The sequence below is a fragment of the Rattus norvegicus genome, chromosome 8 (genome assembly GCF_036323735.1).
Source record: "Rattus norvegicus strain BN/NHsdMcwi chromosome 8, GRCr8, whole genome shotgun sequence".
Taxonomy (NCBI): Eukaryota; Metazoa; Chordata; class Mammalia; order Rodentia; family Muridae; genus Rattus; species Rattus norvegicus.
Genome location: NC_086026.1, coordinates 68903230 through 69014278, shown reverse-complemented (window position 1 = coordinate 69014278; position 111049 = coordinate 68903230). Strand labels below are relative to the sequence as shown.

The window sequence follows — 111049 nt, the reverse complement described above, 5'->3', positions numbered from 1 at the left end:
CACAAGCATGATGGCCTGAGTTTATCCTACCACATAAAAAAGCCAGGTATGGTGGAGCATGCTTACAACTGTAGCACTAGGAAGATGAAAACAGGATCCACTGGGGCTGACTAGGCTAGTCTAGCCTACTCTCATCTCAGCACAGCCCATTGAGAGATCCAAGCCGGCCCAACTGACCACTATTCCATGAAGTGCTGGAGGATGAAGGGGTCAGTCCTGCTGGGTCTGAACAACAACAGGACATCTGAAAGGAGCCCGGTGAGGATCCAGTACTAATGGTGTAACAGAAGCCAGAGGCCTCCAACCAGACCAATGCCTCGTTGCAAGTAAAGTTGTATGAACCAAAGTCCATACTGCAGTTTCCATGGAGAAATTTTTTTAAATGCACTAATTTTTTTTTCTTTCGGGGGGAAGATTGCAATTATAGAAGGCAGATACAGAGGGATAGGGGAAATGAGTGGGGTTGGGGTGCATGGTGTGAAATTCAAAAGAATCAATAAAAAATTAAGAGAGAGAGCTCCTGTCTCAAAGTGAATGGCGCCTGAAGAACAATACCCAAAATTGTCCTCAAATACACACACACACACACACACACACACACACACCCATACACAACACACATACATACACACCACACACACACCCACACACACACACACCCACACACACACACACAAGTATGCACAAAGTGAAATCCACAGGACACTAGAAAAATTGAGGTTTTTATTTTTTAAAAAATATTTTTTCAGTACCTGGGAATTAACCTGTTTTTCAAAGGCTGATGCCACGGTGGAACAGCCCACTCTTGTTGAACCAAACCCTCGGAGAACCGGAGGGGCATTAGCCAGTGTAATCAGGAATGTATAAATGCCCACAGATCATGAATGATCACAACTGTCACACAGCTCCTCCAGAGGAGCAGGACGGGCAACCACGGGGAGAAGCAGAGAGAGGACCCTTCAGAGGCATGGACACACCCATATCACTCAAAGCTCTGGCCTCAAGTCTACCTCCAAAGTCAGCTAGCTGCCCTACAGCCCGCCTCCTGTCCTCTCAGCCATGGTTGGAGAATGGGCTTTCCAGAGCATGTTGGCACAGCCTTGTGACTTGGCACCTCTCATGAACCCTGGCTCAACCTAGCAAGGCTCAGAGAATGGATCCGTACTCTCACGTCTCAGCAAGGACCAGAGAGGGAAAGCACTGGGGCAAGGAGGATTGTTTCTGTTATATGATGGGAAAGACAAAAGGATGGATGGGCACTGGAGGATGGGCATCTGACAGTGTGGCCCTGGAAGGAGGACCAAATGGACACCGGGCTTCACCTGAGATGTAAAGATTTGGTACAAACAGCATACAAGGCTGGGCTCCATGTTCAATCCTAGGAACCAGAATAGGGAGATGATGGAGAGCCCTCCAGTCTAAGCTCAGGAAGTTGTCACCCACTGTCCCTTTCTCCAGTCCTGCTGGGATTTGTCCTGAATGAGACAACCACAGCCCTGCAATCATTTCCACCAGGGTTTCCTCCCCCAGTTAACTTGACAGCACAAGAGAAAGGGGGAACAGTGGCTATTCCCATTACCACTCCTCCCACCACCTGTACCTTTCCTTAATACCGCGGGCTTCCTCCCTAAGACCCTTCTAGAACCTTCAAAGCCACTGTCTTAGCAGATGAGAGTCCTGAGGAGATGAACAAGAGTTCTTTTTAGGAAAAAAGTAGATGGGGAAGATTCTCTATGGCAAAACCCTCAGTGTGCACCAATCTCACCATCTACCCATCCTCTCCCAGCAAGGGAGTCAGAGATCTCCTCACCTGGTCTCTGCACGGAGCCTGTCCTTACTTATGATCACTGGAGTCCTATGGAATGTCCTAGAGCACATGGACTGCAGGTCCATGGCATGAGTGAGCTCTGCCAAGAAGGCCACCGTTGCAGCTGGATCTCACTGCCCAGTCAAACCACCCCGACAAGTGCAGGTGGCCATGCAGGAGGTATACCAGCCACTAGACCTTAAATAAAATTCCCTGCCTTCCTATTGCTAATGTCTAGGACCTTGGGAATGTCTGTGACCAATAGGAATAGACCTACCACCAAATACCCAAGTACCGGTTCCCCTTGTCCTACCAAGGAGGAGACTGCTCCAGAATGGGAGTTCTGGGACCTCCAATCTCAGCCCCACACCCTTCCTCTCCTGCAGGTGGCATCTTCCCAAATTCAGCTAGACAGCTCTGGGCAGCCCAGAGTCACCCAGCTCAGCTCAGAACACTAAGATTGGTCTCTTGATAAGCCCTGCTCTCTTCTCCATATCCCAATCTTCCCAAAGGCCCCAGTGCTCCCTGAAGGAAAGTCCTGTGGGCTCCAGAACAAAGATTCTGAGAGATCTGAGTGAGATCACAGAACGCTGGTAGGGATGCAGCAGAGCCCACACAGCGGTTTGTGCCTCCGTTATTTCTCCAGCACACACACACACACACACACACACACACACACACACACACACACACACACACACTCCACTCCCTACACTCACTAGAATGTGTCATGTGACAGCAATCCAGGTATCAAAGCCCTTCATCCCCGGAGGTGGCCCCTAGGGCTCTGTAGTGTGCCAGAACCATTGCTTACAATAAAACAAGGTAAGTGTCGCTGAAGCTTAGTGTACAGAACTCATCAACTGATTAAAATACAAAAACAGTCTAACATTTTGTTTGAGTCCAAAAATTATAGGAGCCAGTGAATCTGTAAACAAGTACTTCAGATCGCTCACTGAGGGAAGTGTTGGGGGAGGGGTCTGGAGGAAGGATCTAGAATATGTTCTTCATACTCAGTCCCAGCACAGCTGCAGTATAGACCCAGGAATCCTTGGTAGAGACAGCACCCAGAGCATCCTTGGTTAAGGTGTGCAGATGAAGACCAAATGGCTGTTACCTGCACACAAGATGCTTAGGTCAGAGGAAAGGCCTGAGTGAGATCTGTGTACCCTGCACACATACCCAACCCTGCTTAGGACCAAATTCAATCAGTGGCACCCTGGTCCTTCCCTTCTATCCCAAAGGTATTGGGAAGAGAAAGGGCCTTACCTGTCCCTTGGGAGTGGACTGCCCCAGTTCAGGGAACATAACTGCTGCTCCAGCCGGGCGATTCGGAATGCCAGATAGGACGAGGACAGGACTAGAAAGCAGATCCTAGAGAAACAGACAACAAGGGCTTGACTCTTGTCTTGTTCTTGATTTTCTGGCTTTGTTTTGATGTAAATATTTATTTGTATTCATGTGTGTGCAGAGGCCAGAAGAGGGTATCAGATCACCTATACCTGGAGTTACAAGTGGTTGTGAACTGTCTGCTATGGCTGCTAGGAGACAGAACTCCTGTGTAGACTTAACTGTCTGCTCTGATTAAAGAACTCTATTTTGGAGGTGCCCATCCTCCACCCTCTTCTCCCATATCATCTCAATTCACTCCATCTAACATTTGGTACCAAAACCAGGAAGGGGATTTGGGGCCCCACATCCCAGCCCTCTCTCTCTGGGTACCCTTTCCTATCTCCCCTTACCCACCTCCGTCTTTGTGAGACCCAAACCACTGAGCACACAGCTGCTTGCCCAGCTTACTAGGACTTAACAGCCATCCATCTCAAGCTGAAACCTCTGAGGTTTTAGTCCACCAAGTAAATGAGTTTGGGTCTTCTATCTGCCTTCCTTTTTCTATCCTGACCCCTTTACTATCTCCCAAAATCAAGAGCAGAGGCTCACTGCCAACTGTCTACTGGCTTGCACCCACCCCAAATCACTGGAAGGGAAAAGACACCTAATGTTAACCTATGACTTTCATGTGTATGGGCATATACATGCACTCACATACATTTGAACATGCATACATCACATGCATGTTAAAAAATAAAATAAAGCAGGAGAGGGATGCAGACAAGCCAGGGGTCCTGAAAAGTGTCCTGACAATAAGCAGTGAGGAAACGTGTGTTTTCCTGGCCTCTATTTCTCTCAGTGATCTGATGGGCTCCTTAATTCCGTTAGCCCCTTCTCTCCCCAAGCCAGGGAAGCAACTGTTCCTTTTCTCAACAGTTTGCACTGGTCCTTATCACAGCACTGCCTGAATTCTAAACACAGGAACTCAGAAATAAAGCTGGAAGGATGAGCCACGAGGCCTTCAGAAACCGCCCAAGAGCTTGAAGTTGACTCGAACATTCCCTCGAGTCTATGTAATAACCACTCCACCCTCTAAACCCTGATTTCAAACACCTAACCCCCCCCCCCAGTATAAACACCTACATCACAAAGATGACCTTGAGGAGCCGGGAATCCCACAGCCTCAACTCCTGGTCCGTGGTGGGCTCTTCCTCCAATGCATCTTTCTCACAGACGGCCTCTGCAATGGGAGAGCAGCTAGGTATCTTCCGGGGCGTGAGGGGCCCCAGCCAGAGTGGGGCAGCTCCCCTCCCACCCAGCCCCCACATCATGTGCTGAAGCTGCCTGGGCTCTTGGATTTTCCATATGGAATTGGACAAAGAAAGAAAGACCTCTCAGAAGCCTGGCTAGCCATGCTGCACCCTTTGCATAGAAGAGAAAGGGTTAAGCCTCGAAAGCAATTGCCACAGATGAGATCCTGAACTCACCAGACCCTAGAGGCTTCATGGAGGAAAAGCAGCTATCAGCGGAGTCTGTGGGTATCCGAGAGACACAAGAGATGTTGTCCGGGAGTGACAGGGATGGGGAGGCTGAGCACGCTTTTCTCCACTTCATCTCAGGGATGAGGACTTCCTGCAGAAAAGACAGAACTGAATATCTCTTTTCCTACAACACGTCTCTCTTAGCTACTCTCTGGCTGTACCCTCCCTCTGCCAAGAAAACATCTTCTATGTATTAATAACTTTAATTATATTATTCAGTATTATTACTAAAATGACATTTGGTTGAATTTTACATCACTTAAAATAATTTCAAACATGGGAGAGCACCAACTGACTGCTCTTCTAAAGGTCCTGAGTTCAATTCCCAGCAACCATATGGTGGCTCACAACCATCTGTAATGGAATCCAATGCCTTCTTCTGGCGCATCTGAAGACAGCAACAGTGTACTCACATACATAAAATGAATAAATAAACCTTAAAAATAATAATTTCAAACATACATACAATACATCATTTCTCCTACAAGCATGGCCAGCTTGCCAGTAGTTAAACCACCAAAGAAAATAAGAACCCCTCCCCCAAAACAATATCTGTGAAGTCCACAGTGGAAGAGTATAGTGGCTATGTTAGGTCAAACAATCTGGCACATGCTCAGATCTGAGTCCAAGACGGCCTCGGATGGTACAAATTATGGCCTCTCCTAAACCAGGCTCTTAAGTGAACCAGCCACTGACCTTGGCAGAGGTGACTTGCAGTTCCTATCAATACAGCAGGGAACATCGCCTTCTACCCCTTGCATGGTGTTCCGTATACCCCATGCTTGGCTAAATGCTTAATAGTTACTGAGGAGGGGCCAAACACCTTGAGGCCACTGTCATTCCATCCCTGCCCTCAAACTCGGCTCTCCCTACCCCAGGGCCTCAGCTCCCAGAGGAGACCACTGGAGTCTCAGCAAGGCAAAGTCAGGGTTGTCAGTGACAGCCTTGAGGTTCCTTTTAAAATGGTGTGTGTGTGTGTGTGTGTGTGTGTGTGTGTGTGTGTGTGTGTATCCCCAATTGAACTCAGGTCCTCTGCAAAAGCAGCAACCACTCTTAACCACTGAATGCTATTAACACTGCACCACCTCTGTAGCCCCTGGCCTTGGAGTTCCTCTCTAAGGATATGTCTGTGGCTTTGAAGGTCCTCCCTCCTCCACCAGAAGAAAGAGTGGATGACTGGCTCTGCATCCGCTTGGCCCACCTGGCCAGTGTTGGAAGAATAGGCTTCTGTTCAGAGACAGCTAGTCTGCTAAGGACCTATGTGGTCTGCATGGCATGTAGTCTAGGACACTCTCTGGCACAATATGGCCACTGGCTCTAGAACCTGGTGCGCTAATTCTTCATGGTGGTCCCAAAGTTTTGAAGACCTGCTCGCTCTTAGGCCCTTGCTCCCAGCCTCAGCTCTCACCGGGGACTCGAGTTCCTCTTCTTCCGGAAATTTCCGTATACTCAGACTCTTCTTGCTGGAAGGCTAGGGAGAAAAGGGAACAGGCAAGATCAAACCTGTGAATAAGGTACCTGGTGTCAGGCAAAGCCCAGGTCACGGCAGTGTGTTAGGGCATATTTCATACGACTGTAGAGGGGCAAATCCCAGGCAAGTAACTCTTTTCCTTCTATGCCCCTGCTCCTCCCTACTTCTCCTTGTTCACCCTGGCCAGAGGACATACATCCTGTCTATTTGCATATCGAGGAGGCACAAGTGAGGCAAACGTACACATGAACACACCCAAGGACAAACCAAAAGATGCTCAGTGATGCTCGGTCCAAGTACAGCCTCTGGTGCTCTGAGCCCCGACATTCTCCCATTCTCCTCTCCTCTCCTCTCCTCTCCTCTCCTCTCCTCTCCTCTCCTCTCCTCTCCTCTCCTCTCCTCTCCTCTCCCCTCCCCTCCCCTCTCCTCTCCTCCCCTCCCGTCCCCTCCCCTCCCCTCCCCTCCCTTCCTCTCTCTCTCTCTCTCTCCCCCCCCCTCTCTCTGCCCCCATTCCTCATGCTAGAGAGCCAGGCTAATCTCCCCTAACAGCCTCCTCCCAAGACCTGAGTGCAGTCTCCCAGCTAAACCCTTGCCTCTGGGTTCCATACCTGTAGGTGAGTGCAGACCCTCCTCAGCATGTCATATACGCTGTCCCGGGAAAGCAGAGACACAAACACATACTGAGCCGTGAAAAGAGAACAGAAGCACTAGGGTAAGCTGGGACTTCTTAGTCCAGGGGCTGGGGAGGGGGGGTAAGCCCCGAGGTTTATGGGGCCGTGGCAACCAACAAGACCTCCCACCTGGGAAAGCTTCTCCAAGCTCATTAGCCTGAAACACCTGCTGGAATGCTACCTTGCAGGGACAAGTAAGGGTCTAGGAGTAGGCCAGTGTTGGGACCTGAATTTCTGGCGCTATGATGGGGAAAGGACAGGAGATGTTGGCCCAGAGACTCACAGACCTTCTGGCTGGTGTTTGTGGTGATGGCCAGTCCATTGGGAAGAAGCCGTGCCATCTTGTGCTTTTTGATCAATTGCACAGATGCCACAGGAATGACCACCTGAGAGAGAGAAAGAGAGAGAGAGAGGGGGGGGGGGAGATGCTTCTCTTAGGACTTACCCTACAAGAACACAGACCCTCAGCTCTCTCCACTGGCTCTGCATAGCTAGCACTCAGCTAATGTTGCTCACCCTGGGGAAGCCATGTTTGTGTGTGGTAGCAGGCAGGCATCTACAACTTCCACTTTCTCATTTGGGGTGCCCTTCCAACTATTCCCCCTCCTTGCCCAGCCTTGATAACTCACTGCTTTAGAGTCCGAGTCCCCTGAGTTGGCTCTTAGTGACTCCCCCTAAAAATGACACTGTCCTCGGACCCTGAAAGCATTTCTGAAATACATGAAGCTGGCATAACTTAGCTGTCGCTGTCCAGGCCCGATGTATGGTCAAGATCAGGCCTGTGTTTCAGAAGAACCACTTCCCTGCACATGGGATGAAATAACTTGATACTGCTCATCCAACCAGTGACAGGCCTCACCATGTGCTGAGCACACAGAGGGACAGGAATGGCTTGAGGCATGCCCACGGGACAGAAGACCGTCCCTGGGCAGGGGCCTTCCTGGGTAACAGCAACTCATCATTACTACCTTGATATCCTTGCCAAAGAGGCTGGCATGGAAGCAAAGCCAGTTGGGCGAAATATACAGCCGACCATGGAGAAGGAGGTCTCTCTGGAGGGCACAGGAACACACTGAGAAGTCACAGGAGAAAAGACAGCCATGAGTGAGGTTATCCCAGAGAACCCACCTTTTCACCTGTCCTCAAACTCTCCTGTCCCCATCCCAAACAATCTATCCACAAGCACTCGAAGGACCCTTCCAAGAATCCTGAGTGTCCCACCCCACCCCACCAGACTGCTGGATGTTTTCTCTTTCTCCATTACCCACGAGGTCTAAACACTTCCAGCCCAGATCTCCAGCACTGGATTTCTGTTGCCTCAGGATGAGACTTTACCCTGCCCTGAGAAGGGGGTATAGATTGTGCAAATGTCCCTCCATGCTCAGTGAGAGGCCTTGGAAGGGGACAACACTCACTGGTGAGAGGGAACAGAAAAATGGCAGTCTCACCTTTTGTCAAGCAAACCTGTCTAATTCAACTCTACATCCCAAACCACCCCGATTCCTCATGCTTTTGAAGAAAAAAGAACCAAGTGCCTTTAAATTGTTCCCATATGTAAATTAAGCATAAAGGTAGCCCAAGTAGATGACCTGGGTGCTCATCAGCCATGTGCTGGAAACTGCTCACCTTTGACAACCATCTCCTCCAAGGGGATATCTTTAAACAGCTTGTGGTATTGTTGGTTGTATTTGTTTAGTAGTGTCTGCAAACGTAAGACCAGCTCTGTGATGCTACAGGCTAGAGATCAGACCAGACAGGGCCTCGCTCCAGCCCCCAGGAATAAACATAGGGACCCCTGGGAAACAGGTATGAAGGGCTAAGCCTAGCTCATCCTGTTAGAGTTGAGTTCTGACAGGGAGCCACTGAGTAGAGGGGACACATTATCCCCACCAAGGCAAGGGCACTCGCTCAGGTCTCCTAGGTTCTTGCTATAACAGGCTTGTAGTATAGCCAAGGGGCCAATAGTGAGTTTGGGCATCCCAGGGCACTTCCCTCAGTGAGCAGTACAAAGGCAGCCCACACACACTTACCCCTTCCCGGCCATACTTCTTTATCTCTTCACCCTTTGAGCCTTCTGACCAGTGCAGACTGCAAAGGAGACATTCCATTCCAGGCACAAGAAACCCTTGAGTCCTGCCCATGTATCCTCAGTGCCAATTCTGCCCTGGCTTTGAGCCAGAAGATTGGAGCAGAGATTGGAGACTAAGGCCCTTCTCTAAGAAACACCGTAAAGAGTTAAGAACTTCAAGCACACTGCTCCTCTCTGGGGAAGGGCACTCACAGGGCCCCTTCTCAAGAAGAAGCGCCACACCCACGAAGGTATGCTTGGCCTGAGCAGCCCAAGATGCTGGGTGCAGACACTCCGATTTCTCTAGCCAAGGAGTGAGCAGAGGCACAAGCAATGCGGATACAGGGACCACAGTTTGGAGGTGGAAGCATTAGACTCACAGCTCCAGGGCCATGATCTGGACAGATCTGTCCTCCTTGAAGCCTCCTTGGGCAGCCTGCAGTTCCTCATTGAGATACTCAGCACACTCAACTGACTTATTGAGGCTGCTGATCGGGGGGGGGGGGGGGGGGGGGGGGGAGAACTCACTGAAATGCTAAGCTTTGCCCTGGCCAGGTGGGCGGGGTAAAGACGAGTAACCTGAGAAGCCTGGCCCTGCTAGGTCCCACTGCACAGGGGTGGGCTGGAGGGTGGGAGGAAGAGGCCTCAGCAGTCTGGGGTCCAACCTATAAGACATGCTAAGGGATCCCCCTCCCCTTCCACCCCTCCATCCCTCCCGCTCTCGCTCGGTCTCTGTCTGTCTGTCTCTGTCTCTGTTTCTCTCTCTGTCTCTCTCTGTCTCTCTCTGTCTCTCTCTGTCTTTCTCTCTCTCATTTGTATGTGTACAGGTATGCATGTTTGTATGCTTGTGTGTGTATATATACTTTTATATGAGAGAGAGAGAGAGAGAGAGAGAGAGAGAGAGAGAGAGAGAGAGCGTATGTACGCCAGAGGATAACCTTGAATGTCATTCTTAGGAAAGCTTTTCCTTTTTTCCTTTGAGGCAGTGTCTCTCACTAGTCCAATTAGGCCAGACTGGCTGTCCAGTAGGCCTTGCAGATCCTCCTGTTTCTACCTCCCCAGAATTACAAACACACACCAACATAACGGGCCCTTTTCCTTTCACATGGGGCTTGGGATTGAATTCAGGTCCTCACGTTTGGACAGACAAGTACTTTGCTAGCTGAGGCATCTTCCCAGCCCCTTAAAGTCCCCTTGATAGCCAGGTTATAGCCTGACAATCCCCACCCTTCCCAGTCTGGATTTATCTCTGATTGGAAAGGGGCCTCACCTGCTATCTGGGGGCTCCTGGACCTTTCCTGGTTTCTCCATGCAGGACACATGGTTCTTCAGAGGCACCATCTTCCCATGCATTTGTTGGTTGCTAGAGGGAAATGTGTCCATGTTAGAAAGGGAACTTTGGGGGCATCTTTTCCTATTGGCCCCACTGTGCCCAGGGCAGCTGCTCTGACCCTCTCCCCTTTGATGTACAGGGTAAAGTTTAAGATGTCATAGTTTGGAGCCACCTTCAAATGCTGTGCCCATTAACCCAGTGTCCAGCATTCTGAGAGGGGCTCATGTCTCCACACCCAAGCACTACCCTGCGTCTATTAGGCTTTTCTCACCCCAGCAACCTGAAAGGCAAAAATACATCCTCTTCATTTGCATGTTGTCACTCATAGGTGTCTTCCACAGCACATTGCCTAGAAACCTAAAATTCAGTTAATGCCTGGCCCAAAAAAAAATAAAAATCAGAGTCTGTCAACCTTCTTTTTTTTTTTTTTTTTTGGTTCTTTTTTTCAGAGCTGGGGATCAAACCCAGGGCCTTGCGCTTCTTAGGCAAGCGCTCTACCACTGAGCTAAATCCCCAACCCCTGTCAACCTTCTTTTAACTCCTAGGCCACTGCTAGTCCGGGCAGAGTAGAGCCCCCTGCCCCGCCCTTGAGGAAGAACACGGACTTGTTCATCCTGAAAGCAAAAGCTTGAAAGGTGCCCAGGCAGCTACTGTAAACTATCAGATTCTGGGAGAGGCCACTGCGCACAGGCCCCTTTATCAAATGTCAGAGATGTGGAGGGCGGATTGCAGTCTGCCTACCTGTGAGTGTAGCTGGGATGGGTGCGGCTGCCCCAGACTAGGAAGGGGTGGCCTCAGTCACCTTCAGACAGTTGGAGTACCTCAGCCATAATAGCCAAACTATTTAAAAAATGTCTCAACTTGGAAGGAAGGAAATGTCCTTCCCCTGGGCAGGTGGGCCCCCCAGGAGTCCCACAGACTAGGATTCTTCCCTTCTAGCTTTTCCATCAGTAAAGCCTGAGATTTCAGCATAGCCCCAGCTGAATGAGCTCAGGTATTCTTAAGGAAGAAGGGTGGCCAAGAAGCAAGGTCAAGGCAGGGCAGTTCAGAGTCTAGAATATGTAACAAGGTCCTGTGTGCTGGTCCTGCTGATGTAAACAGCTGGAATAAACAGCTGTTGGCTGAAGCCTGAGAATCCCAATGGCTCAGTTCCTCAGTTCTGTGACCAGACCAAGGCAAAGCTCTCTTTCTTCAGGCTGGGGAGAGAGCTCAGTCTGTGAAGTATTTCCATGCAAAATCAAATTTGAGAACCCACCTAACAGAAGACGTGGGGTACACACATTGAAACCCCAGGCCTGGGAAAGCAAAGGCAGGCAGTGGGCTCACTGGGCAGCTAGCCAGACCTACTAGGAAAGCTTCAGGCCAATGAAAGATTGTCAGCTCCTGAGGAACACCACCCAACACGGCTGATCTTTGGCTTCCACATGTGTCTGCACATATGCACATATACAACTGCAACATATATGTGTGCCCTCACATACAAACAAACAAGCAGCTTATCTTCTTTAAAATTACAGTCTTAGCCCAAGGTCTCCCAGGACACTTGGAGTTTTTTCACTCTGACATTCCCCCAACCATAGTACTGCCCATGTCAGGAAACTTAACCCCATTAAGGGACAGTCCCTGTCCAGGGTTACATTGTAAAGGTCCAGGCAAACCTCACTCATAAAACTGGCCTAGTCACATGTGACCTGGTGACCTCTGTACTCAACCTCACAGAAGGTTTGACACATACATCACCATACACAAGTATACACTGTATGCCATTTCAGTGGGTGATGGGCATCTCGTATCTAGCACCTGAAGATCACCCCACCCAGTGATAGCATAGGCATCCTCCACCATGTTTGCACGGCAGCAAAATCTACTCCAGACACAGTTTTCAGTATAGTTCTCTGTGGTGAAATGAGACATGATTGTATTTACTAAATGAAGTGACAGGTTATGTTAGTGATTCGACCCTCAGATCCGAAAGTTAGTTTCTGGCTGGATGTGTCTGGTTTTATCACTTTCCATGTCACAGAGGTTTTTTTCTTAACCTTTATGTATTTTCTGTAGAGAATATGCTAAGAATAAAGCATTTATAAGTGAAGCCGTCCATTCCATCACAAAATTCCCTAATTGCTGGGGAGCGGTGGTAGCACACATCTTTGATCCCAGCACATTGGAGGCAGAGGCAGGTGGATCTCTGTGAATTCAAGGCCAGCCTGGTCTACACAGTGAGTTCCCCTAGATCTACAGCTGCGAGTGACTGGGAGCTGCCTCATGTGAGTGCTGGATAAAACCCAGGTCCTCTGCAAGATCAGGACATGCTCTTAACCACTGAGCCATCTCTCCAGCCCAAAATTTGTATTTCTTCACTCAAAGCCACAATAATGAAAGGGATGGAATGGGGAAATGGCAACATCTTTCAACAATAAAGGGAGGACCAAGAACTGGAAAACTCAAGGTTCTCTCCTGAGCTGAGCCAGGTCTAACCCAGGCAAGCAAGCCTAGGGGAGGGTGCAGCAGGGGTCTGCAGCAGGGGTCTGGAGCCCTTGGCAGGTACAGAACTCCTGCCCAATCCCACCCTTCCCTCCCTCCCTCCCTCCCTCCCTCCCTCCCTCCCTGGAAACTTACTGAGGTTATCACTGCTCCTGGTCTGGGGTCTAGCCTGGGCAACAGAGTGGGTTGAGCAGCAGCAAAGGGAGAGGCCGAGAAGTGGTGGTGTGAGAGCAAAGAAAGGCAAGGGAGTCAGGAGCGAGGATGCAAGTCTAGCTGCCTCCCACAGACATCACAGAGAGGTTCCATGGGTCAATATCCTCCCTGACAGACACTCCCAAATCTAGATCTCTAACCTGGACAACTCATTCCCTGCTGAGTCCCAGTGACCACAAAAGGGTTGACCTCTCCCCAGTTACCTCCATCCAGAATCCTCAACTCATTCTCTTTCCACCACCATCACCACCACCACCATGATGCCCCCCCCACCCCACCCCATGGTTCCGAAAGTGTGACCACCACTTAATCACAATGTCTATTTCACCATTGAAGATACAGCAGGCAGGCCCACTCAACCTCTCCCTGGCCAAGCCTGCCCCAGCCTCACCCTCGCTCACTCTCTCTCTCCAGCACCCACAGTCATCTGCAACCCAGATCTGCCCCTGCCTTTCTCTGCTGAGTGCCCTGCAGCTCCTGCCTGTGGCCCACTCTCCTAGTCTTCCAGTTTCTCCTCACCCCTCTCTCTTTGCTGATTTTTTTGAGACAGGCTCTCACTATGGAGCCCCAGTTGTCCTGGACAGAACTTAACTCATTGTGTAGACCAAGTGGGATCTCAAAGACACCCACCTGTCTCTGACTTCCCGATGCTAGAATTAGAGTTTGCCACCATGTCCAGCCCTGAAGCTCTTTCTCCACTCACAGTTGCTGCTCTACCTCAGGCACTCACTCTCCTTGCCAGAGCCCCTCACAGTGGAACTCCCTTGCCCTGCTTATCTACCAGGAGAGTTCTGGGTCTTCTTTGAACTGTCTCAACCCTCACCTGTACAGAATGTGTGGACCACTCCCATTTCCCTCACTGGCTCCCTCCCCTCTGTGCTCCTCACCCTTCCCCTGCTCCGTTCCCTCCTTCCTCAGGTGACTCCAGGCTCTGCATCCCTCACCATCAACAGTCAGTGCTCAAGAGAGGAAGAGAGGACACACACACACACACACACACACACGCACATACACACACACGCATACACACACACATACACACACACGCACACGTGCAAGGACACAAGGACATGGACACACACACGGAGAGAATATGCATGCTATTGCCTAGTGGAAAAGGAAGAGAAGGGATGGGCAGATGGACAGATGGATGACAGAAGCTGGCAAGCTCACCCACACTGGATCCTTCCTTTCAGGAGCCCTGGTCTGTGAGGGAGGCAGGCAGTCCTGGCCTAGCACCAGGCACTACCTTGACTGACTGATCTAGAGGGACACAGACGGCACATAGAAGCATAAAGAGAACCAGCTGTGGTGCACACATCTGTAATCCCGCACTCGGGAAATGAAGGCATCAGGATCAGGATGGCCATCCTTGACTACACACTGAATTCCAGGCCAGCCAGGATATGAGAGACTGTCTCTAAAATAGAAGGAAAGAGAAGAGGAGAGAGAATAAGGGGGAGAAGACAGGGAGGAGAAAGGAGATAGGTAGGAAGAGGAGGAGGAGAAAAAGAGGAAGAGAAAGAAGAGAAGGAAAAGAAGTGTTTGGTTTCAGACCCTGGGACAAGGGGCTGAGGTGCATAGTTTACATATCAGGATCTCCCAGCATCCCTCAGTCCCTACCTGGCATACCCTACCCCTAAACTTGAACTATCCAGACAGGGGCTGCACTGCCCTTCCCCAAGAAGCTCTTCCCTATAGAATCTAGACATTTTGGTTTCTCACCCTCTCTCCCCTTTGCCTTCTCTCTCTTCTCTCTCTGTGCCCTTTCTCTCTTCCTCTCCCCCTCCCCACATTTCTCTCTCCCCATGTTAACTTCCCTGGTCTCTTGGGGCCTTGAGGCCAGTGAACTCACCTAGGAGCAGCTTCCCAATAAACCTGCATGTAATAAAATCTAATCTGGCTTGAACTGGCTCATTTCATCAATGGAGAAATAGCCTATCAAGAAGAAATAGAAGGAGAAGGAAGAGGAAAGAAGACAACAGGAGAAGAGGACGATCACAAGACGATGTGAGATATCTATTGTGTTGAACACATAGACAAACCCTGCAGCCTCCATTGGAGGAGGCTGCACCTCTCCAGGCCTGTCTGTGCCCCCCCAGCAATGCTCCCCCAAGTTTACTAGCCCCTTCCCAACCTCAAAGCAGTGCTCATCTGAGCCCCTGCAAGTAGCAGTGCCTATGGGCTGAAATCTCAGCAGGGCCCTGATCCCCTGAACCAGCAGGGCCCTACAGCTCCCAGGGGAGTGGTGACTTCTCTCCTAGGAAGGTACCCACACTCTCCCAGGTTGACTTCTTGTGGATTTCTGAGATACCGGAGCTCCTTGTGGGTCCTGCCAACTCTTCTCAAAGCCAGGCCCAGTGCCAACACCACCTTCACAGTCAGCCAAGACACTAAGCCTCTGTGGTCTCCAGGGAGAGAACTGCTAACAACACTGCTGTCCTCAGACAAAGGCCACATCACCATGCAGGCCCCTGACAAGACAAACCCGAAAGATGTGGAAGCAGCCGCAAGGAACAGGAAGCTGGGTAGACTTCTGGCCTGGGTAGAGCTTCTAAAGCCAAGGCTCAGCAAGCTGAGCTTGGGTTGAGATTCTGCCAAATCCTCCAAGCCTCTCCTCCACACTCTCATGTCTCAGCTCACCTCCCACCTAACAGAGGAAGGACACCTTGTGTGAGCATTGATGTGGAATCTTCTCACTGATTCACTTTCAGATGACAAGACAGACGAACAAACAAAAACAACGCTGTGGTTGGACAAGTCCTTAATTCCTGCCCTCAGAGGCTAAGGCAGAGGGAGGCAAGGTCAAAGTCATCCTACAATATATAGTATGTCTAAGGATAGTCTGAGCTATATCTAAGAAATAAAAGTGTCTGAGAAGATAACCCAGTGAGTAAAGCATTTGCCAGGCAAGCATGAGGATCTGAGTTCAAGGACCCAAGCAGAGCTCATTGTAACTCAGTGCTCTGAGAAGCTGAGACGGGAGAATCCTCTGAAGCTTAAGGACCAGCTAGCCTGGCTTATAACAGCAGTAGAGCTCCAAAATGAAAATAAAAATAAAAATAAATTTAAAAAAGAAAGAAAGAGGGCTGGGGATTTAGCTCAGTGGTAGAGTGCTTGCCTAGCAAGCCCAAGGCCCTGGGTTCGGTCCTCAGCTCCGAAAAAAAAAAAAAAAAAAAAAAAACCACAAAAAAAAAAAAAAAAAGAAAGAAAGAAAAAGAAAAGAGCCTGTTTCAAACGAGATGGAAGGACAGCACTGACACCTTAAGCTGTCTTCTGACCCCCACTTATCTGTGCACACCCACACAAACACATATAAAAGCAAAAAAAAAAAAAAGAAAGAAAGAAGAGGAGGAAGCCTGAGCCCTCCTGTTTAAGAGTAGTTACCTCAGTCTCTAAAGTTGTACTGTTCAATACTTCACTTTTCCTTCCTTCCTTCCTTCCTTCCCTCCTTCCTTCCTTCTCTCCTTCCTTCCTTCCTTCCTTCCCTCCTCACCCCAACACCCTCTGATAGGGTCTTTCTATATAGCTCTGGTTGTGTCGGAACTCACTAAGTAAATCAGGCTGGCCCTGAACTCCGAGATACCTCTGGAGTGCTAGGATTAAAGGTATGCGCCATCATTCGCAGATCAACACATTTAAAAATCACACCTGGACACCAGCCCCCTCTTGCGCCTTCTGGCTTTGCCCCTACCATCCCAGAAGCATCATCCTGACATCCGACAGTTGACTCCCTGTGCTTCCTGTCCAGCAGAGTGGGACTACATCATCTGTCTCCCAGTGCATTTGAGAGACTGAAAGGCACACCCACAGTGCTGTATGTATGTCTGTTTGGGTCTTGATTTTTTTGAGACAGTCTCCTGTAGCCCATGTTGGCTCAGAACTTACTATGTAGCTGCGGATAACTTCGAACTTCTGATCTTCCTGCCTCCGTCTCCCACACACTAGGGTTACAGACCTATGCCACCATGCCCACTTCATGCACTGTTAGGGATTGAACCATAGGGACTGAGTGCAAGACCTTGTGCTAACGTGTTAGGCTGGCACTCTTCCAAATGAGTTCTATCTCTAGCACATGCCGTATCGTACGTGTAAAGTGCATTTTCACTAGCCCCTCCACGGTATGGAGATACTGTAACTTAGTGCTTCCCCGTTACTAGCGACAGGCTTGGGCAGTCTCCAGGTTTGGCTTGTTATGAAAGCAACAAAACCTCTGGTGCGGGCCTTGTGAACACAAGTCTGCACTCCTGTGGGTGAGCACTGGACAGCAGCATTGCTGGGTCACAGGGCAGGTCACAAGCTTCTGGCTTTCAAATGCTCCAAGGTGAACTGAAATCAGCAGCCAGAGTTAAGATGCCACTGGAAGAACCCAGCCCACTGTGTCCTCTCTTTGGGGTGCACAGGGAAGAACATGCCTCCTTCCTCCCAAGGCCAGTTGGCTTGCCCGGAGCAAGAACCTAGGGTCCTGACCATACCAAGTTTCAGGCACAGACAGGGTGGGAGGCTCCGCCTTGTCTGCCAAGGCCACGAAGCCCATTTCCCATGCTCTGCCAGGAAGTGTTACAGGTTGGTTTTTACCATGTGGCACAAGGTAGTTTGGTATCCCTGGAAGAATTAACACAGAATTCTTTGAATGGCAAGAGCCCCCTGAGGACAAATAGGACAACATGTATGGAGTCACTGATATGCTAAAATGTGAGGATAAAAAGGGTTTCCTTCTTGTGCAAAAATAATTCTGTGGTTGCTATCTTTTTTTTTTAAAAAGATAGATTGATTGATTGATTGATTGATTTAATGTACGTGAGTACACTGTCACTCTCTTCAGACACACCAGAAGAGGGCATCAGATCTCATTACAGATGGTTGTGAGCCACCATGTGGTTGCTGGGAATTGAACTCAGGACCTCTGGAAGAGCAGTCGGTGCTCTTAACCGCTGAGCCATCTCTCCAGCCCCCTGTAGTTGCTATCTTGAGGCTACACCTAGACAACATGTTTATTGAGAAAATGGCTAAAGTCTTCTGACTAGAATGGGGAGGGGGACAGAGACAGGAGAATCCCACAGCTAAATTTCATACTGGTACAGTGGGGCAGGATTAGTAAATTGGAGGTCCCGATCCTATGGCCCCAACTCAGCAACTCTGGAAAATGGCTCTCAGAGGAACTACGCTTGTCATAGGCCCTGCACAAAGAAGGGTCTGAGCCATCTAGACTAGGAATGGACTGTTTCCTTTTATTGTTTAGGGAAGCTCTGAGAGGAAACAGGTATGTGGTGGGCAGAGGCTCTTTATCTGGAGACAATAGAAAGATCACACCACAGCAGCCAGAAGCACGTGTGTACTCCAGACCCAAGCAACGCCATCTGCACTTGGCCAGGAGCTTCCTGGTAATCAGGTTCCCTTTCCAGTGAGGCCAAGCTGGGAAACGGAAGATGGGGGCAGTGTGCAGTCAGTGGGATCAGCAGGGGGAGCTGTGCAGATGTTCTGTAGGAAGGTCTAGAGCCAAGCAAGAGACTTTAGAGTACAGGCCCAGGGGGTCACAGGCCAGACCTCCAGCCTAGGAGAGAGCAGAGGGATCTGCTGTCCTCGGCTGTCCATTAACTTCCACTTCTGCTTGCAGTGCCCAGTGCTTGCAGCCAGACCTTCAGGCCAGGTTTGCCCCAAACCATGTACCAGGCACAAAGGTTAGATGTCATTTAGGCCATAGATGGGGCAAGTGGTGCTGCCTGCATTCCCTGGCTGGAGAATGGGAAGCAGCTGGATTCTGTGACCTTACAGGGCTGTTCCACCATGGCAGGTCCAACAGCTAACCCTAGGTCATGGCCACACGGGCATGAGTCTCGAGGGCCAGGAAGAGGAAGGACTGAAGGGCACATTCAAACCACGTCAAGCTTCCTTAGCCCAAGGAACTATGTTCCTTTCTGGGGTGGTCTATGACAAACAGTGAACAGGTCCAGCTCAGGTTGCCAACCATCTGACCCTCAGTCCAGCTCTAGCCCTGTGAGAACAAAGAACTCCCAGCTAACGGCCCTCCCTCATTCCTGAGTACCTGGAGAACATCATAGGATTCACACTCCAGTCTAGACGGTTGTCCTTCTTTCCTGGTACCATGTATCCAGGTAGCCTCAACTCACATTGTAGGACTTCTTGGATCTGAACTTCTGTCCTCTACCTCTAGAGTGGCTAGGATTACAGTCATTTGTCACCAAACCCAGGATCAGTGGTACTGGGGACAGAACCTGGAGCTTCATGGATGCTAGGCATGCACTCTCCCAACTGAGCCACATCCCGTGCCCATGGTGCCCTTTTCAATATAGCACACTCCAGAGATACTGCCCCACCCCTTGTAACTTTCCCTGGATGCAGGGTAAGGCCACAACTCCTCGAAAAGACCCTAGGAGAGAGGATTGTAAAGAAACCAAAGAGGTACTCCGGAGCTGAGGGGACGGCCCAGAAGCCCTTCTGGGGAACGGAGCTCTTCTCTACTCAAAGAACAAACAAGCTAGGCGAGCTAGCAGCTCAGGCACAGGCATGGGCAGGCTCAGCTACCTGGGAGGTGGGTGCCGGCTAAACAAGAACGAGTTCTAACCCTATCAGGAGTTTCTCCTCCCTTCAGGGAGCTCAGAGACCCCTGTTTTCCTACCTGGTAGAGAGTGAGGGTTGAGAGCAAGGCTGCCTCCATCTTCTTACTTATTTGCCTGTGTGTCTTACTTCAGCCCAGATCTGCCCTGCCCCCCCAAGTTCTTCACTGTTTGGATCACCCCTCATGGTCCGAACCCTTTTCTCCTGTTTCCTGACCTCCAAACCCAAGTCTGGGCTCTGAGGCTGCCAAAGGGACATAGCTCCTTGTGAAATAGAGGTCACAGCAAGGTGCTCAGCTGGCCTCACCCAGGAGAAGAGGGGGCGGGGCGGGCTGATAAGCTGCTCTTCTCAGCTGTGGCTGGGCTATGCTCTGCCAGCCTGCTCCTGCCCAATCCCCTTGTCCTTGTCCTCTAGCACCTCTCCTCCCTGAAGCTGTACCTGCGTCCAGGGATAGAAGTGACCTCCATCCTGCCCCGAAACGTCCTGGGCTGAGTCTTAGCACTCAGTCTCTCACATTCCGGGGACTTGCCCAGTTCCATGCATACAGTAAGTGCTCAATAATAGTCCAAGGGCTAAACAAACACTCCCAGCTGAAGAGCTCCTCTATGTGTACAGTTTGTTCAGAAATGGAGGGCTCTTAAGGTACAGACACAAGCCTGAAGTGATAGCATTCTCTGGTTGGACCTTGAACCTCTGGAGATCCTGTCACTGCTTCAGAGCCTCTACAAAATAAAAGCACATAAAATCCTCTTGCTTATGTGCTGTATGATGATCTGAAAGGGGTCAAAGTGCAATCCGAAGTGGGGAGGGGTCCATACAGCCCTGCCCTTTGAGCTTCTAATCCCTTACCAGTACAATGAGAGCTATAGCCCCATGTCCCTCCACACTCCTTGAAGGATTCATAGAGGTCTAGCTAGTTCCTTCCCCACAGAACTAACAACATGGGAACACAACCGGGCCTCATGGGCACCCACAAAGCTCTATACATGCCTTGAATGCCTAAATCATTTCTTTGGCCTCTGACACAAGGAAGCAAGAGGCTGCAGGAAAAGGCATTTGGTCTCCTAGGCTGCACCAACAATGGGCTCCCTCCTGCCTACCAGGAGAGACACAGTTCCCTCAGACCCAGCCATCCTCACTGTCCCTCCCTCCTCCACAGGAAGTTTTCAGACAGCCATTGCTGTTTCTGTCCTGCACAGAGCACAAACGTCTGCGGAATGGAAACAGTCACTAGGAAGACAGTCAGGGACAAACAGCTGAAACCCAGGAGCTCCCCTTATGGGACACCCAGGCTTTCCTACAGAGCCTGGGCCACACTGGGGGATGCAGTGGGTTCTGCAAACCGACTGGCTGTCACCAAGCCCAGCAGCAGTGCCCACAGCTGGGGCAGCATCTGTTAAGCTGGCCCCCCCTGGACCTGATGACAGACCACTTTTTTTTGGCAGGCTCCTTGGGACCTAGCCATCTCCACACAAGAAGCTGGCCATTCAGGTCTAGAAACAGACTTGCATTCAGTCAGAAACAGAACACCCCTGTACTCCCAGTGGCTACTCTTCTGAAGGGAGGTGCAGACAACCTTGGCCACATAGATCCCCCGACTCAGGCTGCCAGGGGTGTGGCTAGTCTCCAATGACAAGTCAGCTCTGTCTACACGTGGATACTGTCCAGCAGAACCCACTCTAGCCTCTGAGGACATCCATCTCAGAATTCCCGTGGCCCCGCAGACGCACCAGACTCTGGTCAGAACCACAGGCAACTGCAAGGCCCTAGGGCCCTGGGAGAGACAGGGTGGGGTGGAGGCAGGGAGGCAGGCCAGGAACCACAACTTCTGCCGGGGCTTTGAAGAAGCCGCTGTCGCTTTCTGGGACAAGAAAGTCTCCACTTAGGAGGTAAAAAGCAGAGGCCAGGAAGATAGATGACCTACCCTGCCCTCTGTTAGAAGGACTTCTGACCCAGAAGGAGAGCATGCTCAGAGGACTGCCAGCTCCCCTCCTTTCTGCCTTCTTTCTACAGATACCAATTGTAAAAGGAATGCTTGCCATCTGACTTTGGGTAAGTGCTGTGTGTTCCAGGAAAGGAAAGTAAGGTCCTACCCACAACACGCCTGCCCAGGGAGGCAGACACGAAACAAATATTTACATAAACCAGTACGTAATTATAAGTCTATAATGTACACCCTGAGGAAAATCATGGGAGCCAGGAGAAACTCTGTCAGGGGTGGGGCTCACCTGCAGCCGGCAAGGGTGACTCTTCTAAAGCACAAAGGCCCTGCAGCTGATCTCCACTGGATGGGTCACCAGATGGTGGTGGCTGCAGAGGGGTCATTAGAGAGGTCAAAGGGCAGGAGGCCAGAGGTGTGGGACTGCATGAGGCACTAACAGAGGCCCTGTGAACAGTCCTGGTGAATAGTAAGGAGGTGAGTAGTGAGGCCAGAGGTGGCCAGAGCTGGATACTACAGACCCTGTGAGCCTCAGTGTGAGTCACTATCCACAAGTAGTGGGTTCCCAGAGAAGGGATTTAAAAGAAAGGAAGAATACTAGCAACTTTGGGGTATTTTTACCATAAATATTTTTATTAAATTATGTATGTGTATAGATGTGGATGCATGTGTGCCTGTGGAGGTCAGAACGGAACTTCAGACAGTTGGTTCTCTCCACCATGTGGTTTTCAGGGACTGACTTAGACTTGTTAAACCATCAAGCTGGCTCAACACTAAACTGTATCTTTAAAATGGTTAAGAGGCTAAGTTTTATGTTATGTGGATTTTGTAACTCACACTGCATTCACTCATTCATTCGTTTCGAGGCAGGGCCTCAGATGTCTCACAGAAGTCAGCTTGCCTCTGCCTCCCAAGTGCTGGGATTAAATGAATATGCTACCATACCCAGCTTGACAGTTTAAAAAAGAACCCGCAACCCAACAGAAAGACCGATAGCCCTATTAAAGAGTGGCACATATTTGAAGCACTTTCTCAAAAGAAGATACTAATGTGCAGGAAGCGTGTTAAAAGGCCATCGACAAATTGTGTTCACGTGCTGCCACCGCTCTCTAACACCAGTGCCGCCTCTCGCTTGCTGAGTTCCAGCCAAAGGAGAAGAGGGGTGAGTAAGGAGGTGCCCATAGCATGGCTCGTACAAAGCAGACTGCCTGCAAATCCACCAGTGGTGAAGCACCCAGGAAACAACTGGCTACAAAAGCCGCTCGCAAGAGTGCGCCCTCTACTGGAGGGGTGAAGGAGCCTCATCGTTACAGGCCTGGTACTGTAGCACTCAGTGAAATCAGATGCTGTCAGAAGTCCACTGAACTTCTGATTCGCAAGCTCCGCTTTCAGTGTCTGGTGCGAGAAATGGCTCAGGACTTCAAAACAGCCCTGCGCTTCCAGGAGGCAGCGATTGGTGTTTTGCAGCAGGCAAGTGAGGCCTATCTGGTTGGCCATTCTGAAGATACCAATCTGTGTGCTATCCATGCCAAACATGTAACAATTATGCCAAAAGACATCCAGCTAGCACGCCACATACGCGGAGAACATGCTTAAGAGTCCACTATGAGGGGAAACATTTCATTCTCAAAAGAAATTTTTTTCCTCTTCTTCCTGTTATCAGTAGGTCTGAAAGTTAGTTATTTTTTCCATGGGGTCAAAGGTACCTAAGTCTACGATTGGGAGTGGAAACACAGGACAGAATCAGGTATTGGCAGTATTCTCCACGCTCATTTGTGTGTGAATTTTCATATAAATGCACCATGTAAAGCATTAATGCAAGCAAAATGTTCAGTGGACACATTTCAATACTTCAACTTTATAACAATTATAAGTAAACCTGGTAAAATTTTCTGGACAATGCCAGCATTTGGATTTTTTTAAAATAAGTAAATTTCTTATTGATAGGGGAAAAAAAAGCCATCAACACCCTTCATCACCAGGGGAAGAGAATCAAAGCCACAAAGCATGCCACTCCACGTCCCAGAAGATGGCTGTTGATGAAGGTGGGGGTGGGGCTGTGGAGAGCAGGACCCTTTCTCCCACTGGTAGGAATGTGAAATAGGGCAGGTACTTTGGGAAACAACCTGGTGGTCCTTCGAACCGCTGAAGTTACCATACAACCTGGCAAACAGCCGAAGGCACATACAAACAAGAGTGAAAATGTGTGTTCAGAGGCTGGAGAGGGGGCTTGTCTGCTCTTCCAGAGGACCAGAGTTCAGTTCCATTACCCACATCACCCGCCACTCCAGCTCCTGGGCGCCTCTAGGCCTCTGTGGGCACTTCACATGCACATACCCATGCACAGACATCTCTCCAGCCCCCAATTAAATAATTCAAAGCAATGAAACAGATAAACAAAAGTGCGTGTCCACACAGAATACTCTGCATGAGTCCACAGCAGCATTATTCAGAAAAGCCAAGGGATGAAAATGGCCCAAACCGCCAAACACTCATCAACAGATAAACAAAATATTTCTATTTAGCTCTCAAATAGAGGCCCAACAAACAAAAATCACTGACACGATAAGCTCAAATGGGTCTTAAAAAAACAAAACAAAACAAAAAACCTCATGCAGTGGCATAGGAAGGGGTGGCTGATTGCAGTGAGCACACATGCGGGAAGAGGATGTCAGGTCCCCGGAGCTAGTTACGGGTAGTCAGAGCCAGCTGGAGCAGACTGGGAACCCAACCTAGCCGCTCTAAACTACAGAGCCATCCCTCTAGCCCCCATTAGAGGACCTTTACAGGGCTGGAGAGATGGCTCAGTGGTTAAGAGCACTGACTGCTCTTCCAGAGGTCCTGAGTTCAAATCCCAGCAACCACATGGTGGCTCACAACCATCTGTAATGAGATCTTATGCCCTCTTCTGGTGTGTCTGAAGACAGCTACAGTGTACTCACATATAATAAATAAGTAAATAAATCTTGTCAAAAAAAAAAAAAAAAAAAAGAGGGGTTGGCTATTTAGCTCAGTGGTAGAGCACTTGTCTAGCATGTGCAAGGCCCTGGGTTCAGTCCCCAGCTCCAAAAAAAAAAGAAAAAAGGACCTTTACAATGCTGTTAATGAAAGAAGCCAGTCACAAAAGACCACTTACCCTATGGTTACATATGTAAGGAAAATACAAAACTGGCAGATCTATACACAAACAGAAAGCCAACTGGTCCTTTCTGGGGGACAGGGCACGGGCAAGCCAGTTGTGATGCCTAACAATACATTTAGTTTCTTTGCAGGGCAAATATTCTGGAATTAAACAGTGATCTTGGTTACACAACTGTATGAACATTATAAACATCACTGGAAGGGGTTGGGGATTTAGCTCAGTGGTAGAGCGCTTGCCTAGCAAGTGCAAGGCCCTGGGTTTGGTCCCCAGTTCAAAAAAAAAAAAAATCACTGGATTGGACAGGCAGCAGCTTTGTAGCACACGTGCTTAGCATGTATAAGGCCCTAGTTTATCTCTAGCACTGAATAAAAAAAGCAAACAACATGAATTTTATGGTGTATAAATTCTATCTCAATGTAAATGAGGAAGAAAGGAGGGAAGAAGGAAGAAGAGATCCAGGACTTAAAGACTGTATAGAAGAAAAAGAGAGGGGGTAGTCCCCAGAAGAAAAAGAGCCAGGCAATGTTGGCACTCGCCTTTAATCCAGGCACTCAGGACGTAGGGACAGATTGCTGAGTTCAAGGCTAGCCTGGTCTACTGAGTGAGTTCCAGGACAGTCAGGGCTACACAGAGAAACCTTGTCAGGAAAAATAAGACAAAACAAATAGGAAGATATAAAGTTTCAGGTGAGTACATTGCCATGAAACAAGGAAGCATTTCCGAAGGACTGGGCGAGCATCAGGACAAACTGTGTTGAGGTTTGCTGAGAGTAACTGCAGAAGTGAAGGACAGACCTTGAATTTGGACATGTGGACGTGTACTGTAACCTTAGCAAGGACACTTTGGTGCTGTGATGGGCCTGGCTCCTCCTTCCTTCCTCCCAGACTGGTGACTGGGAGGGACAGTGAGCCTCTGACCACATGTGAGGAAACCGGGACACCAGCCAGTTCAGCACCACAACAGCCTGGGATGATTGCTTCTCCTCACTTCCCGTAAGAGATGGTTGCCGGGGTTGGGCAGGGCTACACACTTCTCCTCTGGTCCTAAAAGGTTCTTGGAGACCAGGTGCTGCCTCGCTGCCTGGTCACATCCCCCCACCCTCCAGCCACTCTCACCTGCAGCTCCTCCACCCCAAGGACGCACCAACCACAGTTTCTTTGCTAAACCTTCCCTGGAAAGGACCGGGAAGACCAAGGTCCCTCGATCCCTGGTGGCAGCCACACCCAGAATTCCAGTACCACACTTAGTGGTTCCCAAGGCGGCGCCGGCAGTGACACTGATCGCGTCAGTATGGCGCGGCCCGGCCCTCTGCCAGTTGATGAGTGGAGCCAGTAGCACAGAGTACATCGGGAGACCTGACGTGAGGGCAGGAGCAGCGCCCCCACCAACCGGCTTCCCGGGATGCTAAGCCTGCGCTGGGCTCCTGGAGTGGTGCCCAGTACCAGAGCTGGCAGCTGGCCGCGACTGTGCACACCCCTGGCAGGGCTGGAGTCCACACCCTGCCGCAGGCTCTGGACAACGTGGCTCCCCAGGCAGATTCCTGACCAATGATCCAGTCTTGAGCAGCTTACTGGGTCCTGGGGCCTCTTCCCCAAGGAGCACCCCAGACTATGCAATTGATAAAACTCCTAGGGAGTGCCAGCTCTCACCACTGTTAATTCAACCCTTGGAGGTTGTACCTATTGTACAAAGGTGAGAAATATAAAGATGTATGTATTTAAAAGAAATTGTTGGGCTGGAGAGATAGCTCCACTGTTAAGAGCACCGACTGCTCTTCCAGGGGTCCTGAGTTCAATTCCCAGCAACCACATGGTGACTCACAACCATCTGTAATGAGATCTGATGCCCTCTTCTGGTGTGTCTGAAGACAGCTACAGTGTACTGACATATAATAAATAAATAAATAAATAAATAAATAAATAAATAAATAAATAAATCTATCTTTTTTAAAAATTGTTATTTGATGGTATAAGGAAAAACCTAGGGGGTTGATGAGATGGCCTAATCGGTAGGAACACTCGTCATGCAAGAATGAGGGCTTGAATTTAATTCGGAGAGAGGAGATAGAGAGCAATTGAGGCAGACACTTGACCTCCGAATCAAGTGAGCAGGAGAAGCAGGCACACGCACAGGCCCACGGAGAGACAGGGAAACTGGAATACCTTGACCATCTTGACCATACATAACTAACACAGTAAGAGATGCCTGGAGTCCACTGAGGGGTACGGCATTACCCACCTCACTGTGCACGGATTCTACCACCCCACCCAACTACGTCCCTAACCCTAAGAGTTCACTACTATTCTAACTGCTACAAAAGCAACACGAAATCTACAGCTGGCTGTGGTGGGCCATGCCTGGAATCACAGCATTCATGATGCTGAGGCAGGTGATGCTGAGTTAGAGGTCCACCTAGGTTACATAATGGGAGGGTTGGGGGAGAGGTAAATTCTTCTAAGTTGACTAAATGGCCTTATGTTTCATTTCATCTGGAAGACTGTGTGCTTAAGAACAGTCAAAATTCTTTTGAAAAGAAAATATGAGGTTTCACCTAGCCAAAGGTCAGAATAAATTACAAAGGTATTACTCACTTACAGACAGAGAAGCCAGCAAATGATCTTTGGATGTAAGAATTTTGAGAAAGAGAAAATAAATTGTCTAATGAATGTGATAGGACATGGGCCATCACACGTCACTCACAAAAATATGTCTCAGGCACAGTAAACATCTGTATATCTCAGTTAAATGAGACATGGTCTTGAACTCAAGCCAATCCTCCTGCATCAGCTTTCTGCATACTGAGATTACAGGCATACATCATCACACCCAGCTAAATACCTATAAGTCTAAATCTATAAAGAGTTAGAAAAAAATAGAAACTTGTTTTAATATCAGAAGAGTTTCCCAAGTAAGATACAAGATCTAGAAAACATAGATTTAACTGTATAAGGGACTGCAGAGATGGTGCAGTGGTTCCGCACACTGGCTGCTCTCCCAGAGGACCCAGATTCTATTCCCAACACCCATATGGTGGCTCACAACTGCCTGTGACACCAGCCCCAAGGGAGCATACACTTTGGTACTTGAACTCACAAATGTATACGCATTGTAGACACGCAGACACCTATGCATAGTTTTACAGTAATAAAGCTCCCCCTGCCCCCCACATTTGGTTTTTGAGACAGGGTTTCTTTGTGTAGTAGCTCTGGCTGTCCTGGAACTTGCTCTCTCGACCAGGCTGGCCTCAAACTCACAGAGATCCATCTGCTTCTGCCCATCCCACCCCCAAGTGCCCAGCTACAATAATAAAGTTTTTAATTGCATAAGAAACGTTAAACTATTCTACATCAAAATGTAAAATTTGATGAACAAATCAAAGCTGGGCTGTGAAACGTGCCCATCGTTCAATGCCCTGAGACTAAAGCAAGCAACCTGGGCAACACAGTGGGAACTGTGTTTCTGAAACATTTGCACAAATGACTGAGTTTTTAAATATACAATGAATATATCCAAGTCATTAAGTAACTTAGTAGAAAATAGTAACACACACACACACACACACACACACACACACACACACGTAATACATAACATTTTGAAAATACAAAAGAAATAGAGTTGAATTTGAGTCTATGATTATGTCAAAAGAAAAAGCTTATTTTTGAAAATTAACTTGGGGCTGAAGAGATGGATTGCAGAGCTGGGTACCCATGCTGGTTTGACCACTCACACCTCTAACACCAGCTCAAGGGGGATCCAAAGTCTCTAGTCTTCGAAAGCACCTACATGCAAGTGCACATTCCCCCACAGACACATACCCACATTTTTAAAGAAATGAACTTTGGCTGGGGTTGGTGGCACATGCCTTTTATCCCAGCACTTGGGAGGCAGAGGCAGGCGGATCTCTGTGTGATCAAAGTCAGCTTGGCATGCGGAGTGAGTACAGAGTGAGTTCTGGGACAGCCAGGGGTGTAGAATAAGACACTGTTTCAAGATGCATAAGGAGTAAGTAAACTCTCATCTGGTGTCCTAGTGCTTGTTGCTTTGCATTTGGCTGGCTGGCTGGTTGGCTGGCTGGCTTTCTACAAGCTCAAGAGCTAGAGTTCTCTGAGAGAGAATCACAACTGAAAAAATGCCTCAGTAAGACTGGCAATGGAGAAGCCTGGCAAGGGTTTCTTTCTTTTGCTTTTCTTTCTTTCTTTCTTTCTTTCTTTCTTTCTTTCTTTCTTTCTTCCTTTCTTTCTCTCTTTCTTTCTTTCTTCCCTCCTTCCTTTCTTCCTTTCTTTTCTTTTTAAGATTATTTATTTTATGTACAAGTGCACTGTAGCTCTTTCGGACACACCAGAAGAGGGCATGGATCCCATTACAGATGGTTGTGAGCCACCATGTGGTTGCTGGGAATTGAACTCAGGACCTCTGGAAGAGCGGTCAGTGCTCTTAACCACTGAGCCATCTCTCTAGCCCAGGATCTTCTTAATTAGTGTTTGAGGCAGGAGGACCCAGGCCCGTTTAGGTGACTCCACACTACTCAGATGGTCCGGGGTTCTATAAGAAAGCAGGCTGAGCCGGCTACAAGGAGGGAGCCAGTGAGCAGTGCTCCTCCATAGTCTCTGCCTCAATTCCTGCCCCAGGTGCCTGCCTTGAGTTCTTGCCCTGGCTTCCCTCGGGGATGGAGTGGGGCCTGAGAGCTGTGAGCGGAAACAAACCCTCTCCTCGCCAAGTTATTCCTGGTCCTAGTTCATCACAGCAACAGAAACCGTAACTAAGACCTGGGGGTGTAGCTTAACCGTAGAGTGTTTGTCTAGCTTGTGCAATGTCTTAAGTTTATCCTGAGCACTGCAAACCATAAGTAGAATGAACTTTACACCTTAAAAAGGAAGCCAGAGGGCTGGGGATTTAGCTCAGTGGTAGAGCGCTTACCTAGGAAGCGCAAGGCCCTGGGTTCGGTCCCCAGCTCCGAAAAAAAGAACAAAAAAAAAAAAAAAAAAAAGGAAGCCAGAGGAAGTTCTTAGAGCTGACTCTGAATCATGAGGGATCCTTCCAGCTGGAGGCACTTCGGAGGAGATAAGTAGTCTCTCTCAGTTCCACAGCCTGGGGAGGTCTGACAAAGTCACAGTTAATGGCTGACAGACAGTGAATGAGGAGCTCAGAGGTGAGGTGAATCCTGTACAGTAGGACCTCAGACCTATATTTCTCTGAAAACTTGGAATACTTGTATGGCAAGTTACATTGACTACCCGGAAATGACATAATGGACCAAAGAGAGAGAGAGAGAGAGAGAGAGAGAGAGAGAGAGAGAGAGAGAGAGACAGAGAGAGAGAGACAGAGAGACAGAGAGAAAGAGAGAGAGACAGAGAGAGAGAAAGAGACAGAGAGAGACAGAGAGAGAGGGAGAAAGACAGAGACAGAGAAGCAACACCCCCCCCACACACACACACACTCTCACACCTCACCTTTGTTGAGACAGGGTTTCTCTCTGTAGCCCTGGCTGTCCTGGAACTCACTCCACAGAGCACGCCGGTCTCAAACTCAGAGATATGACTGCCTCTGCCTCCTGAGTGCTGGAATCACACACACACACACACACACACACACACACACACACACACACAGACACACACACACACAGAGAGAGAGAGAGAGAGAGAGAGAGAGAGAGAGAGCGAGCGCTCAGGGTATGAATACAGATAAGTGGTAAGAGTTATGGCCTACTCTGAGGCCCCAGGTTCAATCTGCAGAACCAACACAAAGGAAAAGACGTACCTGAGTACTTGAATACTTGAGTACTTGAGTACTTGAGTAGAAAGATGGAGTTGGATTTAAAACAAAATGTGGGCCCACTCCAATAGTTTCATCCTCAGGCATGTGACTGCAGCCATGATTCTAAAACCCAAACGGACCATCCTCTAGTTGGTGACCCTTCACCCACAACAGTTCTGTCAGTCAGCTGCTTCTCTGATGGAACTTAACCATTCCTAGTCTGATGGGTGCAGCCAAGGCCATGTCCCACCCCCACCCCCACCCTACCATGTTGCCTTCTCACTTTCTGCTCCTCCAAAGTCTCTTCCCACAGTCCAGACCCCAGCTGACAGGCTAACCCAGTGGTTCTCAACCTTCCTAATGCTGTCCCCCTTCAATGAAGTTCCTCCTCTTGTGTGAACCCCGACCATGTAATTATAGCCTTTGCTACTTCATAACTATACTTGTGCTACTGTTATGAGTAGAAATGCAAATATCTGATATGCAGGATATCTGATACGTGACCCCCAAGAAATAGCTGGTTGACCACCAAAGGGGCCTCGACCCACAGGCTGAGGACCGCTGGTCTAATGTAAGCCACATTCCCTCTGGGGTAGACAAAGGTTGCAGTGCAGACGGGGGGTGGGGGGGTGGTGGCAGAAGTATCCTTAAAACCTCGTCATCAATAAAACAGATTCAAGATGCAGGCCCTGAAAGGATATTAGAAACACACACATAAATAAGAAATAATAAACCCTGGCTTCAACTGTGGTCTCTGAGTGCCCTCCCCAGGAAAAGGAACAGGGTGTCTTAGCCAGCTGATTCTGAATCCAAAGGAAACGCACAAATAAGCCAGAAATCTAAACCTACCCGAAATGAGGGAGGGAGGGAGGGAGGGAGGCATCAAAACTATAGTCATGGCAAAGACTCATCCACACCTTTGAAAGTTTGAGTACCAAGGAGAATGCTATTTACCGTGGACTACAATATACATACCATGCTGAAATCTGTGAGTCCACGATAACACAAACCACTGGTGAACACTAGAGACCCATCTCATAACTTTGAAAAGCAGTAAAGTAATTCTTTGAGATTTTATTTTATTTTAATGATTTGTTTATTTTTATTTTATGTGAATTGGTGTTTTGCCTGCATATATATATATCTGTGTGAGAGTGTCTGATCCCCTAGAACTGGAGGTACAAATAGTTATAAGCAGTCATATGGTTGCTGGGAATTGAACCTGGGTCTCTGGAAGAGCAGTCAATGCTTTTACCACGGAGCCATCTCTCTAGCCCCCAAAAACTAGTGAACGAAAAGAGAGAACCAAGTATTTATTGTGTCTGCACAGTACTAGCTATCCTCAGAGTAGCCACATAATCAAAGAGGGGACCCTTCTTTAAAAAGAAAGAGTTCAGGGGCTGGGGATTTAGCTCAGTGGTAGAGCGCTTACCTAGGAAGCGCAAGGCCCTGGGTTCGGTCCCCAGCTCCGAAAAAAAGAACCAAAAAAAAAAAAAAAAAAAAAAGAAAGAGTTCACCTGATAAAAGAGCAACTTGCATAATTAGATTCGTGACCCTTTTGGTCTTTAATGAAATCAGTTTGGATGACATAATCATCCGAGGTTACTTACATAACCCAAAGGGATAGAACCAGACATTGGGGTTTTCCTGAAGTGTAAAATACCCTTCCTACTTGCCCAGGGACCTAGATCCACCATCCCGGGGTCTGAGAAGTCTTCCTTGTATGTATGTTTGTTTGTCTGTGCACTCTTGCAAGCCTGGTGTAGAAGCAAGAAGATGACATCAGATCTTCTGCAACTGGAGTTACAGATGGTGGTGAGCCACTGCTTGGGTGCTGGGAACAAGCCTGAGTCCTCTGGAAGAACGGCTAGCGCTCTTAACTGCTAACCAACTCATCAGCACCATCGATATTTTAACCACCACCACCATCGTGGGAGTTAGGCACTGTGACTCACACCTGGAATCTCAGTGTTTGGGTGGCTGAGACAAGAGAATCCCCATGAAATCCATTTCAGGGCAACCTGGGCTACAGTGATATATTCTCTCTCTCTCTCTCTCTCTCTCTCTCTCTCTCTCTCTCTCTCTGTCCCTGTCTTCCACCTCTCTCTCATATACACACACTCTTAAATGAAAATTTAAAAATATTAAACACAGAAAAAAATTTTAGTTTCTTTGGTAACAAAGGAAGCCTTGTGATTCTGAATGTCACTGAGTTACCATAAAATTAAGTTTCTAAGTAGGCCTTCAAGGCTCAAAAGTTATTTTGGGAGCTTGGGACATAGTTTAGTGGTAGAGTGAATGCTGAGTGTGTATGAGTCCCTGATTTAGATTCTCTAGCACCACCAAAGAAAAACCAAAAAGCCCCATTGAAGGTAACAACGTAAATAATGTTTTGTGTAGCCTGAGTGATCACTGGCAAGCTCTGAGTCATTTTGGTTAATTCAAACACAGTTGAAAATATAGAAAGCAACAGTCTTATGACCAAAGACAGTCATTTGCCCAGGCAAACCAAGGTTGCCACTGACCCTCAGTCAGAGAAAACAGGGAGCTGATGAAATGAAATACCAGAAGGATTTTGACAACTATTTGATAAGTCTTTGATAGGCTATGTCAGCACATGAAGACGGAAAGCAATTCACTCAAGACTTAAACAAATTCTTTAAGTGCTTTTTAAAAAAAATAGTTTCAAGCAGGCCTTAGAGCCATGAGCTTGGAATTCTTGCTCCTCAGGAGAATTGAGAGTTCAAGGACAGTATGGGCAATTTATAAAAACCATTAAAAAAAATTTTAAAGGGCTGGAGAGATGGCTCAGGGGTTAAGAGCACTGACTGCTCTTCCGGAGGTCCTGAGTTCAAATCCCAGCAACTACACGGTAGCTCATGACCACGTGTAATGGGATCCACTGCCCTCTTCTGGTGTGTCTGAAGACAGCTACAGTGTACTCATATACATAAAATAAATAATTCTTTTTTAAAAAAATTAAAGAGCTGGGAAGCCAGATGTGGGGGACCAAGAGTCAGTGGCAGGCTGGCAAGATAGCTGAGACAATCCCTGGCAAAAGCCTTGCAAGCCTGAAGACTTCAGTGCCTAGAATTTATTACGGTGGGAAGGAGAGAACCCCCCAAATTTTTCCTCTGGCATGTATTGAGGTGCATGCCTTTAATCCAAGCTCTAAGGAAGTAGGTATTCTCCTCCATACACATGAGCCTGAGACTGTACACACACGCTAATGAAGAATATAAAAGGGCTGGAGAGATGGCTCAGTGGTTAAGAGCACTGACTGCTCTTCCAGAGGTCCTGAGTTCAATTCCCAGCAACCACATGGTGGCTCACAACTATCTGTAATGGGATCTGATGCCCTCTTCTGGTGTGTCTGAAGACAGCTACAGTGTTCTCATATACAATAAATAATTCTTTAAAAAAAAAACTCAGGGTTATTTTTTAGCTCCACATGAAGTATGAGATTAGCCTTGGTGACATGGAGGTCCTGTCTGAAAAATCAATAATAAATAATAAAGTATATTTTCTTAAATAACTCTGAAAGAGTTGGGGATGTGGCTTAATGATAGTGTACTTGCCTAGCCCTGGAGCTGATCCCTGGAGCTGTAAGATAGGCAGATAGGTTGGTTGGTAGGTAGCCTAAAGTAACTTTAAACACCATTGAGGAAATACTAACTTAGAACAAGGATTTAAAGGTCAATTCAAGGGGCTGGGGATTTAGCTCAGTGGTAGAGCGCTTACCTAGGAAGCGCAAGGCCCTGAGTTCGGTCCCCAGCTCCGAAAAAAAGAACCAAAAAAAAAAAAAAAAAAAAGAATAAAGGTCAATTCAATTACTATAAGTTATTCCAACTAGGTCTAAATTCTAACCAAGTATTTCCCAAATAACAAAATTGGGCAGATGTGGGAGAAAGGGGGAGGGGAGACAGTTTGTCCCTTTGAAGCCTTTATGCTTAGAAGAATGCACATTAAAACACACATGGTATACACTCACTGATAAGTGTATATTAGCCCGAAAGCTCGAATTACCCAAGATGCAATCCACAAACCACATGAAGCTTAAGAAGAAGGACAACCAAAGTGGGGATGCTTCAGTCCTTCTTAAAAGGGGGGACAAGGGGCTGGGGATTTAGCTCAGTGGTAGAGCGCTTGCCTAGGAAGCGCAAGGCCCTGGGTTCGGTCCCCAGCTCCGAAAAAAAGAACCAAAAAAAAAAAAGGGGGGGGGACAAAAATATCCATAGGAGGGGATATTGAGGCAAAATTTAGAGCAGAGACTGAAGGAACAACCATTCAGAACCTGCCCCACATGTGGTCCATATATATACAGCCACCAAAACTAGATAAGATTGATGAAGCTAAGAAGTGCATCCTGACAGGAACCCGATATAGATGTCTCCTGGGAGACACAGCCAGAGCATGCCAAATACAGAGGTGAATGCTAGCAGCAAACCACTTAACTGAGAATGGGACCCCTGTTGGAGGAATTAAAGAAAGGATTGAAAGAAGTGAAGGGGCTTGCAACCCCATAAGAACAACAATGCCAACCAACCAGAGCTCCCAGGGACTAACCCACTACCTAAAGAGTGCACATGGACAGTCCCGTGGCTCCAGATGCATATGTAGCAGAAGATGGCCTTATTGGGCACCAGTGGAAGGGGAAGCCCTTGGTCCTGCCAAGGTTGGACCCCCAGTGCAGGGGAATGTCCGTGGGTGGTGTTAAGGGGGGGTGGATGGGGAAGGGAACACCCTTATGGGGGAGTGGGAGGGGGGCTTATGGACAGGAAACTGGGAAAGGGAATAACATTTGAAATGTAAATAATGAGATATCCAATTAAAAAAGAAGTTGGGCTGGGGATTTAGCTCAGTGGTAGAGCGCTTACCTAGGAAGCGCAAGGCCCTGGGTTCGGTCCCCAGCTCCGAAAAAAAAGAAAAAAAAAAGAACTAAAAAAAAAAATAAAAAAGAAGTAAAGGGGCTGGAGAGATGGCTCAGTGGTTAAGAGCACTGACTGCTCTTCCAGAGGTCCTGAGTTCAATTCCCAGCACCACATGGTGGCTCACAACCATCTGTAATGAGATCAGATGCCCTCTTCTGGTGTGTCTGAAGACAGCTATAGTGTCTACTTACATATAATAAATAAATAAATAATCTAAAAAGAAGAAGAAAGCATACTGCCACGACAGGCAGGTACAGTGGGGGAACTGTTAGTTCTTGATGATGGAGGAGGTTCATTCCTGTGTGTGTGGTAGGTGAGCATCTGTGCACATGCAAGGAGGCCAGAGGAGGACATCTGTGTCCTGCTCCACCATCTCTTCATTCCCTTGAGATGGGGTCTCTCAGAGCCTAGACAGAGGCTGGCAGCCAGTGAGCCCCAGCGATGTCTCGTCTCTCCTTCCTATAGTGCTGGGGTTACACAGCAAGTAGCCACTCCCAGCTGGAACTCATCTTTAAGCCACGGTTGCTATCTATTGTGCCATCTCCCCAGCCTCAGGATTTCATTCTTGGGGTTTTCTGCCCTAATCGCCATCCTCCATTACATTAGTAGTAATGCATCCTGCTGTCAGGACAATAATCCTACTGTCAGGTAGGATTAGTCAGAGCTTACAGGTTAGAGACTAGGAGCTGAGGGAGCCCTACAGTCTTCGTGAAGAGGTACGGAGGCCAAACCTGACCTCTATCGAGTTCATAAGCGTATCAAAAATGGTTATGGAATTAAGGGAAACTTGCCCTTTGCTCTCAGAGAAGGGTGAACACATCATTTTCCAGTCTCCAGACTCAGATACCTGACATGGAAGTGGCACGATACACCCTTCATGATCTGATGGGCTTCTGAGACTTGTCACAGCAAAGGGAAGAATAGAAAAAGAACTGAGACACCTCTAGGAGTGGAGGTGGAGACTCGCTAGGTAGAACCACTGACTGTGGAGGGGTGATCTTTAGGGAGCCCAAGTCACATCTCTTCTTACTTTATGGTTAAGCAGACCCTGAGACAGAAGTGATTTGTTCCAAGTCGTGGCAAAATGGGAAGAGTGTTTGAATTCATCTCTGACTCTGAGTGAAGAAGCTGCTCGTGTCAGTTTTATAAATAGGGGACTTGCCTCTCAACAGCCAGAGCAGCAGCTTAGCCAGCTTAAGGGCTGGGTGGAGTCACCTTGACGGGCACTAGCAGATCATGGGAGAGCTAGCTCCCTGGAGGCTACCAGGCATAAACCGTCCTGAATACTGTGTCCTCACCCCTAGTGGGGTCACCAGAACATCCCCAGCAAGTGAATTACCATACAGGTACTTCTAGTCCCAAATAAAGTTTTGAGGACCAACCTGAGCTCAGAAATTTTAAAACAAGCACCAACAGGAAGGCCTGGGTGGTGCTCAGGCTGATCTCTCCAGGCTATTTAGAAACTTCTTGCCCTCTGGGAAGCAGAGAAGACTTCGATTTGGCCCCAGCAGACACCTCCTGGAGGCTCAGGAACAACTTGTCCCCTTCGCCTTCTGGATCTGCTGGCTTGCCCCAAGGCGCCCACCGAGAACCTTTATGACTGTCAAACTATAACCTTTACTCTAAGAGTGCCCTTCTATGCTGCAGTCCCACTGGCCCTGAAGAGACTGCAGAGCAGTACATGGGGTGAGAGACACCCATCTCTTTTGGCAATACTTTAGTCTTTACTGCTTTAGGAGTAGGAGGGCACCTTTGCACAACCAGCCACGGATGTTGGAGGTGGCAAACACAGAGACAAGGGCTGATAACAGCTAACTGGACAACCCACTCCCTCAAGCCCTTAGACGACTGAGCAGTTAGCTCCACACTCCTATGTATCAAGACTGATGTGAGAACATCACATTTGTCCCACCTCAATCCGTAGTGGGTGGCCAGTGATGTCCAATTGTGCAGGCTTGGGGCTGAGCGCGAGTAAGAATTTACAGTTTCATCAATGGGCTGCATCTTCCCCCAAATAGCTGGACCTGAAATCATTATGTAGACCATTCTGTATCTCAGCTCATGTAAGCTTCCCAGGAGCTGGCAAACATGAACCATCTTGGATACAGTGCTGGGATTGTAGATGTGCATCTATGAGGATCAAATCCAGGACCTTATGTATGCTAGGTAAACTCTAGACTCCCAGCTACCATTCTTGATGTCATCTGTCATGCTGCCTCACCCCTCACCGCCCCCCCCCAGCCCCGCTTACTCTCCACTACCTGCAAGAACTTTCCTTTCCTTCCAAGTCGACTTTGAACCAGCTCTCTGGGCTTGGAGACCAGCCCCAGCCCGCCCGGGCCTGGTGCACGGGTGCGGCCGAGTCGTGCTGGGACAGCTCCACGTTGCCTTCTAGAGTAGATCCCCGCTGGAAGAGGAGAGGAGAGGAGCTGATTTTGCAGGGGCCCACAGGGGAGCACCAGGCTGGGTGTGGAGACAACCGGGACGGGGATTCATTATAGTGAGAAATGAATGAAAACACAAATGAATGGACCGCGAGGGTGGTTGACGAGGTGAGCCCAAGAGTGTGCCTTCCGCTCACCTGAAACCACTATCTATACCCTCGGACACATCGCACCGGACTCGCATACCTCAGTCCGGCGGAGGCGCAGGGTCCCCTCGGCACGGCTTGACCTGAGCCGAAATTCTTGCGGTTGGGAAGTGCCCAGCCGGCAGGCAGAAGGCACTCAGGCGCGGCGCTCCCAGAACCGCCCTGACCCTCGCAGCAGCCTCCGGGATCCGAAACCCCGGAACGCCTCCCTTACCGGCTCGTCTCGACAGGTTCGCTACGGCTCAGGGCAGTCATCCCAGCGCCTTCTCCAGGAGCCCGAGGCCGTGCGCCAGACCCAGTGCTCTCCTGGGACCGCCCACCCCGGGAAAGACCCGCCCCCACACGCCTATTGGCTACTCGCTCCGAGACCGCCCTGATGGGTCGCAGCTGCAGGTAGGTCTTCAAAATTCTGAGGTCCCGGAAGACGGGGCCTGGGTCTGCAATTATGGTCCCTCACATCACAATGTGAATTCCCTCAGGGCTCTTCAGTTCGGGTCTACTGCGCCTTCCCACCTCCTTTACTCCTTAACCTGAGCCCTGGGTGCTCCAATTTCTCAATTTCACAGGCCTCAGCCTCCGACTGGGTCACTTGGCTGTTGGGAGTGGCCAGGAACAAGTAAGGTTTACGCAGTACCTTATTCCAGAGAAGGCAACAGGAAAACAAGAGACCCTTTGTGCTGAACTGTTATGGGGCCTGAGGGTTTTGTGAAGTTTTTTGTGAAGTATCAAGTAGGATGAACTCATCCTATAGCTCCCTCAAGGGGCCTCTACCGCAGGGGCCAGCCCACCAAACCCCTCCGGTCTACCCACCATTACAGGTGCTAGCTGAACCTGTCCCAGACCTTTCCAGTCTGTCCTGAAATAAAACAGTGAGCTTTCCAACACATAGATAGCCCCACTTGGTGCTGTTGGAGGAGGCAACCTATATACTCGGCTCCAGGCTGAGCCTTTAGGCCGGTTGTCATTTTCGACTGCTCAGAGGATAGGCCTCAACCACGCCCCCCAGGAAGAAAAGAACACAGGTGCTTCCGCTGCTGTTTATTGACATTCAGGTGGGCACTATAGCAACAGGCCTGGAGACGCTGCAGAGTACGAGGTGGAGAGTGGAACATCTGCAGGGACAGCAGTGGAGTGCACGAGGAGAGAGGCCAAAGCTGTTGGGAAAGCAAGTCAGGGACAGGGCCAAAAGTCATCTACATGGGAACCCTGGGCCCCCAGCCTCTGTTCTTGCTGTCTCCTGATTCCAGGCCAGGGCTGGGAATTCTCTGGAAAACTTTCTACAGGAGCAAAGAACACAGAGATAATGCTGCCCTTCTGTGATAAAGTCAGAGGGTTTCCAATCCTGCATTCCTCCTTCACCCCTGGCTCAAGTAGGGCCATGAAAAATAGCTGGGCTCTATTGCATGTTTCAGAGGCATTAATTTTTCCTGGTGTCCCAGCCCACCAGCGCCACACTATGGCCCAGAGTGAGCACTACAAGCGTTGCTGGCCTAATGGATAGGATAGGGGAGGGGAAGGGACAGGGGCTAGAAGAGAAGCTCCAGAGGATCATCATGGTACAGGCACTACACGCATGGTGTTGGTGAAGCCAGAGCCAGGGCGCCATCCAGTCAGCACAATGACCACATCTCCCTTCTTGAAGAAGCCTCGGGCCTTGCCTGAGGGGAGAAGGAGGTTGGTGAGTAGAGGTATATACAACACTTGGGGATAACTGCAAAGCCCTACCCAGTCCTAACTGAGCAACCAGTACTCTCTCCTACCACAAGGTGGTGCTTTCTCCCAGCCCAGACACAAGCCTAACCAGGCAGGTACAAATGCCCTATTGCTTCTAATTCAGGTAGGAGAGCAGGTTGCCAGTTACTTCTTTTTACCACAAGGTGGTGCAAGTCTCCTAGCTTAAACAAGGGCTGAGGCAAAACTCAGACTGCAGGGACCTTTGGACACCATTCAGTTTAGACTCTAGAGTGGCCAGCCTTGCCCAAGTTCAGGGTCAGCTGCTTCCTTGTCTCTTGATATCCAACCTTATATAGGAACAAAGACCACAACAGCTTGTGTGCCCCACCCCACAGGGCAGTAGCTCCAATTAATCTTACAAGAGCCTAATGAGGCAATTAATTTTGCCTTGGGCCCAAAATTGGGTGAGGGCTTCAGGAAATGGTAGTTTTAGGCTCCCCATTTCCCAGCACCCCATCCCTTGCTTCCAGCTACATACCAACATTCATGGCCAAGTTCACACGAAGATCAACGTCCTCAGCCCAGGCATCCAGTACGGCATCCTTACACAGCACAGGGAAGATGCCACGGTACAGATGGGCCTGGCGGGCTGTCTGGGGATTGCGTGTCACAGCAATGATAGGAGCCCTTGGGCGGTACCGGGCCACTTGGTGAGCACTCCTGAGAAGGTGGGAAGAATGGCCATTGTGTCACGAGACCCTTTCAGTCAGCCAAAGGCAGCACCCTCTAATTCACCTCTAGGCCACAGGCTTTGCCCACTTACAACTTACTGTTTCAGTGCCTGGCCACCCCCTCAGACCTGTCCTGTCCTTTTTAACTCATTGTCCTGATCTCAGTGTGGGCAGTCCCATAGGACCACGGCTGGCAGGATCCCTCCCACACTGTGAACCCTTCCATCAGGCAGTGAGGCAGCTCTGGCCTAATCTCACCAGAACCATCCTGTAGCTGCCAGCAACTTTTACAATCCAAGCACCATGTGCCTAGCTCCTGACTTCTGGTATCTGCAGAGACCCTGGAGTGGACAGTATTTGCCAGAGCAGTACTATACTGCTCCTTTGGGAGTCTTATCAGCTGAACTTGGTGCTAAAAGAAACCTCTGAATTTCTATGGTTTTTGGAAATCTAGGTGTGACCAGGCATGGTTAATATCTGGCCAATCAAGATCCTTTGGGAATGTAGGGAGCCCCTCTCTCCTCAACCGATAGCAAATGATATGTTTACTTCTATCAGATCTGTTTCAGGCTTACTGAATTAACTAGGCATCTTGAGGACACACAAGGTATTAGGGGATGTGGCATTCCACAGCAGAAAATACCCTGCTTCATGCTGGCCTACATGGGCTTTGAAGGAACCAGGAACTCTTCAGAGAAAGTCCAGGATTAGCATAGAACTTGTATCTTGGAGCTCTCGAAACTTCAGGACTTCAGAAAATTAGTTTTAAGGTCCCCATTTTTCAGCACCCCATCCCTTGCTTCCAGCTGCATACAATGTTCATGGCCAAGTTCACACAAAGGTCAACATCCTCAGCCCACACTGATTTTTATGTGTTTGGCTTTCTGTATCTAGGCTGTTGCAGAATTTGCTCAGATTAGACCTATCTTGTGATCTTTCTACCTCTGTACCATGAGTGCTGGGATTACAGGCACACAGGTGTGTTGGGCACCTTCCTTTCCCTCCAGCTGTCTGGGTATCCTGACCACATGCATCATATAAACATGTACGGCTGGAAGTTAGAAGAGGGCATTAGATTCCCCCCAGGACTGCAGTTAGATAGTGTGAGCTGTCATGTATGTGTTGGGCTTCTGAAAGAACAGTGCTGGCTGGAGAGATGGCTCAGTGGTTAAGAGCACTAACTGCTCTTCCAGAGGTCCTGAGTTCAACTCCCAGCAACCACATGGTGGCTTACACAATCATCTGTAATCACCCTCTTCTGGTGCGACTGAAGATAGGGACAGTGTATTCATATATAATAAATAAATCTTAAAAACCAAAACCCCAGTGCTCCTAAAGGCCTAACTACTTCTCCAGGTGACTTAAAAAAAAAAAAAAAAACAAAAACCCAAACAACAACAAAAACCCACAGGTGCCAGATCCAAATCCAGATTGCCAACACTTTATCCATTGAGCTCCCTCCAAGTGGGATGAGAAAAAGTGTTACTGTATATGTCCTTGGGCACGCTTGTAAGTTACCTTTCTCCCTCCTCCATGGTCTAACTTGTGTAGCAAGTAGTATTTACCAGCTGAGTTATTTTTGTGAGCTAGGGCTCTGTCCTGGAACTTGCTTTGTAGACCAGACTGTCCACGAATGCAGACATTTGCCCACCTCTTCTGCCCGAATGCTGGGAGGATTAAAGGCATGTACCCATGCCCAGCTTCCACACCGTAACTAAGCAAAACTGTATATATGCTTCAGGCCCTGAGGCAGGCCGTGCACTGACTGGCACTGGAGCCACCTAATCTGGTGTACCTGGGAGTGCTGCCTGGAGTCCTTTGGTGGCAGCCAGGGGTCTTAAATCAGCCCAGAGTTGCTCTGGGGATCCCCAGGGAGCCACTGCCGCCTCCTACCTGCCAGACTTGGTGAGCACGATAATGGCCCCACTGCAGCACTTGAAGGAGGCCTCCACGGCACCCACGGCGGCAGCTTCTGTGGGGTCGCTGGTAATGGGCGCCAGGCGGCGGAGTTCCTCGAATAACTGCAAGTGGTAGATGGCAGCCTCTGCCTCTCGGGCAATCTAGGGGAGCAACATCCGTCCAGAGGGACGAGGAAGGGGGACAGGGCTTTGTCAGAGCTTTGTCACAAATGGAGAGGGAGGAAAGGAGTCACAGGCAACTGGGAAGGAACATGTCCCTGGGCACAAAAAGCCAGGAGAAGATGAGTCACTACACGTTCTGAACTGAGCAAGATTAGAAACTCCACAGGAACCATCCTGAACCAGTGCCTGTGACTTCCACTGTACCCACTAGGGAATCCTTTGGTCCTGCCCTATCGTGACCTCCTTGGCTGCCTTCCTGCAGGAGAGAGGGCTATGCCCAGGCTCAGGCACACAGTGGGCCCTAGTTGTGTGAGAAGCTGGTTATCTTATAATGATACCTGCCCTCAGGGCCCTACCTGCCGGACTCCGTCAGAACTATCAAAGCTGCTGCTAAACATTTATAAGAGGCCTCCACGCTGCCCATGGCCATGGCCTCCAGGGGGTCTGTGGATTGACTGGAGGCTCGCGCAAGCTCTTCAAACAGCAGGCGGTGGAACACGGCTGCCTCAGCCTCTCGAGCTATCTGTAAGGTTTAGGGTAGGAAGGATAAGGAAGAAGGATGAAGGCAAAAACAAGAGACAACACATGGAAAGACAGGGAACTAATGAGAGGAAGGAACTCTTAGGTTAATCTTTTCTTCTCCATGCAGATACAGAGGCAGGGTGGTCAAAGCCTGGAATGGTATTATATGTGGGATTTTGGGTGGCTCTCTTTTCTGTTCAAACACAAGGAAAGATCCTTCCTTCCCTTCTGGAAAGATAGTATCCTTTTGGGATTTTCCTGTTTCTAAAAACAAACAAACAAAAAAAGCCAATTCTCAACCCCACACAGGTTTGAGATAGGATCTTACCATAGCACCTACTGGCCTTGAACTTGCCATGGTCAGCCTCAAAACACCACTATTTTCTTTGCCTCAGCCTCCCAAGTGCTAGGCATGCACCATCCATCATTTCTTTTGTTTTTGATTAAAGCTGAGAAAGGGACCCTGGCATGGAAAGATGCCAAGGTGGAGCCAACTACACTTCCGCTTGACCACACTGCCTCCTGACACAGCTTACAGGAAGAAAAAGGCGTCCCCTCCTCACATGGCTATGTGGTTACAAGGCATCCAACTCCGCCTACACACAAGAGTGAGCGCTTGCACTTGGCTTACAGTGGAAACACTCGGGCAGCTCTGAAAGCTGGGGGTGAGGGTCAAAAGAGCCAAAGTTGCAGTGCACAAGTTCTAAACAGAACAGTGGTCGACTGGCTCACTTGAACACGGTACACTGAACAGCCATGTGAGGAGGCAGACGCCTGGGAAAGCACACAGGCCTTTCAAGACACAGATTCAAACTCAATAATTAAAACGGTTACAGGATAGCAAATGTGTTATATACAGACCACCTGTTCAAGTAAAACCAAGCATTAGAAATAAAGAAATAAAGTTTTAGAGAGTGCAATTCCAGGAATGATATGAAACCAGCACTCGATTTTATTGGTAGCATTAGCAGATTTGCAAGTGGAAAGTAATCTTTTGGTTAAGCATGGAATGCAGGCAAGCCCAAAGGACAAGAGGCATGGACAGGAAGCAACCACAGCTGGGATGTCTAGCTTTTAATTACAGGTTTTGAACTGAATCAGTTAGACACAGGAGGAAACAGCAAACAGATAAAGAAAGGGGAGAAGCTGTCCTAAGTGTTAACTGATAGAGAAATTTGTATCCCCTGAGGGGGTAGCCACAGTCTAACCCGGACTCTGTGACTCATCTTCTGAGCAGGGCCATGCAATCCCAGCCTCGAGGTTCTAAGGTGTCTGTTCATAGGAAAGACCAGGGCATGAGAAAAGGACAGGACACCAAAACTAACTCATACACATATAATTAATTGTAATTAATCTCATCAACCGCCACTTTGGGCAAGGTCTTCTTGAGCTATCCAAAAATACATTTATGTGACTACATGCTTTAGAATACCTGGTCAAAGTCCTGTTCCTGACCACTGTGAGGCCAGGTAAGTAGAAAAGGGGTTTTGGTGTAAACCAGGAAGGCAGCTACTGTGGGGGAGATTGAAGGAAGGGAAAAGTCTTCTGGGAGAGAATGCCTGCATGCTATGAGAAGCTATGAGGACCAGCTCACAATTCCAATCAGAACAGGTCATGACCAGCCGAGTCAAAGCGCTGGTCTGTTTCAATATAGGCAAACATCTGGCTACAGCTATAATTCAGATAAACCATGGAAAGATCATGGAATCTACTCAACTCTCATATACATATAAAGCAAGGTAAGATGCCTAACCCAGAAGGGGCTTCCTTCTTTTCTTTCACTTGTCTTAAGTTTGGGGGGGCTTGTGGGAAACTGGAGCCACAAAAGATACTGTGGTTCTTTGTTGGCTGAAAAGGGAATAGAAAACCCCCAAAAAGCTAATCCACCATGCCTTTATCAGGCAACGGTCCCTAACTGATGCCCCAGATAATTGTTCTGCTCCGGAAGAAGTTCTGGAGCAGAACACAGAAGACGGAGGCCTGGGTGGAAAGTCCGCAGGGACAGGTCAGCTGACGCCTGTTGCTTCTACAAGATGTCTCATTCTAGTCCAGCCTAATCTCAAGCCATCTTCCTGCCGCAGGCTGATTTGATTGTTGGAATTACAAGCTTGCGCCAGACCCTATCTTACTGAAACCAGAAGACTTAATCAAAAGAGCACATAATATGCCTGAGAAGTCTTTATAATTCCTAGACCAGACAGAACCTGCTAAATTCAGCACCCATTCCCCACCCCCAGAGCTATTTGTAGCCCCGAGTTGGGTCTGGCACAGCAAGGGAGGAAGTCCCATGTCACAGGCACCATGCAAGGCCAGCTTAAAGCAGCTCAGTATGGCTACAGCCTGCAGTGGAGAGAAGCATCTGCCCATGGGACAGACCACCAGGAGACCAAATGAGAAGCTAAACAAGGAGAATAGCTGAACAAACTCTTGGCTCCTTTAGAATAGAGGTACCCAGGCCCTCTGGGTGTCCACAAGGAAGGCATCCCTTGACTGCATCCTAGGACCTTGATATTTTAGCCAGATGTGGCCTATGTAATCCCCAGAGCAGGACAAAGGGGCAGGTGCAGGCAGTGAAAGCACAATGAAACTCAAGCACACCTCCACAAACCTCACTCTCCTTGCTGTGACGGGAGCAATGTAACAAGACTGGACAGAGGCCTCTCCAGCAGAGCTGCTTCTACCCCAGGCTCTGAGGACTTACTCACCAGGTGCTGCATGCGAACAGCCTCCAGAGGGTAGTCCCCTTTGGCTGTTTCTCCGGACAGCATGATGCAGTCAGCTCCATCTAGGACTGCATTGGCCACGTCACTGCCTTCAGCACGGGTGGGGCGTGGCTTCTTGATCATGCTCTCCAGCATCTAGGAGGGGACAAACAAGGGTTTTTATTAAGTAAGAGACCACCGCTAAATGAAAGTCACTAAATAATGGAAGAGCAGGACATCTTCAGTGATGATTGCCAGGGCAATTCCCCGAAGCTTGCACAGGTACGCAGGTCATAGCTATGTGCGGGTACGTGTACCTAAAGGCCAGGTCAAGACCAGGTCTCCTAGGTGGAGAACACAGAAGGAAGGGATAGCACATGCCTGGGTGGCGCAGATGACTGGCTTCCCAGCTCGGTTGCATCGTCCAATCATCATCTTCTGAGCTAGGAAGACCTTCTCTGCCGGAATCTCAATGCCCAGGTCACCACGAGCTACCATGATTCCATCGCTGGCCTCCAAAATCTCATCAAACCTGATAAAAAGAAAGATGCTATAGAACAGGAAGTACAACCAAAGAATGGACAGAGCTTTCCTGGGGCCCTGACAGAGGTGCCCTCCAAGGCCACACCCCCAGGCACACGGTGAGGGAGTGGGCACCCACCACCTTGATGATACCCACAGCACAATAACCATTTTACTTGCGGGGATACGTCAAGGGGATGAGGTTCAGTTCCATGGGTTCTTCGGTCTACATCTCACAACCCCTTGTATCATACTTCCCTAATCAGCACTTCAAAGACAAATTGAGGCCCACAGACCTACAAAGGCCCATGCTCCATTTAGCTAAGGGTCCTTACTAGGGTCCTTAGTGCTGTCCTTTGAGCTGTTCCACTCCCCACCTCCTCCAGGGCTGAACAAATACCAAGGCCACCAGCACCTATGGCTTATCAAGAGGGAAAAATTGCCCAGTATAAAAGGACACAGAGCCAAGGACAAGTGTGTGTGTGTGTTAACAATTACCGCCCTAACTCTTCCAAGCCCACTCGTAACCCACAGAAGTAGGTCTAGGGGAAGTGAGAGAATGCCAAGTATGTATCACTAAACCACTCATCCTTATGAATGACATCTTAACTAAAGCATGCGTCCCTATGGGAAGCTGAATGGGCCAGTCTTCCTCAGCACCATTGTCAGGCCAGACGACTTCCAAGGCTCTATCTAGGTGGACACCAGGCCCGAGTTTCCAAAATAATGACTAACACTACTTTGCCTTTCCGATGCTGACCCAGATATTCTGGACCAGTCCTGGCAGGCTTTATTTTGCTGAGGACACAGCACAGACACACCTTTCTCTCTCTCTCGATGGCTGGGTAATGTGAAAAAGGTCTCCACCAGGACTCACCTGCGGACACCTTCATGGTTCTCGATTTTGCTGATGATCTTGATGTTCTTGCCCTTCTCTCCCAGGACCTTCCTAACCTCATGCACGTCAGCCGCCTTGCGGATGAAAGACGCAAACACCATGTCCACGTCCTGCTCCACCCCAAACTTCAGGTCCTGGATGTCCTTTTCTGACACAGCAGGGAGGTCCACAGCAGCACCAGGCAGGTTCACGCCCTTCTTGCTGCCCAAGGAGCCACCATTTTCCACTTCTGTCACCAGGTAGTCAGCACCTGTGTGAAAGGGATCAAGACCATCTATCTCAGTTTGTGAGAAGCCAAGAGAACTCTAGAGCCATGATTAAGCAAGCCAATAAATCAGTTTCCTCACTTATAAACCCCTGCCCACAGGCTGCTAAGAAAATCTGAGTTTTTGGGGTGGTAGCACAAGAGGCACACGCAAACAGATCAAGTTCAAAACCAGCTTGGCCCACACAGTTAATTCCAAGTCAAAAGAGTGAAACCTTGCCTCAAAATAAATGAATAAACAAACAGCCATGAATGGTGATGTGTATTTTTAATGCTAGCATTTGAGAGGTGGAAACCGGAGAAGCAGGAGTCCAAGGCTAGCTACTGAAAACGCTGTCTTAGACTATCAAAGTGTTTAGATTCGGTAAATTTTAACTATCATTCTAAGGCATACAGGAGTAGTCTTACACATGAGAACTCACACACCTGCTGATTCCCGAGTGCTGGAACTAAAGGGTAGAGGTGTACACATAGGCCTTTGTAGGTTATTTGTCTTTTTTTTCTCAGGCAGTGTTTCAGACAGGCCAGGGATGCAGACCAACAACCACCTTAAACTTTTGATCCTTGGGAGACCAATTCATACATGCTAGGTTAAGTGCTTACCAGAGTTCTGGGGATGGGAGTGGCATTGGGCCGTGGACTGTACACCACACATACCTTTCTCCTTCACCTGCAGGGAGATGAGCCCATCGTCCACGTAGATCTTGCTGCCCACCTCCACCACCTTGCAGATGTTCTTATAGTCCAGCCACAGGATGTTCTCGTCGCACTTCTCCATGTAGGCGTTGTCCAGGGTGATCTTCAGTGTGGCTCCCTTCTTCAGCTCCACCTCTGCGGTGCCGCTCTAGATTAAAGACAGCAGAGGCGTGTGACTGTGGACGCCAACACCCTGATGGCGGCGCTCAAACTCTGGCTCAAAGCCCCAAGAAACCGATCACCTTTCTGTAAATCCTGAATTTGTTTATTGAGGGAAACAAACAAAACAAACAACAAACCAGGTCCCCAGAGTGAGACTTAAGTATGTTATTCACATACCAAAAATGTGCATCTATAATAATTCCTACCAGGCAGATGAAAAATATTCTCATTTAAAGACCTAAACTCCTGGATACTCACGCCCTTGATGAGTCCAGTCCGGATCTCAGGTCCCTTTGTATCCAGAGCCACCGCAACAGGTCGGTAGAGAATGGGATCAGATGCAAAGCTTTCTGTGGCTGCACGGACATTCTTGATAGTCTCTGCATGGTACTGGAGAGAAAGAAGGGGAGATTGACAGGTAGGTGTTCTCCACACCCAAGTCCAGTTCCCATGCCCTGAGCCACCCTGGAGCCAAAGATGATCAATTAGCCAAGAAAAGTATGTCCAAGTCCTGAACCTCACCTTATCCATTCTCCCCTCCACATAACAGCATCAACTCCAACTCGAAGAGTATTAAGCCTGTCCTACTGTGTGTCTTCTGTTGTTCTAGTGTCCCTAGGACTCACCAAAGAATGCTAACAACCAGGACAGGCAAAGACCTAGGACTTGTGTTTGAAGATTTGCGCCCTGGCTGTCTGTATCTGTTTTCACTATCGATCCCAACCTCAATTCAAACTCAAAGCTGTTGACTTTGAACAATGGCCGGAGCTGAAGAGCCCATTGCTCTGGTCGTGCAAACATTGCTTTCACAATCACTTTCTCTGACCAGTAGCGTGCCCCAGTGGAACTGCCTTTGCTATTCTTCACTTGCAATAAAGTTCCCCCAAACAAAACCTTTTCCCTTTCCTCTTTGGGACACAGAGCCACGATGGCAAAATAGTCTGTTGCCAATGTGCCTCCAAGTGACACAGCTGACAGCAGACCATTCAATTCAGCAATGACAAACTTTCTACCGCATGTATGTAAAACTGCATTAAGATTCGAGTGTCTGGGGCTGGAGAGATGGCTCAGTGGTTAAGAGCACCCGGCTGCTCTTCCAGAGGTCATGAGTTCAATTCCCAGCAACCACATGGTGGCTCACAACCATCTGTAGAGAGATCTGATGCCCTCTTCTAGTGTATCTGAAGACAACTACAGTGTACTTATATATAATAAATGAATAAATCTTTAAAAAAAAAAAAGATTCGAGTGTCTGATGGTCCAGCAACCTTCTCTACACGGGAACACTTCTGGGAGGTAGACCGTGCTTTCCACTATCACAGCAATGGTTTTCCTGGCACACAACCAAATGGTGAAGACGGGTAGCCATCGGTGCTGTCCTTGTAGAGGCTCTAAATTTAGGCTGCTTAAAAGTCAGTGTGGGAGTGCAGCACTGCCTGTTCAGCAAAAGGGACACATCCTGACCATGTGAAAAGCAGGAGACGGGAACTAGAGACACTGCCAAAACTGCCCAGGGATCAGGTGCAGCTGACTAATTGATGGTCCCGTCAGAGGGAAGGAGCTCGAAGGAGCTCGATTCATTCCACCGTCTCCAGGAATGGTTAAAACCAAGACAGACAGCCACAGCCCCTCATCCAAGACAGACAGCCACAGCCCCTCATCGAAGGTGCACATAGAATAAGAAAGCCCTGGTGAAGCTTTAATTATGTGACATAAAAAGGTTCAAAGGACAGCTAATCTCTAATGCCTTAGAGTTAGAATCAAGGCAGAGCTGAGCTGCCCAGTGGTCTGAACTGTCTCACTGTCCCCTGTCATGTCCGGGCTGCTGCACGGTGTTATTTTACTGGATCTAAGAGCCCTAAAGGTCAGTGTCTCCAAATCTATTTTTGCCTGGCTGAACAGACCTGAGGACCATGGCAAATGGATCTAGTTCTGACTCTGAGCTATGCTTACCTTTGCGTTTAGTCCTGGGAGCTCTGATGGAGAGCAACAGAGCCCGGAAAGCAACGACCTCTCTTGGTTTGCAATAGGATCTTGGTATGTTACCTCACGCTGGCCTTGAACCCACATTCTGTAGCACCACACCCAAGCAAGAATGTATCAAGTACTGCTTAGGTGCCTGAGGGACCATTGCACTCCCATGACATTTGGGGGCTAGTCTACAAGCTATTTATAGAATATGGGTTAGGGAATCTATGAAGATCCTTATGTTCTGGGAAGGAAGGGTTCGCTTCTTGGACTGTTCTTCTCCATCTATTTTTAGTCAAAACAACTTCAAAGGTCAGAAGGCAAAATAGCACAGGGTTAATACTTATACTCTAAATAGACAGAGAAACCAAGAGGCAGGAAGGAGTCTCTCCCTCCTTCATCAGTGCCAGTAGGAAAGGCTGTCAAGTTAGAAAGTCAGAAGGCGGATCGTTGGACGCCCCCACCTACCCATCTGCTCAGAGCGGGTTGTTCTCAAAGTGAGCAGGGGCAGGAATGGACCCTTCTAACAGCTGCCACCTGCTTCCTAGGCACAGCCTCTCCATCAGTGGGGCCACCTAATAATAAACAGCCCAGGTCATCCCTACCTCACTCCTAGGGAGGGGCACTGATGATGGGCAGACAGTGCAGCAGGAGTAAGTGGGATATCCCCAGACCGCACTGCATTTGTGCGTTAGACTCGGTCTCACGGGAAAACCATCTGCACCTACCTAGCCATCTGGGGCCTGAACTAAGTCTTCTGCATGACCTTTTGGTTCACCGGACTCACAGGAGCCACTGTAGAAAGCCCGAGGCGTGGGTGCCAAGTGCAGTCAAGACACATGATGGCCTAGAGTTTCCAGCCAAACCCTTACATAAAGGGTTTCCTTCACAAAGCTTGATGGTAGGGATAACCCTGGCCGGCGACAAAGCAGGCCAGGTTGTTGATGCCAATGAAGTTGGCCAGAGGGGAAGAGGGAGAGAGGGATGTAAATGCTAGCTAGAGCAACGCTCCATTCACTGAGAAGCCTGGAGCACAGCAGCAGCAAGTCCCGAACCTCCTGGATCAAGCTGCCACTCACCTCATGGGTTCCATGAGAGAAATTCAGCCGAGCCACATTCATCCCAGACTTAATCATCTCCTTCAGCATCTCCACAGATCGGGAAGCAGGGCCTACCAAGAAACATTTAGAGCCACAGGAAGAAAATCATGATTCTCAGGTAGGAAAGTATATGAAATCTGCTCACTATCAAAGCAACTCCTTGTCCTTTGTTTTTAATCACCTCCACAAATTTAGAGAAAGGTCTTTCCAAAGTCCAGAAAGACTACTGTGCTAGTCAACTCTCTTGATTTATATGTAAGGAAGGACTCTCTTAATTTATATGTAAGGAAGGACACTATCATTTTCTATAAATTCTGCAGAAAGTGGAGTGACAGCACAGGAAAAAGATCTGAAGTCCCTGAACTACTCCTGCAAAGGCCCACTAAGACCACCCTGAACCTCGCCAACTGCAGAAGAAGTACACCAATACTTCCTCTAAAAGTGTGGACAGTGTCTCTCAGAACCTAGGTTAGCCCTGCAATGGTTATTACGCCTTTCAAACCAGGCAGAAGCCCTGCGAAGGGGGCCACACTCACTCACCAATGGTACAGATGATCCCAGTGTTGCGGGCCGTGATGGGTGCGGAGTCAATGTCCAGGCGGCACATGTGTTCCAGGAAGGTGTCAGCCATGGCTGCATGGAGCTGCTGGGTCTGAATGAAGGCAGTCCCTGCTTCGCTGTCTGGCTTGGGCATGGTTTCTGAGATCCTGGATCCCGGAGATTTGAAGAGTTCAATTAGACTAGGCAGTGCTTAATGAACCATTTGGCATAGGAGACTGTCTCCCGCTTACACATTAACCCAATAAGACTGCTTTGTGCACAAGTCACTCAGAGGCCTGGCACGTGCTGGTTATGTGGGTACTACTCAAATTGGGCAAAGGGCTCCTGTGACTATGAACGAACAGCAAAGACCTTGGTGAACAAAAGTAGCTTCCTTCCCAGTGCACATACACACCCTGGAAGCCAGTTTAAGCAGGCTTCTTACAACGGCTGCCATCTATTTGAAGAGCTTTCACACCAACCCTAGAGAGAACATCACCTTCCCACACAAGGAAACCTCCCCACTCCTGCAGAGCACGTAGCTAATGTGTCAGCACACGAACATCTGGGAAGCCTATCACGACAATGTCAAACCTGCTTTGGCACTGACATAGCCTCTTTATCATGTTCGCCATGACCTAAAGCGATCCTGCTGCCAAGAGACGAACCCTGTCCCAAGTCCTTTCTTTTTAAAGTCCTAGGTTTGAGGTATCACCTAAATGTATTCCTTAGCCTCTATCCGACACAGGAATAAGGTCCAAATTACAGGCAACAAGTTTTTTTCTGGACAAGAAGCAAAAAACAGCACCATGTACAAGACACACAAAGCAAATTTTGCACAAGGACATTGAAATGGCTCCAAAGTCATTACAACCTCACCAAGGAGTCTTCAGTAACCTAGGAGATGGAATCACACACAGTAGCTAGTCTATGCTGGCCTGAAATCCACTGTGCAACCGAGGTTGACCTTGAAAGTCACTACTCTTCCCAAGGGCTGACATTAGACCCAGCTTTCCCAGCCCCAGTTCTGGCTATCTAGAGTCTCCTTCTCTGTCTGATAGGGACCACACACAGTAGTCTGAACATCTGTTCCAGGCAATTAATCACCCAGGTCACAATCCCAACAGCTGTCCTGACCTTTGCTTTTACTTTATTACGACTTACAGCTAAGCACTCACTGAGCTGGATAGTTGGCTGAGTAAGCGAGAACCTGGGATGTACCTCACAGAATACCAGAGACTTGAATCAATTTTCAGGCCACGAGGCTCCTTTCAAACTCCTGAGCACACAGCCTGCACTCCACATCTCCTTGCTCTTCCCTGCCTTCCCAAAGACCCGCACTCTACCCTGGACATCGGCTTTTCTGGATACCTAAAGAACATGCACCCAAGCCTGGCTCTGCCACCTGACATTGCAGCCACCCACTAGTGATCAAAAATCAGAGGCCTGGAGATGAAAAACTTTGAGGCAAGTTCTCATATACAACCCAGGCTGGCCTTGAACTCATGACAGTCCTGATATTCCAGCTCTTGGGTGCTGGGATTAGAGGTACACCACTACATTCCTTGCAGAATTGAGAACTTTTAAAGGAAGAAGAAACCAGCGGCCAACATTGGTCATTCCTAACTCTACAAGACACATTAGGTACCAAGACGTCAAGTCAACCTCTTCTCCAGGGTCTACTAGTTTTCCCTCTCCCCAAATCTGAGGAAGTCCTGTATACAACAGGATATCCTAGGCAGCCAGGTCCTTGGTCTACTCATGGTTGAAACAAACTCATGGTTGGCAAACCCTCATGGCTCCCAGCCAGGCTTAGGTTAAGTGGCCACTAAGGGACAGTACAGATGGTACACAAAGCCAAAGAGACACAAAGGCCTTGCTGTGACCACGATGGGACTATGAACTATGAAGTCCAAATGAGTGGGACAGACATTAGAAGAGTGTCTGAAAAGTACTGAAAAGCCAGCCACTAGGCCCTTCTCTCCACCGGAGACAAGTGTATCCTTGCAAATTCCTGCTCAGGGCCAGGTGATCAGGTCATACCTTTGGATCTCTGGGTCTGGGCTTCTGTTGACATATTGCCGTTTTTTTGACCCAGATTGGCTTGATGGCCCCACTTGGAAAGACAGCTCAGAGCTGAGTATGCTCTGCCCTGAAGAGCTACAAGGATTAAGGGAAAAGCTGAATGTGACTAAGCTCTTTGTGAAAATGACCTTAATGACAAGGTAAAAGTTGCTTTTAGAGATTCAACTACATTAAAATAGATGTATACTGGAGAAGACAAAAACCCGGTGGTAAGTGACCCCTCACTGGATCCCCTGAAGTACTTTATTCCCAACACCTAAAATTTACTATTTAGTTTTAGGGGGTACATGGTGGACGCCGTATAGAGATCAGAGGACCACAAGTCTTCTCATTCCTTCTATCTCTCAGGTTCTGGGGATAGAAGTACCTGAGTCATCAGAAGCAAGTTTCCGTGTCCTCCCAGCCATCTGTCTCACTGACCCTCGTTGCTTTGTTTCCCCCTTCTTCATTACCTGAGTGGTAGCATGTATTATGACATTCCCTCCCCCCTTCTGAGACTGTTTCTTTTTTTTTTTTTTGGTTCTTTTTTTCGGAGCTGGGGACTGAACCCAGGGCCTTGCGCTTCTTAGGCAAGTGCTCTACCACTGAGCTAAATCCCCAACCCCCTGAGACTGTTTCTTATTATGTAAGGTACAACATAGGCCAGAGTGGTCTCCAGCAAAATCCAACCAGCATATCCTTATTAATAAAGAAACTGTTGATGTGAAATTAAGAACAGTCTTTGGAAATGCACATTTATTTCCATGCATCCTATAAACTCATTGCGAAGTTCCACACATCAGCCCTGTGTCTTTCGAAACTACCCTAAGATTCAGTAACAGATGTGTTCTCTTTGCCCTCCCAAGTGCTCAAGCTGGGCAGCTTCATTCACCTGGGAAGGGCAACTTAATCCATTGATTTAAAAAGCCACCTTCCCCAAAGTGTGTCTAATCCATGGAAAAATTTCATGACCACAACCTATCAGTTCCATGCCAGAGTCCAGCAATTTTCTTTTCCTGTTTTGACTGGTCTCAGGCTTGACAGAACAATCTTTGTTGTGCTGACAAGAATGTTCTGATAGACAAGCACTGCTGCCTCCAGGGCTCAGGGCACAATCTAGCAGGTAAAATCTCAAATATACAACCCATTTCTCTCTCTAGAATTAAACCTGAAGTCTGCAGAGTGGACTTATCCTGCTACCAGATAAAAAGTGACAAATGGAAATACATGTGTTTCAATGGACTGATACAAAATAGACCTCTAACAAAACTCACAAGCGTTCCAACTCTCCTACTAACCTTATCCCTAGAACCCAGTTCTTTTCACTCAAGGCTCTGACCCCCCACTCTCACCCACCCATAGCTCTTCTGCCTGTCCCATGGCCTCCAGAGCCCCAACTCCAGCCAATCACTTACCTATAGTATAGTATAAAAATAGAACACCCTACTCTTGGTGTCTTTTCCTGGTCCACCCTTGTCTCTTAGAGTAGGGGGCCCTCTGGGCAGGGCTCGCACTATCGGCTAATTACCTGCATAGATTGATAGCTGTGACTGCCAGGACATGCGGCCCCACCCATGCCAGCGCAACTCACTACAGCATCCTCCTCCTTAGGAGGCACCCACATGCACAGCCAACCTCCAACCAGCAGCAGAAGCCCGGTGTGTCCCACGGCAGCAGCAGACACCATGCCCAGAGGCAGGAGCCTTACTCTTGAACCTGAGGCCCTGCAGCAGGATGTTCCTCAGAGCCATTGCCCCTCTGTGAGAAAGGAGACACCAGCCCAGGCCTCAGTGCAGGCTGCAGGTTGGAGCATGCACAGGCCTGGCTTGGCTGATTACCTGGTTCTGCCCTTTCCTGTCTCAGGCAGTTCCTTGGCCCTTCACATTCATTTCCCTCGTGTCAGGAACAAAGGTCACTTAAAACCCCAAATGCCCAGTGCCACCCTGCTTTTTATAGAGCCAACTCTTGTAAGGTCATGCCTCACTCCGACAACAACTACATCTTCATGTGGGCCCGAACCGCTGCTGCCTAGGGACGGACGGGGCCCGAACCACTGCTGCCTAGGGACGAATGGGGCCCGAACTGCTGCTGCCTAGGGACGGGCCCCGAACCACTGCTGCCTAGGGACGGGGCTTTGTAGCCACCATTTTTTTGATATCATCTGAAGCCTACTTTTTCCAGTACCCAAGATCACCTAGTTTCATCCATCAGAAAGGCTGCAAGATGACACGCAACATGCTGGTCACCCTGCTCTCTAGGAGCTTCCTCTGGAGCACAGATCTACAGAAGTGACCCTAACCCACAGGCTACACCAGGGTCCAAGCAGCTGACAATTCCACCCCCAGAAATTGGTATGGTCTGGAACACAGTACCCAGAATACAACAAAATTAAGTCATATATGGTATTGGGGGTACAGATCACTTAAGCAGAGATTAGGTTGGGGGTCAGATTCTAGACAGGGTTTCTCTGTGTAGCCTTGGTTGTCCTGGAATTCAATAGACAAGGCTGGCCTTTAACTCAGAGATCTGCTAGGTGCTGGGATTCCAGGCGTGTGTCACTACGGCCCAGATTATGATTTTTTAAGACCAGGTCTTACTATCTAGCCCTGGTTAGCCTCTGCCTCCTGAGTGCTGTGATTAAAGGCATATGCTACCATGTCCAAAGAAGAGTATATTCTCTCAGAAAGGCCTGGCTTACTAGGCTAGCTACCACCTGGTGAAGTCAAGTTAAACTCCTGTGGTCAAAACAACTAGAGAGAAAAATAAGCAAAAACCAACTTTTATTTAACCTTAACCTGAACAGTTCTACTTTAAACTCTTTCCTCAAAGAGAGGGATTTCCTGGCTTCTAGCTCAGCTGTGCAGAGCAGAGAACTAGCTAGAGCAGGAAGGAGGGGATTTGCAGAAGTCTCTGTTCTGTTGGCACATGCTGTCTTCCTTAGCAGTTAGAAGGACCAGTGTTTCTGGGAATGATGCCTGTGCTCCTCCAGACCCTGGAGGACCAGGTGTAAGCAGAATGCACAATGGCCTCAGCAACAGGAGGCACTGGTTCAGCATTTAAAATGCCCTGAGCCACAGTTGGGGGTGGGGGTGATTAAAGAAGACAGCACCAGCTGTCCAAGAGCACTGACCTACTTACTACTTCTGCCTACAGGGTTGCCTTTTTCCCAAGGAGGAGTGGAATCCAAAACCTATTTCTCCCACCTAGAACTTAGCATTATCACAGATTTGTTTTTACATTTTCCAAAAACGAAAAAGGATTCTGATTTTAATAAATTCACACACAAATTTGTTTTTTTCCAACTCATAACTTCTCCAATCCCATTGTCCTTTGCTCCCACCCTCAGCTTGATTACAGACACGTGCTACTATGAGCATACTATGTAGTACTAGGGATGGAGCAAGGCTTTATGCACCATAGGCAAACATTCCATCAGAATGGAATTCCATAGAGATTACCAGCTCCTTCCCTACTTTTTTTTTGAGACAAGGACTCTCTACATAGCCCGGACTGTCCTCGAACTCAGTTCCTCCTGTCTCTGAGATTAAAAACACATGCCACCAAGCTCAGCCCTTCTTTACTTAAGGTCAAAACTTTGACTCCTCCAAAATGGGCATGGTATGGGGTAAAATCTTTTACACTCATTGCTGGAGACACCAGTAGTTTAAAGCCAAAATATGACTGCAGGTTAGTCACACATTTGGAATACTGCTTCCTTTGGAGGCCTCAGGAGATGCTCAGAGCTCCCGAGAGGCCACTGAAGGTACTGCAGCCCAGACCTCCCTCCTACGTGCAGACAGGCACAAACCACAGCAGGGGTGTGGCCTCACTGCATAGCTAGTGGTGGCCCTAAGACCACTCCCCAATCCTCAGCTGTTACACCAGGCCTTAAGATCAGGCAGAGGTTTGCAGGCCATGACCATGTAGGCTCCCCTCTCCCACTACTAAGTCTGCCTCTTGGTAAAAATTTCAAGACTCACGAGAGTTCCACAGCAGGAAGAATGTTCTTTGTCATATAGTCTGTCATTTACTCCTATTATAGTTTCTATGAGCGCAGTTTACAGAGATGACTCGGTCTTTTACCAGAAGTGGTAGGGGGGGGGGGACAACAAGTTAACTTGGCTCTGGGTATTTGGAATGATTCAGAGACTGAAAGACATGAGTCATTTTCCTCTACCCCAATCTCCAGCTTAGTTCTTGCCCAACTCATCTCGACTTGCTGCAGAAAAGCTAAAGATGCTAAAAAAAAAAAAGTTTTTCTACCCCTCTGTCCATAGCTGCTTCCTCATTTCTTCCACTCAATATTAAGCAATCAACAGCTTTAACAAGGTTCCTGTGTAGCTCTGGCTGTGTAGACTAGGCTGGCCTTAAACTCAGATCTGCATGCCTCTACGTCCTGATTGCTGGCAAAGATCTCCTCATTATAGAACAAATTTCCCTACAACTAATTTAAAATATAAGGCTTAAAATGAAAATAGCTATGTACTAAATAAGTGACTAGCATTCAGAGTTTGGCTTAGGCAATAACTCAGAAACGCATTCCCAGAAACTGCCATTCTGGATACTGGTGGTTCTGAGAAGCTGCTGTGTCACTCAAAAATGAAGATATGCAGACTAAAAGCAGCCACTCCACACTTCCACTCTTATGGCAGCACAAAGGTCACCTTCATTTACTTGATACCCACCACCTACATGGTCTCAAGCTCACAGGTCTAGCCCTTCTTCCTCAGTGCTGGGATTAAAGCCAAATGCACACCACACTCAGTCCCGGTGAGACATGTTTAATTTAGGGAAATGAACTATAGTATTTGACTCACTTAAGAGGGGATCTTACAACACCTTGGAGAACAAGTGTGGTTTCCCCACTCACCCAAGGAAGAAAATTCTCTCAAAAGCCTCTAAGTTGAAAGGTTGAGTCATCTTGCCCAGACCCGGTGATGGTTTACACTTTCCCACAGAACATTCTCATTGCCTTCCCTACAACATACTCAAGCCAGCAGAGGGCAAATTATTTGCTAACAATGCTACCTTCAGTGTTGACCTAAGGCCTCCCCTCTGTACCCTAGAATGTAGCCACACCCTGAATTTGGAGGCAACAGTACTGCAACAGTAGTACCAAATGTAACTTCCTGCAAGCCAGAAAGCATGAAAGTCTTACATGAACAGAGACCAGACTCGGAAGGCTATCTGGATACCTGTTTCTTTGTTTCTACCCTCACAGCCAAAGACAAAGGCTGCACAGATTTCTCCTTTTAGATGGTTGTCTCAGGAGAGTTGCAATGTAACATTAGTTACTTTGTAAACACCGATGGGGTTCCAGAGAGATTTTGTTTCCATGTGAATAAGTATTCGGAGCCTACGGGCTTCCCCAAGCATAACCTTAACCTGCGTAAAAATAGCAGAGACAGACTGAAGTTGGTGGTCTTCAATGTAACTACTTCATTGACAAAAAGGATATATGCATTCCCTTTTGGGCATTTCACCAGAAAGTAGGTCGAGGATGTCGTACACACAAGGAGACAAGTAATTTAGCAGCCTGGAGTAAATGTTTCCACTCATGACACAGGACCAAAAACCTCAGATATTAATAAATGACAGCGGATTCTAAAACGCAGCTGCCGCCACATACAAATGAATTTTCACTATTAGGTTCACTTTTTCCGAACTACCAATGTCCTGGATTTGGAAAAGGTGATCGAGAGATATCTTACTATGAATGGGTCTTTATATAGCCTCCAGACTAGAAGATGCCCGGCTCCTTCAAACCTAGTATGCCGGCCACCTTGTGCATGCAGCTCCATCTTCCTCATAGCACTGACTTGACAAATTCTGCTTCCCTAATTAGACTGAGCTCTGCGGGCTGTGTGCGTTCGGGTCGCGTCCGGCTCCAGCTTCTGTAGGGAGCAGGTATGAGTTGACCGCCCACCTTCCCCTCTCCAGCACGTGGGAGCCGACGCCCCGCAGTACGTGCAGGCCCGCCGCCGCAGGATGGAGCACGGGAGCACGCAGGACCCCGGTGCGCGAGGAGCCTAGCCCACGACCACAGAAATCTGCGGGCGCACAAAATAGGCAGCAATAGGGCCAACCTTTCTTGCCTGGCCACCGGAATTACAAAAATTACATAATTTGTAGCTGCATCACCTAGGATTGCTAGTGATTGCATTCTTCCTACATGCAACGGACCACGAGGGCCAGAGGGGAGTTCGCGGACGTGACTAGAATGAGGGGGAGGGGAAAAGCTGTGGGGAGGGGCGAGGATAGGGAGGCTGAAAGGATGCTATGGCGCGGACGTGACCAGAAAGGAGTGGGGGAGGGGCGACAAGGAGCTGCTAACCCAGGCGCGGGAAGAGCACGCTGACCTGAAAGGAGGATGAACGTCGGTGCTGAAGCGGGAGGGGGGTGAGCAGGGGAGTTATTTCAAGGAGAGATTACAAGGAGAGCACCGAATGATAAGGGCACAGAGCTAAGATGAAGGTCGAAAGTACTAGTGAATGTAGGAGGATGAGCATTGGAACAAGGTGGCGAGGATAGCAATAATAAAATAAGAAGTTGGAACCAGATTGAGAAAGGAGAGCAGAACGAGTACGTGGGAAAGGAGCTAGCCGCCCCCCACCCCGCGCCTCAATTTGGAAGATTAGTACTTAGACTCAAGTGTAGCTTCTCCCCCAACCCGGAATGGGATGCTCGATGCCAGGCGCCTGGGTCCAGCGTGGGCAAGCAAGAAGGCCTGCGTTGCGCACTAGTGGGCATTGGCTCTGGGCACAGATGGCAAAGGTTCTCCCCGCTCACCTCGGGCGTACTTCAGATCCTGTTGCAATACCTAAAGAGGACGTCTGTCGACTTAGGACGGGTCGCTGCTGTGCGGGGCTGCGCAGACTGGGCCTCAAGGTTATCACTGCTGCGGGCCGCCGCAATCCCTCCGCAGCCCCGCCCCTCGCCCAATCCGGGCAGCAGCTAGCAGAGCCCCGCCTCTCAACAGGCACCCGCACCTTCTGAGAGAGTCGCAGGGTAGGCGGGACAAGCAGGTTGCCCTTTTGAGGGGGACTACCTTCCGTGGCGGAAGGACATTGCAAACCAAAATTGCGCATGGGTCATTCTGATGGCCAATGGGGAAGTGGTGAGGAGGCAGGACCCGCCCTCGGGTCCACCGCCGCCACCACCCCTAGATCCCCGGGTGGTCCGCCACCTGTTGCTTTAGGACCTCAGAGGCTACATAATCCCATTTTGGAATTCTGCCCAGGTCTCCCCATCTGCCCTGGCCTACCAGGGCGTTGCCCAGATTTATAGGTCCCGGACATTCCTCCAGCCCCGCCCGGTGACTCTCCACCCTCCCGGCGCTCGCCCGGGTACACCCTCAGAGGCTGAGCGGAACGGGAAGCTAGGGTGATGGGAGCAAGAGAGTGGTGGAAAGTCTGGGCTGCTTCCTAGAGGGTTCCAGACTTAGAGACTGGGTAGGGGGAACTTAGTCTCTCTTTTGGAAAGTGAGCGGGACCTCCTAACAAGGAGAGCCAGATTGGACCCATGCTAATCTTTGAGTAGGATCTCAAATCTGCATTCTTAAGATGCGGGGAAGCAGCAATCCAAGGTAATTAGTGCAGAACTGACCTTCGCGAAGCCATTATCTGTTTAGGAGTCAACACTGGTTTTTGACTCAGTTGTGTATGTATTTAAATTTATAGTATTGGCGTCTTCTTTAACAAATATTTTCCCTATAAGGTATTTTCTAACTTCCCAACTGTTAACACTGGTCTCCATTCCGCAGTTTTGAAAGCAGACACAATGTTGCCACATTCTAAATGGGAAAACTGTACCTTAGTGGGGGGGTTTGGTTTTTTTTTTTTTCTTGGAAAAAGATGGGTGTGACCAACTCAGGCAGACACTTCTTTGTAGCTGAATCACAGGCCTTCATTTCATTTCCTGTCAGTTTAGATTAGAGGGGAGGGTAACTGCATAAACACAATTTGTAGTGAAATAAAGTTTAATTTACTCTGTAAGCCTTTCGCGGTCCCCTTAGTTTAGGTGAGGAAGTAAATGCTTGGTTATTAAGGTGGAAAGAACTTGAAGTTGGAAAAAAAAAAAAAACCCGATTATATCTGTGGAGAAAATCAAATTCCTTTCTGCCAGAGAAGGGGGTAGAAGAAATGATCTCTTTGTGCCTTTAACTGAAAAAGACTAAGAACCATAGTGTACAACATGGTGACAGCTATCTACTCATGTTGAGGTTCACTGTTCATACTGAGAGTCAAGCATAGTGGCTCACACCTGTAATCCCAACACTCAAGGGGCCAAGTCCCGAGAAACTGTGGAGCCAAGGTCAGCCTGAGATAACACTGAGCTACATACACAGTGAGATCTAGGCCCACCCCCACTAGAGTTTTGGTCATAAATTCATTCATTCTCTCCCTCCTTACCTCCCTCTCCTCTCTCTTTTACATGAACACACACGCACGCATACACAAATCTAGATTCAAAACTAGGTGTGCCCAAGTCTGTGGTCTTGGCACTTAGGAGACTGAGGCAGAACTGAAAGCCAACCTGACGTGCATATCTATTAAACTGGAGACTGGTGGCAGCTGAAAATTGCTCTTCATCTGGAGGTTTTAATGACTTGATAGTTACACAAATGGGATCCATGGGAAGTGGTAGACTATGGTATGTCTTGTTCACATTAGATGACAGAATGTGTCAGAGTGACTTCCTAAAGGTTACTGTCTTGCTTCTGCTGAGAAATCGACATGGTATAGAAGAGTACATAGTTAGGTTGTATCTTATCTTTGTTATAGTTTAATCACTAGCCCTATGACTATTCCTGTAATTTAACATCTACAGTCCGTTAAAAGTAACTTGAGGACAATCCCTATTTCACAGGGTGGGGTTTGATCAGATAGTTATATGTGCATGAGTCCAACAGTGTCCAACTTCTTCCTCTAGTAACTGCAGTCTTAGAGGACTTTCTGTTGACCAGAGCAAGACTGCTTTCTGAATTCAGATTTGCCTTCTCTGAACCACCCTTCTGAAAATTCAATCTACAGCAGCCCCAAGGTCACAGGAAACCAGGGTTGAAGGACACAGGCCTCTCATCCAGCCTGAAATAAGCCCTTCCTTTGTGTTCACTGATTTGGTCAGGATGGGAGGGTAAGCTGCTAGACTCACTCATTGTACTGCAGATTTTTGGCCATAGGACCACAGGATCTGGTTTGATGGCTTAATGGTTTTTAAAATTCAATGGGAGTTCTTTGGGGGAAGGTGTGTCGTAAAAGCCATACTCCAATGCAAGATCTGCAAAATAAACTTTGGCCCTGCTGGAATGGTGAGGTTATAAAGTGGCCCATATATCATATGACTTCTTGGTCCCTGGAAAGGTAGGGTCATTTCTGAGGACAAGACAGACTGCCAGAGCAGCCCACAAGCTTTGAACATCAGGTTTAAAGTAGAACTTAACACTTCAGACCTACCTCCTCCTTCTAAAACTGGACCTACTGGACTTGTTTTTGAGATAGGGTTTCACTCTCTATATAGCCCACTATGATTGTGAATTCATATGAAAGTCTGAACCACCGTCACAGCAAAATTTCTCCCAGACAAACCCTGGAAAGGAAAAAACATGATGGATTTTTGGAGTTAAGGATGAAGAGAAAAAGAGTTTGTCTCTGTGGGAAAGAGACAGCTTCAAGGAGAAAACATTTTAGCTGCACATGAAAGATTAGTTTAGGTGTGGAGGCCTCTCCAGAAGTTGAATATTCAGTGCATGTAACTTCATTAAATACTGAAACTATTCAAGTGTTCTGAATGCAACTCTGTGTCTGGGCTTTCCCAGCATCTTGCAAATGCAGCATCAGCAGTGAAGGGCAGAAAGAGATAAGACTGAGGATTCCTTACTCATTCTGTAAAGTACTATCTCATTGAAGGAGGCCTCGTCACCCAACAGAACCTCCAACTTTTCTTTATTCCAGAGCTGCCAGGATGCACTGAAGAGAAAAAAAGGGGAGAGGGGTGGCTTTTTAGAGTGATGTGATCCTACTCAGTCAACTACCCCTGGAAGTGTGTGCTCTCCTTTCTCCCTGCATTTGTAGCTCAGGCTCCTTAGTGTACAAATTGCAGAGTAAGTAGAACCTATCTGGAGAAGTCTGTCTGGGTAGATAATCTGTGACTTTCCATCTCAAAGAGAGGGATAGAAAGGGAAAGCTCCTGACATAACAGCTGTGTGATGAGATTGAGGATGGGTTTCAATCAAGATTTGGAAGACGAAGGGTCACAAAGGATAAGATGACATCCACCAGCAAACTCACCCAGGTAGTGACCTCACATGGCCTATCAATAAAGTCCCCTTGCAGAAGAGACATTCCTAAACTCAATGCCTCAGAAACATTGAGGCCAGTGGGCTTCCCTGTCTCCTATGACTTTATATCATTCAAGTGTTCAATTAGCAATAATCGCGCCTCAGATAAACCTCATTGGCTACGATACTGCCACTGCGCAAAGCTTATATCATTCAAAAGGACATATATCCTCAGGTTGCTGCTAAGTCAGGGGCAACCAGACACCACAGAAATATTAAAACTATTACCTTAGAAACACCTATGACTCAAGAAGAAATGGGCTTTATCCATGTGAAAGTCCAGAATCATCATTGTGGTTACTGTTCATCATCAGACAGAATGATTATCTCCAATAAGGGTCTTTCAAAATGATCAGTGAAAAATTATATATTAAACCATTTTAACATTCTGCAGCTGTGCAGCGTGATGAACTCTTCTAATCCCAGCACTCAGAAGGAGGCAGAAGCAGGTGAATCTCTGAATTTGAGGCCAGTCCAGTCTGCAGAGTGTTCTAGGACAGCCAGGGCTACACAGAGAAACCTTGTCTTTCTTTTTTTTTTTTTTTTTTTTTTTTTTTTTGGTTCTTTTTTTCAGAGCTGGGGACCGAACCCAGGGCCTTGCGCTTCCTAGGTAAGCGCTCTACCACTGAGCTAAATCCCCAGCCCCGAAACCTTGTCTTAAAAAAAACAAACAATAGGGCTGGAGAGATGGCTCAGTGGTTAAGAGCACTGACCACTCTTCCAGAGGCCCTGAGTTCAATTCCCAGCAACCACATGGTGGCTCACAACCATATGTAATGGGATCTGATGCCCTCTTCTGGTGTGTCTGAAGATAGCTACAGGGTACTCACATAAAATGGATAAATAAATCTTTAAAAAATTTTTAAAAAAACAATAAAAATATTCCAGAAAAAACAAGGAAGACAGAAAACAATAGCTCAAGTGCACCCTTCCTAAAATGTGTTCCTTTTCCTTAGATGTGTTTTTCACATTATGTCTGTCCTTTCAGACTGGTTGCCTGATTCATTCATTCCAAGTACAACTAAAACTAAAGAGACTGTGGGTCATCTCCTGTGCAAGTTATTTCTGCAGAAAGTTTTAAGAGGCAGCATCTCTGGCCCTATGGTGGTGACAGTGTGAGGTGGTCTGAAACTCAATTTGTGTAAAGTCCTATGCTGTAGAGGCTAATACGTTGTCTAAATGAACTGAAGCCTACCTTTTTCTCATCCATGGGACTGGAGGGCTCCAGTGGAATTGTGTCATCCAAGGAGCTTTCTCCTCACCACCTCTAAGAAGCCAAGATATTCCTAAGTCTATCTGGAATAATTCTGTGAGCCCGTGAGAGCCAGTAATGACTCAGCAGAAAACTCAGCTGCTCCTTCCCAGCTAGAATTAAAGGCAGAAGGAAGCTCCTCCCCAACTGATGGCCACATCCTTACCACAAACTGAGTCATGGCCACACCCAGCCTTTATGGAAAACTACCAAAGGAAAGAAGGAAGGAAGGAAGGAAGGAAGGAAGGAAGGAAGGAAGGAAGGAAGGTAGGTGAGGTTCAAGGAGTTTTTGACTTTTGAGTCCAATATACTCTATGTAGCACTGGAGAAAACAGTTTTTTTCCCTATCCTATTCCTAATCAGGTATGTCTAGGTCTAAGTGAGGCAAGATTGCTTACACCCAGGTAAGTGACAGGTGGGCTGTCACTGTGTATGCAGTAAGAGCTCTGGCTTCTGGAGCTCACACCTGCCTTCATGGACCCCAGCCCTTTCACCTAAGTAGCCAGGCCCTCAAGTCTCCCACCATGGTTGTGAGCAGGTAGCTCTTGAAAAACACAGGACCCTACCAAGCAATTTGCTCTGCAGTGAGGGCATTCGTCTCTCTGATAAAGCTTTTTCTTCCTTACACTGCTGAGGAATGAGCCCAGACCTTTTAGGTATTAAGCAGAGGTCCTATTCCTAACCACAGCCCCTGCTTTCAGAATACATTCTTGATTTTGGCTAGAACCGCCCCCCCACCCCCCCACCCCCGGAGCTGGGGACCAAACCCAGGGCCTTGCGCTTCCTAGGTAAGCGCTCTACCACTGAGCTAAATCCCCAGCCCCAATTTTGGCTAGAATTTTTAATCTGTGTTTTGAATTATCAGGCATTATGACCTTCTGAGATCAGCTTTTCAGTAGAGAACTATAAAATATGTACGATTTCATTGGTAGGAAATGTTTATAAGTAGGAAATTTTTCTTAATTTCTAAAATTGGCAAAAATGTTTTATAACACGTGAACAGCCACGCACCTAAGGTCCAGGTAGGGCATCAGGTGACTGAGTTTTGGGTGCCCAGTGTGGTGGGACATGCCTTCAATCCCAGCACTCTGGAAGGAGAGGCAGGAATTCTGTGAGCTGGTGTATAGATTAAGTTCCAGGCTGGCCAGGGATACATAGTAAAACTCTTTCCCAAGGGCAGCATATCAGATGTGCTGCACATCACATATTTATATTGCAAATTATAAAAGTAACAAAATGAGTTATGAAGTAGCAACAAATATAACTTCATGGTTGGGAGTCACCACAATAGGACAAACTGTATTAAGGAGTTGCCACAGTAAGAAGGTTGAGAATCATTGCTCTAGACACATTTAAGATCTCTGAAGGAAATGTGTCTTCCACCTTTGCTATCAGCAGTAAATGTGGCTATAATCACAGAACCAGAAAAGGAATTCTGGAATCAGGTTATTATGATTAGCTGTGGAATACAGCAAATTACTTTTCCTCCAAGATTATTTTCTCATCTGCAAAATGGGAATAATAGCAGCCATTTCTGAGGCTTTTGTGGGAATTAGGAGTCAATATATGTAGCATACTTACAACAACATATGCTAACACAGAAATATGTTATCAAAATATTAAGGTACTTTGCACACTGCCTGGAAGCTAATTTATGAGAACTAAAGTATGTTAGCTATCTCTGATACCTTATTATGGGTTACAGAGTCTTCCCAGAAGGATTTTCAGTTGCATGTTCCACTGATAGTAATTTATTTGGTGAACTATTATTTCTGTTAGGCCTGAGCCTTGGAAGACTTGAGAGTGTTAGAATATACTAGCTATTTCCTTTTTGAGATGGGATTCTTGGCTAGTTGCTCAAGTTGGTTTTGAAAACCTGAGATTAACTGGTTCTCCTGCCTTGGCCCCAGGGGATAAGCTGGGACTATAGGTGAACCCTCCCATACTCATTTATAATGTACTAGTCATAAGGGCTTGGGAAGACAATGGAGACGGGCTTTAGCAGTGGCATTGACTTGTTCAAAATGTCAGGAACTACAACACAAGACACCTAGATAAGAAGGTGCTCTTAAACAGAATGAAGGTCACAAGACACCTAGATAAGAAGGTGCTCTTAAACAGAATGAAGGTCACAGAAAACAATAACTAGTCTACTGAAAGCAAGAGCTATAGAAGATGTGAAATCATTATCATTGGAAAGCTGGGCTTTGCCAGACATGATGTTGTGCCCACCTTTAATCTCAGCTCTTGGGAGGCAGAGGCAGGCAGATCCCTGTGAGTTCCAGGACACCCAGGGTTGTTGCACTGAGAAACCCTGTCTTGAAAAAACATGAGAGAGGGGGGTGCTGGCTTTTAAAGGAGTTTTGTGATATTTTCTGTATTTACATCTGGTTTTCATTAATATCTAATAAAATATTTGGATATGTTCAACACATCTCAGCTGTGCTTAGAATTAAAGAAGGGCACCCGGCATGGCAGTCACACCTTTAATCTCAGGGTCTGAGAGACCCAGGCAGGTGGTTCTCTCTGTTTGACACCAGCTTCGTTTATACATAATGAGTTATAGGCCACCCAGGGCTACATAGTGAGACCCTATCTTAAAAATTAACTAAGGGTTTTTGGGTATATGGAACAAGTCTGAAAGGCCAGAAGCTTCCTTGATAAGACAAACTAAATCTTCTATGGTTAGCCAGAGGTAAGAAAGGCAGTGGTTTCAGGACACCTACCTTTCAGGGAATTCCAACATTTTCCTGGTGAATTCTTACACCAAACCCTGACAGCTCACAGCCCCCTTAGGGCCTCATGCACACTAAGCAAGCATTTTACTACAGACCTATAAGCCTTTCTTAAAGGACTTCCGGTTAGAGAACTTTCTTGTACCTGCCAACTTACCTCCACCCCTTCTCTTCACCTCACTTATCCCAACTAAAGGCCAGGCAGGGGAATAATGAAGAGTCTAGCATCTGAGATACAGAGCAGGCATGGCTGACAGGGCTGCTTTGGTGTAGAAAGCAGCCGATCCCGAAGGTTAAAAAACAAACAAACAAACAAAAAACCTCAAAGCGGCTCTGGCTTCAAAGGCCCATTTAAATCCAGAGTGACAGTCATCAGTTGTATGCTTACCCTGATTATTTCATCTACATCACTGATAAACTTCACTTTTTAGTTATTTGGTTAAAAATACTCACATATGAGGCTGGAGAGATGGCTCAGCGGTTAAGAGCACTGACTGCTCTTCCAGAGGTCCTGAGTTCAATTCCCAGCAACCACATGGTGGCTCACACCCATCTGTAATGGGATCCGATGCCCTCTTCTGGTGTGTCTGAAGACACCAACAGTGTACTTGTGTACATACAATAAATAAATCTTTAAAAACAAAACAAAACCTAGTTCCATTCTAGAAGTCATCTGGCCGTTGTGTGCCACTCCCAGCAGCCCTATTCTGTGTGTTCTGGGCTGGCTGTCACATGACACGGCTTGATCGTCTCTATGCCTTTCCAGCTAGACCTCCCAGCTCAGCGGCATCTCACACCCAGCCATTTGGCATGGGCCTTGTCGGTCTGATATTTAGGTATTTTAGGTACTGGGATATAGCAATGAATAAAACCAAATTACTTCCTTAAAAGAAAAGCCTAGGGCTGGAGAGATGGCTCAGTGGTTACAAGCATTGATTGCTTTTTCCAGAGGTCCTGAGTTCAAATCCCAGCAACCACATGGTGGCTCACAACCATCTGTAATGGGATCTGATGACCTCTTCTGGTGTGTCTGAAGACAGCTACAGTGTACTTATGTATAATAAATAAATAAACCTTTAAAAAAAAAAAAAAGAAAAGCCTAACATACCTGTAGAATACAAAGCTGACTAATCGATCAGTGCATCTCTTACTTTAGGAAACACACAGTTCCAACCTTCAGGATATTCATTCATTCTCAGATCAAAAACCTTTGCCTCAGACCTCAGATAGGTGCTGAGCCCAGGCTAGTGAGACCACAGTGATCATATCCAGTCCACAGCACCTTCCATTTTATTGTTTTATTTACAATCAGGGGTGGGAGTCAGTCAGGGCCATCCAAATGTGGAGTAGTTCCTGGATCAATCTCCACCATGAAGGCCGCCTCTTCTTTTCTTGCCCCTTGGATTTCTCAGGGCAGCCTCACTTGCTGCTCCTGAGCCCTTTGACAAGGGCAGATGGATCCTGGGGAACAGGGTGGTACGAGGGCTGGGGCCCCCTCAGTTTGTGTAAACCTGAGTTCCAATCACACGCATGATTTCCTTCTGTATCTTGGGGTCCTGAGTATTAATGTTGGCATCGCCCACTTGCCCATCCTCATATCTGCCAAAGACAGCCAAGTGTAAGCATAGGAGGAAGCGAAGTACCAAGGTAATGTCCACCAGAGGAGCTGTGTTTTAAGACATGGCCATTTCATCCTGAAGTCGAAGATCTCGTCGCTGCTCTTCAGGATGAAGGGGTCAGCTGAGCAGTATTCCTCTACACAGACCCAAATAACCTATCCTACCCTAAGGAAGAGTCCCAGTGCTAAATCAGACAGCAAGGGAAGGGACCCAGACCACAAGATAACGTCCTAAACAGTCACACACCACCACCCCCCCCCCCATTCCTCAAGGAATTCCAAAAGCTCCTTTGGACTCACACAAAGAAGAACCTTGTGCAGACATGGTCAGACACAGGGCACACCCAAATGTTTCCATGCTTCTGGAGGTCCTTAGATGTAATCACTGGAAGAAAAGGAGCCAGAAGTCACAGATAAGTTCAGACAGTCCAGGTAGGGGAGAAGGACATAAGGTTTCGACATAATTTTTGGCTGATTCATGTGCCACAGGGCATGAGAAATAAAGCCATGAACTGGGCGAGTCGCATACCTTCACAGAGTGCTATACAGTTTAGATTCCGACTCTGCAGGAACCTTGACTGAATGGATCGGGTCTGAAATAGAAAGAAGCAAAGGAGAGTAGAGCAAGGTAAAGTGTTAGAGTTTGCTCTCAAAATGGTCAGTTAGTTATTGATTATGGGGATGACAGGGATAGGAACTCAGCCTAAGCTCCAACCATTTGAATCTGCTTACACACAGTCACCTAATGGGTCCACGCCTCCATGTTCATCTTTTCAGTTAAAAGCCTGCCTTTGCTCTCATACAGACCACAGAGAGAATATATGACTAGAGCAAGATCGTTACAACCTGTTCAATGCCTTTAAATGATCGACAGTGACCCAGCTCTATTACTCCCCCATCCACTATTTTTAGCAGGATACAGGGGAAGATTGCTAACTTAGGCAGAGCCAACAAACAATACCTGGGGGATGGTGTTCATCCTGTTGTATCTCTGGACCAGCTCGTCCTTGGAAGGCATCCTGTGCTGTCCTTTGCCCATTCCTGTCACAGAACAACCACCTCAGTTAATTTGCCCATTTCCTAAGTATTTACCGATGTAGTTACTATATATGCCGGATACCAACCTAAGACGCTTGGTGACGCATGGTGAGTAAAACAAGCCTTTTTCTGCGTAGAATTTGGTCTAGTGGAGACCACAGGCAAGGAATAAGTAATTACAGCACAGTGTAGTGAGGATCATGATAGTTTATAGAGCACCGTGTGAACCCTGTGAAGGGGAACCACCCTAGCCCAGAGTTTGAAAATGTCCTGATGCAGTAAGGAAGAGTTAGTATAATAGAATATGGAAAACACAAACATAGATAAAGCCACGGGACTTAAATTGCACATATTAGGAATGAATATTAGGAAAATGGGAAAAATGATGTAATAGATGTTAGCTAGGGTCAGATCAAGCAGGGCTTATGGGCTATTAAAACAACTAGGGTTTATCCTCTAAAAACTTCAGGGAACCACTAAAGGGTTCTATTACACAACTTAACACATGGCTCAGGAAAGAGAGGCCTAGCAGAATAGGATACCTCAGAATCAAATGACAAGCCAGAGATATAAGTTAAGAGAAAGCAAGTAGAAGTTCAATAAGCTGTAGTTTAAAAGTTACAGAAAAGACTGGCCATTCATAATAAAAGGAAAAAGCTGAATCCTTCCACATGCATTCTCCACAGATATTTACAATGACAACCACCTTGAAGAATCCTACCTTTAAAAAAAGTACCAACTCCCTCTCATGTCTACATTTCTACATTATTGCAGTGCATAAATTCTCTACCGTTTTTCTTTGTTGAAACAAGGTTTCTCTGTGTTCACAGCCCTGCTGTCCAAAAACACACTTTATAAACCAGGCTGACCTCGAACTCACAAAGATCCACCTGCCTCTGTCTCCCAAGTGCTGGGATTAAAGGCATGTGCCACCATGCCTGGCTTTTTTATAATAATAATAATAATAATACCAACAACAACAATTCTCTATCATTCTTAGCAGTTACAGAAGAGACCTTGTTTAGAGACTGAAAACAGAGTTCTTACTTAGGTATCAAACAGTACCTGTATGTTCCTACTCCCAACTCTCTTTTGGCCTAAGGACAGGATTTCAGTCTGTTTCTAGGCTTCTTATAAGTACAGCCCTACCAGTTAGGGGTATGTAACCAAGGAGATGGGATAAACATGAAATCGATGATATGATCATTAAAGCCATGAACAGGGTTCCAACCTCACCATTCTACCTCATCACAATTTCACTCTGATTTAATTCTTGGTTTTGCCACTGGCCTTTTATTTCAAAAGTTTAAACTTAATTTTATTTATTAGGTGTCTGTGATGTGAGTGCAAATGCACATTGGAGGTTAAAAGACAATGTTTTGGGTTTTGTTGTTTTTATTTTGTTTGGCTAATCTAGAATTCACTATGTAGACCAAGCTGGCCTCAAACTCATTGAGATCACCTGCCTCTTTGAGTGCTGGGATTGGTGCTGATCACACCAAGTTCAGAGGATTGTTTTTAAGAGATGGCAGTGATCAAACTCAGATTATGAGGCTTGGGCATCAAGCACCTTACCAGTTGAACTATCTCAGCAGCTTACTCTTGGTTTCGTCAGTGGTGTGGGGTAGAAGGTGGTAACCACTGGACTTCAATCCTTCACTGAGCAAACAGACTGTCAACTCAACACACACTTACTTTTTTGTCAATCTCATGACAAATTCAGGGCCTGAACAAAATTCAGCTTAAACTGCCAATCCCTTCCTCCTATAGGACAGAAACCCTCTACTTCCACAATCCTTAACAGGGCTCAACTCTGCATCTAAACATCACGACTTCAGCCCAGATTATTTCATTGACAAAATTCTAAAAGAAATAACCATTCAGGTTCTCCTCCAGAAAAAGCAGGCATTAGAAAAAATAATAATGTCACTTCTTGGGTGAATCACAGAGAAGGATGGCACTTGAAATAACTGAAGTCTTGTTCTGTCTCAAACCTGTGGTACTGTCCCATTCATAGCGACCAAATGATTAGTCTATTCTTGTCCTGGGACTAATAATCTCTGGAAACTTTGTGTCCAGAATAAATCTCTAAACAGAACTAAACAAAGGAAATTTCCAAATCCATTCACTGTCCCTAATTTCTTCTAATACTAATGGCCAACTTATCAGCAGTGCCATTGGTCAAATGCATGCTCTCTGTTCATATTGATTCCCACCTGGAAAGCACACCCAATGTTGCCAACCCAAAGGTACCCTGAGGAAAATGAAACAGAAAACCAGGGCAGACTAGGGAGAAGAGAGCATATATGAGAGTTGGTCAAATACCAGAGTAAGAGGAGTAAGTGGAACATTTGTGTACCCAATGTTGCAAGATTCCTATTCATCTTCTGGGACCCCCTAGACACAGTGATCCAAACAAAGCCTCCCCTTATCAGTCCAATGTAATAGTGAGAACAATGGCCTAAAAGTCAGGAGACTTGGATTCCAGTCATATCTCTGCTACCCAAAGCTGTATGACTCAGAAAGTGTTTGCTTTTCTATATATCACTTTCCTTATCTATAGAATAATGAGGAATTGGACTAGATGATCAATAACTCCAATAGCAAATCCCTACTGAAATCCTTTGGTAGTCTGGATCTATATTCATTGATAATTTCCAAACCACTGATATGGATTGAAAAGGGCGGTGTGAGACGATACTTTAATGTAATTGGTAAAGTGTTAAGGAATGACAAGAAAGAATCTATTAAGATTCCTAGCTCCATCTGGTAACTGAAGGTATTCAAGCACCCACTGACCTGAAGAAAATAAAAGAAAGAGAAGAAAACATCTTAATAGAAGGTAAGAAAAAGAAAGGGAGAGAACACAGACACTAAAAGTCACGAAAATCTGATTACTTGGAAAATAAGTAATTAATCAGAGGAATGCTCAGGCTGGAAAAAAGATAAGCCCTGAAAATTCTGACAAAGAAGACAAAAAAGACTAATTCAGCCCCTTTCCTATTTGAATCTGAAACACAGCGCATGACTCACTCACATACTCCGGATGCATTGAGCACCTATCCTGTGAAGATTAAACAAGCTATCAAGACACTGACTCTAGTCAACAATCCGACTTAGAGGAACTGCTGCTCTGGAACTTACGGAACACTGACCCTAGAGCCAACACGTGCTGGGCAAGTGCTCTACCATGAATGTTCATATTTTCATTCTTATCAAGTTTATCACGTATGCCCCTGTCAAGTTTGATTTTGTCTGCCTTTGAGCAATATAAACACACACCACACAGCCTTCTGAGAATTGCCATTTGTCAGTATTTACTTATTTATTGTGCATGTGAATCCAAGTGCATACACGCCAGTGTGTGTGGGTGTCAGAGCACAACTTCACAAGTTGATTCTTTTTTTTTTTTTTTTTTTTTGGTTCTTTTTTTCGGAGCTGGGGACCGAACCCAGGGCCTTGCGCTTCCTAGGCAAGCACTCTACCGCTGAGCTAAATCCCCAGCCCCACAAGTTGATTCTTAACAAATCCACCTGGAGGCAGGGTCTCTGTGTCGTCTCTGCTGTGGCTAGCACTGAAGCTCTCAGGTGATTCTCCTGCTTCTGTCACCTATTGGTTTTTTCTTTTAAGATTTATTTAGGGGTTGGGGATTTAGCTCAGAGGTAGAGCGCTTGCTTAGCAACCGCAAGGCCCTGGGTTCGGTCCCCAGCTCCGAAAAAAAGAAAGGAAAAAAAAAAGATTTATTTATTTTATGTATGCAAATCACTATAGCTATCTTCATGCACACCAGAAGAGGGCATCAGACCCCATTACAGATGACTGTAAGCCACTATGTGGTTGCTGGGAATTGAACTCTAGAAAAACAGTCAGTGCTAACTGCTGAGCCATCTCTCCAGCCCGGATCTAACCTTGTTGTGTAAGTTCTAGGTACTAAAATTGGGCCATCAGGCTTGTCCGGCTAGCACTTTAACCTACTGAGTCAAGTCCTCAGCCTGACTTGCTATTTTTAATCAACATTATGAAGAATGTTTATGTTACTTCATGCTACTGATGTCCTTCATTTTCATTGCTCAATAATTATGTGATTAGATCAAATAATTTGTGTCTTATTCCGATGATGAGAGTCTGCTCTATTTCTAAGGTCTGTTGTCACAAAGAGCCTCGTGAGCAATTCCTGTACATCACTGAGTTTGCACATATAGGAACAAAATGCTGGGCCAAAGAGATAAACCATGTTGCTTTATAAAGTAAAGTCAAATTGTTTTTCTGGTCCAGCAAGATGGCTCAGTGGGTAAAAGCACTTAATTATAATCAAGCTTCATGACCTAAGTTGGACCTCTAGAACTCTCAGTAGCAGAAGACCGACTCCAGCAAGTGATCCTTCTGACCTCTAAAAGCACAAATACGTGTGCACACACACACATGTGCACCCACATACACATATAATACAATAAATGAACAAGAAACATTTTTCCTAAAATGGCTGTGGAGACAGTAAAGAAAATCTTGTGGATTTTTACAGCCTTTAGTATAATTTGGTATTATCAGATTTCTTACTTTTTATTGATCTGCATGGGTACTAAATAACAAGTCACTCTGGTTTTATTTTATTTCCCTCTAGAGGTTACACAGCTTTCACATGAGGAGGAACACTTCTCCTCATTTATATTCTCACCATGTATATATTATTTACTTGCTTTTCTAATAAGCTCTGCAGACTAATATTCTTTTTCACATCACTTGAGACTGAAACTCAGGACTTGGTATATGTTCTACCATTTAGATATATATGCCCTTCATTTACAATCTGAGAGAAGGTCTTGTTAAGTTGCCCACACTATCCTTGAACACGAACACACACACACACACACACACACACACACACACACACACACACACACACAGCTCACGAAGGCCATGTAATTGTGATCATGCTTCCCAAGATACAACTATATGCCACTATACCTGGCTAAGAAATTTTAAGCTACAGTTTAAATTATTTATTAATAGATGTGTAGAATATTGTGCACATAACTGTGCACTATGTGCAACTCCTCAGAAGCCAGAAGAGGTTATTGGATCTGAAACTGTGTAGATGCTGGGAATTTAATCTAAGTTCTCTGGAAAGCAGTCAGTGCTCTTAACCACCAAGCAAGCCATCTCTTCAGCATCTTTCAAAAACATTTTATGGTCAATCTTATGTTTTATGCATCTTACAGGTGCCTTCCCCAGTTTGTAGCATGTCTTTATGCTTCCTTTAAAATACATTCTTATGCCAGGTGGGTCTCTGAGTTTGAGGTCAGCGTGGTCTACAGAGTGAGTTTCAGGATATCCAGGGCTACATAAAGAAACCATCTCAAAAAACCAAAAATATAAGTGTGTGTTTGTGTCTGTTTGTGCACATGCACACTCTGATGGAGAGTTTTAGTTTCCACCCAATCTAACAAGTTTTAATTAGTTTTTGCAATTTCTCTATTTTCTAGACTTTTTTTTTTTCTTCCGGAGCTGGGGACCGAACCCAGGGCCTTGTGCTTGCTAGGCAACCGCTCTACCACTGAGCTAAATCCCCAACCCCTATTTTCTAGACTTTTACCTAAGATTAAAACAAGTTGCTCCTTTATAGTGTAAGACTTGTAAGATTATGGGGAGAGAGAGATCACTTAGAGTGTTATCTCAACACAGTGTTTATCTACTCTGTCCCAAGCCTGAGTTCCATCCCCAAAGAAACAACCAAAACCCCAAAATACTGTCACATTTTCCTAGCTTTGTCAAAAAGTTTCAAATGATTGATTTAACATTTACAGACTTTACCCCTGAGCTTTAAAAATGGTTTCATCTGGAGGTATGTTGGCTTCTTGGTTATTTCTCCAACTCTTTTTTTTCTTTTTTCTTTTTTTCCGGAGCTGGGGACCGAACCCAGGGCCTTGCGCTTGTTAGGCAAGCGCTCTACCGCTGAGCTAAATCCCCAACCCCCCATTTCTCCAACTCTTAAACTAACCATAGGTCTATCAGTTGCTTTCGATGTGGCCTCACCACACGTGCTAGGCAAGCACTGTACCACTAAGTCACATCTTGGTCCCCCATCTTTTAGTCTGTTTGGCTTTTGAAATAAGGCCTCATTGTGTAATCAAGAGTGGCCTGGAGGGGCTGGGGATTTAGCTCAGCGGTAGAGCACTTGCCTAGTGAGCACAAGGCCCTGGGTTCAGTCCCCAGCTCCAAAAAAAAAGAAAAAAGAAAAAAAAAAAAAAAAGAGTGGCCTGGAACTTATTTTATAACTCGGATGGCACTAGAACTCATAGAGACCCCCCTCCCCCCAGTCTACCTCCTGGGGGCTAGAATTAAAGGCATGAGTCACCAAGTTGCTTAAAGAATCACCTGGGGTTTTCAGTCCTGCCCTAAGGCCTCTATATCAGCACACTCATTTTTCTTTCTACCTGTCATTGCCTCTTCCTTCTTGATTGGTTTGTTCTATCATTAAAAAGGGTTCTAGATTTGTTTGGTTTTTATAGTACTGAAGATTGACCTTAAGGATTCATGCATGCTAAGAAACACTGCACCATGAACTTATATTCCCAGACATTCTATAAGTTTATTTTAAAACAGGCTCTCAATAAGTTGCCAAGACAGACCTCAAAGTCATGATCCTCTTGGCCCAGCCTCCTGACTATCTGGGATTACTGATATATACCACCATAACTAGATTATTAGTTTTGTAGTTATGTGATTCTAGATATGTTTTCTTATTTTTGTAATGACTATTATTACCAAAAATACTAAATAATAATTTAGAAGAAAGATCTAGTGTAATTGCCTTCCTATAGAGCACATGCAACTGCATGGTGACCACTGATCTACTGATCAAGAACAAAGCAAACCAGAGAGGAACATGACCCTAAATAAACCCAGAGTCCCGATTCTAGTTCTTTTTCTGAGCTAGATAATGCTAGAATCATCACCTTAGACTCTGGACCTCATTCATGTCTTTCTCTTGTACTCAATGTGACTATTATAATAATGTGTGATTACAGACTATTTAAATTTTAAAAGGGGGTTGAAGGAGAAAATAATGTCTTCAAAAACATAAGACCAAAATAAAATCTCCAAAAATTCTAAGACTCCAACATTGGAGAATATTCACACATAAATTCACATGTACACACATAATTTAAAATTGTTCATATCAAAAATGTAGTTTACAGGGCTGGAGAGATGGCTCAGCGGTTAAGAGCACTGACTGCTCTTCCAGAGGTCATGAGTTCAATTCCCAGCAACCACATGGTGGCTCACAACCATCTGTAATGAGATCTGGTGCCCTCTTCTGGCCTGCAATCACATATGCAGGCAGAATGCTGTACATAAAATAAATAAATCTTTAAAAAAAAAATGTAGTTTACATGGGCATGGTGACACATGCCTGTCGTTCTTAGGAGGATCAGGAGTTCAAAGTCATCTTTGGGCACATATTGAGTTCTAGAACAGCATGGACTACAGAAGTCTGTCTTTAAAAAAAACAGAACAAATCTGGTCTGTCTATAAAAATTCTTTTTTTTTTCTTTCCAGTTCTTCATTTACCCATCCCCAGGGCCTAGTTCCTACACTGCAGAGAGAGAACGCCATTTTTAACAATAACTACTCTTGCCTCATAATCTAAGTTTCTAGTGGGAGAAACTGGAAAGAGACAGATTATGTGTCCATGACTGGAGAAGGTACTGACAAAGACCAAGTACCCATGATGAGAGAAGAGACAGCACAGATCATGTGGTCACAAATGAATGCAATACAGAGTCAAGGTAGTCAGAGTATTGCTTACCTGAGTATCCAAAGGAAATACTGGAGATGGGGCTCAGGTAGATGCCTTTGCCATAGGCTGCTCCATGCAGCTTGCAGGGAAACACCAGGATGAATATATGAGCCTGGGCCCCCATGGCTGTATATTAGGCATCCACAACACTTAACAGCTGTCTGTCCTTCCATCTACCTACCTTCTCACTCATCCAAATAACTCTAGGTACCTGCTCTGAAAGCTGATTGGCTGGGAAGTGGGTAAGGTTAAATTGCGAGCTTACAAAGCACTAGAGATCACTGCCTTAGAGAATGGGGAATAGCAGAGCCTCAGCATTCACACTTCTGACCTTAGGTCTTCATACATTTTCATATTCTCAAACAAAGGGACTATGGAAGAGGTAGCAGGAAGAGGAACAAAAACCACTCCCAGTAGTTTCCCAGGACAATGAAATAAGTCTTTGTAACAAAACCCTGAAGAGCCCTAAAATGGAAATTCACTGTCATTATAATAGGTTAATTCTCATTCCCCAAATTACCAAAACACACAGCTCAACCTAAAATATACAACAGCCACATTCATTCCTAGGCTGGGGATGAAGATGCTGAGGCAGGACAGCAGACGACCATAAAGGGAGGGAGGGAGGGAGTGGGAAAAGAGAAAGGGGCACAGCCTCACCTGCAGTTTAGTGTAGGATGCATTGACCAGCCCATTGCGCAGGATTGAATGCCAATTCTCAATGTGGGACCCACTGTAAGGCAGGATACTACATGTCTCCTCACTGTATGAGATTCCTAGTACTTCAAAGACCAACATTCCCACCCTCCTTACCCACACAGTCGGTGCAGACGGGCAGACACACCTATGACTGACATGCTCACAGACAGAAGCACACACACACAGTCATAAGCAGCAAGCTGTGTGTGTGGTTAAACCTTACATCTGCGTTCAGCTAACCACATCTTAAACCACCACCTATAGGCTCAGTATTGTCATTTGTCTATTGTTTTGGTGTTTCAAATTCAAGAAATTCATCTCAAATCCAACAAACTTATCACTGATCTCAAATATTGTTTTCTGGTCTGAAATCATATCGTATTTTTTTTAAAAAGTACTCACACTCCCTCTAATTTACCCTTAATACTTTTCTCTTTCTACACCTGTTAGAAATACATTGTAGATTTCTTTCCTTCTATCCTTCTCATCTGTTCCTGTACATACATGTAAATATTCTTTCTATTCAACTATATCATAAGCAATTTAAAAATAAAAACCATGTCATATGTAGCATTTTAATCCTTTATAACACCTACCACAGTAGCATTTAATAACTGCTGATTGATGACAATCGTGAGAAAACATAACTCATATCCCATGCCCTACTCCCCTATCCCACCTCCTGCTGCCCAGCCTCCACCTTCCTTACTGGAAGGCAAAGGTGCTTCCGTAGAGCTTCTTGGCGGTCCGGAACCGAGCCTCCTTGGCAGGAGGGCTGCTCAGCAGGAGGAATTGGTGTGAGGTGTGCATGAACTTCAGCTGCTGCCCAGGGTGGGGGTGGGATAAAAAAACAGAGCAAAAATAGAGATCAGGGAGGGAAAGGTTGGGAACAGGAAACAAACCATATTTACACTAACCCTGAACAAAAGAAATTCCTTTAGACTCAAAAGACTTCTAATGAGCAGTACCAACCAAACTAATTAGAGCAGAAGATGGTGAGTGGGCCTAGATCCCCTCTCCCTGCCTCTCACCAGAAGTTTGAAGCTTACAGAGGAAGACTAATCACTTACCCTGCTGAGAGGTAGTTTGACAATGTGTGACCTGTTGCTAGAAATTATCCTGGGAAGAAACAGAAAATGGGAAGGGACAGAGTAAGTACAAGGTAAAGCTATCCTGAAAAGCAACTTACTTCTAATCTGGGGACAACTGATAAGACATCAGCGTCTGAACTGTGTGCTTGTATCCAAGCCATATTGCTATTCAAATGATGCTTATATATAAACTATATATATGTATACACTATATATGTATTTATAAATATCATCATATATATAAATAAATTTTAAAGAGAAGTTACCAACCAGACCAACTAGTTATCAAGGATTAAACAATGGATAAAGGAGTCAAGGGGAAAGCTGTTAAATACATCCAGGGAGAGAAAAGCATAGAATAAAAAGAATGTTAGCTGTTACCAACTAGAGAGGTGGGGGCCAGGTTAGGTCTGACTCAAAAACAGCTAAACTTGTGTCTGGGGTTTAAAGTCTCAAAACTTAGACTCAGGAATCATCTAACTTATGTTCAAAGGAATCATAAAGGCTCTCAGGGATGGGAAAATAGAAAGATACTATACAGCTTGGGGGAGACCCAGAAGAAACTAAAATGGTTTCTGAGGAGTCAAGGGCAAACTGGGCTGTCTACAGGCTAATCACAGAGGGTAGGAGCACAAAAGCATTAAACACTGAGGGTTCAGCAAGAACACTATTGCCTACAGTGGATACAATGTATTTTCTGTACCTAATCTTATATTTTTGGTTGTGAGCCTAGCCTTTAACGGCTGAGCCTTCTCTCCAGCCCTTCTGTACCTAATCTAAGTATTTATTTTGTGGTTGTTTAAATTTTTGTGTATGTATATCCAATTGTACATTGGGTAGGTGGCACAGACACATATGCCTGTGGAAGCCAGATGTCAACCTCAGGTGTTGTTCCTTAAGAGATGACCACCTTGGCTTGTACAATTAAGCCTTTCACTGGGACCTGGGGCTCACTGATTAAAGCACTTTGGCTGCCAAAGAGCCCAAGGATTTGCCTATCTCTGCTTCCCAGTGCTGTGATTACAAGTGTATGCCATCATGCCTGGTTTTTTTGTGGGTGATCACACTCAGGACCCCATGTTGTATGGTAAGTCTTTCACCAACTTAAGAATCTCCTCAGGATCTCACTGTGAACTTGGGAGTCTATGTCTGGTAATTACTCATGCTATGAAGGAGTAATTACTGCACTGGCTTCTTAGTGTCAGAGGCTGACTTGGAAGGAAGCAAACTAGAGAGAAGTGTCAGGAAAATGGAGACTTCAGCAGGAGGGAGGAAGAGGAATAGGGACTAGTCCAGCTCTTTGCTAGCTGTAGAACAATAGCTTATCTGGCTCTAGCCCCTACACGGCAGAGAAGGAGATAGCAGATGGAGATGAATTTCTCTGAAAACACAGAAAAGTTGAAATGAACTGGGATGTGATAAGAAACTCAAAACCTACGATAGTGGCAGGTATAGTTAACAGTGTTAGATTTTTGAAAATTGCTAAGTCATCCTGGGCAATAACAGCGCAGCAACCAAAAGCCTCTGATGAACCATTTTATAATGCATGTTGTACATGACACGTAAACATATTGTATATATTTTAAAACCTTACAATTAAAAGAGATAAGAAAACAACCAGGCTGGAGAGATGTCTCAGTGGTTAAGAGCACTGACTGCTCTTCCAGAGGTTCTGAGTTCAATTCCCAGCAACCACATGGTGGCTCACAACCATCTGTAATGGGGATATAATGCCCTCTTCTGGTGTGTCTGAAGACAGCAACAGTGTACGCACATATGTTAAATAAATAAATAAATCTTTGAAAAACAAAAAGAAAAAAAGAAAACAACCATTGGGAGAAATCATGTCAGAATGTGTGAACTCTTCGTAGGATTTCAGTTACTGTTCAAGTCAAGCCTTGCAAGCATATCACCAAGAAAAAGCAGTCATACTTATGACCTGGTAAAGAATGCTGAAATGCCTCTAGAAGAAGATACAGACCTGGGCTGGAGAGATGGCTCAGTGCTTAAGAGCACTGACTACTCTTCCAGAGGTTGTAACTTCAAATCCCAGCAACCACATGGTGGCTCACAACCATCTGTAATGGGATCTGATGCCCTCTTCTGGTGTGTCTGAAGACAGCAAGTGTACTTATATTTAATAAATTAATAAATCTTTTTTAAAAAAGAAGGTGCAGATCCATGCCTCACAACTCCATCCTTCCCCACTCCCTATGAAGCCTGAGCCATTCTATCCATACCACTGCAGAAGAGGATGGGCCAAGGGATCCAGCTTGTCCATCTGTTTCTTGATTTCCAAATATGAGCCCTGTAAGACAATGGCCATAGATTATCCCCCAGGAGAAGAAGGGCCTCTTCCACTTTCTATAGACTACTGGGACTCAAAGCAAGACAGGCAATTGGAGGAATGAAGACAAGGGGGTTCCCACCCTCAAAGAGGCCCAGGTGGGTTGGGAAGACTCATAAATATGAAAATGCTGAAGATGCTTACAAAACAACATGCAGGTGGGTCTCCCTCATTTTATGCAATTCCTACAGCTCTAAAAAAGTTGCTTATAAATCAAAAAACAAATAAAATCAATGTCCCCCCAAATTAGGCTAAAGAAACCTCTATATCTTCATATAAAACAGTCTTTCTAATCAGTATATCATCCCTTCTAGGTGTACCTTCTGTGTTAATCTGCACTGTGATATATAGGATTTGCTGAGAAGAGGCCCACCTGTAAATGTGAGTACAAATGAATGTCTATCATGCAGATACTGCAGACGAGGGGTGGGGAAATCTAGTGAGGGACAGCCTTGAGTCAAAGGATGATCACTGCTCCGTGTGGCTGCCCCACCCCTAGAAGGACAGAAGATGCAGCCCCTGGATCTAGCTCCTCATTTTTGAGCTTCCTCTTCACCCTCCCAACCTCGAGCAGAGGTCCTTCCCTCACTTCTCTAATTCCCTAAGAACTATGGAAAACATTAGCATATGGACCACTTGTGAAAGATCAGCATCAAAGATAGTGTTGAAAGCAGAAAGAGACGCAAGGATGAAAAGAACTGGGGTAGAAAGCTAGCAAAACAAAGAACAGGAACTGGGAAGGTTACAAAGGGAACATAAACAAATCTGGGGCTGGGGATGTAGCTCAGCGGTAGAGCGCTTGCCTAGGAAGCACAAGGCCCTGGGTTCGGTCCCCAGCTCCGAAAAAAAGAAAAGAAAAAAAAAAGTCTAAGAATCTGAGCGTCTTCTCTGAATCCTTATTCTAGTACCGTGAATTACAAGCAGGAAAGGGCGTGGGGCTAGGCAAAGAGAAGGCAAAATACCTGGGTCATCTCCCGAATAGACATCACACTATCCAGAGCTTTCTGAAGCCGCTCATAATTCTTCTTCTATTGATAGTCAATGAGAAGAATCAGAAGAAGAAATACAAATCAGATACAAAGATACAATGAGAAAGAAGGTAAGTTTAAGTCTGACCTAAGTGTGCCAAGGAAATATGAATTTTATTAGGAAACTCTGGAGATACATGCTAGTCCTCTTTTAGCAGCTGTAATTAAGTGAGTAAGTCATTGAACACATTTACAGTTATTCACAGCCTTTTAGCTGTTCTTCTGGAGAACCCCCATAGGGTATTTTATATATATTACCTCTCATTTTTATAACTTTATTTTTATAATTTTAAAATAACGGGCAGGGCAGTTGAAAATGAGAAAGATTAAGTACCTTCCTAGCACCAGTCTACTAGGAAGCCAAAGGTTTTCTGATGGAATCTAGGTCTGGCTGGCTCCCAAAAAGCCTATCTCCTTCACTGCTGTTCTGCTTTAATTTCCTTCCAGTCATGGTCAGTGGATAGCCTAAGTTAGCCTGAAATTTACTATGTAATCCAGGTTGTCCTCAAACCATAAGCAATTCTGCTGCCTCAGTCCAAGTGCTGGGACTGCAGGTATGAACCACCACACCTAGCCCACACCTATGTTCTCCTCCTCATGATTATAACAGGTACTATTTTTCTACCCTTCTTCTGACAGCTCAGCTATTTCATCAGGTTAACCCTAGAGTTAAAGAGTACCCAAGAAACAAGCATTCCATCTCTTCTCTCCTTTACTTCAATGTAGGTACTGAAATGACAACCCAACCTCCCACCATTTACCATTTCTATTCATTAGCTTTTTCTTCTCAAATGACTATACCTTAGGGTTAAAGGCCAGAGTCTTGGGATCAGTGGGGTCCACCACAGAGGGATAAGGCTCGAAGATGATGCTTTTTCTAGGGGACTCCAAAGCTGCTCTACACATGGCCACCAGCAGATCTACCACCTTAGGAGAAAAGAAAGGGGAAAAACTAAATGACCGCCCAGTTCTGGGAGTCAAGTGGTCTCCAGACTGCAAATACTTTTTCATACATTACTAATTAGAAAAATACAAAATTATAAAAATACTAGGTCTTCAGAAATGACTTAATGGGTAAGAATACTTGATGCTCTTGCTGAGGACCAGGGTTCAGTTCCCAGCATCCACTTGACAGTTTACAACAGTCTGTAGCTCTAATTCTAGAGGATCTGATACCTTCCTTCTGACCTCTGTGCACATCAGCCACCCACAGAGTACACACACATACATGCAGGAAAAACACTTATACACGTAAAATAAAAATAAATCTTTACCTGAAGTTCAAATACTAGCAAAATGATTAAAGAAAAGAAATACCGGAGCTGGAGAGATGGCTCAGAGGTTAAGAGCACTGATTGCTCTTCCAGAGGTCCTGAGTTCAATTCCCAGCAACCACATGGTGGCTCACAACCATCTCTTCTGGTGTGTCTGAAGACAGCTACAGTGCATTCATATAAATAAAATAAATCTTACAAAAAATTAAAGAATCAAATAACTGGGGTCTTGGAATGTTGACTCAAAAAATATAAATAAAAATTTAAAAAAAGAAAGAAAAGAAATACCATCTCAAATTCCCCAAACAAATTAATTTCCTCCAAACTAACTATAAAATTTGATGAGTATCCTTTCAGATATTCTGATACACAATCTGTTCTTTCTTTCTTGAGCAAAGAGGGCTGGGAATGATCTGAGGACCTCACCTGTGCTAAGCACTTGCGACTTTTTAACTGAAGAAACCCTCCTGCTTTGGCCCTCCAAGCAGCTAGGAAGCTGAAGGAACATGTCACCACCACAAGCCTGACTTGGTGTTTGATTTTGGACATAACTGTGTATTACAATTTAATGCGTATAAATAACATATATAACATATATTTATATGCTCTTGCTGAGGAGCAAATAATATTATACAAATAACATATAAATAATATCTGTACAATATTTTCAATGTAGGGATAGGCCATAATTTGAATGGACCTCCTATAGTCTATTATCCATTTTTAAAGAATTTTTTATAAAGATTTTTATTTTTATTTATTATGTATATAACATTCTGCCTACATGTACACTGGTAGGCCAGAAGAGGGCACCAGATCTCATTATAGATGGTTATGAGCCACCATGTGATTGAACTCAGGACCTTTGGAAGAGCAGACTGTGTTCTTAACCATTTTTGTTTCATTATATTGTAGTGAACACCATTAAGCATAAAAGTATATTTGGAGGCTAAATTCCAAGGAATGAAATTGCTGGATTCCTTTGCTTTTGTTTTGGCTTTGTTTTGAGATAGGGTCTTGCTATATAGTTCTGGTTGCACTGAAACTCATATAGAGACCAAGCTGGCCTCAAATTCAGAGATCCTCCTGCCTCTGCCTTCCAAATCCTGAGATTAAAGAAAGACATGTGCCACCATGCTTGGCCTCTTCTATTGTTCCTGATTCTAATTCCCCAGTGTCTTTTTCCTACCTCTGCTCCTGTAGCCACTTCTTCTGCAGCTCCAGACATGACTCCCAGTGTGTAGAAGGAGAAGACACATAACTCCCGAGTACAGACAGCTGGCTAAAGGGACACATAAAACAGACAGTGGAGCTATGGCTTATGCATTGGGAAGATGTAGGGAGAGATAGAACGGACTTTATGCAATTCTAAAGTAAGACTAGAATCTGGGGTGGGCAGGGTATGTTGAAAGGGACTATTAATCAAACTTTAAGTGCCTTACTAGTAAGTGTGAGTGATTTTTGTCTACCTGTAAAGTTTTCTCTGGTCTTGAAGGTATTTAGAGGTTCTCTCTTCTGAGTTTCTAGAACTCTGCTCCTTACTCTTTTTTTTTTTTTTCTTTTCTTTTTTTCCGGAGCTGGGGACCAAACCCAGGGCCTTGCGGTTCCTAGGCAAGCGCTCTACCACTGAGCTAAATCCCCAACCCCTCTGCTCCTTACTCTTAAATATATACACATAGATTATAATTTATAGCTAAGCGTTCTGCCTACCCACTGAGATTTGGAAACAGCCAAGTGCACACAGATCAATACCAGACCCCTGTCTGTAGTCCAGAGAAAACAACTATTTCTAGAGTTTACAGGATTGAGGACAGAACTCATCCTTTAATACAGGCCGAGGAAGAAAAGAGAGACGGTCAAGGAAGAGGGTCAGAGCAGGGCCTGCCTATACCTTGAGCATGGACCCATTCTGGAAGACGTGCTGCTCATCACACACCACACAGTACTCATTCAACGTCGGAACCCTCTGCTCTGCATACTTCATAATCTGGAGAGAGAAGAGACCCATGTCTTTTGGAATTACAGATATTATCTGGTTGTTTGGAGACAATGGAAATAGTTTAAGCTTTTCTAGCGTAGATCTCGAATTACACAGTAAGAACAGTATGATCTTTGAGACAGAACTCTTGAGTTGACGTCTACATCCGCTATTTACTATCAAACATGACTAGGAGAGTCAGATAAATTTAGCCTTGTTTTCATTTATAAAGTGGAACATTATGCACCTCATAGGTATCCTGCAAGAAATGAGATTTATCTATGGGAATATTCAAATTCTGGGGGAGGGTGTCAAGCCTGTGACCCATATACAGAAGGAAAGAACCAACACGCACAAGTGTCTTATGACCTTCACATAAGTGTTATGGTACACAAGTGTGTGCATGCATACACACACAAACACTCTCTCCCCCTCTGATTAATTAAATTTAAAAGTGAAATTTTAAGCCAGGTACCAGTGGTGCATGCTTTTTATCTGAGGACTCCTGAGGCAGAGGCAGGTGGATTTCTGAAAGTTCTAGGTCAACCTGGTCTATATAGTGAGTTCCAGGACAGCCAGGGCTATTACATAGAGAGATTCTGTCCTTGTACCTTACCATGCACTCTGGGAACTTGCACAACAAGTGCTTTTTACCAGCTATGCTGGTTTAAAGGCTCCCATGAAAGTATTTTATTAACAGGTACTAATTAATCAGCTGAAGTGGTTACAGTCACTATAGACTTTTTATTCAAGATTAGATGTTGGAGGGTAGAGCTTAAGCCATTTCTACCACCTAAGGCAATTAGCCCATCTCCTACACTACACTACACGCGCGCACACACACACACATACACCATACTAGGAAGATGGCACAAATCCAGAGCTCTTACAGCAATATCTTAAAACTAGTTGGTTTTAAATTTTTTATTTAACACTGACTTAATTTGTTCTTGTGTTCAAATCAGGCTGTTCACATTTACATGTTTTGGGGCTATTTAGTCTATAAGTCTGTGGTTCTAAGCTTGGGGGTCAAGACTCCTTTGGGAGTGGAATGAACCTTTCACAAAGTCATCTAAAACCATTGGAAAACACAGAGATTTACATTATGATTCATAACAGCAAAATTACAGCTATGAAGTAGCACCAAAAATAATTTTATGGTTGGGGGGGTCACCACAACATAAGGAACTGTACGAAAGGGTCGAGTACTAGGAAGGTTAAGAATCAGTGCTGTAAATGCTCTCAATAATGCTGTGACCCTCTGAAGGATGGGATGCAGGCTCTCTTTTCTCTTATTTACTCAATCAATACTCATAGTATTAGGAACAAATCAACTCAGGAAATAAGTAACTCAAGAGCTAGGAAATTAAAGCAGTTGGATGGGTGAGCAACAGGAAAGAGCTCTGGAAAAAAGATCTGAACTTGTTTACCTGTACAAGGAATCCATACTCCAGAGTGGGGATGTTCTTGCAGTGACCACTGACCTAGTAAGAGGACAAGACAGAGTCCATTAGTCTTCAATTAAGCGGAACTCAAACACACCTCATTCAAACCCAAAACCCAGGTTTCTCCTAAGATTACTAAGCCTTAGCTCACATCAGCCTAAGTAATCACAAGGCTGGAAAGATCTTTAGAAGTTTTTATTAAAGCTTCTGAAAAAGTTTATCTGTCTTAACCATCTTCAAAGTTAGAACAGGCTCACACAGCAACTTACTACCAAGTAGTAACCATGACCTACATTATACATGAATTCTCCTTGTCACACCAATCTCCAGACTCTGCTTTATAAACTACTATCAGACAAACCTATCAGACATGACAGTTTAGATACAAGAATTTAATAGTTAAAAACTATACTGTTCTATACATTCATGATGTGTGTCTGGACTTGACAGGAAAGCTCTACCCCACTCCACCCCTTTAAAAAGTTATCCCCTTCATTCCCACCCCCACCCATCTGATGCCCACATCAAACCATCCCCAGCCCATGTACCAAAGGAGAAGTCCGTGCTGGGGGAGGGAGGCCCACGTGCTGGGGGCACAGGAGACCTGCCTGGGGGCTGGGGGGATAGCCAAACACCTCTACTTTTGGGTTCTTCATGGTGCAAGAAATGGAACGATTCATAAGGCGTCCAACTCGAAGCTCTGGTACACCCAGTTTGCCCTTCAGCATGGAGTCCTGTATGATAGGAAAACTGGGAGACCTTCAGAGAAAGAGCAAAGAAAAAGTAATCAAAGCTGAGCAGTGGAGACGAATGCAGAAGATCTCTGTAAATCTGAGGCCCACCTGTCTACAGAGTGAGTTCATGCCAGCCAGGGCTACACAGAGAAACCTTGTCTTGAAACACACAGACACACAGAGAGACACATAATAAAACTTGGAATTCACTATGAGCTCTAGAAGAGTACAGAAAAGAACATCACAGGCTACCAACGATCACAAACCCAAGCGACAGGCTATTGTTATCTTAAAGTGTCAAAAGAGAATAACAACGATTAGCTTTCATATCATTATTTTTATGTATTTTAGGTTGTAGTATAGAAGAAAGACGGAGGCAGAGTCTAAGTCACCATGTCATTAAGTATGGCTAAGTAAATTCTTTGACAATGATCTTTTATTGTGAGAGAGGACTAAGCATTCAGTACTACGCTAGGCAAGTAGTTGCATCCTAAACCTTGCCTAATGTCAGCTGTCCAACCATCAGCTGTCCAACCATCAATTGTGATCCCTGGGACACCACAAATGTAGCTTTGTGTTCACCTTCAGGGAATCACAAGACACTAAAGAACTATAGAACCGGGGTCAAAAAGTGGAGCAGGGGCTGGGGATTTGGCTCAGCGGTAGAGCACTTGCCTAGCAAGCGCAAGGCCCTGGGTTCGGTCCCCAGCTCCGAAAAAAAGAAAAAAAAAAAAAAATGGAGCAATGTTTCTTTCCAGAGCCTAGAAATCAGTACATATGAGAAAGAAGTTGGTGTGTATTTCTCTGTCTATGACAAGAAATAAGGAAGAGAGAGCTGAAGATAAGATGGAAAAATGAAGGTCTGGGAAGATGGCTCTGCTTTTGCAAAGGATGCAGGTTTGATTCCAAGCACCCGCATGGCAGCTTACAGCCATCTGTAACTCCACTTCCAGGGGATATAACAAACAAACTTTAAAAATAGGGACAATGAATACACATGCCTCCAAAAGCTAGATACTGTGCTTTACACAAGGGATGAGTTACAAATACTGAATCGAAGCAAAGGGTAAGGATACGAAGAGGACCAGAACCTTATGTTATTATCACTAGCTTTAGGGACGCAATTCAGTGGACTCAGAGAAAAGACAGAAGAAATTAATCTAGGCATTCGAGAAGGAAACAAGACAGGTATTCGGAAATTATAGACTCTACGGAAGAAACGCTTACTTGGGAATGGGTGAGAAGATGCTGAGGCCAGCTCGGAACTTCCTGATGCTACCACTCGCCTTGAACCAACTGTGTCTCTTCTCCTGCTGGGTCTTCAGGAGATCGTTGCTCAGATGCTTCCATTGTTGGGATGTAAACATATACAGGATTCTGGGAAGATCAGGCAGAAGAATAGGACTAATCCACAGCCTCACAGAATATAGAGCTAGTGATGATAGAATAATATATGTGACTAAAGCTCCTTGATATCACACTGGTACACGGAAATACTGTCCTAAAGCACCTTCTTTATCCTAGGAATACTCACTCCCATTACCTAACCCAAAGGGCCAGAACATTTCTGGAGAAACCATAAAGGAGAGTCTTTGGTCTGGAAAGGTTTACATTGAGAAGAGAACAGAGGTGTTAGGATAGAAGAGAATACAACCTTCTGCCTGGCAAATAGTGCAGTAATTATGGCCATGAGGTACCTACTGCCAGTGTTAGGTGAATCCCTGAATGTATGGTTTCACCTGCAAACCAACTTGAAAATCATTTGTCCTGGACAAACTCTTTGTAGGATTACTCTATGCTATTGAGATAAAAATCTCATCAGCTTCTTCAAAATCAAAACTTGACCTATAACCAATCATCTCTTTTTCTTCTCATTAGAGAAAACCATGAGGTGTCTGTTTCCCTAATTTTTCAATCCTAATACAAAATCTATTTCTACCTCAACTCTTTTTTTTTTCTTTTTTTTTTTTTTTTTCGGAGCTGGGGACCGAACCCAGGGCCTTGGGCTCGCTAGGCAAGCGCTCTTCCGCTGAGCTAAATCCCCAGCCCCTCTACCTCAACTCTTATCTCCAACCCTTCATTCTCTGGAGACAGGTGATCCTCCTAGGTAAGCCTGACTTCTCCATTTGGGCTCTATCTCTCTCTGCCTCTTCCTGTCTTTAGGGATCATGATCACACCTCCCTCCCCAAACTCAATAACATACTTCAGTTCCCTGCACTTCAGCTAGCCATGCACTCTGCCTCGGAACTGTTCCTGAAGGGTCCAGATCCCTCTGACCTCGTTTTTGTGTTCCTTCTGCCCAGTCTACCCTTCTGAAAGCTTGCTTCTTGGATACTTCAGGCGTTTAAACATTTTTGGCCCTTGATTCTATTTTCTTTTCACCCTCTCATTCTCCTTTAAAAGTTGCACTTCCACTGTTGGAAGTCCCACCCACACTGATGCATTCCTCCAACCCTAACTGCTGCTGTAAGTTATCAACTTGATATATCACAGAGTACTGTGTATATTCCAAAGCTGCCCTTTACCAGCATGTTTAAAACGCTTATCCTACAAACATGTTTGTCTTCTTCACATCCTTAGTAGTAGTGTAAGGTTACCCAGATTATTTGGATTAGAAACCAGGAGTAATTTTCCAGGATTTCTAGATTCTCAGAACATTCAATATATCTAAATCAGTACTAAGTTTATATCCTGTAAATCTTCTGTTTGCATATATGTAGGAAAAACATTCACATATAATATGAGTAACTCTGGTTTTTCTGTTATTTGTTTCTTTTGAGACATGGTTTCTCTGTGTAGCCCTGACTGTCCTAAAACTTGATCTACAGAGGTCAGGTTAGCCTTAATTCTGAGATCCATCTGCCTCTGCTTCTGGGATAAAAGGCATGAGCTACCACCAGTCAACAATAAAATTTTAAACAAAAGAAAATTATTGTAGTATTTTGCATGCTGCCAAAGTGGTTTTCGAAAACAAAATCAGACCATGTCCTTTCTTGGCTAAAAGCCTTTTGGTGGAGGCTGGAGAGATGGCTCTGTGGTTTAGAGTGCTGGCTTGTCTTCTAGAGGACCAGGGTTTAGTTATAGAGCCCATGTGGGCTCTTACAACCACTCTTTAACTCCAGTTCCAGGTAATCCAGCAACCTCTTCTGGCCTCCACAGGCACTACCACACTTAAATACATGTAGGCAAAATAATACACATAAAAATGTTTAAAAAAAAACAAAAAACAAAAACAAACCAACCAACTTTTCAACAGAGGCCGACAAGATGACTCAGTAAATAAAGACTTGAATTTGATTCCAGGAACCCACATATTAGAAAGACAATCAACTCCCACAAGTTCTCTTCTGATCTACATACACACACTGTGACACATGTACAATGACACAAACATGCCCACATAATAAATGTATAATTAAACAAACCAACCAACCATGTTTCAGTGTCCCCATTGCCTAAGCCAAAAGCTCAGTGTCTGCCTGGATTTGAAGCTTTTGTTTCTTGCACTTTATCATCAATATCTCCCACATACAAGATGCTTTCTATGGCCATATTCTTGCAAGTGTCAGTCATTCAGTCTATATGAAGGATTCTTAGCCATATTTAAGACCCATTCATCCTCCTCCTTTCATTCCTTCACTCATGGCCCTTCCTTCCCTGCCCATTCGACCTTCCTCTCTGTCCTTCTAAACTGTTAAATATGTACTGACCTTCATGGGAAGGGAAGAGAAGGTAGGAAAAATGTACGTAGCTCTTTTTGTGCACCAAACACTCAAATACCAGACACTTAGCACAAAAATCTTAATACATTCAGTTATTTAAACTTGTCTAAGCCCCCTGGATCCCCACTAAGGAAACCACAAAAGAAAACCATAGTGTGGCTCCGATTCCAGGACTGAGAACTAATTTCCTTAAGCACTAATGACAAATATCTCCTTGAAATTCCAGAAAGTGTCACATCAGACACCCAAAAATCACAGGCTTTCCCTCCAAAACCATAAGTCTGGCTTCCCAATTTTATTTTAACTTTTCCAGGGAATATTTGAGAGGAAGATTTTTTTTTAGAAGAAAACGTGGCATTCAAGGCTCTGACACATCTGCTGTTATAGTCTAGACTATGACTGTCCACTAAAGGTTAACATGCTGAAGGCTTAGCCCCGAGTCTGTGGCACTATCGGGAAGTGGGGGATTATTGGGGAGGTGGAAATCAGCAGAAGGAAGTTATACCCTTGCAAGGCAGATTGGTACCCTGACCCTCGTGTGTGCATGTGTCTGTCTGTCTGTCCATGTTTGCCAGCCACCGTGAGTTAAGTTCAATAGACCCTTTCTACCACATGCTTCCACAATGATACATGCTGTCAATGATAGCATGCTGTCAAAGATCTAAACAGGGTCAAGAACTGTAGGCTGACACCTTCAAATTGTGAGCTTCTCTTCCCTCTAGGCTGAATAATGCAGGTATTTTGTCACAGAAATGGAAAGCTGTCTAACGTACATTTCTCCCTCACATGTCCCTGACCAAAAGAAAAAAAGAATTCTTACTTTTTCAACTGAAGACCTAGCCCAAACCCTTCCTTATTCGATGGCTGGAAAACCTCGATTGATGGTTCTGCAGAGAGAAAAGAAAATTCCAGTATGTGCAATCTCTAATTTCCACAGAGTCCTCAGATTCTAGACATAGGAGCTGTTAGGCACTCAGACACAGCCCACTTGCAGCAAAGGACAGCTGTGATGTGGCAGCTGAGTGCAAACCTGCAATGACGTAAAGTGAGGAGGCTTTTGTAGAGGTGGGGTAAGTCTAGTGCTCAGTTCTCGAGTGTGGACTATGAAGAGGACAGTGTTGGAGTGTCAAGGAGCTGGACATGTCTACGTGGTGGGGAAAGAAAACCTGAGACAGCAGTAGATCTAGAAGGTATTTAATAAATGTTGAATATCTTCATTAGAAAGAGGGAGAGGTTATGGGAAAAATAGATATCATCAAAGGAAACAATTCCACAAATCAAGAAGAACACTATCAGATGACTGGGGACGAAGATACTGTGAGAAAAAATGGAAACAGATGAGCACAAAAGTCTTATTTCTAACTTTATCTCTACTTCAGTTAACTTAGGACTTTGGATCAGATCACACTCAGGTTACCCACTTGCCCAAAGTCACTGCCCTTTACCTGGTCCATCAAGGTACTGGGAGAGAGAAAACCGTAGCCTCAACACAATAGGTTCTGTTCGGAGGACCTTCCAAGCTGTAGATACTTCTTCCTAAAAGAACAAGGAAATTACTTCTGGTTTATAGCTTCTGGTTTACAATGGACTAGAAGTTTCCTCTATATGTCACACACATGCACACAACAGTAGAAAACACTGTTTGTTGATGGAGGAAAGACAGAGATATAGAATATATGTTCCAAATATAACACTCAAGAACAAGACACAAAGTCTATATGGAAGAATCCACAGAGCAAGCTACATGTGCTGTTGGCACTACTTACATCGAGGAAGCTGATGTTAATGTGGAGGTCAATGTCCACATCATCGATAGTTCCATATTCTCTACAGAGACAGACAACCACAGGGGAGGCTCATTAAGAGAGAAAGAAAGCAACAGCGTCAATGTAAAGAACTGAACCTGGCAACAGGAGAAAGGGTGCAAGGTAGCTTGATATTTAAGAGCTTAGCTACATGTCAAGCCTTTCTCAAAGGTGACACTAATGGAGTAGAAGCATTGGGAATGAAAGGGAATAATTAAGAAGTGGTTCTAGGGCTGGAGAGATGGCTCAGCGGTTAAAAGCACCCGACTGCTCTTCCAGAGGTCATGAGTTCAATTCCCAGCAACCACATGGTGGCTCACAACCATCTGTAAAGAGATCCGATGCCCTCCTCTGGTGTGTCTGAAGACAGCTACAGTGTACTTATATATAATAAATAAATAAAAAAAAAAAAAAAAAAAAGAAGTGGTTCTAACTCCTAGACCCTCTTGTCAGCCATCTTTAAATACTCGGAAAAACCTTTTATTACTACATTCATAAATTCATCAGTCCATCATGCCATAAGAAGGAAATTCTAGCCTTTTGAAGATCCTTGTCACCCTGGAGTCCCACCTGATGGACACGGAGTTCTCGCTGTAGATCTCCTTCACTGCTTCAATGTCTGCATCAAGCTGTGGGTGTCTATAAAGGTCAGCTGCACAGCTCCCCTGATAAAGCAGTAAAATTATGGATGGTAGCAGGGATAGACGGAGTTAGAAAAAGGAGAAGAAAGAAAGAAAGAAACAAATGAGAACATGAAGATACACCAGGAACGGGAGACATGATGTGCAGAACACAGGTTCTTGGTGGTAATCCTAGCACAAATTTCACAAATAAGTCTCTAAGAATACTTCAGCAGGTCAACAGATAGACGTTGTTTAAAGAGTGTGCATGCTTCAAGCTCCAGCTTTTCCTCTCTAACTTTGTCTTCTATGTAAAGTCGAAGAATCCTCTCTGAAGGGCATTCTGAGAATGTGAGCAGCTTTGCTCAGGCTGTGTTCTAGGTAACAATGAGTACTCTCTAGGAGCCACTAGGATTTGATCCTAAAGATGGCATGACCACCTCTGGCTAATGAGAGAAGGAAACGATTATTTCTAACTAGCATTTGGGTAGCTTTTGCGTAAGGGACATAGTCATCGTCTACTGTCGCAGCATGACAAGTCCTAGGCATGAGTAAGGACAATGGATCAGTTCTGAAAGACTCATGTCAGACCACATCAATATTACATCTCATTTTATTTCTGTTCAGCAGAACTTCTTTCTTTCTTGATGTACCCAGCAATGAAATCTAAACCATCAAACACTGAGTTTTGGGGAATGCAACCTCACCTGAACTCCATACAGAAACTCCTCTGATTCATTATCTCCTTCTGAATCATCATCATTCCAGAACTGGCCTTTGATGTCCTGGAGATAAACAAACACAAAACCAGAGGCACATTCCTTTGTTAGATCCTTGTAACTGCATGAACTAGAATAGAATAAAAGAACAGGGAGACAGATCCTCACATTCCTTGGGACAGAATGGCTGGAGCCTTAGTCCTTTTACACTTTGCACGTCTTTCTTCCTGAGTCCAATAGCATCCACAGCCTAGCTGACTCAGTGGGACAGAGGACAGCACACTAAGCGCTGCCTCATCACTCCCTCAGCTCTTGTTTTATGTGCTATCTCTGAGGCACAGTCTCACTCTGTAACCCTGGCTGGCCTGAACCTTGTAGCAATTCATCTGCTTCAGTCTCCTAAGGGGGGGGGGGGGAGGGAGGGTAAGCTACCACAGCCAACTCTTCTATCTCTTAGAGTGTTTACTTCTCCCGCCCCCTTCCTTTCAAAGAGAACAGTCCTACACACAGCTCAAGTAACACTGTTTCCACACTCCTCCTTCCTTCAACTTCAAATAGCTACTGTCAAAAGGGCAAGAGGGAAGAATACCAGAAAAAGGTGGTCAGATTTTTGTCTATCTACCCCTTAGATGATAGTTAGTAGAGATGAAGAGTCAGTCCTCACCATTGGGTCAGTGGGTTTCACACACACTCTCAGGTCAGTGCTAAGCAGCACCCCTCCATACCACCAACTAAATCCAAGCCAACGAGATGAGCATTTAGCAGACCACAGAATGAGACAAAGAAGGGGATGATGTCATAGGTGCTGGCAATCTGCTGGGGATGGCAGGCTCTGTTGTGGTGGTAATAAGTCACTGTCCTGTGGAAAGTAGATAACAGTTGGGTTCACCACCTACTAGCTGGGTAGTAGATATACACATATGTTTTATCCACCTATAGACACATGTAAAGAGGCATAATGCATGCAAATATACATACACATGTATACATGTGTGTACATGTACACACACATACACACGCACACAATTTGTAGTAGTTCTACAACCAAACTGAAAGCACTCTACAAATAGAATATACATCTTTCTGTTCCACTCAGTTGCAAGTTGGGACTGGAGTTTCTGCTCTAGTTTATAAGGTCACAGTAACCTTCAAACCAAAAGAAACAGAGGAAGGACCAACTGCTAATGCTTCTGTATCTAATGAGTTCATTATGAATGGCTTTCACAATACTAATCCCCAGCAGCCCTAAGAACCAGATTCTTTTAGACTCTTGGCTCCTATTTTTCCATATTGGGGCATTATCACTTTTTCCTTTATATGTATACATATGAAGAAGAAAAAAGGTCTCCAAGGCTTACTTCAATCTTTCTTAATCATTCTCTGCCTGAGACAAGGTTTCTCAATAAACCTGTATCTCACCAATACAGGTTGGTCTAGCTAGCCAGCTGGCTGACATCCTATTCCCACATTCCTAGAGCTGGAACTACACATAGCCACCATGCTCGCCTGACATTTATGTAGGTTCTGGTGACCCACTCTAGTCCTCACACTTGCATGGCAGACATTTTAACCAACAAGCCATATCTCTAGCCCCTCATTATTGCTTTTAAAACTTCAGTTTTAGTTGAACTCCACGGTAAACACCCATAGTCCCAGCAGTAAAAGGCGGGGAGGGAAGGGACAGAAGACCACATGTTTGAGGTCAGCCTGGACTACTCAGAGGACTCTGTTTCAAAAATAAATCCAAGAGGGCTGGAGAAATGGCTCAGTGGTTAATACTGCTAACTGCTCTCATAGAGGAGTCCCAGTATGGACTCCTTGTGGCTCATAACTGCTATATAACTCCGGTGGATCCCCCTACACAAACATTTATAAAACTAAAAATAAATCTTGAAAATAAAAAGCAACATTACTACAAACCTTTCTATAACAGTCATCTAACTTAGAGTTCTCAGTAGCACCAAGGATGCTCTGGTAAACACTGAGCTATCATGACTAAACAATGCTCCAGAGTCATCTTGGAACCTAACTTCCACAGTTACAGCAATGGTCCAATGGGCACTCAGAAAAGACTAACCTCCTCCTCGCTTCTAGTCCTAGAAGACCTCCATCCTATACCAGCCTATTTTCAGCCTCACTGAAGCCTTCTCTTACATCGGGTCAGGAGAAAAACACTCAGCTATGAACTTAGGAAGGCTTAAACTATAGATAATGTCAAAGCTGTCAGAAGGCCTTTAAAGCTTTCTGCTGCTCTCTAAATCCGGTCACAAACACCTATACATTGAGATCACCTGGGGAACTTTCAGCTAGCACACACCCATACCCCACAACCAATTAGTAAATTTAATGGGAATTGAGCCTATATATCAAATCAGTTAAAAGCTCTACTTATTAAGCCAAAATTAGGAATCACTAGTCTAGCCTCTCTTGGCTCTACGGATACCTCAATCTAACCCATTCCAAATTCAGGGGTTTTCCTGGTCCTTACTGTGATTCTACCAAGCCTTATTTTTTTTCACATCAGTGGTTCTAAGTGGAATAGCGTGCCTGCAGCATCAGTATCAGCTGGGGATTTGTTAAAATGCCAATTCTTCACCCTCACCCCCTGAGATTTAATGAAGTAGAAAACTCAACGATATTTTAACAAGTCTTAAAGATATCATGCTGCATGATAAAATTTGAGAACTATTCCTCTAAATCATTACATCTTCCAAGGGTCTGAAGTCTATTCTCCCATACCAAGGTAAACCTAGCAACCGCTGCAATATAGGGCTATAATGCACACACCAAAGCAAATTCTGCATGACAGTTCTTGAACTGACAGTACTATCTGACTGATCAAAAGACAACATGCAAAAGCCAATTACAACTAAAGCTCTTAGAGGAGATAACCTCCTATCTGACAAGTGCTTTCAGAAACTCCTTGGGGAGGGTATGAGTAAGATACAATTATTTGTATGCTAAAAACTCATTGAAGGCAAATCAGAACTTTATTTTCAATTTAAAAAATTAAATATTACCCCAGTTCTGAATAAAATAAGTAGGAAAACAAAAGAAATGAATTTGGCAAAATGCTGTAACTGTAAACCAAGCATGGTGGCACGTGTCTTTAATCCCAGCACTTGGAAGGCAGAGGCAGGCAGAGCTCGGTGAATTCAAGGCAAGCTTGGTCCACAGAGTGTGTTCCAGGACAGCTAGGGATAACAAGAGAAATCCTGTCTCAAAAATTAAAAAGAAGGGGTTGGGGATTTAGCTCAGTGGTAGAGCGCTTGCTTAGCAAGCGCAAGGCCCTGGGTTTGGTCCCCAGCTCCAGGGAAAAAAAAAAAAAAAAGGAAAAAGAAAAAAAATTAAAAAGAAAACAAAACCCAGAATTTTAAAGGCAGAGGCAAGTGGATATCCTTGAGTTCTCTACCAGTGTGGTCCACATAATGAGTTATGAGTTTCAGGACAGCCAGGAGCTACATCTCACAAAACAAACAACAGCAACAAGAAATGGTAACTGATGAAGCTAAGGAACGTGCACAAGGGTTTCCTATACGCCCGACTTTTGGTACATAGTTGACAACTGCTACAATTATAAAATCAAATATTTTCCTTAAGAGTCAACTCTAAAGGTTAAAGGAAGATTCCCTTTGTCTCTCTGCGTTTCTTCAAACACAGCAAGCATATAGTCCCACTATACATCTTGTCTCTACTGTTCTCCCCTTTTAGGATGCCCTTTTAGATATACACAGTCCGGTCAAAGGTCCCACCTTGACTGTCCCATATGAAATACCCATAATAGCATTCATTCTCTGTCCCCCTCCACATTACTTTCTTCCCCACAGCTCTGAACACTCTTACAGTTATCTCTTACCAGATTGTAAGCTCGCTCTCTATATGAATGCTCCAACTTCAGACACACCGGAAGATGAAATCAGATCCCACTACAGATGGTTGTGAGCCACCATGTGGTTGCTGGGAACTGAACTCAGGACCTCTGGAAGAGCTGTCAGTGCTCTTAACCACTGAGCCATCTCTCCAGCCCAACTGTAACCTATAAGCAAAGATTCTACTGTTTGCACTGTCCTCAGTCTCTATAACACATTTACTGAATTAGAAAATGATCCCTCAGCTGTGTACCTAAGCTAAATAGGAGGTAAATATATAAGAACTTAAATGCTGCAACTAAACATTGACACAAGTCACACCAAATGCTTTTTTAAAAATGAAGACTTCATTCACCTTAAAGAGCAGCTGAGGTGCCAATTATGAAGTTTGGGGCCAGGGTTCTTTTAGATTTGAAAACAGTCAAATGCTGCTCTGGTTGATGAGGGAAGCGCTACAGTCCAGCCTGGGTTGTCTTGGGGTGAGCAGTAGAATGAGGGCCGCTTAGGCTAGAAGTGCCAACTTTTTCAAGGTCTTTCACTGTAGAAGTCAAGAAAAACTGAGCATCTCTTCAGGGTTTGCTGTTTGCTTTCTGCTGCTATTAAAAGGAGGGGGGAAATCAGTTTTTCTAAGGAAAAGATAGTTATGAAATGACCAGCTTTTCAAACCAGACTGTTTTAGTAAAAAAAACTTGACTCTTCAGCACTAAATGCCCTTCTCTCAGGGATGGAAAGTAGATTTTAAAACTGGAGCGTGGGAAAAGGCAGATAGTTGAACATGGAATTCATAAACATTAAAAAAAGAGGGGGCTGAAAGATGACCTAGTTCAAAGTTTTCATGTTACACATTTAATACTCCAACCTAGGGAGGTCACACAACTTGCATAAGTAACTTGAACATTTGATAGGTCCCAAATTTATCCATTTTTTTTTCATGTGATGAGGCAATAACAGGCAGCAGTTCAGAGGTGAAACTATATAAAAAAAAGTCTCTAGCAAAAAGAGACTATAAGAGTGTCCAGAGAAGTGTGCTGTTAAGCTCAATGTTTATTTTGGGTGATGGCAGCTCTTGTAACATGCTTGGTCTATGTCTATGAGATCATGCCAAAGGTAAATACGCCTTAGGACGACTCACAAAGGTCCTTTTCTCTAGGTCCATAGGCACTTTTCAGAGTGACCATTTAACGTATACCTAGTTAAGAGACACCTCTGATCTCAACGACTATTACATCCTGGGCTTGACTTCCAGCTCAGTGTGCTAGGAGAGGAGAACTCCACTCCAACAGAAGTGTCAAAAGGACTAGGCTACTAAACAAAGGGCGAAGGGGGTGCGGAGGGGCGACACCCGCGGGCCAGCGGTAACCCAGGCACCCGCAGAGGAAGAAGACCAAGATGCTAGCGAGGACACCTGCGCATGCAGGGCAGTGCCTGAGGCCTCTTCTCCAGGTGTCCCCCAAGGCCCTCAGCTCCGGCCTTCCCGGTTAAGAAGCCGTTTGCCGCTCATCGCCGCCAGCCGCCCAACCGAGCGAAGCCCGTCAGCATCCCTGACTCGGTCCCTCAGGCAGGGCGGACCTTGTCCGCCGCCCGCCCGCCCGCCCGCCCCGCCCCGCCCCATCCCCGCGCCAGCCTCCCCTCTCGCCAGCCTAGAGAGTACTCACGGCGACCCCGGGCCGCGCGCGGCCGCCGCGGAGGGGACGAGCGGCCCGGGACGCCCCGCGGGGGCGGAGCGGCAAGCCGAGGGGCGGGGACCGAGGCGGGAGGGTGAGGTCGCGCACCCCACGCCTCAGCGTGCGGTCTCCGGCACGCTGGGCCACTCTACGCATGCTCGGACGAAGTCACTGAGATCAGGTGTCCTCTTCCGACCAACCGCGGTGTGAGCTGCACCTGGGCGTGTCCCCGCCCCAGGATGCTAGCCAGGGCGCGCGTGCGCAGTGATCCGTTGTTGAAGGTGTGAGGAAGCAAGAGTGGCGCATGCGCCTTGTGTCCCGGAGGGAGCGTGAGGAAGAGGTGCTCCTGACTCTACAAAATACGATGTTCTTCTTTGTCGCCTCGTGTGGTTAGGAGGATTGCAAAAGGAAGGCAATCTAGATTACCAATATAGAAATACTGAGGTGCCCCTTTGGTGCAGCTTGAAGCCAGGCAAAAATAGGAATCAAAAGTTAAAATTCTGAAATCTGACTTGCTCCCATGCTCTCTTGCTTCGGTGTACCGACTGCACCCTGGTTTTCTCATCAAACAACCTTAGGGGACCGGGGATAGCTCACTTGGAAGAGTGCTTGCCTACATCCACAAAGCCTTGGTTTATGCACAGGTGTGTAAATCCTGTGTAGTGCCTGTAATCTGTATTCTGTAATCTCAATATTCAGAAAGTTGAGGCACAAAAATCAAGTTAGAAGTCTCCAGGGGCTGGGGATTTAGCTCAGTGGTAGAGCGCTTACCTAGGAAGCGCAAGGCCCTGGGTTCGGTCCCCTGCTCCAAAAAAAAGAACCACAAAAAAAAAAAAAAAAAAAGAAGAAGAAGAAGTCTCCAGCTACATAACCAATTCATGGCCAGCCTGGGATATATGAAACCATCTCAGAAATTAGCTAAATAAAATATGTTATTTGGGATGAAGAGATGGCTCAGCAGCCAAGAGCAATGGCTGCACTTGCCAGATGCCTGGCTTGGGAAGGCTGCCCAGCACCTACAAGGCAGTTCACACTCTGTAACTCCAGTTCCAGTAGATCTACTACCCTCTTCTGGCCATCACTGGCAGTAGGAACCCATGTGGTGCACACATGTATATTCAGGAAAACACGCGCAACCACACACACGCGCGCGCGCACACACACACACACACACACACACACACACATAATTAAAATAAATTTTTAAAATTTTATTTTTAAATTTAGTGCCAGGCAGTAGGGCAGTAGTGGCTCATGCCTTTAATCCCAGTACTTGAGAGGCAGAGGCAGATGGATCTCTGTGAGGCTAGTCTGGTCTACAGCACTAGCACTAGGACTCACAAAGCTACATAAACTGTCTCAAGGCGTTGGGGATTTAGCTCAGTGGTAGAGCGCTTGCCTAGCAAGCCAAGCACAAGGCCCTGGGTTCCGTCCCCAGCTCCCGGGGGGGGGGGCTGTCTCAAAAGAATGAAGGAAGGAAGGAAGAAAGGAAGGAAGGAAGAGAAAATTAAGTTATTGTATGTGGTATCCAAGCTTGGCTTGAACCATTAGGATTGTTCACTGGGTTCTAGTTTTTCTCCTTGCCTACTGGTAAGTCTCAACTGGATCGAGCCAAGGGTCCCCAGGAAGCTGACTGCTAACAAATTTTGATGTTTGTTACATTGTAATAACTAAAGAAAAATGAGGGATATACTTCAGTCTCAGAGTACAAAAGTTCACAGTAGTTCAGAACTGGTTTGTCTTACTCATGACTTAGGGTCACACAGTCTTCTGAGAGCCATGCTCTGTGGAAATGTGTTCAACATAGTGTTTGTAGGAAAACACAAGAGTTGTGTCTCTATGGATGAAATGTGGAATGGCAGAATCCCACAACCTCTCAGGACTCCCCCTCTTTAATCCTTTCCATCTTGTGCTCAACGAATTTTAACTGCTTTATAGATTATTATGCTCTTCCTGGCTTTCTTCATTTTCTTATGCACACATATCTATGTCAGTTACTCCCTCTCTCCCTCCCTCTCTGCCTCCCTCCTTGCCTAACTTCCTTCCCACCTCCCCTCCTCCCACCCTGCCTCCTCCCTTTCCTTCCTCCCTGCCACTGTGTGTGTGTGTGTGTGTGTGTGTGTGAGGAGAGAGAGAGAGAGAGAGAGAGAGAGAGAGAGAGAGAGAGAGACTCTCACCAGAAGTGCTGCTCATAATTGGATAGACTAATTAGCCAGCAAGCCCCAGGGATTCTCTTGTTTCCTCCTCTCCAGTGCTAGGATTACAGATGGTGCTACTGCACCCCACTTTTACATGGCCAATGAGGATCTGAATTTGAGTCTTCAAGTTTTCACGCATATTTTTACTGAGTCACCACCCCAGGACCTACATCACTATAATCACAGTTTTGTTAGCATGTGTTGTAGAACCCTGTCTTCTGGTCCTAATAGTCAATACCACCTTAATCAGAGAAGCAGTGGTTGCCCCAAGTGATAACAGAACTGATCACAGGATCATAGAGAGAGTGAGGGCCATTGGACTTTAATGTAAGATTCCAGCCACTCCCTTTTGTGCCTCCCTCCCAGCGCCATGGCTTCTTGGCCACAGTGGACTTATATTTCTCTGATATCACGAGGCAGACACACATCTTTTCTTCCATAGGCTGTTTCTGTCAAGTATCTTGTCATAGCTTCGAGAAGAGTGATTAATAGGTAAGTGAAGACAGTCACCTGGCTTTATAGACTCGAGCTTGTGGGTAGACATCCTTTTTAGTCAGTCCAGCCCACAACCTCATTCTTTGGAAACTGTGTTTTCTATATCCATGCTCGAGACACAAAGCCCTGAGTGTGTTTCCCGAGACTTCTGGTGCCTAAATTGCAATTGACTGAGCTGTAGAGTGGATTCCTAATCCAAGCTCTGTTAACCAGATTGTTCTAGTTGGAGATTATGAGATTAGGCTGAGAGATTAAGAGTCTGATTGGACCTCATCCCATCTATTCTGAGGGATGAGAATAGAGAAAGACAAGCTGACAATGAGAATAAAGGAAGAGAGGCAGAGAAATGGGAGATTTGTCTCAACTTCCTGACAGCTTCCATGACCTCTGACCTCTGACCTGAAGAGGGTTGTCTATGACTCACTCTGTCTAGACTAGTGCTTAACTCCAATAATCATCCTCTTCCAGTCTTAATATTTCAAATGGGGAAAGAATTCCTTCCAACCCAAGGCTGTTCTTTCACAGTGTCCTGTATTTCCCTGTGTTTTGCCTTGTCAGCAACTTTGCTCCGTCCCTTACTCCTGCCCCTTTATCTAGATTCAACTGTTCTTTCCTATTCTTTGATCTCAGGGTATAAATGTGATAAACGAACTCAGCCTTTAAAAAATTAGTGTATGTGCACGAGTGCGTGCGTGCGTGCGTGCGTGCGTAGGGTTCATGAAGAGAGCATTGGATACCTTGGAGCTGAAGTTACAGATGGTTGTGAGCCCTGAGAAGCAGCGTAAGAGAGACATGGCATTTGTTTGAACCCCTTGTGCAATCCTGCATGAGGTCAGCCACACACCTACACTTTTCTTCCCTTCCCACGCTTTTTTTGTGTCGATCCCTGTCCCATGTGACAGAGTCAGTCCTAATCCAGGGAATAGAATGGGGTATGAAAGCAACAGGCTACACAACACTCAGCTGGTGGAGCTGAGGTAAAATTGAAGTAATTGGTCATCCTGGCCTGGGAAGTTAGGAATCCACTGTTATGCGATACGATGAACCATTTATACTGAGATATGGGTCACATATTCATCAACAGTGGAGATTTCATTAGAAAGGAAGATGTCTGAATGTTAGAGCATGCTGGCCTCTTCCTAACATTTTCACTACAATCTTGCTGCCTTAGGCCATCAATCCAGACTGCCAAGACTAAAATAATTGTACACGTTGGTAATTATGACAGTCAAATTTTCTTTCCTAATCTTTTGTTCATTTTCATATGTGTCTTATGCCCGTGTGTGTATATGGATGTTTGTAGGTGTAGGGCACACATGTATGCTCGCCCATGAGAAGGTCAGAGGTTAACTCTGTGAAGTCTTCACCACAACTCTTCTGTCAGGTCCAAAAGAAAAGTGACCAATGGTCAACTGTGGTGTCTATTGGCATGCCAAAGAGCTCACTGGCCTCTGGCTCACTTCCAGCTTCTCTCAGCTCTATTCACCCACCCTCTATCCTAAACTTCTCCAGCTCACAGGCTCTCCCAGCTCCCCATTTCTCATTTTTATATAGCCCTGCCATTTTGGCCACATGTCCTCTTTTGCCCTCTGTCCTCCTGGCTCTTTTTCAGGCATGTCATGTTTAGGCTACTACTTTCTCTCCCTACTCTAGACTCTTCCAGATGCCTCTGGTTGTGCTCTCCCTCGTATCTGTGATAAAAACCTCCTCAACCAAACCTTGGAGCAGTCATGCCCTCATGTCCCTCCTCTTTCACCTTATTCATCATGGCAGCATCTATCAATCAAACTCAAAGCTCGCCTGTATAGCCAGTCCCCCCAGGCAGCTTGCTCTGAAGAGCCCATCTCTTCTCTATCCCTTTGAGGCTGGAATTACAGCAGTTCATGACCTGGCTTTTTATGGGAGGCTCTGGGGATCGGAACTGTGGTCTTCATCCTTGTGAAGCAAGCGCTGTAACCACTGAGCCATCTTCCTAGCCCTTGTTCCCCAATATGAAGTGAATGAGAGCAAAAGGACTGAAGTGGGAAATCCAGGAAATAATGGAATTTAGGGCTTAGGAGTTTCCAGAAAAAAGGACAGAATCCTGATAGTCAAAGCCACACTTAACTACTTCTTTCCTCTTCCAAATTAAGATTTACTTGGCTTGGAACACAACGCCAGGCATCTGGCGCTTGTCTGTCCATCCTGTACAATGCATTGGGCATATATAAACTTCATGCACCTTCTCGGATGCTATAAGTGGCCTTCTCCTTGCGCTGTGCCCTGCCTATGGCAAGTAGTGTCTCTGTTTCTACATCTTTGTAGAAAGGCACATTGGGGGGCTGGAGAGATGGCTCAGCGGTTAAGAGCACCCGACTGCTCTTCCAGAGGTCCTGAGTTCAATTCCCAGCAACCACATGGTGGCTCACAACCATCTGTAATCGGATCCGATGCCCTCTTCTGGTGTGTCTGAAGACAGCGACAGTGTCACTCACATAGATAAATAAAATCTTTAAAAAAAAAAAAAGAAAGAAAAAAAAAAGAAAGAAAGAAAGAAAGAAAGAAAGAAAGAAAGAAAGAAAAAGAAAGAAAGAAAAAAAGGCACATTGGCCTTCCCAACACTCAGGGAGCAAATGATGCCACTGAGAAGTACCTGGGATTTTTGGGGTGCCAGTGAAAATAAGAGATGAGGAAGGGTGTGTAGATGAATATACCCTTTTGAAATCCCCTTGGTGAACTGTTCCAAGATGCAGCTTCTCCTTGCAAATGCCACATGCTTAGAAACAAACCTAGCACTGTCGGGTGACTTGCCCCTTCCCCCCCAGCTTATGTAAAGTAGTTGTCAGCACAGGGCTAAATCATCTTTTAATTGCCTCTTCACCCCCCTCACCATCATGGGTGTCAAGCCATCATTTTAATCTTTGTCCTGGAGTCTGTTTTCCAGAGGACTTGAGATGCAGAGATGAAATCAAAGTCCTCATCTTAGCACGGGGTCCTGTGGATGGGTAGCTGATTTTCCTAGTCAACTGCAATTAATCTAGCCTGGATGGATGGCTTTCTGTTGGGGCCCAGAGCCAAGGCAGCTATGTCAGGGCATTTTTGACTACTTGGGGATGAAGCTCCTTCTTCAAGCTTTTTTCCTGAGTCCCTGAATTTTCTGCTAAGTACTAAAGGCATCTCCTGGAAAATGCCAGACTCAGATTTCAGCCTATCGTGTTTAGCTGGGTAAGTGAGGACTGTAGAGATGTGACCAACAATGTGCCAAGTGTCAACTCGGAGGAGGGCAGAAGAGAAAGCTGGGAGTACAGATCCAAGCTGCAGGCTGGGAGCCAGAACCTGGCCTGCTCTGGTTCTAGCTTGTTAAGAGCAAAGAACAGCTGTGTAATATATAAATACACTGATCATGGGAGAGGTCCAGAGGCCACAAGCAGACTATTGAGTTCCAACTTAGTAATTTCTGCCTCCTTCTCATTCTCTGGCTCCTTCTGTCTTCTCCTGTGTCTAGCTTGCTTGTTCTCTCTCTCTCTACAACCTGTTCTGTAAAACTATCCCAAGGAAACTGCTTCTGCCCCCTCCTGGACTGCCCCTCAAGTAGCTTCCCTTTCCTCTCTCATGATAATTGGGTATATCCTATTCTATCAGTTCTTGCTCTGATTCGTCACTTTGTCTGCCACTCAATTACATCACTTGCTTTCTTCTGCAAACTAATTTTTTTCTTTTCTTTTCTTTTCTTTTTTTTTTTCCGGAGCTGGGGACCGAACCCAGGGCCTTGCACTTGCTAGGCAAGCGCTCTACCACTGAGCTCAATCCCCAACCCCTCTGCAAACTAATTTTAACTTCATTGGTTGGGACTAAAGGTGTATACTAAGGGTGTGTCTGGATTCTAGCCAAAGGGACCAAAGGTGTATGCTAAGGGCTGAGCCATACCACAACTAGAAAGATTTTCAGTGGGCTGGAGAGATGGCTCAGCGGTTAAGAGCACTGACTGCTCTTCCAGAGGTCCTGAGTTCACTTCCCAGCAACCACATGGTGGCTCACAACCATCTGTAAAGAGATCCGATGCCCTCTTCTTGTGTGTCTGAAGACAGCTCAGTGTACTTATATATAATAAATGAATACATCTTAAAAAAAAAAGAAAGATTTTCAGTAAATAATACTATCTTGGGGTTCACGGTGTGATCAAATACCCTGTAACATTCTGCTACATTGAGGTAGGGTGAGCCTCCAGACACAGTCAGAGCACACAGCAGCACAGCCTGGGTTGTTTCTAAAGTCAGAGGTCACCATGCTTGTCACAAACCAAATGGCTTTTTCCCTCTGTATTCAGGATACCTGGGTTGCATCTAGGGAAAAATAGTCCTATTGAGGGCTAAATACTCTGTTCCCAGTCTCCAGGCCATTTAGGTTTCAAAGGGTTGCGGATCCAGCATTAGCTGACAGGGCCTCCGCAGTAGTCTTTTGTTGATGTAGCCTCCACGTTAAAACTGGCTGGAGAGCGAGGCGTGCAGGAAGTTGTAGGCTGATGGCCAGATGAGTACTTGGGTGCCTCAGTCCTGCGCAAGTATCTTCTTCAGGCTGACACCTAGATGTCAGCGCCACTCAGGATTTTGACTACCTCATGAAGGCCAATATTGCTGGAATATGACCATCAAGATGGAATGGCAGCTGTCTCTACAGCATGATAGGTGGACGGCTATTAAAGGAACCAGGGGTTGGGGATTTAGCTCAGTGGCAGAGCACTTGCCTAGGAAGCGCAAGGCCCTGGGTTCGGTCCCCAGCTCCGAAAAAAAAAAAAAAAAAAAAAAAAAAGAAACCATGGAGCTGGAGTAGAGGGATATTCATATTGTGACCTAGTTATTATGGTCGATTGGACGACACTAGAATCACATGGTTGAAGAGGAGTCTTAATGAGGAATTGTCTACACTGTTGAATAGGCTGTGAGCATGTCCGGGAGCGGTTGTCTTGGGAGGAAGCAGCCTACCATGGGTCTTTCTTTGTACCAGTCCCTAGGCAGAGTGTCCTGAACGGTGTAAAGGTGGAGAAATTGAGCTGAGCACAAGCAAGCAGGCCATTGAGCAGGCTTGTACTCATTTCTCTCTGCTCTGGGATGGGATGTAATATGACTCGATGTCTGATGGCCCTGTTTGACTTCCCCACAATGATGGGCTATGTCCTGAAGTTGTAAAGTTGTCCCTATCTCTCCTAAGTTGCCTTTTGTCAGGGTATTTTATCAGAGCAACAGAAATAAACCTAGAACAGTTGCTAAGGGATATAATTTCTGAGGCCCGGATCAAGACTTGAAAAAAAGAACACTCCGAAAGTTTATAGAAACGACAGCAGTTCCCAACCTACGACGAGCTCGGGAGTCAGTTGAACGTCATAGCTGGTGAATGGATCTGGGGGTGCTGAGTTACTAAGACAATCCTTAGACCCAAAATTCATGAAAAAATGGATGCTTTCATTCTATCTTCTCAGGCAGGTCCACCAAAGGGCAATAAAGGAGATATTTCCCAATGGAAAGGAGCTAGAGCAGCCATTCCACTGTCCAGAAGGAAGTGTTGCAGATTGGACTCTGTCTTATTCCAAATGGAAGAGTTTTGTAAAGATTATGGTCTCATCTCCATCTCCTATTTTATATTGGTAATGTGGGAGTGGATAAATCACCTTTTGGGGGCACATATTGCAAAATTCTTAAGAATAAATCTAGACCTGATCAAGAATTGCACATCCTAAGAAACCAGGGCTAGGTAAAACAATTGTGTTTGGAACTGCTTGGTCTCCCATGAGGAAGTGGATGTTGTATGCTTTGGTTGGGCCTAGGATTGTTACACTGTCAGGCAGTCGCAGTTTTGGAATTGTATGTTTGTCCATTAAAGTTTAAGTGGATGCAGCAGGAGGTAAAACGTGCTGGGTGAATTGCATATCTGCTGCTTATCTTCCCTTCGGGGAACTATGATTCCCCCTTCCTCATGGACCTGGAAAAAGTGGCCCAGTTCTCCATCTGAGGGGTGTGCACATGCTCAAGGCTGAGAAAGGCCTTCCCTAGGGCTTTAGATCTAGAAGTAGTGAGATCAACTCTAAAAGGAAGCAGAGTCAAGCGGTACAGACATCATTTAAACCCCTAGACCTAGAGATTCCTGGAGGCAAGTATGTCCTTTGACCTCCTGTAAAGCTATTTCATTTCCTAAAGACTAAAAGGTGTTTGTGTTGTTTTTGATACTTGCAACTGAAAAGGGCCAGACTATTACATGCACATACAAACAGACGCAACACCAGGTTGCTCAAACTTAGACATTCTACAAATCTTCCATTACCTTAACAAGGGTCAGTAAACTTATTGTCTAAGGGACCAGATAGATGTTTTAAGCTTTGTCTCGACATTTTGTTTTGACAACCCTTTAAAACATACAAAAACTGGACTGGAGATATGGCTCAGTGGTTAAGAATATGCACTGTGCTTGCAGAGGGCCAAGTTCTGCAGAATCCTCATCTGGCAGCTGACAAACATCTGTACCTCCAGTTCAAGGAAATCCAATGTCTTCTTCTGACCTCTGTGGGTACCTGCACTCATGGGCCCTTCCCCACAAAGAGGCAGGCACACATACTTAGAGTTTAAACGAAAATATCAAAATTCTTGAAAAAAATTTAAAAGGTATTCTTAAAAAATCATTCTTGGGGTTTGGGGATTTAGCTCAGTGGTAGAGCGCTTGCCTAGCAAGCGCGAGGCCCTGGGTTCGGTCCCCAGCTCCGAAAAAAAGAAAAAAAATCATTCTTAATTTGTAGGTCATACAAAACATGTCACAGGCCAGGT

The 111049-nt window shown here is 46.1% G+C and overlaps 3 protein-coding genes and 1 pseudogene across 38 annotated transcripts; all 4 read right to left on the bottom strand.

The window, feature by feature from the left end:
• Positions 1-703: 703 nt before the first annotated feature.
• Gramd2a (GRAM domain containing 2A) lies at positions 704-38750 on the bottom strand. Of its 11 annotated transcripts, none has more exons than XM_017596044.3 (14): positions 38076-38197; positions 37533-37678; positions 37184-37295; positions 10161-10253; positions 8853-8910; positions 8449-8524; positions 7791-7894; positions 7110-7208; positions 6760-6831; positions 6089-6151; positions 4627-4771; positions 4283-4379; positions 3077-3181; positions 704-2924 (listed from the first exon to the last, which is right to left on the bottom strand). In XM_017596044.3, the coding sequence occupies exons 3-14, from the start codon at positions 37273-37275 to the stop codon at positions 2921-2923; spliced, it is 1008 nt and encodes a 335-aa protein (XP_017451533.1). In that variant the 5' UTR covers positions 37276-37295; positions 37533-37678; positions 38076-38197; the 3' UTR covers positions 704-2920. The 11 variants fall into 11 exon arrangements, with proteins under 11 accessions (XP_017451533.1, XP_063121211.1, XP_017451536.1 ...); XM_063265141.1 differs by lacking the exon at positions 38076-38197 and adding an exon at positions 37902-38069; XM_017596047.3 differs by lacking the exon at positions 37184-37295.
• Positions 38751-38884: 134 nt separating this feature from the next.
• On the bottom strand, positions 38885-64548 carry Pkm (pyruvate kinase M1/2). 14 transcript variants are annotated; one of them, XM_063264954.1, is made up of 13 exons: positions 60576-60817; positions 55422-55544; positions 53766-53882; positions 51723-51889; positions 51162-51253; positions 48373-48504; positions 47914-48100; positions 46971-47241; positions 45953-46103; positions 45575-45727; positions 42160-42326; positions 40074-40255; positions 38885-39519 (listed from the first exon to the last, which is right to left on the bottom strand). In XM_063264954.1, exons 2-13 carry the CDS (start codon positions 55535-55537, stop codon positions 39413-39415), a joined length of 1842 nt encoding a protein of 613 aa, XP_063121024.1. In that variant the 5' UTR covers positions 55538-55544; positions 60576-60817; the 3' UTR covers positions 38885-39412.
• On the bottom strand, positions 64109-64270 carry LOC120094538 (U4 spliceosomal RNA; annotated as a pseudogene).
• A 4826-nt stretch (positions 64549-69374) lies between the features above and the next one.
• Positions 69375-101886, bottom strand: Parp6 (poly (ADP-ribose) polymerase family, member 6). 13 transcript variants are annotated; one of them, XM_039081105.1, is made up of 25 exons: positions 101557-101886; positions 100257-100497; positions 99889-100068; positions 96697-96891; positions 96021-96098; positions 95264-95358; positions 94655-94715; positions 94334-94424; positions 93709-93775; positions 90393-90542; positions 88980-89190; positions 88417-88470; positions 86900-86995; positions 86198-86290; positions 84536-84661; positions 83669-83734; positions 82600-82667; positions 80339-80387; positions 79978-80090; positions 79230-79302; positions 78579-78648; positions 70692-70771; positions 70260-70323; positions 70031-70115; positions 69380-69711 (listed from the first exon to the last, which is right to left on the bottom strand). In XM_039081105.1, exons 4-25 carry the CDS (start codon positions 96697-96699, stop codon positions 69609-69611), a joined length of 1896 nt encoding a protein of 631 aa, XP_038937033.1. In that variant the 5' UTR covers positions 96700-96891; positions 99889-100068; positions 100257-100497; positions 101557-101886; the 3' UTR covers positions 69380-69608. The 13 variants fall into 13 exon arrangements, with proteins under 13 accessions (NP_001100298.1, XP_038937033.1, XP_063121206.1 ...); XM_063265136.1 differs by having other exon boundaries at positions 79978-80087; NM_001106828.1 differs by lacking the exon at positions 99889-100068 and having other exon boundaries at positions 69375-69711; positions 79978-80087; positions 101557-101606.
• Between the last annotated feature and the right edge of the window lie 9163 nt (positions 101887-111049).

Coding starts and splice junctions, on each gene's coding strand:
- Gramd2a (XM_039082422.2), bottom strand. CDS start 37,401: ATGCACATCTACAATCCCAGCACTGTATCCAAGATGGTTCATGTTTGC. Junction 7,895..8,448: donor GGAGGAGATGGTTGTCAAAG/GTGAGCAGTTTC, acceptor GTGACTTCTCAG/TGTGTTCCTGTGCCCTCCAG. Junction 4,772..6,088: donor AAGAGGAACTCGAGTCCCCG/GTGAGAGCTGAG, acceptor TCTTTTCTGCAG/GAAGTCCTCATCCCTGAGAT.
- Pkm (XM_006243188.4), bottom strand. CDS start 60,874: ATGCGCAATTTTGGTTTGCAATGTCCTTCCGCCACGGAAGGTAGTCCC. Junction 51,254..51,722: donor TGGGATCATCTGTACCATTG/GTGAGTGAGTGT, acceptor GTTTCTTGGTAG/GCCCTGCTTCCCGATCTGTG. Junction 47,242..47,913: donor CCTGCAGGTGAAGGAGAAAG/GTATGTGTGGTG, acceptor CCTTTCACACAG/GTGCTGACTACCTGGTGACA.
- Parp6 (XM_039081105.1), bottom strand. Junction 84,662..86,197: donor AAGTGGCTACAGGAGCAGAG/GTAGGAAAAAGA, acceptor TTTTCTCCTAAG/GTGGTAGATCTGCTGGTGGC. Junction 82,668..83,668: donor CTATTCGGGAGATGACCCAG/GTATTTTGCCTT, acceptor ATTGTCTTACAG/GGCTCATATTTGGAAATCAA.